Source organism: Miscanthus floridulus, chromosome 9 (genome assembly GCF_019320115.1).
Source record: "Miscanthus floridulus cultivar M001 chromosome 9, ASM1932011v1, whole genome shotgun sequence".
NCBI classification, from domain to species: Eukaryota; Viridiplantae; Streptophyta; class Magnoliopsida; order Poales; family Poaceae; genus Miscanthus; species Miscanthus floridulus.
In genome coordinates, this window is record NC_089588.1 from 117,665,228 (window position 1) to 117,809,406 (window position 144,179).

The following is a 144,179-nucleotide window of genomic DNA, read 5'->3' on the forward strand; positions in this document are numbered from 1 at the left end:
CGGAGAATAATTCAAGAATCATTTTTCGCGTGTCGTTAGAAGAATAACTTTCAAGCACCATGGGCCAGAATGGTGTGGTCAATGTGGAGCCTCGCCACAGCAAGCTCGAATGATGCCGATGAATACCGTCCGAGCAACCATGGAAGATTAGTTGTTGCATCACCCAAGAAACAACAAGTTTGGGGGGACATTGGGACAAGGGGTTCTCCCTTTTTTTCAAGGAAGTGGCTAATCTTTTTGCTTGAGGAAAGGAGGAATTTTTCAGACCAATGGTGGTATTTGGGATTAGTCAGTGCACAAACCCTCATATTGTTAGTTTGTCCTCATTACCGGGATATTGTATGATACATACCGTTTGATACACTTATAGAAGCAAGAAAATAAATAGAAAGGTGCATATACACCTTTATATGATAATCAATTCAGAGTGTTCCATGAATTAATGGCGACTTAACCTAGCTATTTGTTGATTTAACATCATCAAGGGAAATATTAAAACATGCGAAGGGAGGGTTTTGAGGGTTTGTTCAATTAGGAATTGCTATACCACTCAAGTAAGGATAGTTAAGGGCAGATCTACTATGGGGTTGGGGGTCTCGAGCGAGCCCCCTACCCTGCGCAGACAACGGAACATTTTTTATGCATAGATGAAAAGAAGGTAAAAAATGGAGGAAGATGAAGAATAAGAGGTCAAAGACGGAGAAGAAGAGGAGAAAGAGGAAGTAGTAGCCTCCTTTATAGCGATCCTAGATCCAACATTGATGATAGCTATACTAAATTGTTGATCTTGAGATCATCCATATGGAAACATAAACAGCCATAATTTGATTTTAGCTTAGGATAAAATTGAAGGTGTGATTATCTAGTCAATTTGTATTTACAACACTGAGCCAGGGGTCAGGTGTACGATGCAACAAGAACAAATTCAGCTGCTATAAGGAAAATGGAACCTACCTAGTGCCATCTATGATTTTGGTGATTGTTGACAACATGATCATTTGGACTAATGTAGTTTGCTAATATACATGGTATTTAGTCAAATGGATGCAAGGATGTGCTTAGACAAAAGGCAACATGAAGACCAAGTGATTAAAACCTCAAGCATTGCCAATGAGTTATGTGAAGGGACCATGACGCCTAAGAGGGGGGTGAATTAGACAACTTAAAATTCTAACTCCAAAACTATGGCCTCTTTTTCAACCTCTAGCAAAACCTATACAAAAGATAATCTATCTAGATGTGCAACTACGGTTTTGCTAGTGTGTTGCTATCTCTACCACAAATGATAATAATATGATCAATGTAAATGCGGAAGCTTAAAGAGCAAGGTAGAGATATGCAAACTCCCGTCGATGACTCTGGTATTTTTACCGAGGTATCGAGAAGCGCGCAAGCTTTCCCCTAGTCCTCGTTGGATCCCTCGCAAGGAATCCCTAGCAAGGGCCAAGCTCCCGGTCGGGTAACTCCGTGGATAGCCTCGGGCCTTCCCCACGCGCAAGTGGGCCTCCGATGTGCCTTCCGGCAAGCCTCTCCCGGATGCTCCCCGCCGTCTTCACTATCAAGCTTTCGGCCGAAACGCCGCGGGCCTTGTTCCCTTCGGTACATAGTGGCGGCCGCACCACAAACGCGGTTGGTGCGATCTCGCAAGACTTCAAGCCCCTCCGATCTACAACTCTTGTGCTCGCAAGCACGGGGTGGCAAGAGGTATGCAAACCTCACTAAACACTAGGCATACACCTAAATCAAGCGCATAAGCGGTGGTCTAATCAACCTAAGCACTTCGCAAAGCACCTACGCTAATCACCTGATGAAACACTAAGCACTATGCAAGTGGAGATCACTAAAATGGTGTATCAACACCCTTGGTATGTTTCCTCAGCTCCACTCTACTCAAATGGCCGGTTGGGGGTTGTATTTATAAGCCCCACTGAGAAAGTAGCCGTTGGGGTCGAATTCCCGCGAAACTGCTACTGACCGGACGCTAAATCGTCCTGACCGGACGCGTCCGGTCATCCCGACCGTTGAGCTGGCAAAACACTGATCGGACGCTGGCTAGCGTCCGGTTGCCTGCCACCGGACGCGTCCGGTCACAGATATGCCGCTCTAGAACCTTTCTGTACTCGATTGGACGCTGCGTTCCTGCGTCCGGTCGGTTGCCGCCAACGTCCGGTCGCCTGTCTGCCGAGCCACCGGTCCAGCGTCCGGTCGTGCTTCCAGTATCCGGTCCTTGCGTCCGGTCGTATCTGCGAGCTCGTTTCTTCATGATCTTGCGTACGGCTTGGTTCCTATCTTCATGCTTGGATTTTACTTGATCTCTTAGGTCTTTTCTTGTGCTCCTAAGGTCTTACTTAAGGTGTTGATCATCGGATCATCACGTCGCCTTCGTCCAAGTCACTTCTTGCACCCTGTTGGACTACAAAACAAACACTTGCAAATTCATTAGTCCAATTTGGTTGTGTTGGTCATCAAACACCAAAATTCAAAGTAAATGGGCCAAGGGTCCATTTTCCTTACAATCTCCCCCTTTTTGGTAATTGATGCCAACATGACCAAAGCAAGCAAATAATTAGAATTTGGAAGTTAAAAACTACCTACTTGTTAGGTTGCAATGCAAAGGGCAAGGTTATATGATACTAATTTGATAGATGCTAATTGAAACTTTACTTAAAAGCTTGTCTTGCCCTTGCAAATGTCCCCATGTGATATTATGGATTAAAGCCTAGTGTTCAAAAAAAATCTTCCATTACTTAGACTAATCCATAATTCACTTTCCTCCCTTTCTTGGACCATTACCACTTGTAGACATCAACTTGATGCTTGCCTTTGGTCCTTCAAATTCTCCCCTTTGGCATCAAACACCGAAAAGGAAGACATTAGTAGCACAGGGGAGGGTCAAATTTCGTGATCCTTTGTGTATAGAATGAAAAGGATCACAAAATTTGACTCTCACATTATATAGACTAAGCTTCCCCTAAATGTATGCATACATATGGTAGAAAGCAGAGCATATGCATAATTAGCAATTTATTGCACAAGAGAGTTTAATCTATATAATGCATGGAGAAAGCATATAAATATTAAATGAAATCAACATGATGATGCCAATTGAAGAATGATGCTTAACTCCGGGGACTACAATTTCCTTACAATGAGACTACTACACATGTGATAGGTTTGAAAAATTGATACCATTTAAAAAAGTGTTAGTCTCAAAGCATCCAAGTTGTAGAATTACTCCCCCTAAATATGTGCACACAAAAGTAGAATACTTTGTAGAAGTCATGCACATTGATTTTAGAATAAAAAATACCACTTGAAAGATATTCGGGAGAGATTATCTACAATTTTGGACTTTGGCACATATTAGATAAAAAAGTAAGACAAGCTATGTGTCGTGCTTCTAAGCAATTTTAACACCATGTAGGTTTGCTCCAAGAGTTAAGAATGTAACCGAGCAAGCCTACCATATGAAATACCTAGTGTATGCATGACAAAAGACATAAGCATGCACATGCAAACCTAGACATGAAGAGTAACTAGATGCTTAAAGATACCAAATATAGGAAAAATGAATTGCAAGATATACCAATTAAAAAGTAATGACATCTAGTTATCTAACATGGAAATGGGAATTTGGGTCCATAGTATTCACTAACCCACTTGGCAATGATTTTGTCCATCATGATGCACCCCATGAAATGCACTCATACTTTACCAAGTCTCCAAATTCCTCGAAGTCTGATGGACTTCTTACTTCCCTTTCGGGATCCAAACCTTCTTGGTGCTCTTCATGTTGGAAATGATTTCCTTTGGCACCCAAAAGCGTTTGACCCCATTGTTGGCTTGCTTGTTCACCTTGATGGCCACCACCTTGTCATTTTTCTTCTTCTTCAAGAGACAAGGTGTGGAGGCCTTCTTGTCCACCTTGTTGGTGTAGGTGTTGGAGAGCTTGCTTGTTTGCTGTTTCTCCTTCTTCTTTGCTCCTCCCCCATTCTTCACCTTGCACTCATAGGACTTGTGACCTTCCTTGTGGCACACGTAACAAACCACAGTTTGTCCTTCATCAAGCTTCTTCACTCCCTTAATGGTGTTATCTTGATGAAGTTGGGTTTGCTTCGTCTTGCCTTTTACTTGAGTCAAGTCCTTGGTGAGGCGAGCTACTTCTTGCTTGAGTTGCTCATTCTCCTTTGCAACCTCTTGTGTGCATGTATCTACAATAACTTTCTCAACACAAACTTGGTTGCACAAAGGTGAGTCTAAACATAAATCATTACAAGAAGTAGAGGCATCCCTTTTTGACATGTTAAAGATAGAACTTTTCTTTTTAGATACCTTGGTGGGGTTTATGCTAACGGCTTCAAGATTAGCAACTTTATTAGTTAGCTCATCACAATGTTTGCACATAATTTCCATTTTAGCAAGCAAACTATTATATGCTTCTTGTGAGCTAGATAACTTTTCTTTTAATTTTTCATTTTTCTTTAAAAGTTGCTCATCATTGATTGTGCATGCATTTGTTGTTGCACTAGCCTCAAGTTGCTCAATTTTAGTGGATAGTTCAACATTGAGATTTGCAAAGTTTTCATATTGTTCAAGCAAATTTTTGTATGCTTCTTGTGAACTACCTAGCTCTTTTTTTAAATTTTTGAGCTTCTTTTGTTGACTAGTGCAAACTTTAGCATATTTAAGATTTTGTTGCACAATTGTATTATAAGAAGGCAAATCATCATCACTATCGCTCTCACTAGAGGATGAGCTTTCATTACCTCATGCCATAAGGCACACACGAGAAGAGCTTGATGATGAGTGCTTGCGCCCTTGCCTCTTGTGATGATCTTCTTCACTTGAAGAATCATCCCATGACCTTATTGATGTGAGGGCTTTGTTCTTGCACGCCTTCTTCTTTGCCTTGGGTGTGGGCTTATTTGGACAAACTTCCACAAAGTGCCCCAACTCGCCGCATCCATAGCATCATCTCTTTCTTTGCTCGTTTCTTTGATTAGTGAAAATGAGGTCTTGAATTTGGATGGGCACACCCTTGACATTGAACCTTACGATCATCTTCTCCACCTTTTTGATAAGTTTGATTGATTCTTCATCAAGGTCGGAGGTGGAGGAGGAAGATTGATCATCATCACTTGATTCTTGTTCATCATCATCATCATCATCATCCTCATCTTCTTCTTCTTCACTTGAGGAGCTTGAGCTTGAGCTTGACTCAACTTTCTTGCCCTTCATCTTTTTCTTCTCGCTACAAGCGAGAGCTTTGCCTTTGCTTGATGAAGATGCTTCTCCTTGACCCATCTTACGTGACATTTCAAATGCCACTAGCTTGCCAATGACAATGCCCGGGGTCATGGTGCTCAAGTTCTCCATGTTGTGAATGATGGTGATGATGCTTGCATATTTCTTTTGTGGTAGAACGGAGATGATCTTTCTCACGATGTCCACATCATCTAGCTTTAATAATCCTATTGAATGGAGCTCATTGATAATTAGATTCAATCGAGAATACATATCACGAACAAGCTCATCATCATTCATAGCAAAGGAATCATAATTTTGCTTAGCTAGACAATGTTTTTGCTCACGGACATTACTTGTGCCGTCATGGAGCTCTTGAAGTTTTAACTAAATTTCATGTGCCGTATTTAAGGTGAACACTTGGTTAAACACATCCATGCTAAATGATTCAAACAAGCAATTCTTAGCTCTAGCATTAAAATGCATTTCTTTTTCGTCACTCTTTGTGGGCTTTTCGGGATTCTTAATGAGTTTCATCCCGTCACGAGTGACTCTCCATACACCTAAATCAACCGCCTCAAGGTGGCAAGCCATTCTAGCCTTATAGTAGAGGAAGTTAGTGCCATCAAATTGTGGAGGCCTAGCGGTATCCATCCCAACCACTCTACAATAGCGTCGGCTCAACGGCGTTTAAGCCAAGGGTCCAAATATGAGCCAACCGGCTCTGATACCAATTGAAGGGACCGTGACGCCTAAGAGGGGGGGTGAATTAGGCAACTTAAAATTCTAACTCCAAAACTATGGCCTCTTTTTCAACCTCTAGCAAAACCTATGCAAAAGATAATCTATCTAGATGTGCAACTACGGTTTTGCTAGTGTGTTGCTATCTCTACTGTAAATGATAATAATATGATCAATGTAAATGCGGAAGCTTAAAGAGCAAGGTAGAGATATGCAAACTCCCATCGACGACTCTGGTATTTTTACCGAGGTATCGAGAAGCGCGCAAGCTTCCCCCTAGTCCTCGTTGGAGCCCCTCGCAACGAATCCCTAGCAAGGGCCAAGCTCCCGGTCGGGTAACAACGTGGATAGCCTCGGGCCTTCCCCACGCGCAAGTGGATCTCCGATGTGCCTTCCGGCAAGCCTCTCCCGGATGCTCCCCGCCGTCTTCACTATCAAGCTTTCGGCCAAAACACCGCGGGCCTTGTTCCCTTCGGTACACGGTGGCGGCCGCACCACAAACGCGGTTGGTGCGATCTCGCAAGACTTCAAGCCCCTCCGATCTACAACTCTTATGCTCGCAAGCACGGGGTGGCAAGAGGTATGTAAACCTCACTAAACACTAGGCATACACCTAGAGCAAGCGCATAAGCGGTGGTCTAATCAACCTAAGCACTTCGCAAAGCACCTACGCTAATCACCTGATGAAACACTAAGCACTATGCAAGTGGAGATCACTAAAATGGTGTATCAACACCCTTGGTATGTTTCCTCAGCTCCACTCTACTCAAATGGCCGGTTGGGGGTTGTATTTATAAGCTCCACTGAGAAAGTAGCCGTTGGGGTCGAATTCCCACGAAACTGCTACTGACCGGACGCTGAATCATCCTGACCGGACGCGTCCGGTCGGTTGCCGCCAGCGTCCGGTCGCCTGTCTGCCGAGCCACCGGTCCAGCGTCCGGTCGCGCTTCCAGCGTCCGGTCCTTGCGTCCGGTCGCATCTGCGAGCTCATTTCTTCATGATCTTGCGTACGGCTTGGTTCCTATCTTCATGCTTGGACTTTGATTGATTTCTTGGGTCTTTTCTTGTGCTCCTAAGGTCTTGCTTAAGGTGTTGATCATCGAATCATCACGTCGCCTTCGTCCAAGTCACTTCTTGCATCCTGTTGGACTACAAAACAAACACTTGCAAATTCATTAGTCCAATTTGGTTGTGTTGGTCATCAAACACCAAAATCCAAAGTAAATGGGCCAAGGGTCCATTTTCCTTACATTATGTTGAAGACTATAGAATACATGCAATAAGTTCAAGATATCAAGTACTCAAAACCCTGACAAAAATATGTGAAGAAATGAAGCTCAACGCACACTAGTTACATGCAGCGGGAAAAGGTTCAGTGGTAGGCCTGAGGAGAGCATCGAAAGAAAAAGCTCACTATACAAAGGGGACAATCCAGGCGTCTTACATGGGCAGCACCGGAGCTTAGGCTCGAGGCCACAGAGAAAAAAGTGGCTCTACAGAAGGTTTGTGAAGCCGCCAGACAATTTGTGAGCTATGCAGAAGCTACGCGGAAGGTTTTGTCGCCACCAGAATTCTTCGATAATCACCGGAGAAAAGGTGTCCACCCTAACGGGCGACAGTGGCTAGTCATAATGGCTAGTACACGTGGTAGGAACCAAAATTTCTGGTGGTGTCACTGGAGCTTTCTAATGAACATTGCACGAGTGCAGTCTATTGTAAACGACTATATCTCAGGGCAGAGACTATGTATACCCCTCAAGCCTACCATTTGAGGATAGTGAGTTGAGGCTCGTCTTTAAGATGCTCTAGCCACCATAGTACCTTAGGAAAAATTAGGTGCATTAGTTAGTGCTTTTGCAAAGTGCTTAGGTTAGTTAGGCCTGTATATTGACGCTGTGCTCTAGTCTTAGGTCTAGTGTTTAGTGAAGTTTGCATAACTCTTGCCACTCAGTACTTGCACACTGTTGTGGTATACTAGAGGCATATAGTCTTGGGAGATCCACCGATGTGTGAAGTTTGAATGCAGATGCCTATGGTGACATCATCAATCTCGAGATTTAGCGGCCAAACTCAGTTCTTTAGGGATGCTCATATGAGTTGATCGTGTGTGCACGTTTACAGAGGTGTATGAATATCTACGTCTGTACCAGGTATCGGGTCTCATGAGAACAATAATAGTGGTAGTTCATTTTATTTTCTGAGGGAATTAATGGTCGTTTATTCATCATAAATAAATAAAGGAGCAAAAATTGCCGTTAAACGTGGCTCTGTTCCTTGTGGAAAAAAAAATCAAACTGGACCTTTTTTCCACAAGCAACAGAGCGCAAAGTGCTCCCACCGAATCTCCTCCTCCAGACCACAACAAAACGGGCTTCTGTTCCTTGTGGAAAAAAAATCAAACTGGGCCTTTTTTGTTTCCTCCTCCTACGCCGAGAGCGTGGAACGCGCCAAAGGCCCATACAGGCCCACATGCACTGGTTGCGGCCTGGGGAAGCATCGCCGACGTGTCGCCGTGTTGGGTGCGCGGTGTAGGTTGCGTGTGTGGCTACAAAGCGAGCAGAGCACAACAAAACAGCAGCAGCATAGCGGTAGCTGCCTAACCAACTGACACCAACCTACAGTACTACCGCTGCATGCAGATGCATCATCTACCGGTCTGCCTACAAAATTCATTCATCGGTCAGCTAGCAGCAGCCAGCAGGCCCATCCATCCGTTCCTCGCTGCACCTGCCACCAAACACCAAACTCACATTCCCTCCCTTCGCTTGCAATTCAGCACAAAGCCAACCAACCATCCAATTCTCGTCAGACAGAAAGAGGAAAAGGAAAACACATGTAAGGACCAATGTGCACCGCCTGGTCCAGTGGTCACAAAGCTTGACGAGGTGCCGCCATTCCAGTTCATATATATATGTACTGCTACTATACATATATATATTAGTGTATGCTTTTTGTGCCACTCGAAATGCATAAATGTTTGAGGCCCAGCCGTATCCACTAACGTCAACCACGTTTTTTGACCAAAATAAGAAGAATCGAGCAATTTATATTTGCATCTGGTCAAACATTGCTCAATATACAACTACTTAGTCGCTCACTAGTGGTACAACCGCCATCAGGTCAACACACGAGTTGATGATACTACCTGCACGTGGTATTTGACACACTAGTAGTACAGCGCTCAACTTCTTTCTTTATTTATTTCCATCCATTTTCTCCCCTATAAGAACACAATTTTCTCCCTCTAAAAAAAAAAAGAACATAATTTTCTCCCTCGTTGTTTTGGACTTCCAAAAGACAAAAAAAAGGGTAACTTGTTGGTGTACAATATCATTGCAACACACAATCAACAAACAACAGTGTTCAACCCCACTATTAGCAAAGCCTCCTCTGATCTTCTCTCTGTATATATAAACAAAACCATCCCTCTCGCTGACTGACTAACGTGCACCCGGCACGCCCAGCGCCAGTCACCAACCAGCCCACCTTCCAGTCCAACGCCTTCTCCTTCCCTCGCCATGGCGCGCAAGAAGATCCGGGAGTACGACTCCAAGCGCCTCCTCAGGGAGCACCTCAAGCGCCTCGCCGGCATCGACCTCACCATCCTCTCCGCACAGGTCAGTGCTCTGCGTCCGCGCCGCCTCCCTCCCCCATTTCAGTCTGACCGGCGTCTAGTGAGTCTTCCCCTGATCCTTCTCGGACTGGATCTGGCCTGGGGTAATGTGAAGATCCGGTTTTTATGAGCGGCCGACGGATTTAAGCAGCCGAATTCCTAGGATTTTATTTAGCACTGAATGGTTCGGACTGCCTTAATCGGTACTCTAATTCCTAGGAGTAGAAAATGTGGCGTGTTAGGAATTAGAGATGGGATCTGGACAGAGTGACAGACAGCGGTTGAGTGGAGGTCCCATTCCATTTGTTGCAGGCTCGTGCTATGCTTGAATTCGTGGTATCTTAGGAGGAACTGCAAAAAGGTTCATTTTTATCCAACTGATATGAGCTATCGTTGCTTGCTGCTGTCCAATGGCAGCAGGTGTGATAGGCTACTGATAGGTAGGAGGAGTCTATAAGTAGCACTGTTTTCTTAGTCGGATCTGGTGGTTGGTTGGCCGTGTGATTTGCTTGTTCAGGCCTGTGTATATTAATTAGTACACCTGAAGCAGCTTGGATCCGTAGGACAGGGACAGGGGCGCTCAGATTGTTGAATCTGGGGTATCTGGGTATTTTAAGTAACTGTACAATAAGCATACAAAAGAAATCCAACATCACCGGTTTGAATTATAAAATTGAACTCTGGGTGGTTCCAGTCTTATACTACAACTAATGATGATTGGACACAGTGTCATGTCGTCAGATAATAATAGACAGAAACAAATCGGACTGATTTTTGTGCCTTGCTTAATGACAGATCACACAGTCAACAGACTTTGCAGAGCTTCTGAGCCAGCAGCCATGGCTGACAACCATGAAGTTGGTTGTGAAGCCCGATATGCTGTTCGGGAAGCGTGGGAAGAGTGGTCTCGTGGCTCTCAACTTGGATTTCGATCAAGTCAAGGAGTTTGTCAAGGAGCGGCTGGGAGTTGAGGTATAGCAGTTGCTTATGTGAAAAAAACTTTTCCTTGACATGCTACAGGAATTGATTTTCTTTCCTGTGATCCATTAATTTTCAGGTTGAGATGGGTGGCTGCAAGGCTCCAATCACGACCTTCATCGTTGAGCCGTTTGTGCCCCATGATCAAGAGTACTACCTTTCGATTGTTTCAGAGAGGTTGGGCAGCACCATCAGCTTCTCAGAGTGTGGAGGGATTGAGATCGAGGAGAACTGGGACAAGGTTAAGACGATTTTTCTTCCTACTGAGAAGCCAATGACACCTGATTCATGTGCTCCATTGATTGCGACCCTTCCTTTGGAGGTACTTGATGCTTTCCTGCTTAGTTCTAACCTTAATACCTCCATATTATCTCATTTCTCACATTGGAGGTACTCCTTTTGTTTGCTGATCAGGCACGCGGAAAAATTGGTGACTTCATTAAAGGAATGTTTGCTGTCTTCCAAGGTACCACAGAATTGGGAAATGTTCATTTGCCAGATGTAGTGAATTAAACATTGTACATGTCGCTATATTTCCTGATTTGCCATGTTGATAAGAATTCTGCTCCATCTGCAGACTTGGATTTCTCGTTTCTTGAGATGAATCCTTTCACCATGGTGAACGGGGAACCATACCCTCTGGACATGAGAGGAGAACTAGATGACACAGCAGCTTTCAAGAACTTCAAGAAGTGAGTCTCAGATTTCCCAGGGACACCATTTCTTCATGTCATTGTTGGATTTACTCTTACTTATCAATTGTGCAGGTGGGGAGGTATAGAATTCCCTCTACCTTTTGGAAGAGTACTCAGCCGTACAGAAAGTTTCATCCATGAGCTAGATGAGAAGGTATTGATCACAGGGCTATGTTTTTATCTTTCCTTTTTGTTTCTGAGGCCTATCACATATAGTTTCCATGAGAAATACTGGATCTGCAGTATATTTTGTTGACTAGTGCGTTAATTCGCCAACCTTGTTTTTTTAGACAAGTGCCTCTCTGAAGTTCACAGTTTTGAATCCGGAAGGTCGGATCTGGACAATGGTTGCTGGTGGTGGTGCTAGTGTCATATATGCTGATACAGTAAGCATCAATTTGTATCCTATGTCTATTTACACATAAAAGGTTTTTCACGTTGATGCCTGTTAAAATATTCACCTATATTTAGCTGCCATGATGAAATTAATTCCCCCCATGTACCAGGTTGGAGACTTGGGATACGCGTCAGAGCTTGGAAACTATGCAGAGTATAGTGGTGCTCCTAATGAGGAGGAGGTTCTGAATTATGCCAGAGTTGTACTTGATGTAAGCAAACACTGTAACCTTGTCAATGCTGCTCTTAACTCCACCTTTGGACCATCTTCTGCTTGGGACAATGTTAGGATCATCTGTTAACCGTACAATTAAATGCAGTGTGCAACTGCTGATCCTGATGGCCGCAAGAGAGCCCTTCTCATTGGAGGTGGCATAGCTAACTTCACCGATGTTGCTGCCACATTCAATGGCATCATCCGGGCCCTAAAAGAGAAGGTACCTAAGACCACTCACTTTAGAATCCTCGCGGCACCACTCATATTTGTTCACCTAATTGATTCTTCACCACTCATATTTGTTCACCTAATTGATTCTTCACCAATCACCACACGATTCACTTTCAGGAATCCAAGTTGAAGGCTTCAAGGATGCACATTTATGTTCGCCGAGGTGGCCCAAATTACCAATCTGGACTGGCCAAAATGCGCAAGCTTGGTGCAGAACTCGGTGTTCCAATTGAGGTACTGATCTAGTTGCCTTTAAGCATATTGGAAAACTTTTTGATGGAAATCCTTTAGCTCAGAAAATAGATGTGAAAAAGAATATTCAACCGATTGTTGTTGGTAGTTGCAAATCATTGTCAGCAGTCCACATAAATGAGCTGATTGTGTTTTGAAAAATCCATCGCAGGTGTATGGACCAGAAGCGACAATGACTGGAATCTGCAAACAAGCAATTGAATGCATCATGGCTGCAGCGTAATCGGAGCCTAGTTCTGGGTTGTTTGGGATCTGCAAACACGCCATTGAATGTGTCATGGACTCAGCATAAATGAGAGATGGGGAGTAGTAGTTGCAGTAGTTCACCACACATGGTTGTTCTCTTTTTTGTTTCCGATGTGTTGTAGCGTGTCGTTCGAACGAAACGTTTATAGATCATTACTGCAAAGAAATTACTGTTGTGTTAAAATAAATCCGAAGTCTAGTTTCGTGCGTTTTGGAATGCACATTGAACTTCATATGCAATGAAATGACCATCTCCTTCATTGATTTGTAATTAGGGATGGCAGTGAGTTTACCCATTAGAACTTATGCTAGGATATTATTGTCCGCCTCCTAGCTTGTCTCTGCCCCTGGTGCATGGATATTATTGTTGTCACGAAATACGTGGAAAAATAAAAAGTAGAGAACTAAAAAGACAGAATACATAGAATATAAAAGAAAACGTGCACGCGGTCCTAACGAAAAACAAACATACAAATACAAATACTCTAGCTAGGTGCTTTGAATGTTCATGCGTCATCGGAACATAATGCAGGTTGCATGGTAATCAAGGGGAAAAAGTCCAATTTATCTCCCTCAACCATCCGATTTTTCTCCCTGAACTATAAAACCAGTTTTTTGACCACCCTCAACTTTTAGAACCGTTCGTTTTTTTTCGTTTTAGGTTGTTTTCATGGCGGTTTTGATGTGGCGCCACGTCAGAAGAGGTAAATCGGACTAAGTCGAAAGTTTAGGGAGGTAAACTAGACTATATTATTTTTTAAAAAAAATCTAAACATTTATAAAAAATAGAATTTCAAAAATTATCTAAATATTTTTACATGGAAAAATAATTAAATTATAAATCCTAAATCTAGTTTAATCTTACAAAATTCATAGAAAATTTGTTTTAACTCAGAAGATTCTAAAATTACAAAATCAGTTTCTTGATAAAAAATTCATAGAAAATTTGTTTTCTATCTTATGGTGCCTTGATTAAACAGGATAGAGCATGATTTTTGAAAAAAAAAAATCTAAAACTAGTTTCATAAATTTTCGAGGTAAAGCAAAATTTCTATGATTTTCTAAGATTAAACTAGATTTTAGGATCTTTTTTTGCATTATTTCCCCATGTAAAATGTTTGGATAAACTTGAATTTTTATTTTTAAGATTTTGTGCATATTAGTTTTTAAAAAAATATTTATAGTCTGATTTACCTCCTGAACTTTCAACTTATTCGCACCACGCCAGCAAAACCACCATTAAAACCACCGAAGGTGCAAAAAAATTGTTTTAAAAGTTGAGAGAGGTCAAAAAAATTGGTTTTGTAGTTCAGAGAGAAAATTCGGATGACCATGATAGTTCAAGGAGACCAATTGGAATATTTTTCCTAATTAAGGGGCTAGTGTAATAATATTGCACCCTGACCTGGGCTTCGGCCTGTTGGACTGGACAGTACGAATGTACGACTCGCCAGTCGCCAAGGCAAGTAGCAGCTAGCGTGGTCGTTACTTTTGGCAAAGGTGGGCCGTGGGCTTGATTTTCGTTAGAACATTTTAGGACTCATGGCCCTCGGGACAAACGCCACACGAGTTTTCTCGTCTCTTCCCCTTTCCTCTCGCTACAGTCCTAAAGGCGATCTTCTTTCCGGCGACCAAATCGAACTTTTCCGCTTGCCTCCGGCGGCCTAGCCGGCGCTGGAGGATTGGAGAAACTTTGATTTGGTCGTCCGGTGTATATACCCACTACTATTAGGTTTGGTTTAAGTAGGTTAGGGATAGGTTTATCCATGCCGGAGGTGTGACGTGGATCCTTCTACTGTTGCTGCTGCGTCTTCGGCAAGCGACGGCGTGGATGCGTCAAGGTTGGTTCGTGCCAGTTCGGGGCCAGCTCCTTCGATGTCTACGCCGGTTTCCCTGCCTACACGGAAGGTGACCGTATCAGGTATTTGACTATGCCGGCGCTGAGGCATGGTCTTGTCTTCCTATGCTGCTACGGCTCTAGCGAGCGATAGCGGGGATGCGACGAGGATGCCATGTTGACTTTAGACGTGGGCCTCTCCAACATCTCCGGCGGCTTCCCCGACTTCTCGAGCGGTGGCAATATCAGGTTCAGTCCCTTCCTACTCTTCATCGTCGCTGGCGGAAGATTCGGAAGGTATGGCTATCAACTCGAGGAGAGACCAGACTGGGTTATGGATCCCACCTTCTTTGGTGGTTCAGTTCCCCTTTGGGGTTCGTCATCGTCCGGTGTGCTTGGGGCTCTGGTCCTTGAGACGTCAGATTCCTCGGTGTCCAACGATGTGATGGCCGACGGCCATCTTTTCCACCCGGGTCATTATGCGGTTACAAAGCAAGTCAGGGTTGATGTGCTATACAAGACGGCAACAAAAAACTTTGTTTCTTCACCGGAGAGGAGGTCGGCTTCAAGCTGTGTGCTCTGGCCGTCGGCGGCGAGGCAGGCCTGGAGGTGTTTACAAGGACCGAGTTGTAATTTTCATTCCTTTCTAGGGTGTTCTTGTAAGATTTGGGCTGTAATCACCAAAAACTTTATGTGAAATATAAACCCGATTTTCTAAAAAAAATACAGTTCGTATATTCATTATTTTACATTTCAAAATTATTGACATATATATCACGTGCACAATACACGTACTAGTACAAAAATAATTTATTGGAGACAACACCTTTTATTCATAGAAGCAATCTAAAAATTCATGTGTCTCCACTCGCCTAAAATACCTAGTAAACTTTCTAAAAATTTGCTACGGTACATCCTTTACTCCTCAAGAAGTAATATCAGGAACAAATCATACCCCTTGATTTAAAAAAAAAAGATATATTTTTAAATGTAATAATATATTTATATAATTAAAAATAATGCAAAAACAAAGAATATCTCGGCTGGCCTTTCCTTTCTTTATCCCGACGCCGCAAGCATGAAAAAACAATTAGGAAAAAAAAATCCTGTCACGACAATCTTCATTCGAGATTTTTGCTAGGATATTGTGCACATGTTATGTTGAGCAGAAATGCTCGTCGACCGTACGGACAGACGGGACCACCCTACCCTGCCCGCGCTGAGCGTCGCACGTCCCAGCCCGTGCCGCCCACCTTACGGCCCCTGCCTAGAGTCGCGCCTCTTGTCGTAGCTGCACTCTATCCGCCGGCAAAATGCCCGCCGCAGCCGACCTCCGCGCCACCCCGAGCCCCTGCCCGGATTCGCGTCTACTGCCGCGGCTGCGCTCCATCCGACGACATGATGCCCACGCTGGACCTCTGCGCCGCCACGAGCTCCATGTGCTGCTAACCTCCTCACCGCAGCGAGCTTCATGTGCCGCTGCCGACCTTTGCGCCGGCGTCGAGCTCTGCAGAGACGAGCCTCCATTCGTCTAGGCCATTGCGCTGAAAGCACATGTTGCAAGCTTATGTTTCAAGTGTTTCAGATATTTCAGAGGTATGTTGCAAATATTTTATATCGATGTTACAAAAATAGATCGGGATGTTGCACATGTTGCAATAGCTATACATGTATGATTTAAGTGTATGTTCCAAATATTTTATCTGTTTCAGACGTATGTTGCAAGTGTTTCATCAGGCTGTTGTAAAAGTAGATCTAGATGTTGCATATATATATATATATATATATATATATATATATATATATATATATATATATATATATATATATATATATATATATATATATATATATAGGGAGAGGCTATTCAGTAGCCGGCTACAAAATAAGTTATTCTGTAGCCACCTCCATTTACTATAATTTTATATACTAATTTACCATAATATAAATACATATTTACGATAGTTAGGTTACTATAACACATGGGGATATTTACCATAACGTTATATTAAACCACTTAGTAAGGAGTTACTATAATCTCGTAAAATAACATAGTAATTATCGTAACTCAAAGTGGCTACAGAATAAGTTATTCTGTAGCCTGTAGCTGGCTACAGAATAACTTATTCTGTAGCCACTTTGAGTTACGATAATTACTATGTTATTTTACGAGATTATAGTAACTCCTTACTAAGTGGTTTAATATAACGTTATGGTAAATATCCCCATGTGTTATAGTAACTCAACTATCGTAAATATGTATTTATATTATGGTAAATTAGTATATAAAATTATAGTAAATGGAGGTGGCTACAGAATAACTTATTTTGTAGCCGGCTACTGAATAGCCTCTCCCTATATATATATATATATATATATATATATATATATATATATATATATATATATATATATATATATATATATATATATATATGTATGTATGTATGTTCCAAATATATATATAGGGTAAGACTATTTTGCAGCTGGCCATAGAATAACTTATTCTATAGCCACCTTGATTTACGATAATGTTTGTACCAATTTACGATAACATGAATATGCATTTACGATACTCGTGTTACTACCACTCACGGTAGTAAATCACTGAGTAAGGAGTTACTGTAGTTTCATAAATTAGTATAGTAACTATCGTGACTCAAAGTGGCCACAGAATAAGTTATTCTATAGCCAGCTGCACAACGGTAGTTCTATATATATATATATATATATATATATATATATATATATATATATATATATGAGGCTAAGATAATGTTTTATATTGGCCGAAAGAAATCTCCAATGTCCATTTCTTTCGTGCTTACAATCTAATAACCCTGGTGCAACAAAGGGAAATACAAAGGAGCTATCCTCCTGAATGCGCGGAACCAACGCCACTACGATCGTGACATCCCACGACCACTGGTATGGTGTTGTTTAGCACTATTGTTCATTATTATCACTAACTTGCTTCGTTGGTTTTATTCAAGTAATTTATGTTTGTAATTATGCAGGTGCTAATTCCGTTGATCCCACATTGGCACATGAGAAAAGTGGGGAAAGTCGACAAAACTCATAGTTTTGAGAACATACACGTGTAATAGTTATGAATGGTTACAAAACAAAATATTATGAACAAAGCACTCAAAGTGTCATTTTTATAACAATAATATAACACATGTTTCATTTTCATTATTCCATCACACAAGTGTATATACAACATCTCCATGTAGAGTCTGATAAACCATTTAAAAATACCTAGGAACATCAACAAATATGGCATTAGTGAGATATTACTTGTACAATATAAATTGAATGGAATAAATGCATTGTATGCGTTAGTAATGTTCTGTTACCTCGCCTATGGCGTGAGAACCTCCTTAAATATAATATTCTTCGTAAAAGTTTCATCCACTATTGGGGTCTTCTTATCCTTATCTACATGTTCATACTACAGTTAGATGGGTGTCACCTGCCCATACCCATTAGAACTTATGCTAGGATATTATTGTCCGCCTCCTAGCTTGTCTCTGCCCCTGGTGCATGGATATTATTGCTGTCACGAAATACGTGGAAAAATAAAAGTAGAGAACTAAAAAGACAGAATACATAGAATATAAAAGAAAACGTGCACGCGGTCCTAACGAAAAACAAACATACAAATACAAATACTCTAGCTAGGTGCTTTGAATGTGGAACATAATGCAGGTTGCATGGTAATTAAGGGAAAAAGTCCAATTTATCTCCCTCAACCATCCGATTTTTCTCCCTGAACTATAAAACCAGTTTTTTGACCACCCTCAACTTTTAGAACCATTCGTTTTTTTTTTCATTTTAGGTTGTTTTCATGGCGGTTTTGTTGATGTGGCGCCACGTCAGAAGAGGTAAATCGGACTAAGTCGAAAGTTTAGGGAGGTAAACCAGACTATATTATTTTTTTAAAATCCAAACATTTATAAAAAATAGAATTTCAAAAATTATATAAATATTTTTACATGGAAAAAATAATTAAATTATAAATCCTAAATCTAGTTTAATCTTACAAAATTCATAGAAAAATTGTTTTAACTCAGAAAATTCTAAAACTACAAAATCAGTTGTTTGATAAAAAATTCATAGAAAATTTGTTTTCTATCTTATGGTGCCTTGATTAAACAGGATAGAGCATGATTTTTGAAAAAAAAAAAATCTAAAACTAGTTTCATAATTTTTCGAGGTAAAGCAAAATTTCGATGATTTTCTAAGATTAAACTAGATTTTAGGATCTTTATTTGCATTATTTTCCCATGTAAAATGTTTGGATAAACTTGAATTTTTATTTTTAAGATTTTGTGCATATTAGTTTTTAAAAAAAATATTTATAGTCTAATTAACCTCCTGAACTTTCAACTTATTCGCACCATGCCAGCAAAACCACCATTAAAACCACCGAAGGTGCAAAAAAAATGTTTTAAAAGTTGAGAGAGGTCAAAAAATTGGTTTTGTAGTTCAGAGAGAAAAATCGGATGACCATGATAGTTCAAGGAGATCAATTGGAATATTTTTCCTAATTAAGGGGCTAGCGTAATAATATTGCACCCTGACCTGGGCTTCGGCCTGTTGGACTGGACAGGCGCGGGTAGCAGCTGCCCGAAACCTGAGCTTGTAATAGCAGTACGAATGTACGACTCACCAGTCGCCAAGGCAAGTAGCATCTAGCGTGGTCGTTGCTTTTGGCAAAGGTGGGCCGTGGGCTTGATTTTCGTTAGAACATTTTAGGACCCAAGGCCCTCGGAACAAACGCCACACGAGTTTTCTCGTCTCTTCCCCTTTCCTCTCGCTACAGTCCTAAAGGCGATCTTCTTTCCGGCGACCAAATCGAACTTTTCCGCTTGCCTCCGGCGGCCTAGCCGGCGCTGGAGGATTGGAGAAACTTTGATTTGGTCGTCCGGTGTATATACCCACTACTATTAGGTTTGGTTTAAGTAGGTTAGGGATAGGTTTATCCATGCCGGAGGTGTGACGTGGATCCTTCTATTGTTGCTGCTGCGTCTTCGGCAAGCGACGGCGTGGATGCGTCAAGGTTGGTTCGTGCCCGTTCGGGGCCAGCTCCTTCGATGTCTACGCCGGTTTCCCTGCCTACACGGAAGGTGACCGTATCAGGTATTTGACTATGCCGGCGCTGAGGCATGGTCTTGTCTTCCTATGTTGCTACGGCTCTAGCGAGCGATAGCGGGGATGCGACGAGGACGCCATGTTGACTTTAGACGTGGGCCTCTCCAACATCTCCGGCGGCTTCCCCGACTTCTCGAGCGGTGGCAATATCAGGTTCTGTCCCTTCCTACTCTTCATCGTCGCTGGCGGAAGATTCAGAAGGTATGGCTATCAACTCGAGGAGAGACCAGACTGGGTTATGGATCCCACCTTCTTTGGTGGTTCAGTTCCCCTTTGGGGTTCGTCATCGTCCGGTGTGCTTGGGGCTCTGGTCCTTGAGACGTCAGATTCCTCGGTGTCCAACGATGTGATGGCCGACGGCCATCTTTTCCACCCGGGTCATTATGCGGTTACAAAGCAAGTCAGGGTCGATGTGCTATACAAGACGGCAACAAAAAACTTTGTTTCTTCACCGGAGAGGAGGTCGGCTTCAAGCTGTGTGCTCTGGCCGTCGGCGGCGAGGCAGGCCTGGAGGTGTTTACAAGGACCGAGTTGTAATTTTCATTCCTTTCTAGGGTGTTCTTGTAAGATTTGGGCTGTAATCACCAAAAACTTTATGTGAAATATAAACCCGATTTTCTAAAAAAAAAATACAGTTCGTATATTCATTATTTTACATTTCAAAATTATTGACATATATATCACGTGCACAATACACGTACTAGTACAAAAATAATTTATTGGAGACAACACCTTTTATTCATAGAAGCAATCTAAAAATTCATGTGTCTCCACTCTCCTAAAATACCTAGTAAACTTTAGAGGTGCTTCAACGAAGCAATCTAAAAATTTGCTACGGTACATCCTTTACTCCTCAAGAAGTAATATCTGGAACAAATCATACCCCTTGATTTAAAAAAAGATATATTTTTAAATGTAATAATATATTTATATAATTAAAAATAATGCAAAAACAAAGAATATCTCGGCTGGCCTTTCCTTTCTTTATCCCGACGCCGCAAGCATGAAAAAACAATTAGGAAAAAAAATCCTGTCACGACAATCTTCATTCGAGATTTTTGCTAGGATATTATGCACATGTTATGTTGAGCAGAAATGCTCCCTGCAGGTCGACCGGACGTACGGACAAACCGGACCACCCTACCCTGACCGCGCTGAGCGTCGCACGTCCCAGCCCGTGCTGCCCACCGTACGCCCCCCTGTCTAGAGTCGCGCCTCTTATCGTAGCTGCGCTCTATCCGCCGACAAAATGCCCATGTCGGACCTCTGCGCCGTAGCCGACCTCCGCGCCACCCGGAGCCCCCGCCCGGATTCGTGTCTCCTGCCGCGGCTGCGCTCCATCCGACGACGTGATGCCCACGCCGGAGCTCTTCATTCGAGATTTTTGCTAGGATATTATGCACATGTTATGTTGAGCAGAAATGCTCCCTGCAGGTCGACCGGACGTACGGACGGACCGGACCACCCTACCCTGACCGCGCTGAGCGTCGCACGTCCCAGCCCGTGCTGCCCACCGTACGCCCCCTATCTAGAGTCGCGCCTCTTATCGTAGCTGCGCTCTATCCGCCGACAAAATGCCCGTGTCGGACCTCTGCGCCGCAGCCGACCTCCGCGCCACCCTGAGCCCCCGCCCGGATTCGTGTCTCCTGCCGCGGCTGCGCTCCATCCGACGACGTGATGCCCACGCCGGAGCTCTGCGCCGCCACGAGCTCCATGCGCCGCTAACCTCCGCACCGCAGCGAGCTTCATGCGCCGCCGCCGACCTCTGCGCCGGCGTCGAGCTCCGCAACGACGAGCCTCCATTCGTCCAGGCCATTGCGCTGAAAGCACATGTTGCAAGCTTATGTTTCAAGTGTTTCAGATATTTCAGTGGTATGTTGCAAGTATTTTATATCGATGTTACAAAAATAGATCTTGATATTGCATATGTTGCAATGGCTATACACGTATGTTTTAAGTGTATGTTCCAAATATTTTATCTGTTTCAGACGTATGTTACAAGTGTTTTATCAGGTTATTGCAAAAGTATATATATATATATATATATATATATACATACTAGGTAGCTTGCCCGTGTGTTGCTACGGGATAGCTAACATTTTGTACTTAAAAACACATGGATCGCACGATAAGATAACAATACTGTAAAAATTAAATACCAACGTTAAAGTGACATTTAATCCAAAAACAAAGTTTATGAATTTAACACAGTCACGGAGTGCGCGGCGTCGCAGGCTCACAAACTCTACTTTATAGACCTTTCCGTGATGCGGCTAAGATAATGTTTTATATTGGCAGGAAGAAATCTCCAATATCCATTTCTTTCGTGCTCACAATCTAATGACCCTGGTGCAACAAAGGAAAATACAAAGGAGCTATCCTTCTGAATGCGCGGAACCAACGCCACTATGATCGTGACATCCCACGACCACTGGTATGGTGTTGTTTAGCACTATTGTTCATTATTATCGCTAACTTGCTTCGTTGGTTTTATTAATGTAATTTATGTTTGTAATTATGCAGGTGCTAATTCGGTTGATCCCATATTGGCACATGAGAAAAGTGGGGAAAGTCGACAAAACTCATGGTTTTGAGAACATACACGTGTAATAGTTACGAATGGTTACAAAACGAAATATTATGAACAAAACACTCAAAGTGTCATTTTTATAACAATAATATAACACATGTTTAATTTTCATTATGCCATCACGCAAGTGTATATACAACATCTCCATGTAGAGTCTGATAAACCATTTAAAAATATCTAGGAACAACAACAAATATGGCATTAGTGAGATATTATTTGTACAATATAAATTGAATGGAATAAATGCATTGTATGCGTTAGTAATGTTCTGTTACCTCGCCTATGGCGTTAGAACCTCCTTAAATATAATATTCTTCGTGAAAGTTCCATCCGCTATTGGGGTCTTCTTATGCTTATCTTTTTTATTTGATGCATTCTTATTTTTTCCCCTCGGCATTCTTTTTAGCATTTTCTTCTCTATCTTTTTGGCCTCCTCCTCTTGTGCCTCCGCATCAGGCGGGAGGGCAAGGATCTTATATATTGGTTCTTGACGTGGCTCTAGACATCGCAACGTACAACTGATCGTGAGAGAACATCGGTGCGGGTAGGTACACACTCACGTTCGGGATAGTTTGGCCCTATGACTTGTTGACCGTCATGGCAATGCTCAGCCTGATAGGAAACTGCTTCCTCTTAAACTGGAACGGGAACATCTCGTCATCAGGTAAAGATGTTGAAATTGGTTGGCTTGATTACATCTTATCCACCGATATAGGATTCCTTTTTCCAGCCCTTGGCTTTTGCTTTCATTCAAATATGCATTCACAGTTCCCTCGTAATAGTTTCCAAGAGATATGTCAACAGATCAACAAGGCATAAAAAAGGGAGAAAGAAAAATGTGCCATAACTGCATAAAAATGTGCCACCGATATCCGCTTCAACCTCTGAGACTGTACTCTCTGATCAGTTTCTTCAATCTCAGCACCTTGCTCATTTGACTCCTTCAGTTCAGCATGCAAGGATACAATCTTTTACATGAATTAAGAAAAATAATGCACAGTATTTGAGGATATGGTCAGGGAATTTTTCATGTCGTACGAGTGTTGCTTTCAAATCAGCCAGTGCAGTTTTGTGGCAGTCAGGGACCATCATCCTTGACTCAGCTAAAACATTATCCTGCAGAGGTGAAGTTCATGTTTTAGACTAGTGACTTCTGAGATCAGAACAGTAGACAATTTTCAACAATGACTTTTCAGTTTTCACAATCTCAGTTACATGAAAAGGAGAAAGCCACTTCAGTGGCTTCATGTGGTGCCTGACAAATGCAATGCATCTGAAAAATGAGAAATTGGTTTACTGCTAAGACAAAACAGCTACGCGATGATCAACAAGTTACTCCTATCCTTGCAGCCTCAAGTGCTCAGATCAGATGCTCATGTATTTTCATCAGAATATAATTTCCAGTGACAATACATTAAGAAAGTACCTCCTCTCAACGGAAGGAATGAGAAAACGTAGTCTACTGCAAATGGAGAGAATCACTTGAACTAAACAACAGGGAGGGACGAGCTGATTCAAGTATTCAACACCCGGCCACAAGTCCCAGCATATGAGCAGAGCAGTTTACTATATTGAAAAAAATGAATACATGCTAGATCTGATCTCAGAATGATCCCACTAGAAGAGAAACGACCTTTGATCCCACCTCGAATTTTGGCTTTAGTCCCGGTATTTTGCGTGGCCGGGACTAGAGAGACCTTTAGTCCCGGTTTGTAGCTCCAACCGGGACTAAAGGTCCCTCCCCAACGGCTACTGCGGTAGGCTTTTGCTGCTGTGGACCTTTAGTCCCGGTTTGTACCTTCAACCGGGACTAAAAGTTCACTTTTACTCTCGGTTTGTACCTCCAACCGGGAGTAAAAGTCTACTCCCGGCTGGAGGTTCTGTCTGGGACTAGAAAGGGACATTTAGTCCCGGTTTCTGTCTACAACCGGGACTAAAGGTTCCCTCCTATATACCTCTTGTTCCTCCCCGAACCCGAGCCACTTCGAGCTCAGTGTTCTTGCTTCATCGCCGGCCTCTCTTCTTCCTCATCACCAACAAGGGTGAGGAAGGAGTGTCCCAACAAGGGCCGTATCTTCTACAAGTGTCCAGATCGCAATGTGAGTTATTTTGTCGCATTTGATGATTATGGTTAATTTATACTTATTTTCATGATGATTGTGATTAAAGTTCTAATTTTTTGTTTTAATTTTAGTGGGATGGCACTAGATGTTCAGGCTGGTACTGGGAGGAAGAGTATGTTGAACACGTGCAGAACTCTCTTGCACAGGCGGCTACGGCGGCTGATGAGGCAGTGATCCTGCGGAAGAAGCCCATAGATGTTGAACAAACACATGATCTGTCTGTTTTAGTTGGGATTGGTCGCGAAATCCTTATGCTGCTGAAGTGCATTTTAGCTTTAGTTTTTTAGTGGTAGTTGGGATTGTCTACATTGTAGCGAGACTTTTATAAATTAATACCTTGTGTGGTGGCATGCATGTCATATAATTAACTAATTATGTTCTAGGTTTTAATATGGTATGTATGCCATGTAATGCAGATGAGCCGGCATTGGATGTACAATGCTGGTCGTCGATCCCAAGAGTTCATTGAGGGTGTGCATTCTTTCTTACGTGTGCCCGAGGCAAACAAACGTGATGGTTTCATGTGCTGCCCATGTGCCATATGTAAGAATGTGAAGGAATAAGCTAGCTCAAGGAGTCTTCATTCACACTTGTTGAAGTCGGGTTTCATGCCAAACTATATTTGTTGGACGAAGCACGGAGAAACCGGAGTTGTAATGGAAGAAGGTGAAGAAGAACAATGGGACAATGATGACATTATTGCTGAATATGGGGCTTTCAATGATACTGTAATGGGAGAAGCTGAAGAAGAGGTAGGGGCATAAGATGAGCCCATTGATGATCTTGGTCAGACCATTCGTGACGCACAAAGATAATGCGAAAGTGAAAAGGAGAAGATCAAGTTCGAGCGCATGCTAGAGGATCATAAGAAATTGCTATACCCAACTTGTGATGCGGGGCAGAAAAAGCTGCGTACCCCACTGGAATTGCTGCAATGAAAGACAAAGAATGGTGTATCTGACAAGGGATCTGGGGAGTTACTGAAAATCCAAAAGAAGATGCTTCCGAAGGATAACGAATTGCCCGCCACTACGTAATATCGGAATTCAATATCGAGACAGGCGAACCACTTGGTCCACATGTAAGGAAATTTGTGCAACACTGTGGGTACCTTGTAAGGGACAGACTTCCGATCAGTGCCTGTGAATGGAAGCAAAAGATCAACGAGCCTCATGTTAGTTTTGTCTCAGATGTTGATAAAAATTTAATTTGGGATGATATCCTTCAACATTTCATGTTGCAAGCGGATGATTATGATGATATCAACGATAATGAATTGAAGGAGCTAGTTCGAAAGTGGGCTATGAAGAAGATGGCCACACAATTCCACACGAAATACGTCAAGAAGAACCTAACGCCGAATTTCAATACTAGTGGCCCGCTCGCGAAGTTGAGGCCCTACTGGAATGATTTTGTATAGTACAAGACATCAGAAGAGGGTGAGGAACAGGTGAGAAGGAACCAAGAGAATGCCCGACAGAAGGTATGCCACCATGGCATGGGATCAGGTGGCTACGCGACTGCCATTCCCAAGTGGGAAAAAATAGAAGCGGACATTCTTGCCAAGGGTATCACACCAGAATCACTCAATTGGCCCAAATGCGCGAAGAATTGTTTTTTTGCTCATGGGGGAAGACTGGACCTAGAGACCGGGAAGCTGGTTCATGGCCCAAAACTCAAAAGAGCAACACAAAGATTATCTTATGCTCTACAAGCTAAAGCTATTGGTGCATTCAGGCCCAATTGAGAGAAGGATGAACTGACGTATGCCATCGGGACTGCTGAACACAGTGGCCGAACAAGAGGTTTAGGACAGAACATTTCTTGGGAGCATGGTTTCCCTAACGACAGAGATACCTACAGAAGCCGACAGAGAAGGAAGGATGAGGAAGCAGCGCGGATTAGCAGGTTGGAGGAATATGTTCGTGAGTCACGGGGGGCGTTGCTTCAAGCACAAGAGCGCGAAAAAACATGCAAGCTAGAATGCAAGACGAAATCATAAAGCAAGTGCAAATAGCAATGAGTGCCCAAAGGCAGGCATCAGATGTAGGAATCAACATTAATATTATCCCCTCTGATCAGTTGAAAAGCAGCTGCGCTTCCACGGAGTTGCCAAATCAAGATGACGCAATGCTACATTTCCCTGTGGATGACATCACTGCACCGTTTAGATCATGTGAGCTACATATTCCAAAAGAGAATGCCACAATCATGGTGGCTCTTAGTGTTTTTTCTCCTCCAGATCCTACCAAGACACCAAGAATCCATGGGGCAATAATTCCACCTAGATATGTTAGCATCTCAGTGGATAGAGTTAACAAAGGTTTTAGTGATCTGGCTCTTGACATTCTAAGAGGTGATGTGGAGAAGACTCTAGGAGAAGCAGAGAAGACATTCATACTATGGCGCAAGCGCTACATCATTATTCCCGGGGTCTCTAGTCCACCGTCGCTTCCTCAATTGCCAAACAATAGGTGTGGACAAAAGTGAACAAAAATTTTTTCACTAATTTTCTATTGACATGCATGATTAAAAATAACAATTTCTTATACCTAATTATTCTTTTTTGTACTCACACAGCAGGGTCTCCGCCAACCTAAGTCCAATTATCCAATCTCCAGATCATCATAGTGCTCCGGGAAATCAGGTGGCAATGCCGCCACCGCCGCCACCTCCAAGGAGGTCTCCAACACCTCCAAGGAGGTCTCCAACGCCTTTCCCGCCTCCCTTGATGACTAAGAAGAAGCCAGCTCCTAAGAGGTCTGCCCCATAAACAAAGCCGTTGGCCCACCAGCCAGCAAAGAAGAAAGCCACATCTAATCCACTTATTCCTCAAAAACTGTCTTATGAGAAAAGTGAAAAGGAATTAAATGCTGCAGTATAAAAAGATGTGGACAGTTTCTTCAAAAAAGTGAAAAAGCAACGAGAAGTGAGGGAGAACCCGGAGAAACCGTACTTCTACCTACCTCCAGATCTTCTAAGAAAAAAGGTGGACCAGAAAAAGCGGGAATCTCAAAAGACCCTGCCAAAATCGGACTACGACCGCTCTCTCACCAAGTCATTTGAGGCGGCGGAGAAAAAGACTAGACCAGGGAAAGGTGTTGCACAACTCGGACAACAATCACAACAATCAGTCCCCCCTCTTGTTGTTCGTAATGAATATAGTTCGAACTTAGACTTAGACGTCGATTTTGAGGAGTTGGCTCGGTTTTACGAGGAAACTGGTTTGGACCTTGCCCAAGTGCTCGCTGAAGGACCATCTACTCCGAAAGTGGATCCTTGGAAAAAATTTGAACATGGAAAGAGTCTATACAACCCTGAGGCCTTAGGTGAACTGGGTACGCAAATGTACCTGTTAAACAAGTGGTACATGGCGGCGTGTGAACGGGGAGAGGCCTTTGTTCCTGTCAGAGTTAGAAACCAACATTACTTCCGTGACGATGATGTTATATATGTCGAGTTTGTAGAATTACACCAACTATGCCACCTGGACTCTCTCGACAAAAGTCTCATTAGCTGCTATTGTCTGTAAGTGTGATTATTTTCTACTATTAAAGTATATATATATATATATATATATATATATAAAGCTACATGTATATATATAAATTATATATCCTCACACTATATTTTTATATATGCAGATATGAGATAACATAACTCAGAAAGAGAAATGATAATGATGTTGGTTTCATTGATCCAAATGTCGTATTCAAACACCCTAACCCCCCGCCTCAATGGAAAGCTGAACTCGAGAAAAATCTCATGAGGTTCTTAGTGAACCAACAAAACAAGAACATACTCTTCCCCTACAACTTCAAGTGAGTGTTAAATAATTAATGTTGATCATATGAATATTTGTTCAATTATTTGCTTACTAGCTAAGCTATCTCCCATATATATATATGTTGACTCTAGTTAATGTCGATCGTATTTGTGTATAAAAATATATGCAGCAATCACTAGATATTGATGGTCATCGATATGACCAATAGTCGGTTGAGCATCTTAGACTCGTTAAGAAAAGAGCAAACAGAGTACCAAGACATGATAGATATTATCCAAGGATAATTTGGTCTCTCTAGCAACTATATATACCCCGATCTCTTAACTGCAACAATTATTAAAGGCCAAATTAATTTTTTTATTTTATTGGGCACAGTGTTTGGAAAAGTTTCATTGAGGAACACCACATGAAACATTGCAAAGCGCCACTGGATGTAATCGCACACAAAGTAAGTACTAGCTACATATATATATATATATATATATATATATATATATATATATATATATATATATATATATATAAAATTCAATTAACACCATGCATGCTTTCAATTCACCGGATCTTTTTTCTCGTAAAAGTGGGTTCTGAGGCAAGAACAGGGAAACAACTACTGTGGATACTATGTTTGCGAGTTCATCATGGCGTACGCAAAAAGAACTCCTGAAGAGATCCTCAAAGTACGTTATATAAATATATTCATATATTCACAATTTCTTTTGTTGCTCATATATATAAGTAATCACGTGACCAACACACACACACCATATATATATATATATATATTAATACTTTTCCTTTAACTTTTATTGAAGACTCTATGGTTGAAGGAAAAAGTCATACGACGTGACCAACTGAAAGCAATTCAAGAGACCATAGCAGGATTTCTTAATGACCAGGTCCTCAACCCCGCCGGCGAGTTCTACAATGACATCAACGAAACATGGAAGCCGAACCAGATGGAGTGAATTTGTTATCCCAAAGATATGATAGAATATACAATGCAAGCTTTATTTGTAATATATATATATATATATATATATATATATATATATTATGTACATAAAATAACGTACAATATATGTATATGCATGTAATATATACATTAGTTTCATACTTTAGTTTTTACAAAATGTTCCAACATTATAAACGTGTAGAATATGTATATTACTAGCAGCGTAGAATGCGTATTCGAAAACCTATTCGAAAACCAAAACAAATCATCAATTGAAAATAGAAACAAAAAAAAGAAAAAAAGGAAACCTTTAGTCCCGGTTGGTAAAGGGCCACCCCACGTGGCTAGGCCGGGAGGCCTCTTTAGTCTCGGTTGGTCTTACCAACCGGGACTAAAGGTGCACCTTTAGTCCCGAGCGAGAAACCGGGACTAAAGGAGGGACCCTTTAGTCCCGGATTCGTGCTCCCGGTTGGGAAACCGGGACTGAAGGGGTTTCTCAACCAGGAGTAAAGCCCGTTTATGTACTAGTGTCCTAAGTTTTAAGCTGAACAAAATGACACACATATCAATACGAAGTTGTATAAAGAAAGTGTAACCGTCTCCAAAAGCAACAACCGAAAAAGAATCTCAACTGAATAAATCCAATAGATAATCCATTTTTCATTTCTCCATTTCCAGCTGCTTCCCTCATCGACAGACAAATGACAAGTTTCATTCTTCTCCTCAGCATGGAAGTTCTAAGATGTCATCCCCATTATTTTATATGTATTCTAGTTAAGATATAAGAAAAAAATCAACACACAACAAAAAAGAATATTAAGCCCTCCCTGTCCTTGCTTTCAAAGGTGTTAAAATCATATTATTAAGGAATAAAAACTGTGTAGATAGATGCTAGCTCATGAATACCATTTTCTATACTCTAAAAGAGCAGAAAAAGATGTACTGCAATTTAGCATATGAAGAAGAAAACGTTCGATTTATTTCTTGTGCAGTGATTTGGAAATCACTGACAGTTTCCATGACAATCAAGTTCAGGCTTCAGTAAGGATGTATGACTGCTGCTACTTAACAAAAATTGGGATTGTTTCATTCAATGCATTGAGCAAAGAGATTATTGGTTGTTCTTGTTAAACAGTGCAGGAATAACCAACTTCATGTGTTTTCGGTAACACATTCTTTCCCAGCCTATAGCCACCGGAAAGGAACTTATTTAGTCACGGTAAAACAAATACTCAAGAGTGGAAAGACGGTGAAACGAAGCAATGGCTTTGTGGCACTTGAAAGGGATTCTATTGTGTGTGAAGTTACACATCAAAGCTGAAGACAAATGCACACTATTATACTGCAATACTCAATTCTCTAATCTCCAGGCAAAAGTGCTCCGCTACGTTTAAACCTTATAATGCATTGGTGATGGTGTCTAATTAGAGTTTCTATATGCAAGCAGTTCCACATAGAGACAATGGAGTGATGGACATGTCCAATTAGCATGATATATTGCGGAAAAAAGATGCTTCTACTACCTCTGAACATCTAGGCTAGTGGTGCAGGGTAATGGAGAGGAGGCACGCACGCCGAACGCCCACATGACTGCACGAAGAAGCCGAGCGCCTCCCACTGAAGTCCCTCCCAGAAGTCAGGCATCTCCGATTTTGGCAGCTTCGGCATGGGTTCCGTTGACACCTCGAACCCAGCGGCCTCCCTTCCCACTGCGCCGCCCCCGCCTCCGCCGTGTCCCTGTTCATGTCGGGCGCCGCGACCCCACCATGACGCTTCTTGCCTCCATGTTCCTCGAGGCACCACTGCGTGGGGAACAAGAACCCACCACGGCGCAAGAGTGCCACGCGCAGTGCGGGGCGATAGCCTAAAGGGAGGAGAGGAAGCGGGACGACGTAGCGGTGGATGGCGTCCAGGGCGAGCGCGGGATCGAAGGATGGGGGAGCGAGGGACGAAGGCATGGGGTCGCAACCTTACAAGGCGAGCGCGAGGTTGTGGAAGCCCCTGGTTCACGCGCTCAACTTTGAGTTGGAGATGGCGGCAGCACTGGCGACGCGGATGGACCTTGCCCGTGCTCATGCTCCATTCATGCCTGCATCCGGCAGCGGGCTTCACCAACAGTGTGGCTTGCGGCCGCCTCTCTTCCCTTCACTTCCCCGACGCACGAATGATGGAGGCAAGCGAGGAACATCGAGGTCAACGGTGCGGGGATAGGAGGTGGCGGAGTGAGCGAGAAAGGAGCGAGGGCGAAGGAGGGAGCACGATGGTGGCTGCTCTCGTCCCAAACATCCGGCACACCCTTTTCAAACATCTCCACTAGTTCATCGATCACTGGTTCCAGAAACACATCGATGTCATTCCTAGGTTGTCTGGGCCCTTGGATCAGTAGTGGCATCTGGATGTACGATCGCTTCATACAGACCCAAGGTGGAAGGTTGTATATACAGAGCGTCACTGGCTAGGTGCTATGATTGCTTCTAACCTGGTCGAAAGGATTCATCCCATCTGTGCTCAAAGCAAACCAAAGTTGCCTTACCTCTCCACCGAAGTCCTTATAGAACATAGTATTGATAGTCCTCCAGTCATGTCCATCGACGGGGTGCCCCATCATTGTATCTTTCTTACGCTCTTCGCCATGCCAGCGCAACAGCTTGGCTGACTTTGCACATATAAACAACCTATGCACCCGGGGAGCTATAGGAAAATACCAAATGACCATTATGGGACCTCCTCTGGTCTTGGTACCCTCATCGGACGGTCCGTCCTTGTACCGTGGAGCTTCACACTTGGGGCACTTGTCCAAGTCTTTGTATTTTTCTCCACGGTATAATATGCAATCATTAGAACACGTGTGGATTTTTTCAACCTCGAGGCCGATGGGGCAGATCATTTGCTTGGCCAAGTATATCTTTTTTGGCAACTCGTTTTTTCTGAGAACATTTTCCTTATTATACATAACAACTGATCGAAGCCTTTATCGCTCAATCGTTTGTCGATTTGAACTCTAACAGCATGATGTCGGCTTCCAGTTTGCTTATTGGACAATTCCTATACAATGGTGTTTTGCCATCTTGTCTTATTTTCTCTAGCTTTCTCAGCTATCTTTCACTAAGACATCCGGTCTCTACATTACGTAGCAGCTGAGAAATGCCATCGTTATCCTCGGTGTCGTCAGCTAGCGTGTTCATAAACACATTATTAACTGTGGCCATAAGTTCTATGTTGACACTGGGTTCCTCGTCAGCATCATGGATGGCTATGTCTAGCATGTCCACATCATCATCGTTTTCCTGCAGAACATTCACACCAACCTCGCCATGCATAGTCCATATCGTATAGTTTGGCATGAACCCCTGGTAATCAAGTGCGATCATATAGACTCAATTTGACGAAAGTTCCTTTGATTCTTGCAATCTTTGCATGGGCAGAAGACAGGGTTCCCATTCCCAGCATGGGCTTTGGCATCGGTGATAAACTGGCAGACGCCATGCATGTACCGCTTGTCTGTTCAGGATAGATGCATCCACTCTCGATCTATCTCTGCACAAAAAATACTGAGACAGTAATTACAAAGAATTAATAAGAAATCGAGCTTCATGAACAACAATTGTAGCTCGAAAGTACCATTTTTGGAAAACATTATTGTACACTAATTATTAGAAAATTAAAATTGGTAGCCCCGGCCCTATAAATGAAAATCGTAGTAAAAACAATTATTGCACAATAATGAAGAACAACTATTCTACTCTACTTCTAAGAACTAATTATAGCATCACATACTAACAATGATGATCTTGACCACCATGGAATAATTAGCTAGGAATTTAAATGTGTTTATAGACACCAACCTTTTGGATGATTGATTCACTACAATTTGAGCCTTGCACAAATGTCCAATTGGAAAAGTGCTCTCTAGAACGGAGAAAGAACTAGAATGAGAATCAAGCAATGTAGCCATCAAAATGAAGCTAATTAATCAACACAATCAAAGGAGTGGATGCTTGTTACTAATCTTAAAACAAAAAGATCAAGCCATTCTTTAAAATCTAAGCACTAGCTTCATGGTGAAGAGCAGCCGCAACAATGGTGGGAAGGGCCCAACGCGCGCCTCTGTTCTCGGGATAGAAGAGAGGAGGAAGAAGAGGATGGCTGTGGCCTTTTTGTGCTGTAGGCTTATCACCGTCGGTTCTTAGCTAGAACCGACCACGATAGATCCAAATCACTGTCGGCTCTTGGCTTGAACCGGCAGTGATAAGTGGCCGCCAAAACACTGTCGGTTCAAGCCACAAACTGACAGTGATGTGGTCCTTTACTGCCGGTTTTAGTTCAGCCCCAATCATTTTCTCATTTTCAAGCTCATAACCGGCAGTGAAGTTACATCACTGCCGGTTCTCACAAATTTGGCAGTGACGAGGCCGGCAGTGATGTCCAAATCTGTAGTAGTGCTTATAACATGGAACCCCTTGCACACGAGAGTTCCAAAGACTTATTCTATGGAAGATTATTTGGCTCTGAAGACAAGTGTCCCAAACAATTTGTGGAAGTTTCTGAAATAATAATTAAGAAATGTGGAGGTGTGCCATTAGCTATCATTATTACCACATCAGGTTTGTTAGTGAATAAGATGGGAAATGTAAAACAGTGGAACAAATATTGTGACTCTATTGGTTCGGGGCTTGGAAGCAATCCTGATATGGAAAATATGAGGAAGATATTATCTCTTAGCTATTATGATCTACCAGCTCATTTGAAGACATGTTTATTATATCTAAGTGTATTTCCAGAAGACTATGCGATTAATTGTTAAGGATCGGTTGATTTGGAGGTGGATAGCTGAAGACTTTGTCCCACCTGGAGAAGGGGGCCAAAGTTCATTAGAGCTTGGGGAGAGTTACTTCAATGATCTTGTAAATAGAAGCCTGGTCCAACCAGCAGATATTTATGAGGAAGGTATGCCCACTGCTTGCCGTGTGCATGACATGGTGCTTGATCTCATTTGTTCCATATCAAGAGAAGAAAGTTTTGTTGCAACAGTACTAGGTGATGCCAAGCAGAACACACCTTCTTGGGGAAGCAAGGTTCACAGGTTGTCCCTCCACAATACTACTTGGCCTACAATAATGGACTTGTCAAAACTAAGGTCACTTACTATCTTCGGTGATGCCATAATTAAATTGATGCCATCCATTTCATGTGTTCACCTTTCTCCGTGTATAAGGTTGCAGTCTTCAGGAACTTAGAAATTTGAGTTTCGTTGCACACATATTTCACCTGAGGTATCTAGGTCTAAGAAATACTGGATATGCTGGTGAGCTCCCATCAGAGATAGGGAAGCTACAGTTTTTGCAGACATTAGACCTAGGTGAAAGATATATAGAAGAATCGCCATCGACTATTGTGGGGTTAAGACGACTGATGTTCTTGACTCTTAATTGGACTATATGTCTGCCAGATGGATTGAGGAATCTAACATCCTTAGAAATGCTGCGGTGTGCAGTTGTTGATTCTGCACACATCGCCGAAGAGCTGGGCCATCTGACGCAACAGAGGATCCTCAATGTTAGTCTAAAATTTGACAACGAAGCAGGAGATGATGAGGGCATTTGCAAATGTTTAGTGGAGTCCCTAGGCAAACTGCAAAAAATCCGACGTCTAGCAGTAGCCTCAACAGACGGGGTGATGAATCTTGAAGGCTCGGTGGAGTCCCTAGGCAGCCTGTCCTATCATCGTATTCGTAACACTAGTTTGTTGCATGCCCACATGATTAATCCTGGATCGCTTCTCCTCGTATACTTTCTGGAGATAGAAGTGGCTCATCAGGTGCGAAGGGAGGACATCCAAGTCCTCAGGATGCTGCAGGCTCTTCGTTTTGTGAAACTGGATGTGTCTGGTGACAACACACACACTAATACAGAGACGAGCTTTACTCTCGGTGGGGAACCCCCTCTAGTCCCGGTTCTCCACCCGGGAGCAAGCATCCGGGACTAGGGGGGGTCCTTTTGTTCTGGGTCAGGAACCGGGACTAAAGGTCCTCCCAGCTTTGAAAAAAATAATGCCTCCACCGTTGTGTCCCGTGAGATTCGAACCCAAGACCTCATGCATTGCCTCGCGCGTAGCTTACCACCCAACCTACACAACACATCTAACAATTGATGGGATGCTTCCCTTTTGAACTAACCCATCGGGGGACCTTTAGTCCCGGTTGGTGTTACCAACCGGGACTAAAGGTTGGAGTAAAGGTCCCCTGCCACTGTGCCGAGTGCAGTAGCCGTTGGGCAGGGACCTTTAGTCCCGGTTGGAGACACCAACCGGGACTAAAGGTCTCTCTAGTCCCGGACGAAAAAAATGCCGGGACTAGAGCCTATTTTAACCCCGGATGAAAGATCTGTTCTCTACTAGTGACAAGTGCTGGGAAGGTTCATTGTTGGACCTGATGCCTTCTTGGTTTTCAAACTGTGCCGTCTATGTTCCCACGAGGAGCTATGCCCAGGCTTGAAATTTTTTATTTCCGTATCTGCCCAGAGGATTTCTTCCAAGGTGAATTCACTACCGATTACCTGGCCTTGGACCTCCTCCCGTCCCTTCGCACTGTGTCTGTTGGTCTTTATCGAGGAGAGAGAAAAAGATCGACGAACAAGAATTGTTCTTGAAAATGGAAGAGAATCTGAGGCAAGCGGCGGATGGCCACCCCAACCACCCTTCCGTTAATATTTTTTGCTTCTTTGATTGGATTGGATTCTACGTGTCGCTTACTAAATGCATGTACGTACTCGATCACTCCTTTTTTTGTACAGAATGCATGCATAATCTTCTACTGCTGTTAATTAGTGCACTCATGACTTGTTCCCTGCATGCATGTTTTTCGTATCGTAGCAGTTCTCGGCTTTTGAGTATAGCCTGTATAATTGGTGCGAATTACATATTCTGCAGCGGGTCTTCTTTTGCAAGCTGTGCACGAGAACGGCTACCTACATTATACTGGGATGTAGTTAAAAACGTCGCCTGCGCTCATCTACAAGCAGCCGCGCCTCAGGGCCGGCCGGTGTCCTCCGTCCCACTGTCCCAGCCACGCTGCGTTGGTGTACACGGAGGAGTGGCACAAGCTGTGCGGTCAAGCAAGTGGTGGAGCTCCGTTCCTTTTCTCGTGTTTTTCCTTTAATGATGAGGTCATAAAATATTGTTGTCCCGCTGCAGTCAGCTTCACGTGGAAATAGACTATAGATAGACGACATCATGTCACCCACTGTTCACTTAGATCACGTAGAGTTTCAAATGTTTGCTTGAACGACTGACCCCATACGGCATGGATCCCCACCAGCCTGTGAAAGGCCTGCACCACTAAAGTCTTAGTGAGCAGTCCGGTGCTCCACAGGACTAGTGAGCAGGTGTGCTCGCCGATTGCTCATATGGGCCCGCGACTAGCAACTGAATCCTGGGCTGCAACACTAGTCCTGGTGGCCAGACCTTTGCCCAGAGCGACACGAGCATGTTCACATTCAAAATTTTCCCAAAGCAAAGTCCTATGAGCAATGGGGCCTTGATCGTTTCGTTAAAATTTAGCTTATGATGAAATATTGTGAGAGAAAAATACTGTTTATTTGCTGAAAATTACTGACTAGAGGAAATGTATTTTCATGATGAGATGCTGGTGATTTCATTCAAGATATGAGCAAGGGTGAGGATATATATTCCTTGCCATTTGTTGACAGCAAACAAGATTAGAGGAGATTGCATTTGAGTTGGAGGATCAAATACATGCAGAAAAAAAAATCAAATTTTGCGGTATTTGGAGCATATCTGCAAATTCCAAAAAAAAAAACAGCCCATGCCGGTTTTGCCAAACAGGCCCATGGCAGTTTTTTGCAGCCTTCCAGCACCGCTTGCAGAAAATGGCCCAGGCCGGTTTACGCCCCCAGTTTGCTAATATCTTTTTCATTTAGGGGCTGTTTGAATTCCTTCATTTTAAAGGAATTGAAATCTATATAATGGATTAGACTATTTAGTTTGGAATTTGACATTCCATAACATTCTCAAGCTCAGAAATAAGCCAATCTCAAATTCATAGGGTGGGAGATAAAAATGGATTCTATAGATCACTATACTATAATTCTATTCTCCAACTTATAGCACACTCTTCAACTCACTTTCCTACAATAGAAATGCAGCATATAAGTATGTCCCTTGTATGCCTAACAATAAATATACAAATATATTCCATATTCAACTATACTAACTTAATTAATCTATACCAAAATTGTAATCATTAGAATGAATTCAATTCCAAGGATCCAAACGGGACAAATATAAAATTATATATATTCCTTTATATATCTCCTTGGCTAGTTGGATAGGTCCACATTTAGTATTTTGGTGTATCGTAGGATCGAGCAAGGATATCAATTCCTCGCTTTGAGATATGCCAGCATTCATTAATGTGTCATTTACGCTAACAATTTCACTATATATAAACGAGCACAAGCATCAGGCCATTTGCATCCCGAAACACGAGAATAGTACTTGCGAGTGTTGATACGTTGAGGGCTGCTGCCATTTGAATCCTTCTCATGGTCACGTCTTGCACCCTCATGGCACCCACATTGGAAGCAGGTATATACACACATACACACGAATGAAGCTAGTACTTCAATTATTTATTTTATTATTATATATATATATATATATAGTGAGATTAAATTCTTAATTCCGTGGTTCCATTGAAGCTACTTTATTTACGTCTTTGCTGCTGCACCCACACTTGATGCCGAGACGACGATGACTGCGGCTGGCGATGGCAAGCTGCATACATGCTTGAGCCATATATACTAGAGTTAAAGTTGATTAGGAAATAGTATGGAGCAATAATAGATACGTAACGGATCGACTTGCTCTTGCATGTAAGAAAAGATTGACAATCTACCAAAACTAGAGTTAAAGTTCCAATCTTAATATTACTAATTATAGGATTCAATATAGGCACAACGTTAATACTCACCAGACTCACTTTGGAAAAAAGATAATAATAGTAATTCTCAAAGTAATTAGAAACTTCTGACCATTAATTTGATAGATTCTAATCATCATTGATGACAGTACCCATTGAATCTATTATATATAATTTATAAAAATATACACAACCGTGTCATTATGAAAATACATAAAGTGACCCCTAATCTTCCATCCTAAAATTCGAGGCTCTAACTAAGGCACGATTTTGAATCTTACCGGACGTGGTAGAAAAAAAATAAATCATAGAAATTCTCACAATAATTAGAAACATCTAGCCTTTAATTTGAAAATTCTAATTACCATGATGATAATAGCCATTGGATCAAATATAATTCATAAAAAATTACACAACTATGTCATAAAAAAATACATAAAGTAATCCTACCATATCTATATCCAAGCATGCCATTGTCTATATCCATATCCATATCTATATCTATATCCCTTATAATCCTACACTCCACCATAAGTCTATCTTGACATGAGAGCCATCCACATGAGCAAGCCACTAGCTCATGCAGTTTATGACAGGTATGTATTCAAGCAAGTTATCCACATAAGCGAGACAGTTCATCCACCAACATAGATTTATTTATCTGCATCAGTATACCAACCATTCACAAGAACTCATTCACGATCCCCGCACCAAAATGTGGGTATGGTTCTACTTAATAAAAAATTTCCTTCTTCTGGCGGTTATATAAAAATGGAGTGTTCTCTGTTAAGTCATTGTACAATTTTCTTGTCATTAATGGTGTAAAGGTTTCCCATGAAATTTGGCGTATGAAGGTGCCACTAAAAATTAAGATTTTCTTGTGGTATTTAAAAAAGGAGGTCATTCTAACTAAGGATAACTTAGCAAAGAGGAGGTGGAATGGTAGTAGATTTTGTTGCTTGTGCAGCAAGCATGAAACTATCACACATCTCTTTTTTATTGTCATTATGAAAAATTCTTATGGCGTGCCATCCATATTGTTCTGGGTTCCCCCACCGACCAATATCGAAAACTTATTTGGTACTTGGTCAAACGGGGAGGACCATAACAAAATATTCTTTTATTGACAGTGGCTGTGGCTGTGTGCTGGGCTATTTGGCTCACAAGAAATGATTGCGTGTTTAACAATTGCCAGTCAAAAACATTTTTGCAGCTATTGTTCAGGGGGACGCATTGGCTTCGGTTCTGGACCTTGTTACAACGCACTAAGGAACTTAAGAACCACATAGTTTACTCTTGCTAGCTACGAGAAGCAAGGTCAATGGAGTTTTTCGCCTCCCATGGATGGCCATTTAATTTTCGTATTGGATATTAATATTATACACATTGTGTGGAGTGAGCGACACTTTGTAACAATTTTGGACTGATCCCTCTATTTTAAAGACGTGTGAATCCGGGTTGTATCCATTATAAAAAAAAAAGTAGAGAGGGATATCGTTTGGTTCATACAGCTTTGCCTCCATTACACGGCACTGTTGCCTTAAGAAGCCACTCGCAGGCGGAGACGCACTACTCGCGCACGATATATATTAAGCCACTCCGGCCCAAACACACTGGCGTTGGCCTCCCGGAACCTGGCCTCCTGTTTGCCACCAGCCCATTACTGGCTTCCAGCTTCCTGCGCGCTACACCAGTGTTGCGAGGAGCATCACTGACGGCATGCATCTTCTTCTGCCGTTTGTCCGTAGCAGTTCTGAGTCGTAGTCTCTTATTGGTGCAAATCATTCTACTTCTACAGCGTGTCTTTTTGAGTTGTGTGCAGGACAATTGCTACAAAGCCGGTTTTGCCAAACAGGCCCAGGGTGGTTTTTGGTGTGTCCCAGCACCACCTGCCGAAAATGGCCCAGGCCGATTTACGCCCAGTTTGCTAATATATTTGCCATGTATTTCCTATAAAATTATATATATTTTTATGTTTCTCCCTAGCGAGTTCGATTATGCACACGTTTACTAATTTGGTCTATAGTAGAAGCAACGATGCTATATCCTTTCTGTGAGATATGCCAGCATTAATAGTGTGGCATTTACACTAACAATTTCAGTCTATATAAACGAGCACAAGCATCAGGGGCCATTTGCATCCCGAAACACAAGAATAGTACTTGCTTGCTGAGTGTTGTTGATACGATGAGGCCGGTGCACTCCATAGCTGCTTCCATTTGCGTCCTTCTCATGGTCATGTCCTGCACCGTCATGACACCCACCTGGGCAAAAGGCATATATACACATACACACGAATGAAGCTACTTAAATTATTTATTTTATCATATATATAGTGAGAGTAAATTCTTCCGTTGTTCAGTTGAATGGGTTAACATGCATGTACGTCTGCTGACCCATTGAGTTTTATTTTGGTGGTACAGAGGATTGCTTTCGGATGCCATGGTGCCAGGACATCAAGTGCGAGCAAAAATGCGAAGACGAATTCCACTTCAGGGTCACCAGTTCCTGGTGCACGAGCCGTCAGCACATCGATCTTTGCTGCTGCACCCACAATTACGCGGGGACGACGACTGCGGCTGGCGATGGCAAGCTGCAGAGACATGCTTGAGCCATATATGCTGTGATCCAATAATAATCGTGCTGAAGATGGTTAGGAAATAGTATGTAGCAATAATTATTCTATATGGATATGTAACGGATCGACTTGCTCTTGCATGTATGAAAAGATTGACAATCAGCAAAAACCTGAGTTAAAGTTCAAATCTTACTATTGCTAGTTAGATGCTCCAATGGAGGTCAATACGTTAATTCTCACCAGATGCACTGAAAAATAATAATTTTAAAAATTCTCAGAATAATAAAAAAAGCATCTAACCTTAATTTCATTGATTCTAATCACCATCTATGATAATATAGCCATTAGGTCTATTATAATTTAGAAAAAAGTACACAACTCTGTCATTATGAAAATATATAAAGTAACCCCCAAATCTTGAGTCTAAAAACTAGAGGCTCTAACTAAGACACCATGTTAATTCTTACTGGACGCTCTAGAAAAAAGATAAATCATAGAAATTTTCGCAGTAACAAAAAACATCTGGCCTTTAATTTGATAGATTCTAATCATCATCCATGATAACAGTCATTTGATCTATTATAATTTATAAAAAAATACATAAAGTAACCCCTAATAGTGCATCTAAATGACTAGAACATGACTTAAAATAACCACCTAAATTTGTATGCAAATGACCCACATATGCCATAATGGAAATATTTCAAATTAACCACCTGAATTATCATAAAAATATCCACGGTTGCCATTATATATATCGATATCTATATATCTCTATCCCTATCTATATCTATATCTACCGGTGGATGCGGCGAGCGGCAGTGGCCCGTCGATGGTCTCGACCAGCCTTGTGGATGGGTTCAGCAGGGCCACGCACATCAACGAGCTCACTGATTTTTTATTTTGTAAATTTATTAACATAGGCGGGTACTGTAATTAAATCCTGATTTACAGCTATCACAGAAGCAGAGGCGGGCGGCCCCCGGTTAATAGTTTTTGACCGCCTGAAAATGAATTTCGATAGTATATGCCGATGGGAGTAGCCTAGGCACCGGCCGGAGCACCAAGGGAGCTGCCCGCTGCAGCATCAGCGTGAAGGCCTCCTCCATATCCAGCTTCTCGGGCGTCTGCCCCGCCGGCAGCTGCCAATCAAACGCGTGCACCAGGGTAGCACTAGTGAGCGTGACCATCCTCATACCCCAGCTGAGCCCGGCGCAGATCCTCCGGCCGGCACCAAACGGGATGAGGCCGAAGTCGCCGCCCTTGACGTCCACGTCCGAGTGCGAGCCGCCGGGCAGGAACCTGGCGGGGCGGAACTCCAGAGGATCCGGCCAGACTTCTGGGTCGCGGCCGATGCCCCATAGGTTCACCAGCAGCTGCGCGCCACGCTGGATGTGGTAGCCGGCGGCCTCGCACTCATCGGCAGCAATGCGCGGCACCGAGAGAGGTGTTGTCGGGTGCAGGCGGAAGGTCTCCTTGATGGCCGCGTTCACGAAGGTGAGCCGCGGGAGGTCCGACTCCAAGACGAGTCTTTCGCGGCCGACCACGGCGTCCAGCTCGTCTTGTGCCTGCCGGAGCAGAGAGGGGTGGCGGATCAGCTTGGCGAGCGACCACTCCACTATGGTCGATGTCGTGTCAGTCCCCGCCACGATCAGGTTCTGCGTGCCACGCCATGCGTGTGTGTCAAGGAGCCAGGCAACAACAAGAAAACAAAATGAGTATGCATGCAGAGGTTTTTTTCTATGTTTGTCGCCCGCTAGTTCTACATGTGTGTAATAGTTTTGTCTTCATAGTTACTCTTATAAGTATGTGTGCATATAAGATTTTCTTATATGGGTAATGTTTCTAAGTTTAATTTGTGTTAAAATAAGTTTGGTACACAAGCTATGCATATAATTTTGTGTTCATATAATTGTTGACTATATACAAGCTATGCATGCATATAGTAGTTGTAGTGCTCAATAGGTATACGAATGCATGCATACTAGTTATGTGTATATGTTAAGTATAGCCTAAAGCACAAGCCATGATTGAGGTATTTTGTTTATGTAACAATGTGATTAGAATTTGTAGAGGTAGGCTGCTTGTGCAGCCTCTGGAAACCTTTGTTTGACCACCTGCGTAGCTCCATTCGGCAGTAGCGAAATATTCATCAAATTAAATTATTTGTAGATTTCTTGGGCTTGTGCTGTGGTTTTGTGCCATCCCTATTGTGGCAAAATGTATATGACTTAGAGAAGATCAGGCACGGTTTGGTAGCGCTTGCCTCTGCAGCAGCCAAACGGTCCCAAACGCCTCCACTTGGCACCCCTCCTTCCTCGATCTCCGCTCTCTGGAGCAAAACAAGACCAGGGAGCCCAAAAAAATAGGGCAAAATTGGCTACAAGACACTCAAAATGATCCCTCTTTGCTAGCGGACATGCAAAATGGAGCAGTTTACTGGTGGACACTGTCGTTGTTATCAAATTTGCTCCTAGACACTGCGACCAATAAAATATTCATTTCTTGCTTCTGAGGAGAGAGAACAGTGGGGAAATGTCCTTTTTGCGCCTTTCTTCTTCTTCCTCCCTCCTTTTCATATTTTTCCTCAGCTCACCTGGCTGCGCCGTGGGCATGAGGGCCGCCGCTCTGGAGCCAGCCATGCGTCGGGGCACACAGGGCACGGCGACGAACACACAGGACATGGCATCGGGGCACACATGGCACGACATCGGGGCACACAGAGCACGCATGAGGACCGCCCATGCCGCTGCCGCCCATACCGCCACGTCTGTGCTTGTGTGCTGTGCGCTGCAGGAAGGACGCGCCCCTTCGGACCGCTGCCGGTCGCCACCGTTGACGAGCACGCAGGAGCCGCGGGCGAGGACCCGCCCGGACAGGCGTGGCCACGAGGAGGTGTGGTGCCAGGTGCGGCCACAAGGGAGCACCGGTGCCTGCGCGGCGAGGCCAGACGAGGCCTGGAGGGAGCACCGGCGCTGCGCGGCGAGGTCTCGACGACGGTGGCGCCGGCGTCGGCGACAGGACCCGCAATCTGGGCGGTTCTGCCTCCCGCCGAGCAGTCGAGCATGGACTGCTCCATGGCCAACAGCAGCGCGGCGTCTCAGGCCCCACGGAACAACGCGTGGACGCACCGGTGGCCAGCTCGCCTGAGACCTCGAGCACGTTGTCCTACTTGATGGTCTGGCCCTGCACATATAGGTCCTCACCCTGCGGCTTCCTCAGGCCTCGGCTGCCCCTGGCTCCTGTCGATCTCCAGTCTCCACCACTTAGCACGTACGGGTGCTAGCTAGTGAGTGCCTCATGCTTGACAACCCGAGCGGTGGCGCACGGGCCAAGCAGAGCGGAGGTGCGAGCCCCGGTGCGGGTCTGTGCGAACGGTGGCGCGGCGCTTGTGCGTGGGTCGACGAGTGCGCATTGGCCCAGAGGGCGGCGGGCCGAGCGGTGGCGCAGAGCATGCGTCCAGCCGCGAGGAGCAGCAAGCTACGGTGGAGCACCTCGCCGGTGGCCTGCACGCTTGCCTCGCGTGTCTCCGACACCTGCGTTCCTCGCTCCCCAATCCATCTCCCGCCGCCGCCATCGCGCCGGCTGCTCCTGCACGTGCGCGCCGCCCGTGCCGGCTTCGCCCTACAAGCCGCCCTTGGACGCTTCGCAAGCACCTTCGGGTGCGTGGCCATGCGGGTAGTCTCGCGGAGCCCCACCTCGCCGCCGGCGGAGTCCACGCCGGCCGGATTTGGCCACCGGCTGTGCGCTGTGCTCTGCTCTTGAATAGTTCTAAACAGTCATATGGGCCCTGGATTGGTTTAACCGAAATGTAGGGGCCTACCCGCGAAAACGTGCTCGTGCCCTGGGAGGGAGGAAGAAGAAGAAAGGGGCAAAAAGGATATTTCCCCGCTGTTCTCTCTCCTCAGAAGCAAGAAATGAATATTTTATTGGCTGCGGTGTCCAGGAACAAATTTGACAACAACGAAAGTGTCTACCAGCAAACTGCTCCATTTTGCATGTCCGCTAGCAAAGATGGGTCATTTTGAGTGTCATGTACACTACTGGAGGCGCATGCTAGAAACCCTCGGCAAAGGCTTTGCCGAGGGCTGCCCTCGGCAAAGACTCCTCGAGGAATTTTTAGACGGCTAAGGGGTCTTTGCCGAGGGCCCTTTATCGGGCACTCGGCAAAGAAAAGACGCCGTCAGATGCCGGCGCCGTTGGCGGTTTCTTTGCCGAGGGCCGACCCTCGGCAAAGAAATGGTTTTTTTTTGAATTTGTTTGCCGAGGGCCGACCCTCGGCAAATAAAAGTTTTTATTTTTTTTAAATCTTTGCCGAGGGCCTCCTATATGGCCCTCGGCAAAGAAATTTTCAGGATTTTTTTAAAATTCTTTGCCGAGGGCCGGCCCTCGGCAAAGAAATGGTTTTTTTGAATTTTTTTAACCCTTTGCCGAGGGCCTACTCCCTGGCCCTCGGCAAAGAAATTGGCAGGATTTTTTAAAAATTCTTTGCCGAGGGCCGGCCCTCGGCAAAGAAATGGTTTTTTTGAATTTTTTTAACCCTTTGCCGAGGGCCTACTCCCTGGCCCTCGGCAAAGAAATTGGCAGGATTTTTTCCAAAAAATCTTTGCCGAGGGCTATTGCTTGGGCCCTCGGCTCCTTTGCCGAGGGCCTTGGTCATTGCCCTCGGCAAAGAGGCAGAAATTTAATTTTTTTTTTGTTTTTTGCATTCCATCGACACAAGCATTTCATATATATACATATATATATATCACACAGAACCCATTTTCTCACAATATATCACAACCATAATTGTGAACCACAAATCACAATATATTACAACGACAAGTCACATGTTCATCATCATTCACATGTTTATTATGACAAGTTAATAAAATCCAAGCACAAGTCACAACCATAAATCACAAATCACGCTAAAGTCCAACCACATCACCTAGCACGAGTCCTCATCAAGCTAGCCTATGAGACGATGGTGAAGGAAAAGCAGGGTCACCCGGTGACGCACTAGCGGGTTGATTGGAACCCGCGGACTGAAGCTGCACAAAGGAGCAGAGATTGCATGTGTGAGTAATCCGGGAAAACAGTTTTGAAACTTAGAGATTGCATCTAGTATTGTAGGAATACAAAAAGATTAGACTCAATTGAAAATTTCGGCAGCACCTCCCCTGCACGGGGAGGTTTCCAAAACCTGCAAGAGAAACGACGGCACGAACGCCGACATCCACAACGGCACGAACGCCGACATCACAACGGCACGAAGGCCGACATACATGCAAGGCACAAGCGAAAAGTGAACTTTCATACTTACAGGAGTAGCTGCAGGAATAGGAGGTGGAGGAGCTGAAAACTGCACAGGTACACCCGATGCTTGCCCAAGACTTTGCCATGATCACCATCATCTCCGCCATCTGCTTCTGCGCGGCCTCGAACGTGACCTTCTGGGCCTGCAGCTGTGCGGTCAGCTCCGCGTTCTGCTCTTGACTTTGCCTTTTTGTTCTTGCAGCTCGGCCTGCAATATTTCACTCCAATGTATCAGTAATGCAAATCTAATTTAGGTGTTTAAATATGTACGTACGATGAGTAAAAACAGGAATTACCTGGAGTGCTTGGACCTGCTGCAGTTCTGGAGACGGCCGTGGACGTATGGGCTGGTTGGAGCTCGTGCTCCGTGCTCGGATAGCGTCGAGGGAGGGAACAGTGGTGGAGTCGATGGCGCCGTCTGCAATCCACAGCCGCCCATGCTTCTTGCCTCCTCCGAGCCTCATGATCGCTTCTGCATCAATGGGCTCAGTGCGCACATTGTAATCTTCCCCATAGATCCCCCTTACCATTGACGTGTACTCTTGGACTTTAGTGTACACGTTCGGGTCGGAGTACACCTGGGGCGGGGCAGCCAGGTCGAAGGAGACAGAGGACGACGCCCTGCCCATGTGAGACATAGCCCACGCAGAGAACTCCGAGATCTCCTTGCTCGGGTGCGCAGCCTCCTGCGAGAAAGACGGGAAGATGGTGAGAAATCAAATAGAATTGAGCGTCAAAATAAATGAAAGAAATCACTTACGTATGCTTGTTTGTATCCGGGGAGGCTACGACTGCCTTGATGGTGAGTTGGACCTTGCCTCATCAGACGCTGTTCCCGCTGCCCCTCGTGCGTGTCAACAAAGTCCTGTGATAACCACTTGTCCACGATCATGGCCCAGCACTCAGGATACGATCGGCACCACCAGGGAATCACCTACAAGTCATCGAGTATTTGACATATAAGAAGAAATTGAACCTACTTAATATCAGAACGAATCATTATGAATGTTATTCGCCTACCTCAAGGTACTGGTCCCGGGTCAGCGTAATTCGTCTTGCTTGAGGCTTGGGGAGGAACTGCCTAAGTACCGACCTGTAGTAGTCTATGTGGGCCTGGACGCGCCCATGGTGGTGCATCTCGGTGACGTACTTCCTACAAGCTGCGGTAGCCGCCCGATCCGCCTGGGCCTCAAGTCCTTCTTCGGCCTTGAAATATTTCTGCATACAAAACCAATGTATCCATTCATTATTTCAATAAAAGATTTAACCAATGAATGCGATGTATTAAGCAATGTTGTGCGAGAGAGACTTACCCAAAACTCTGCCAATACTCGCTCCTGCTTGTTGCGGTAAGTGTCATCCGTGACCAGCGCGTACCTGTCCCAGTTGGAGGCCGGCTCCCGCACCACCGGCTCTTCGGACAGTTGCACAATGCCGGGGTACCATTTCCTGCACAAAACACCAAGGATGCTCGCGGGGGTGCGTGCTGGAGTACCCGACAAAACCAACCAGGCCCTACACAAGTGATTAAGAAAATTTATCAGTTTCTCTTAAGATTTCCAACATATCTTATGAAGTAGTTGTGATAACATCCATAGTTACTTACCTCTTTGCCATAGGCCGTATCACTGAGCGGTTGTGAGGAAGCGGAACCAGAGGGAGGCTCGCGGGACCTCGCTCGTAGAGAGTCCGGGTAGCGGTACCATCTCCCTCGCCCTCGAGCGCCTCGCCTCCCTCGCCCTCGAGCGCCTCGTCTCCCTCGCCCGTCTGCTGACCCCTCTCGTCCTCCGACGAGGACGAGGCCGTGGCCGTCACGTGCTCCTCCTCTAGCACCTCATCACGTGTCGTGGGAGGAGACCGCTGCCTCCTGCGGTGGCTGCCCCTGGTCCTCCTCTCGTCACCTCCTGCGGACGCTACCCCGGACGAACGACCCCTCACCTCGAAGGAGAGGGCGGTCTCTCCCGTAAACCGAGGGCGTGTCACGGCATGGACGTCTGCTCGCCATCTTTGTCCAATCACCTGCAATCACAAAGAATGAACAAGACTAATTAGTACATATATTAGAAATAGATTCAAAATATATAAACAAAACATAAATTAAAAAACCATAGTATTACATGTATTAGGAATAATCTTCATGATTGGGATCATAGGTCTCATCATCACTGTCAAAATTGTCCAAATGGGCAACACTATCCAAAGGTTCTATGTTGTCATCGTCGTCATTGCCTAGAAGTAATCGGCTCAAGCATTGCTATGTCCTTGGCATTTACCACCACATCTCCATCGACCTCGTCATCAACCGTTTCATTGTCTACTTCCATTTCGATTGCTTCGGGTAAGACTATCTCAAATGTGCCTAGTAGCCCATCTTCTTGATAGAACTGTCCATCATATGTGTTTGTGTTGAAGTTGTAATCATCATCGTTTGGGGCAGGTAGTTTACCATGTGGAGATACCTGGTGCACAATAGCCCAACCCTTAAGATCCTCTTTGTCTTGGTTGGCGTATCGAGTATAATACACTTGCACGGCCTGTTGAGCCACAATGTAGACATCTTTTCCAGGATAGATGGAATCTTCTCGAATCTCCACTAGCCCAAGATGAGGGGTTCGTCTCGTTGATCGAGGATTAAACCAGTGGCATTTAAACATGATAGGTTTAAGAGGTTCGTCTCCATAAAATGAGAGTTCATAGATTTCCTCAACTCTACCATGATAGTCGAGGCCATCAGTGCCGGACGTACAAACTCCGCTATTTGTGGTTTTTCGTTTGGGCCGAATCTGCTCGTAACTTGTTGTGTGGAAGCGATATCCGTTCACGTCATAGCCGGTAAATGACTTCACCCTAACATCACAGCCGTTTGCAACCTGTTTCAACTCGTCGCTCATGGACGAATCGGTCTGGGCCTGCAAGGTGAATCATGATAGATCGTTATATTAATCAAACATACGATCACCTTGGACGATCGAACGTACGAGCTAAATTGGACATTACCTTTTGTTTGAACCAAGAAATGAAATCAGGCCTCCCCGCTCCCACACCCCACGAAACAAGGGTGTCTTGTTCATGCGAGGTAGGATCCCTTGATTGATGCCAGAATTCACGAACAAATTCCCTGTCCGAACGAGAATCAATGGGGTTGGATGCAGAATAGTGATGGCATATTGAAATAAGTTCGTTGAGAACTTACTTGATGAACGGCTGCACCTCGGTAAGGTTATTCAACACATATAGCATGATACTGCGCCACTCTTCATTTCCCAATAGCTTTGGGGTTGATCCACTTGCGCTGCCGAGTTGGCCTTGGAAAAGGCTCAGGGTCAATTCATTTTCGCCAGTATTGTAACGAGAGGGTGGATTATGATTGCTAGGAAGGTTCGGCTTGTAGTATAGCGTTGTGAAGTTTGCCACCTCCTCCCGAAGGCATGCCTCTGCAATGGAAGCCTCAATTCTGGCTTTATTTGTACATTTTTTGTGAAGAGTCTTTAGACATCTCTCGATCAGATAGCACCAACGGGCCTGCACGGGCCCCCCCAAACGTGCCTCGGACGGGAGGTGCACAATCAGATGTTGCATCGGCAAGAAGAAGCCGGGTGGAAAGATCTTCTCCAGCTTATAGAGCAACACAGGTGCCGCTTTTTCCAAGTCCTGAGCGATGGTCCGAGATATCTCCTTGGCACAAAGCTGGCGGAAGAAAAAGCTCAACTCTACCAGCACTTGCCAGACATGCTCAGGGACATAGCCTCGGACCATCGCCGAAAGAAGCCGCTCAATCCATATGTGGTAGTCATGACTCTTCATCCCGTTGACTCGTAGAGTGCCTAAGTTCACTCCCCTGCTAATATTCGCTGCATATCCATCTGGAAACATTAACATCTGCATCCATTTTAGTACCTCCCTCCTTTGATCAATCTGCAAGACGAAATTGACCTTAGGCCTTTTCCAGTTCTTATTTCGGCCACTAGGAGGCTGCATCGCTTGATTCGGTCTATCGCACAACGTCGCTAGGTCCACTCTAGCCTTAACATTGTCCTTAGACTTGTCAGTGTCCATGAGAGTTCCCCAAAGTGCCTCGGCGATATTCTTTTCAGTGTGCATTACATCAATGTTATGTGGCAGGAGAAGGTCATCGAAATAGGGGAGCCTCGTCTAGCCGGATTTATGAGTCCACATATGTTCCTCACCATATCCCACAAAACCACCTTCTTCATTGGGCACGAGAGCATCTATCTGAACACGAACCTCGGCACCAGTCGTCAAGTGCGGTTTAGGGTCTGTCACTTTGACACCTTTCGTAAAAGCTGTTGATGTCTTCTCTAAATTCATGGTTTAGAGGGAGGAACTGACGATGCTGGTCGAACGACGAATACTTGCCACCCTTCTTCAACCAAATGAATCTCACGGCTTCCTTGCATACTGGGCATGGGAACTTCCCATGAACACACCAGGCGGCGAATAACCCATACGCTAGGAAGTCATGCAGGGAGTAGTGGTACCAAACATGCATTTTGAAGCTTGTGTTTGTAGCTCGATCGTATGTCCATACCCCCTTCTCCCAAGCGTGGATCAATTCATCAATCACAGGCTCCATGAACACACCCATATTACTCCCCGGGTGTCCAGGAATTATCAACGACAAGAATACGTTATGCCGTTGAAAGGAGATGCCGGGAGGGAGATTGAGGGGGATAACAAAAACGGGCCAGCATGTGTATGGGGCAGCCATCATTCCATAAGGATTGAACCCATCTGTTGCCAGCGCGACACGTACATTACGAGCCTCAGTTGCTTTGTCACGATGTTTGTCATTGAAATACGTCCATGCTTCAGCATCAGACGGATGTACCATCTTCCCAGGATTGTACCGTTTGCCATCTTTGTGCCATGTCATCTGTTTCGTGGATTCCTCAGTCATGAATAGCCGTTGGATCCTCGGTAGGAAAGGAAGGTGATGTAGCACTCTCGCGGGGATCGAAAGCTGCTTCTTCTGACCATCACCAGAGTCTACCTCTAGGTACCTGGAGGATTTACACTTCGGACAGTAATTTGCATCCTTATGTTCTTTCCTAAATAGGACGCACCCCTTCGGACAAACATGTATCTTGTCATACGACATCTTAAGCATACGAAGGAGTTTCTCTGCCTCGTACAAGTTCGTCGGCAAAGTGTGCTTCTCCGGTAGCATGGTACCAAACACGGCCAACATCTTATCGAAGCCTTCTCGACTCAGGTTTAACTCGGCCTTCAACCCCATTACGCGTCCAATCGCATCTAGCTGAGAAATCTTTGTACGCTCGTGAAGGGGTTTCTGTGCCGAGTCCAACATTTTGTAGAAGTCCTTTGCGGATTCCTCCATCTCCTCCTTCTCACATCGTTCAGCGAAGTGAGCTTGGTAGGCGTCATCTAGCATGTCTGCTACCCCGGCATCATCATCAAAAGCCTCGAGGCGTGCTCTCACCACCTCCGCTCTTATACGATCTGCTTCACCATGGTAGATCCACTGCTGGTAGCCAGGCATATAACCATTGAACACAAGATGTCTACCCATGGTCTTCTCGTCTACTTTTCTCCTATTGTCACATTTGCTGCAGGGACACCAAACTAGAGAATGTCCTCCTGCTCCTGGGCCAAATGCATGTTTCAAGAAACCATCTGTCCCCTTCACCCATTCATAGTCGTAGTCACTCCCGCTTCTCCAGCCCGTGTACATCCACTGACGGTCCTCCATCCTTTAACATTTACAGCATAGAGTATCGTGACCATCAATTGCATCTACGCGGTGTTCCTACTGTCTAATAGGTGAGGATAGGTCCTAATCCCACCCGCGGATGCGTAGATGAGGTCAGTTTTCATGCTCCGCTCCTCTCCGAGACAGAATTTCGGCAGCACCTCCCCGCTGTTCTCCCGATACACGTCCTGCAAGGGAGAGTGTGTATCCGAAGAACAACAGGGAGGTGTTGCCGAAACTCCTTCCCGGACCGGAGCCTTCTCAATTTTTTACCACAGCCTACACATGCGATAACATGACATCTCGCCAAGTTTCGTGATTTTCGGACTTCGTATGGATTTTATATAATTTTAAAACACTTTCCCGGCAAGTCGGTCGCCATGTTAGGCGAACAAGATGCGTGAAAATTTGATGCGAGCTCGTGGATAGGGACTCAACATGCACCAATTAACATGAATAACATTTTTCGAAACACTACATTGCAATATTCCATGCACCTGCAGTTCAAATTTGACATATTAAAAAAAAATCAAAGAATCGAAATAAATTAAGGAAATATACAAAACAAAATCAAAATTGGCCTAAATTTTAAAATTGAGTTCAAAACAATGTATTGTAGCACCACAAAAAAACTGGGCTAAAAAAACCAAAAAAAAAAATTGCCGTGGGCTCTTTGCCGAGGGCCTGACCCTGTGGCCCTCGGCAAAGAATTTTAAAAATAAAAATAAAAAATCTTTGCCGAGGGCCTATCCTGGCCCTCGGCAAAGGTCTTCTTTGCTGAGGGCCTAACCTCGGGCCCTCGGCAAAGCCGATTTATAAAAAAAAAAATTGGCCGAAAACTGGTTTTTAAAAAATCTTTGCCGAGGGCCTGGTCTGGGGCCCTCGGCAAAGACTTAAAAAAATAAAATTGCCGAACCTTTGCCGAGGGCCTAACGGGTGGCCCTCGGCAAAGTTTGACGGGAAATGGCCGCCGTGACCCAACGGGCCTACTTTGCCGAGGGCATCTTTGCCGAGGGCCGAGGCCCTCGGCAAAGATTTGATTTGCCGTGGGCCTGTCTTTGCCGAGGGCCGTACCCTCGGCAAAGGCCTCTTTGCCGAGGGCTCCTGTGTCTGGCCCTCGGCAAAGAGTCTCTTTGCCGAGTGCCCGATATTTGGCCCTCGGCAAAGTACGCGTTTCCAGTAGTGGTAGCTAATTTTGGCAAAAAATAGCTTCCCCCGGCTCCTCAACTATGTGTGCGTCCTCTTTTCCGAAACGCGCCTGTGTTGTGGAGCACCATACCACGAGGGCGCAGAGCCAACCTCCCGCTGCGCCATCGCGTTGAGAGGCTGGGTGTGGTTGCATCGATGCTCCTTGGCTATCAGAGTTCCTCCCCCTCCCCCCCCCCCCCCCCCCCCCCCCCCATGAAAAAAATTGCAGGCCTCTGGAGCAAGCGGACGAGGCTTCGTGACTCTAAGTTAGCAGATAAGGATAAAAAAGAAGAGAAAAAGGAAGAAAGGTAAAGAAAGGGTCTTATGGACATTTTACTGTTTTTATGTTTGACCGAACGCTGTTTTACCTAACGTTCAGTCACTGGAGCTGCTCGTGGAGCTTATGTGAAAAAAAGCTACTTCATTGCTGTGTAGCAGAGCAGTACCAAACGAACCAAAAAAAATTCTCCTTCAAAGCACGGCTTTTTGCCATCCTTGCTGTGGTCTGCACAGCCCTCATCGAAGTAGCAACCTGTCCGTTATTTTCTAACACTAAAGAACACCTCACCTAGAGCAGTTATTTAGAAAACATATCATGGGTAAGTCATGCATGTAGGATTGCACAAGAGCTGGCACTGGAAGAATGTCCACTCAAATTATTCCTGACCTGGTTATTCTATAATATAAATATTTTAGAAAAAAAGACTAAAAATAAAAGAACTCGTAGTTAACCACTACCTGGTATTTTCATGCATTGGCCTGGCCTAGGGAAGATAATGTTGTCATCAGACAGTTAAAAATAAAAAAGGTAGCCATTACCTGGGATGTGCATGCATTGGAGTATTGAACTGGCCTAGGGAAGATAATGTTGTCATTATTACCTGGGATTTGCAAGCATTGGAGTATTGGACTGGCCTAGGGAAGATAATGCTGTCAACAGGCAGATCAAAATAAAAAGAACGATAGGTAGTCATTACCTAGGATGTGCACATGGGGTATTAGACTGGCCTAGGGAAGATAATGTTGGCACCAGGAAGTTATAAAAATAAAAAAAAGGTAGGTAGTCATTGGGTGTGCTGTGTGCATAGGCAGTCGCCTATGGAAGACAATGCTGCCTGGGAAGTTTTGTAGGTATTTTTGTCTCACTTATGTTTATCCTTTTATTTTCCGTGCAAAATCATTTCGTCTCAAAATATCATGATTCCCCAGACGTCAAGGCCCGTTTTGGTTGCAAATTTGAAATGTCTTTTTTTATATACTCTGGATCAGATAGCTGCGACAGATATTCAAATTTTCCTTTAGTTTTTGTTGGCTTGTGTGTGTGGCAAAACGAGAACAACGTACCAAGATCAGTGCCTTGGCGTCGGTTTCGGTGATCCTATCCTCCTCGCCGCCAGTGAAGGGCCGCGCGTCGTTCTGCACCATCGCGAGGAGGACGCTCAGCAGGTCCTTGTCCTTGCTTTCCTCACTGGCCGTCCTAACACCAGCAGCCTTCTTCTCAGCAATGATCCTGTTCATCATGTCGTCGAACCGGCGGTGCAGCTTCTTCATCTTGGCCACCACGCCCTGCGGATCCAGCCACCGGAGCGCTGGGACGAAGTCCCCAACGTTGAGCACCCCGCCCACCTGCAAGACCTCGAGCACGATCTCCTTGAACTCCCTCGCGCCGTCATCATCGCCAGTGGCGGCGAACACCCGGCGCCCCACGGCTGCCAGGGACAGCGCGTTCGTCGTGCAGACGTTCACAGCCTCATCGACTGCCACCGGTGACGCCGATGCCGCCACGAGCGACCTCACCATGAGCGCGGCCTCGCGCTCCCGCACAGCGCGGAAGCGGTCGAGCGCACCTGGGCATAAGAGGTTCATGGCGCACACCTTCCGCTTGGCGCGCCACCGCGGGCCGTAGGGCGCGAACACCATGTCCTGGTAGTTGTACGCCATGTACTCACCGCCGGAGTTAGGCGGGCGGGAACTGAAGTTGGCGTCGTGGCCGCGGAGGAACTGCTCCGCCACGGTCGCCGACCCGGCCACCACCACGTCGGAGCTGCCGAACCGCAAGCGCAGTAGAGGGCCATAAACCTTGGACATCTCGTGCAGTGTCTGGTGGTGCTTGCTGCCGCCCAGCTGCGGCAGGTTGCCCAGCACCGGCCAGCCCCTTGGGCCGGGTGGTAGCGGCGCTCGGCGCCTCGTCAGCTGCCGCTGCTTCCAGAAGAGGACGCAGCTTATGGCCACGGATACCACCAAGGTGGAGACGAGAAGGAGAGAGGTTGGGAGGTCCATAGCGATCGAGCCCGTGCCCATGCTTGCAGTTAGTTTATCTGTGCCTTGCTTATTGCATGATTTGGCAGTTATATATATGCCCATTACACAGTAAGTAACAAATTTCAGCCGGCCGAGCAGTTCGTGAGCAATCTGTTGTAGCTATAATTTTGTATTAATAGAACAACTTCTTTGAACAAGTAAGCAAACTAGTGTGCCAAGCTTAACACTTGCTGCCATGCCAGCTCCGCAGAAATCTATAAGACAGCGATGGACACGAAGACCATCCAACCTTTTCCCTACCGGCGTGCAAGAATGACGAATGTTGATTACAATCTGATGTATATATGATGAGGTGAGATCGGTCAAACATTCAATTTCGTTTACTTGTTTCAGTTTGATCTGTTGTTGCACTGAAGAAAAGAAACAAGCGGAGGGGGATAGCAACTGGAACACACAAGAGAACTCTACAGCAGTTCCGTATCCTCTAATATAGGTAGATGACTACCGAGCAGTTCAGCATCCTCTTATCTGGAATCATAATACAGGTAGATGACGACTACCACATAATATAGGTAAACGACAACGTACGTGCATATTCTACACATTACTACAGCTAGGCAATCTAGCAAACATAATTTTATATATATATATATATATATATATATATATATATATATATATATATATATATATATATATATATATATATATATATATATATATATATATATATATATATATATATGTATGTATGTATGTATGTACAAGCAGACTTAGCTGCACGTACGTACATTCAGTACACACTACTACAGAGAGGTGGTATTGGAGTTGAGTTTTTATATTATGCAAATTCCATATTCAAAATCATATATACGCCGATGGGAGTAGACGTCAACGGAGCGGCACGCTGCAGCCTCAGTGTGCTAGTAACAAATCTTTAGGTCCCTATTTGGGTTTGGATATTTGATGGAGACTTGCAAGGTGCCGGTTTTCGCGGAAGCATCACAATGTTTTTAAAAGCAGGAATCATACGCCAAGTTGTTGTTATATATACAGCCATAGAGGAACGTTAGGTGGTGCTAGCACAATAAATCAATAAGATCACCCTCTTGGGTTAGGTGAAGACTTGCGTGGTGCTGGTTGTCATGGAAAGCAGCACAAGGTTTTAAAAAAGGAGCAATGATGTGTGGACGCATCTTGACGTCTCTTTCGGCAACTGAGTCAAGTCGTCGGTGTAGTATGGCACATGTGCTGCCTCTGCATCAATTACATGGACGGGAAGTAGATGCCTATAACAGAGGATGCTTGCATAGGAACCAGGGAGTGCATGCCCTATGTGTTTTCAGCCGGCGCGTGCGCTCTTGGTCTCAGGCACACATCGACGCAAGTCCTCAGTCTGGATCGCTGGCCGCAGCCTGCTTGGTGGGCTCTAAACCGTGGTGAGTAGATGCATTTCTCATCATTTGGAAAAAATACTTACCATTTTGAGTAGAAACAGAAACGTCTTACTTAGCTTCGAACAAATTTTAGGTTCAAGTCTTTATTATCTCGGACGCTCTTATCCCTGGCCATAATGCAGCATAACAAGCTGGTCGTGCTCCATGTCTTAGCCGACCATCGATGCAACTCATCTCCAGCTCCTCCCACGGCCACCTTGGTGAGTTAAAGCTTTTTCTTTTGGAGAACACTCCTAACTCCTAAGTATGTTTCTACTTTGAGCTGAAACAGGAACATCTTACTTAGCTGAACAAATTTTATTAATTAGTTTATTGATCGAAAAAAAATTATTAATTAGGTTCAAGTCTTTGTTGTTGAACTATAAACATTTGTCCTTAGTCTTTTTTTCGGATCGGTCGAACATTCAATTTCGTTTACTTGTTTCAGTTCGATCTGTTGTAGCACTGAAGAAAAGAAACAAGCGGAGGGGGATAGCAGCTGGAACACACAAGAGAACTCTACAGGCACTTGGTGACTTCCATCCCCATAACACACTACAACTTTGCAACCTATCAAATTGCCAGCATAATATAGTGATTGGTTAATCATCTTGTGAGCCCCTGAGTATGGACTTGGTCACGGGTGCGTTGGGCTTGCTCCCCTCCAAGCTGCTGGAGCTGCTCAAGGACGAGTACAAGCTCCAGAAGGGCGTCAGGGTGAAAGTCCAGTCCCTCTCCCTGGAGCTTGAGAGCATGCACGCCGCACTCCGCAAGGTGGCGGCTGTGCCATGGGACCAGCTCGACGACCAGGTAAAGATCTGGGCTCGCGAGGTCAGGGAGGCTTCCTACGACATGGAAGATATACTCGACACCTTCCTCATTCGTGTCCACGGCCATGAGCAGGATGATCTGAGCAGACTCAAACATGCCATGAAGAAGATGGGGGACCTGTTCAGCAAGGGCAAGGCTCGCCGTGAAATTTCGTGCGCCATCGAAGACATCACAAAGCAAGTTCAGCAGATGACAGAGCGGCGTGATAGGTACAGGATCGATGATCTTGTGGCCAAGCCTGCTGCTACAACAAGTATTGATCCACGGCTCTCGGCTCTGTACACAAAAGTGTCACAGTTGGTGGGCATAGGAAAGCCAAGGGATAAGGTTGCAAAACTGCTGACATCAGTAGGGGAAGACATGGAGACCAAGATAGTCTCTATTGTTGGGTTTGGAGGGTTAGGCAAAACTACTCTTGCTAAAGCTGTGTATGAGAATCTTAGTCGGGATGTCCGTTTCAAGGCTTTTGTTCCAGTTGGCCTGAATCCAGATTTGAAGAAAGTGTTAAAGGATATTCTCATTGCTTTTGACAAGTCGAATTATATGAAGGAATTCAATTTAACTATATTGGATGAAAGGCAGCTAATCGATGAACTTCGAGAGTTCCTCAAGGATAAGAGGTAGTCATATTCTTACTTAGAGCCTTTTAATTTATTTTACAAGTTGAACAATCATTTGAGAAATCTATAACCTGCAGAGATTGAATCTATTACAAAATTAAGTATTTTAGTTTTCATTTCTTTTTGTTCTTATCCAATCCATGGATAGTATTTTCGAATGTTTTTCCCTCTATCCAACAATTCGTGTCATCTTGAATGAGTTATTATGTATTTTTCATGAAACTATATGACTCCTTCATTTCCATGCTTATAGGTACTTCATTGTTATTGATGACATATGGGATGTACCATCGTGGAACATAATAAGAGATGCTCTGTATGACAATAGCTTGGGAAGCAAAATAGTCATAACTACCCGCAAGCATGATGTTGCCATGAAAGTTGGTTGTTCTTATAACATGGAACCCCTTCCCTATGAGAGTTCTAAAGAATTATTCTATGGGAGAATATTTGGCTCTGAACAGAAATGTCCTAAAAAATTTGTGGAAATATCTGAAGGCATAATTAAGAAATGTGGAGGCGTGCCATTAGCTATCATTACCACATCAAGTTTTTTGGCAAATAAGTTGGGAAATATAAAAGAGTGGTATGCGTTTTGTGAGTCTATTGGTTCTGGACTTGGAGGCAATTCTGATATGGAAAACATGAGAAAGATATTATCTCTTAGCTATTATGATCTACCAGCTCATCTGAAGACCTGCTTATTATACTTAAGTGTATTTCCAGAAGACTATGAGATTGACAGTGGGCGGCTGATATGGAGGTGGATAGCTGAAGATTTTGTTCGACCTGGAGAAGGGGGCCAAAGTTTATTTGAGCTTGGACTGAGTTACTTCTATGAGCTTATGAATAGAAGCCTAATCCAACTAGTAAGGTCGGGTGAGCAAGGTATTGATGTGACTTGCCGTGTGCATGATATGGTCCTTGGCCTCATTTGTTCCATATCAAGAGAAGAAAGTTTTGTTGCAACAATACTAGGTGATGCCAAGCAGAATACACCTTCCAGGGGAAGCAAGGTTCACAGGTTGTCCCTCCACAATACCACTTGGCCTACAATAATGAACATGTCAAAACTAAGGTCAGTTACTATCTTCAGTGATGCCATAATTAATTCGATGCCATGCCTTTCATGTCATCGTCTTCTTCGAGTATTGGATCTAGAAGGTTGCAGCCTTGGGGACCATCCAAATTTGAGTTTTATTGGGAACTTATTTCACCTGAGGTATATAGGGTTAAGGAGAACTGCAAATGCTGGTGAGCTCCCATTAGAGATAGGGAAGCTACAGTTTTTGCAGACATTAGATCTATTCGAAACTGTTATAAAAAAATTGCCATCGAGTATTGTTGGGCTAAGACGACTGATGTGCCTGCGTCTTAATTGGAATATATGTCTGCAAAATGGATTGAGGAATCTTACATCCTTAGAAGTGCTACGGTGTGTAATTGCTGATTCTGCGCACATTGCAGAAGAGCTAGGATATTTGACGCAACTGAGGATCCTTACTGTCCATCTGAAATTGGGCAAGCAAACAGGATGTGATGAGGGCATTTGCAAAGCTTTAGTGGAGTCCCTAGGCAAACTGGAAAAAATCCGAGAAATAGGAGTAGCCTCAGACGGCGGGGTGATGAATCTTGAAGGCTCGCTGCTGTGCCTAGGCAACCTGTCGTATCTTCGTATTGGTCCAACTAGTCCATTACCGACATGGATTAATCCTGGATCGCTTCCCCTCCTATCCTGCCTGGACATTACGTTGGCTCAGGTGCGAAGGGAGGACATCCATGTCCTCGGGATGCTGCAGGCTCTTCGTAATCTGGAAGTGATTGTGTCCGGCAACAACAAACAAGTGCTGGGAAGGTTCATGGTTGGCCCTGATGCCTTCCCATGTGCAAGATTGTGCATATTCGCTGGTTTTCAAACAGTGCCATCTATGTTCCCACGAGGAGCTATGCCCAGGCTTGAAGAGTTTGTATTCTGTATTAGCCTGCATGATTTTGCTAAAGGGGAATTTAGTACCGATGACCTGGCCTTGGACCACCTCCCGTCCCTTCGGAGTGTGTCTGTCCGTCTTTATCGACGAATTGAAAAGATCGACGAGGAGATGAAAATGAAAGTGAAAGAGAAGCTGAGGCAAGAGGCGGATGACCACCCCAACCACCCTTCCGTTAATATTTATTATTCTTTATGGGCTGATTGATTGAATTGGATTCTACGTGTCCCTTACTAAATGCATGTACGTACTCGATCACTCCATTTTTTTCTACACAACGCATGCATCTCCTACTGCTGTTAATTAGTGCACTCATGACTTGTTCGCTGCATGCATGTTTTTTTCCCCGTATCATAGCAGTTCTTGGTTCTGAGTATAGCCTGTAATTGGTGCAAATTATATATTCTACAGCTGGTCTTCTTTTGATGTGCACGAGAACAACACATGCGCTCGTCTACAAGCAGCCGCCTCAGGGCCGGCTGTGTTGGTGTGTCCTCCCGCCCCAGCCACGCTGTGTTGGTGTACACGGAGGAGCGGCACAAGCTGTGTGGTCAAGTAAGTGGTGGAGCTCTGTTCCTTTTCGGGGTTTCCCTTTAATTTCATGTATTGTAAGGCATTTTGGAGATATTGATTACATATACTCCATTACCCGAATATATTTGGAAACTATGCTGCGTGTCATGAACAGGGGGAGATTTTTTTCACTGTACATGCTGCCAATAACGGTACTCGATATATAGTCACTACATAATCTGTACTATATAGTCACCTACAGTTTAAAATGTTTGCTTCAATGAATAGATGACCTCTCTTTAGGGCTTGTTTGACTGACCCCCTGTGGACTTTGGCCTCCCCGGCCTTTTCAATGTGATGTACAAGTACCACATAAGATAGTAGTAGAGCCAGAGAGAAATGGGACAGTCCTACTCCTAAATGCAGCATCGACAGAGCGGAGGAGGCCGTCTGGTTCGTCCGTTTCTGCTCTCCGATCGTTCGTCTCCTTCCGTCTGCAAGGAGCGGGTCAACGTTGATGCCGCCTCGTGGCCCTACTTGCCAGTCAGCTGACCAGAGGAGCCGCATCCCTCCGTTTCACGCGAGCACGCCCGCCGCTGCCGCTCCGTTCCTTTTCTACCCGACGCCGTCGTCTCCTTCCCCTGCTTTTTGCTTTTGTGTTCGCCCGCGCCGAGCACAAGGACGGGGAGCGCGGGGACCTCAGGTCGCACCGAGCCGTGTTCCACGCCTCAATTCGTGGACACCTTGACCGCGCTCAGACCAGCGCCGCGACCCCTCCGGAGCCTCCAGAAGCTTCCTAGCCTCCTACCTGCTCCAGGCCCCGGATGCACGCCACGTGTCCCCGCGGCATGGACGCCGGAGATCGCCGACGTCCGTGGGACGCTCCACGCCTGCGAAACCCTGGCCTCGGCGCTATAAGAGCCCCAACTGGCCACGCCAACTCCCTCTCCAGCTGCCACTCTGCCTCTCCCGGCCCTCTCGGCTCCCTGGCTGTAACGATTTTTTTTTTTAATTTTAACATTTTTTCGAAATTAATTTTAAATCTAACACGGTCGTTTTTTTAAAACTAACACTTTTGGCCGCGCCTATTGCCCTAACGCGGCAAAATGCATGTGCCGCGCCATGCATGGTGGCGCGGCAGAGCTCTGACGTGGCAATGACCGGAACCGCTGACTGCTGACTGGGCAGGGACTGCCGCGCCACCGATCTTGGCCCGGCAGTGCCGCGCCCTGATCCGTTGCGCGGCAGGGCTGAATAAAACCCCCGCCGCGTCCCTCGTCCGCTAGTGGCCGAGCAGCCGCCTTCGCCCGAGCAGCAGCGCAGCAAGGCCGCCTGTCCGCCGTGCCCGCGTCCGCCCGCGCCAGTCCGCCGCCGAGCACGCTGGCCACCGCGCCACGAACGCCGGCAGCCCCCCCCCTGCCGGCCGTCCATTGCCGCCTCCCTCCCTTCCCTTCCATTCCTCGGCGGCCTCCCTCCTCGTCCTCGTTAAAGGAAATGACGCACATTTTATTTTCGTTTGAATGGTGGATAGGATATTATGAATGGGAGTTAAGGTTAGGATGGAAATTATGTTTGAAAACTGTGGTCTACGGTTTGAATGAAGATATTAGTTTGATTTTGTCAATGTTAAGGTTAATTATTTAGTTAGAAGTATGTTTACTATGTATTTTTTGTTGCTATAATTTTCGGTTATATTATTTTAGTTGCATTGCAAATGATTATATTTTACATTAATTTGCGTTGTTTTAATTGATGTTTAATTGGAACCGTTTTATTAGATGGAAGACATGTTTCGGAAGCAGTTATGACAAAAACAGGGTCGTCCTAGAGAATTGTACCCTAACGAGTTTAGCAAAGATGCCCCCGTCCCTCCTAAACTCCCTGTCCCTAACTGTGACTGTGGTCGTCCGGGCGACGTGTTTCAATCAAGACATTGGGACACAACATCTCGTTGCTTCTACACATACAGTCGTTTTAATGTAAGTAATTATTTCCGTATATTTTTCTTTTCATTTATATTACTAGGTTACTAATATTTTATTGAATTTTTGTTGTGTACGACCATGAGAGGTGCATTTTCTTTCAGTGGATCGACGGTGCAGACAAGTTTGACCCCAGGTACATCTTTTTCGACGATTGGTGGAGAGGGCGACATCCACGGGAGCACTTCGAGCGGTGAGTTCCACCTCCCCCTAACCCCCCTCCAATGACGGCTAAGGAGAAGCACTTAGCCGCAATTAGATGACTCGAGGAACCTCCTCTGCGCAATTACGGAGATCGAGTCGTGATAAACTCTAAGAATATGTTGAAGTTTATGTGTCCAAACAAGCATGAAGTAAGTGGAAAGTGTATGTGTTCAAATGTTGAGCTATATATGTTCATGTACTAATGTCATGTTAATTAGGTGTATTCAATGGCGAAGTGTCGTTTCAAGGAGTGGTTGTATGGTCCTAAGAACCAATGGCCCGAAGAACCTCCAAAAGCAAAGCAAAAGAAGAAAGAAATGTTAATTTATAAAGCACCGCCAGTCAAGTGCGAATATGGTGTTGAATCCAACTACGGTCTAGTCCCTTCGGAGCTTGGAATATGTCATTATTGCGGCCATATGATTGACTATGATGAGGTTGGTTATTTTTGTGGTAACCATGGGATCGTATTTTGTTTCTTTTGCTAAGACATATATGATATAATTTATCGTTTCAACAGAGCACTAGGAAATGCAGGTGGGAATGTTATGATGGTCAAGCTAAGTTTTTGGATGAACTGAAGGGTAAGCAAGTAATTGTACGGAAGAGGGGATATGGACCTGACTACGTTAACCTTTTCGTTAAACATCGCAAAGAGAAGATGCGTGAGTTTGCTAGGCAGCGCGGTATTTGTAACTTGATCGACGTTGGGCTTGTCAAATGGGGATTGGAGAGACAGATGACATTAGAGGAGGAGAGGGCAAGGAAGGAGGCAAGGGAGGAGACAAAAGTACAGATGTAGGTCTTGAACGAGCATGTTGTTTCATTATGTGCCAGTGAATGCTTGGAAGCCTTTTTTCGTTGCTTGATTTTAAATGGAATATAATCGCGTTGTTAACTGATTGCATTTTATACATGAAGGGATTAGATGCAGCGAGGACTATGCTGCAGAGGTGGCTCGTACAAGGTATGAGGAAAAGAAGTTAGATGAGCACAGAAAGCGAGCTGATTGCACCGTTCAATCACCGATTGTGTTGTCTGATGAGGGGGACGAGGATGAGGACGACACTGCCAGACTCAGCGAGCTCATAGCTCTAGCAGAGGCCGACTTGCAGGTGGAGGAGGCCGAGGACGACACTGCCAGACTGAGCGAGCTCATCGCTCTAGTAGAGGCCGGCTTGCAGGCGGAGGAGGATGGTGACGCGTTCTTCACTCAGGCCGCAGAGGCCGCAGATGAAGCGGAGGCCGCTTACTACAGGTGAAAGGCAGATCATGGCAATGCATGTGAGCCTAGCCACAGCAATAGGGTTATGGTTGAGGATTGGTACTCGGACGACGAGTTGCTTACTCAGTATGTTTCTGACTGAGGGTTTTTGATTGTGTCGTCTGTTAGTTCCATGCTTTATTAATGATCAATATAGCTATGTAGTAGAAATTCCATTGTGTTGTCTTATATTCCATTTGAACTAATGATATATTGTACCCATGTATCATATACTCGGATTACCCATGATCGATCTTAAGTGATCACATCAGTTTGTATCATGCGTTCAAATTTTCTAAATCGAACGTAATCGGGTGAAATCGAACGTCAGTGCCACGCCATGGTACATGGCGCGTCAGTGCCGCGCCATAGACAACGGTGCAGCAGTGACGTGGACAGGCAACGGCCAGTTTCAATTGAGATGTTGTCGGTGCTGTGCAAAACTACAAGTGCTGCCTCGATCGTGCGCAAGTTGAAATGAACATGAAGCAAATAAATGGACGACAAGTTGCCACATAACAATTTTATTGGTTTATGAGTCTGCAAGTTTTCGACAACAATATTCGTTCGACATAAGTTTGACATAATGAACTAAGTCCCAGGAATATAAGGATCCCTCGAACGCCTCTTGGAAACCTCGTCGTCCGGTGGAAGGAGGGGATCGTCGTACTCCACCTCAAGGAGGGCGTACAGCTGGTGCGGCGTGGGAGGGGCCATCCTGTTCCAAATTGATAAACAAAGGGTTAGAGCATTCAAATTAACAATATTCAGATTAACATTATGTAGCATTGCAAAATTTGAACTACTTGTTATGCAATACGAACACAGTACGAAATCACCTGCTGCCATCGTCTTCTATGCCGGCTAGCTTTGTGACCAGATTATTTGCAAACAGAGTAAAGATTCCTGCCATGTGTCTTGTTGAAGTCTCCCCCACCGTACATGTCTTCGCCGTACCCTCTCACAGCGTCCATGTCCCCCTTGAGTCGCTTCTTCTTCCTCCTACCCTTCCCTACCTTCATTAGATCCAGATGCGGCATGTAGTCATAACCATTATAAGGTGGCCACTGTGTCGAGTCAAGGTATGGCTAGAAGCTCATCTCCCAAATCCTAACGGTGTTCGAACGGAGATACAAGGGTGACATATATGGCAGATCCTCATAGTTGTACCTGCGAACCCTGCAGGCCATGATCATATGAGAGCAAGGGGCATGCATGATCTGAGGGATGTTGCAACTGCACTCTACCTTTTCAAGATCAACTCGGTAGTTTCGTCCACCATAACGTTCGCCGCCCAAGCTTGTGCCTCCCTTGCCCTGTAGACTAAAGATATGGCAGCAGGGTCCATATGGCTCGGCGGTGTGCTGCTTGGCCAATTCCCCGACCTCCTTCAAATGTTCAGCTCCAGCCTTTCCAAATCACCCCTGCTCAGCTATATTCCTTTGCGCAAGTTCCCACCTCGTCATAAAATATTCGTTGCACTTATGAAAGGAGAACTCAACAATTCCAGACACAGGCAACGATCGAACTCCGGTGAATACACGGTTGAAGGACTCAAAGGAGTTAGTGGTCATGATGCCATACCTGAAACCCCCCTCGTCATATGCTAACGCCCACTGAGCCTTCTGTTCTATCTGCGCCTCTAACCAGGCCTTTCCCGCTGCATTTATCATCTTGTCTAGTTCTCTCTTTGTCTCCTTGAACTGGTGCTCCGTACGTACACAACATAGAGCCTTTACCTTATCACATACCTCCTGCTTCCGCTGACACCGCCAGAAATTAGCGGCAAAGTGTCTCATGCACCATCTATGTACTAGAGGCGGGAACCCATCTATATGCTCAGCTGCAGCATTAAGAAGCCCTGCGTGATGGTCCGAGATCAAACATATAGTGCGAGTTGGGCCAAGCACTTGCACACGTAGAAGCCGCATGAACCTTGACCATGATTCATTGTTCTCTCCCTCTGCCAAAGCAAAAGCCATGGGTAGTATCTGATCCTCAGGATCAACAGCAGCAGCCATCATCAAGGTGCCCCTGTACTTTCCTGTCAGGAAAGTGCCATCAACAAGTACGACTAGCCGACAAAACTAAAATGCATATTCTATTTGCGCGATCGACCAGAACACACGATAGAGGACATGCCTCAATGGGTCCTGAAAAAACATCCCTTCGGTGTCCACAAACCATTTCAAGCCAGGGTTGTAGTAATACATTACACATAAGATGCGGGGCATCCTGTTGTACGCTTCCTCCCAAGTACCCCATCGAATCGCCAGAGCAATTTGCTTAGCACGCCAAGCCTTTCCGTATGTCACATCGTAATTAATGAATCCAGATATGGACTGTTGTAAAGAAGACACCGAGATGTCGTTATTGTCATCAACGAGCCCCAATATACGATGGGCAAGATAACGTGTAGTGAGTTGCTGATGATTTTCCTTCCACCTATTGTCTAGACAAGTGTGGGATTCAATAACTTTTGTTATCCTCCACTTGCCATCACTCTGTCTCTTTCGTGCATTTAACCTCCACATACAACTGTTTTTGCATATCACGTGGTACCTCAACTCCTAGTCTGAATGAGTGATGGTGTACGGCCTATGGCGGTACACAGCATAGTCCTGATGGAAGAGTTTCATCTCTGACATTGTGTTGAATATCATCCCCTTCCTAAGGGTTTCTTTCTTATGGTTATACAATGAATTCCTACACATCTAGAGACCGGTGTCACAAACAGCCATATCCGTCATGCTGACATCCCTATAGTTCGGAACACCCCTGAAAGGTATGTTCTTGGACCTTAGTTGCTCAAGCTCAGTCGTTGTGTAAGGTGGTGGTGGAACATACTGCTGCGCTTCGCTAATTCTAGCCCATGAATCATAGGGGGTATCATCTACAACCAAATTTGTGACTAGTCTACCCTGAGCCTGGACACCATGCAAAACCTCAGTTGGTACTGGTAATGCCATAGTATGAACCGGTACTAACTTATTAACTATACTAACTATATTAGGGGAGTATCTCGCTGCAGCGCGCTAGACTGGGTTGGGAGGCGCAGGCGCAGGCCTCGGTGGGCAGCCGCCGTGTGTGGCCGGAGGGGGTTGCGCGTCGGCGTGCGGGCGCGGCAGCCGCACCGAGCGGCCGGCGGCCGTGCCGTGCTCGGCGGCGAGCTGGCTAGCGCGGGCGGACGCGGGCGTGACGGCCGGTGTCCTCAGCGGTGGGCTGGCGCGGGCGGACGCGGGCGCGGTGGCCAAGCGGCCTTGCTGCACTACGCGGGACGCGGCGATGGTTTTATTCGGCCCTACCGCGCCACGGATCAGGGCGCGGCACTGCCGCGCCAAGATCGGTGGCTCGGCAGGCCCTGCCCAGTTAGTAGTCCGTGGTTCCGGTCGTTGCCACGTCAGAGCTCTGCCGCGCCACCATGCATGGCACGACACAGGCATTTGGCCGCGCTAGGGCAATAGACGCGACAAAAAGTGTTAGTTTTAAAAAAAACCAACCGTGTTAGATTTAAAATTAATTTTGAAAAAATGTTAAAATTAAAAAAATCGTTGTAGCACGCTCTGGCGTGGCTCCGGTGCTCGCCGGACGCACCGCACTCAGGGTCGCGTCCGCACGACCTCGCCGTCGCACTACTGGATTCAGGTTCTTTGCCGAGTGCCTGAGGCACTCGGTAAAGGCCAGATTGCACTCGGCAAAGCCTTTGCCGAGTGCGGCCCTCGACAAAGAACACACGGCAAAAAATTGATCGGCAAAACAATCTTTGCCAAGTGTATTTTATCAGGCACTCGGCAAAGGCTTTGCCGAGTGCCTCGGGGACACTCGGCAAAGAAAAGCGATCGTCACGGCGCCTATCCCGTTGACGGTCACTTTGCCGAGTGCCAACCCTGCAGGCACTCGGCAAAGATTTTTTTAATTTTTTTTTAAAATTTCTTTGCCGAGTGCCAACCCGTGAGGCGCTTGGCAAAGATTTTTTATTTTTTTAAAAAACTCTTTGCAGAGTGCCACCCCGGAAGGCACTCGGCAAAGAGCTTTTATTTTTTTTGAAAATTTTCTTTGCCGAGTGCCAACCCGCCAGGCACTTGGCAAAGATTTTTTATTTTTTTAAAAAAAATTCTTTGCCGAGTGCCAACCAGGAAGGCACTCGGCAAAGAGCTTTTATTTTTTTTGAAAATTTTCTTTGCCGAGTGCCAACCCGCCAGGCACTCAGCAAAGATTTTTTTATTTTTTTTTAAAAAATTCTTTGCCGAGTGCCAACCCGGAAGGCACTCGGCAAAGAGCTTTTTTTTTTTGAAAATTTTCTTTGCCAAGTGCCAACCCGCCAGGCACTCGGCAAAGTTTATTTTTTTTTTAATTTCTTTGCCGAATGTTATAGTCACAGCACTCGGCAAAGCTGGAAAATCTATTTTCTGGTCACCCATTTTGCCAGCTTTGCCGAGTGTTGTGACCATTGCACTCGGCAAAAGGGTCCTTTGCCGAGTGCAACACTCGACAAAGTGACCCAAAACGATAATTTTTTTTTGCATTCCATCATGACAAATACATTCATACAAACATATATCACATATATATCTCATCCATCGCATATATATCTCATCCATCACATATATATCTCATCCATCTGCCCACATCACATCCATCACAATATATAATAATAAGTGCTCAAGTCCATCCAAATAAGTCCACAAGTCCATCAAAGTCCACAAGTGCATCACAAGTATATCACAAGTCCATCACCAAGTGAACAACAAATGTAAAAAATACAACATGCACTCATCTCGGCCACTGCGACTATGATGAAGGCCCTGATGCATCATTCATAGGTGCATGAGGTGGATTATTCGAACCACCGTTAGATGGAGACTGCACAAAGGAGAAAAGATTGCATGTGAGACAAGATTATTTTGATAGCTAATCTAGGACGATAGAGGCCATACAAGCAAAGCACAAGCGAAAGTAAAAAACTTTGATACTCACAGGAGTAGCTGTAGCTGCAGGACGCGGAGGCGGAGGTGGAACCAATAGCCTAGGTGGCAGAGACAAGCCCATACGTTGCCCAAGCCCTTGTAGGAAATCCGTAATGTCCATCAGCCTCTGCGCCTAGGCCTGCCACTCGGCCCGCTCGGCCTCCAGCTGGCCCCCCAGCTCCTGACGTTCCTTCATTTCTTGTTCCAGCCGGGCCTGCAATATTTCACTCCAATGTTTCAGTAATGCAAAGCTAATTAAGGTGTGTAAAGATCAATGTATGACGAGTAAAACTGGAATAACTTCGAGTGCGTCGACTCGGTGCTGTGCAGCGGTCGGCCGTGTGCGAATGGCTGGGCTCTTGCTCGTGCTCCATGCTCGGATCTAGGAGAGAGAGGGAGTAGAGACCGTGTCGATGACGCTGTCGCCAAGCCAGAACCGCCCATGCTTCTTGCCTTGCCCCGCCCTCATGACGGCCTCTCCATCGAAGTCCTAGGTGCTTGGATCGTGGTCTGACCCATGGAGCGACCTCGCCACCTCAGTGTACTCACTGATGTGGGAGTGGACGCTCGGGATCGTGTATGCCTCGGGCGGGTCCTCTAGGTTGAAGGAGACGTCGGACGTCGCCTTGCCCTTATGGGCCATACACCATGCCTGAAAGTCCGAGCAAGCCTGGCCACTATGTGACGCCGACTGCGAGAAAGACAACAGGATGATTAGAAATTAGACAGAACTGAGCATGACAATAGATAAATCAATTCGCGTACCCATGCTTGTTTGTATTCGGTGAGGTTGCGGCTACCTTGATGGTGTGCTGGACCTTGCATCAGCAAACGACGGTCCCGGGCATCCCTATGCATCTTGAGGTACTCCTCCGTGAACAACCTGTCCACCGGTCATGTATAGCCATTGGATCCTCGTTAGGAACGGAAGGTACCGTAGGATTTTCATGGGGATCGTAAGTTGCCTCTTCTGGCCATCATCAGAGTCTACCTCTAGGTACCTAGAGGATTTACACTTTGGATAGAACTTTGCATGCTCGTGTTCTTACCTAAATAGGACGCACCCTTTCGGACAAGCATGTATCTGCTCATACGACATCTTAAGTGCTCGAAGGAGTTTCTGTGACTCGTACATGCTCTTTGGCAGAATGTGGCCCTCCGGAAGCAGGGTGCCAATCACGGCCAACATGTTATCAAAGCCAGGTCGACTCAAGTTTAACTCGGACTTCAACCCCATTAAGCATCCAATGGCATCCAGTTGAGACACCGTTGACCGATCGTGAAGGGGTTTCTATGCCGAGTCCATCATATCGTAGAACTCCTGTGCGGCTGCCTCCATCTCCTCCTTCTCACGTCCCTCATCGAACTGTCCTTGGTGAAAGTCATCTAACATGTCTGCTACCCCGGCATCAGCATCAAAAGCCTCCACCCGTGGTCTCACCACCTCCTCTCTCATACGATGGGCTTCACCATGGTGGACCCACCGGGTGTAGTCCGACGTAAATCCATTCTTCACAAGATATTTACCCATTTCCACCTTGTTTACCCTTCTCCTGTTTCCACATTTGCTGCAGGGACACAAAACTAGGCAATGTCCTTTAGCAGCGTTGCCAAATGCACTGTTCAAGAAAGCATCGGTCTTGTTCATCCATTCCGTGGTGTAATCACTCTGACTTCTCTAGCCCGTGTACATCCACTAACGGTCATCCATCCTCTAACATATGTATCAGCGAGTAATGTAACCATCAATTGCATCTACATGGTGTTCCTACTGTCTAATAGGTGAGGATAGGTCCTAATCCCACCCGCAAATGTGTAGATGAGGTTAGTTTCCATGCTCTACTCCTATCCGAGACAGAATTTCGGCAGCACCTCCCCGCTGTTCTCCAGATACACGTCCTGCCAAAGAAGAGTGTGTATCCAGAGAACAACAGGGAGGTGATGCCGAAACTCTGTCTTGGACCAGAGCAGAACATGGGAACTAACCCATCTACGCATCCGCGGGCTGTCCAAAAAGCGTGGACAATCCGAAATAGATACGGTCATAGATATGCAAAGATCTACATACCTCCAACCATATCTCTTTCGAACGAGAGACACCTAACTGGGTTACGCGATCTACGACAATGATACGAAAAGAGGGGTTATACCTAGGGTGGCGGCGGAGTCAGGCTAGCGGGGCCATGGCGGGTCGGTGCAGTGGCGAGACGACGCGGTGCAGGCAGACCGGCATGGTGGCGAGAACTCCGACTCAACTCCGATGGGCTCTTCTCTACAAAAATGGAACAAAATACTATCATTTACAAAAAAATCGGCAGAACCTCCCCTGCACGGTGAGGTTTCCAAAACCTGCAAAAAACAATCGCACGATGGCCGACAAGCACATATGGCTCAACAGAAGCCATGTAGTTTGGATATCAATCCATGCAGAAGAATATATCCAAGTAGTACCACTACTTGCACTACTACTTTCACTATTTTTACTACTACTACCATTGGTTCTACTACTACTACCACTGTTGCTACAACTACTACCATTAGTTGTACTACTACTACTACCACTACTTCTACTACTACTACCACTAATTCTACTACTAATACTACCACTAGTTGTACTACTACTACCACTAGTACAACTAATACTACTACAACTACCACTACCTCGACAATAATAAGTGAGAAGGCATACCTGACGGGCGACGGGGTAGGGGCGGGCGGCGTCGGGATCGGGTGGAGTCAGGGACAGGGTCGGGCACGGACGGCATCGGGGCGGGCGGTGCACGCGGCGCGGCCAGGGGTAGGGCGCGGCCGGGAAAAGGGCGCGGCAGTGGCGCAGGGCCAGCCAGGGTCAGGGCGGCGCAGCTGGGGGAAGGGCCGGCCGGGGGCACGGCGCGGCCGGCGGCAGGGCGCATGGGCAGCGCGGGCGGCCGGATGCGTGGGCAGCGGGCGGCGCGGCTGGGGGAAGGGCCGGCCGGGGGCACGGTGCGGCCGACGGCAGGGCGCGTGGGCAGCGGGCGGCGCGGCCGGGGGAAGGGCCGACCGGGGGCAGGGCTGGCCGAGGGCACGGCGTGCGGGCAGCGAAGGCACGATGGCGCGGGCGGCACGGCGGCCGGGCGGGCGCTCGGGCGTGCGGGCGCGCGGACAGCGCGGCCGCCGGTGGCTGCGCGGGCGAGCGGGTCGGTGTGGGCGCAGCGCGCGGCGCGGAGGCGGGGGCGGGCAGGCTCTGACTGCGCGGCTTTGCCGAGTGCCGGATCAGGGAGGCACTCGGTAAAGATTTGATTTTTTTAATTTCTTTGCCAAGTGCCCCAGATCTGGCACTCGGCAAAGATTTAATTTTTTTTAATTCTTTGCCGAGTGTCTCAGATCTGGCGCTTGACAAAGAATTTTTTTTAAAAAAAAATACTTTGTCGAGTGCCCCTGGGACGGCACTCGGCAAAGATTTAATTTTTTTATTATTCTGAGCCGAGTGCTCCTGTGGATGCACTCGGCAAAGAGGAAATTTTTTAAAAAATTTAAACCACTCTTTGCCGAGTGCCTGATGGCTGGCACTCGGCAAAGACACCCTTTGCCGAGTGCCATGCCTCGGCACTCGGCAAAGTTTTTTTTGTTTTTTTGTTTTTGGCCTCTAATTTTTTTGTGCAGCCCTTTTAAAGCACCAGGAACTCCTAGTTACAATTTGGGGATTTTTTTGTGGCTTTTTGATATATTTAGTTACTTTATTTTGTTTTCTTGAATTTTTTCGAAAATTAGAAATTTGAACTGCACGTGGTACGAATAATGGAGTTTAATGATTCGAAAATTGATAGTCATGTTAGTGAGTGTTGTGAGAGGCCGTATCCAGGAACGGACCCAAAATTTCGGACATCTTGTTCATGAAACATGTCCGCGAAATTGCGTATGAAGTGTTTTTAAATTCTATAAAAAACAAACGAAGTCCAAAAATCATGAAACTTCAGAAGATTTCGTGCACGTTGTCACGTACGATGCTTACAAACCAGGACATCTCTACAAACCTGGGATGACACTCGGCAAAGTATTTAAAAAAAAAAATTCTTTGCCGAGCGCCAGATCTGAGACGCTCGGCAAAGAATTTTAAAAAAATGAAATCTTTGCCGAGTGCCAGATCTAAGGCACTCGGCAATGAAATTAAAAAAAAATCAAATATTTGTCGAGTGCCTAACTGCATGCGCTCGGCAAAGAAGGCCGTGACCGAACAACGGGCAGCCTATGGCGAGTGTAGAGATTTTGCCGAGAGTCTAGCACTCGGCAAAGAAGTCCTTTGCCGAGTGCCCGTGTTTGCCGAGTGCCCGGCGCTCGGTAAAGAAATCTTTACCGAGTGCAATTCTTTGCCGAGTGCAGCACTTGGCAAAGGTCTTTGCCGAGTGCCCGAGTTTTGACACTCGGCAAAGAATTTTGCACTCGGCAAAGTCTCTGTTTCCAGTAATGTCGCCGGCCACCTCCATCTTCTTTGAGCAGGCCACGGCGTCGCTCACCTCGTGCAGCGTCACCATGACGCCCGAGCCCTCCGTGCTTCGACACTGCGACGTCGCGCTCGGGGAAGAGGCGAGCACGGCGTCACCGCGTCACCACAACTTCATCACCGCGTCAAGCCAGCCCGCGACCACACCAGCTGCCTAACCGTCTTCCCCACCGCAACCCCGGTGAGCTCTCACCACCGAAGGTGTCTCCTTTTGCCTTCCTCGCCGTTGTTCTTTACCTTGGCTGCCTTTTCATCGCACAGCGCCTTCACCTCGAGCCGACCACGACCATGCCCCCGATCCATGCACGGCGTCGTTCAAGTCACCCGGAACATGCTGTCCGCAATGGGCTCAAGACACCGCAGCGACTCCGCCCGACGGCTCCGTTTCCACCGAGCCACCTCGACCTCGCCCCGACCTCCTCCACGCCGGCGCGTGCACCTATGCACCGGCCCTGTCCTCGACGAGCCCCACGGTGAGGACTCCAAAAGCACCACCTTTCGTCGCTATTGTCGCCTACCTGCCCGGCCTTCGAGCCCCTTCCTCGGCCTTTCCTGTAGCGACACTGGATCGCCACCCGCGGTCGCCCACGGCCGCGATCTCACGATCGCGCACCACACACGGGCGCGGCAGCCCGGTCTTCGTGTGCTCGCGTGGTCACACTGCTTCCTGTTGGGGTTTAGTCCCACATCGTGTAGCGATGGTGGAGGAGCACAACATATAAGGTGGGAGAAGCCCTCACCTATCAGGCTAGTCTTTTGGGTTGAGTAAGGCCAAAGGCCTTATATGTTGTCAGCTTCGGTAGACCTGGGACCTGTGGGAGCGCAGGCTCGTGGTAACGAGCCGGGCCGGCTGCAAGCCAGCTCCAAGATCGAGAACTCGGTGGTCACCACCGATTCCAACAATTCCCAGGGATCGCGTTGGTCTCCTTCCTTTGCACAGCCAAGCACAAGGCCTCAACCCTCCCTTCGAGCCGCTCTGTGCGGAAACACGGTGCCACCTCTGCCGCAGTTTGACGCTCGCGGAGGCACCATGCACACAAAGCACACACAGGCAGCGCGGTAGCGACTAGGTCGCTGCCTTGCAGTCCACCCGCCCGGCCACCAGCACGAGCACGTCGCTCGGTCGCCCGTAGCCCAGGGAACACGGCTAAGGTCCCGCCTTTTTGCCTTGCCACCGCCTCGGCTTTCGCAGCTCCTGGACAACGCCTCGCTGTCGCCGCACACCTCCGAACTCAGCCGCGGACACGTGCATCGCGCACGGCTACGCCGCGGCCGCTGCCATGGTCGTTCGGAGCACCTGGCGTCGCTTCTGTCTTCTCCACCTTCGCCGAGCCCACAAAGCCGCCGCACGAGGACCGCTTGGCACCACCTTGCCACCGCAGCCTCTTCTTTCCGTCGTCCTACGTGCTTAGTCGGCCATGCACTCGGCGCGCCCGGGCAGACTCTTGGTCGAGCATCTAGCCGGCATGGCTGCTACTCCCTTCTCTCCCTTCTTGGACCAAACCCAGCCAATCTGGCCTGTTGGGCCTTGCGGGGCAGCGGCCCGTCGGCAAGCGCCCAGGCCAAAAGCCCAGTGCTGGGCCCCACACCCTCTCCCCACTCTTTCTCTCTTTGGGCCGTTTGGCAGCACCAGGCCCAGCTCCGGTCCTTCACCTGCATGCATGAGCCCTCTGCCCCTTCACTGTTGGGCCGCCAGCAGAGCAAGAAGCAGCCCGCCTGATCCCTGCCCTTTTTCTTTTTCAAAAAACCTTGTCACCTTCTAAAATTCCCACAAAATCCATCCTAGCTCCAAAAATTATGAAACTAGTTTCATAATTTTCCTAAAATCCTTCTCTACCACCTAGTGCTGTCCTTGAGTCTAGTTGAGTTAGGTTTATGTCACGGTTTTATTGCTTCTTATTGGTAGCTGTTTTTGGCATTTTCATTGCGTAGGGACGACTCGAGCTCGGATGGATCCAACGATGCTCCCAGAGGAGATGGACCCCGATGGTGGACGCCCCTAACTTCCAAAGATGCATACCACTACTTCCTCGACATCGCAGGTGTCATGGCAGAAACCTATCTTAGTAGATCCTATTAGGCATTGCAAATAGAACTGCTAGCGCTTTACTTTTTACTCATTTGCTAGATTATGTGATGCATGCTATTGCCTGAGCCATGATTGCCTTGATTCAAACCACATCACCCCAATCTCCCAGATTCGCGGTCACACTATTATATTGCCTACCTGCTTGCTTGCATATACTCCATCATACATACATATAATCCTTGATATGTGATGTGTGTGGATGCTATGGATATATCGTGGATGGGAGATTCTGGTGTGTGTATTGGGTGAGTGGTGAGGGTTGAGTCAACCGAACAGGATCTCACGACGAGTCTATGGATGAGTCTTGCCGAGGGGTGTGACATGGGCATCCCCTGTTTGAGGTACCTGTGGCGGGTACATGTGAGATGAGTAGATCCTGGGGAGGAGTATCTTTGTGGGACAAATCCCCAAGATGGAGGTGCTAATATGGCATGGGGAGTTGGTTATCCCGTTTGAGAAGATATCCTGTCTGGTTCCCCCTTAAGCACTGGTATGTCGAGAGAATCGGCTCATAGGACCCTTCGTGCACACCACTCATTCCGATGGGCAGGAAACGACATGCTATCCACGGTCATGGACATTCCTTTGTTCTACGCTCCTATTGATTAGTGAGACGTGTCCTTCTTTCTCCCCCTGGGTTTGGATAAGGATATGGCCCGAGGCCATTGAGGAAAGGACCAGCGAGAGTTGTCCTTGTCGCCTAGAGAGCATGGTGGTGAGATGTGAGAGTGTGGTGTGACTGTGTTGGATATGGGATGAGATGGATGGGTGGTTGGGATGAGACACTTATATTTATATTTGATGCTATTTCGCATGCGCTAAAGATGCAAACCATAGCTAAACTACTAGGATCATCAGATTCCCTTTATTTTTTATTTTCCACTAAAGCTCTTTGGTGCTAACCATGGTCTGCACACATCTGGCGGTGTGCAGACTTCTTGACTTGCAGTGATGTTGAGATTAGTAGTTGGATTATGATCTACTCTCAAGGATGCCCGTGGATAAGAGATTCGCCAAGCTTCGCTGCTACAACTAGTCTATCGGTGTTTGTTTGGTTTAGCCTAGAGGACTTGTATCTAGTTTAATGTATTAGGCTTACTTTTGTACTCTGTTGCTGTATGACTTTGTAATCAGCTAAAAAGTGGATGCCCATGATAGCTGAGATATCCTAGGACAATCACAAAGGGGCAAAAGAGTTAGAATACCTATTTTGGAAATCCCGATTTGGTTCACCTTTGGCTTGAAGAATGCTAGAGCGACTTATCAGAGGGCAATGAATTATATTTTTCATAAACCGATCGGCAAGATAGTGGAAATTTATATTGATGATGTCATCATAAAATTCAAAGAATATAAAGAACACCTGGCTGATTTGTAGGAGACTCTGGAGTGCACAATGAAGCATGGTTTGAAGATGAATCCAGACAAGTGTATCTTTAGGGTATCAGCTGGACAATTTTTGTGTTTTATGGTTCATGAAAGAGAAATTGAAATCGGTCAGAAAAGCATGAATGCGATCGATGAAGTAGTTCCTCCAACTGATAAAATAGAGTTGCAATCCTTGATCGACAAGATTAATTTTATTAGGAGATTTATTTCTAATTTATCAGAGAGAATTCTTTCTTTTTCTTCTCTATTAAAATTTAAGGCTGATCAAGAATTCAAATGGGGTAATAAACAACAGAAGGCATTTGATGATATCAAAGAATACATGATGTCTCCACCTGTGTTGATCCCTCCACAACACTGTAAGCCCTTCAAGTTGTACATATCGGCCAATAACCACACTATTGGATCGGACCTGATGCAAGAGTTTAAGGGAAAGGAGCGAGTAATTTTCTATCTCAGCAGAAGGCTTCTAGATCCAGAAACCAAGTATTCTCCTATTGAGAAATTATGTTTATGCCTATATTTTTCTTGCACAAAATTGCTACATTATTTGCTATTGGCTGAGTGTACAGTGGTGTCTAAAGCCGATGCGGTAAAGTACATGTTGTCGATGCCTATTTTGAATGGAAGGATTGGAAAGTGGGGATCTTTGCATTATTTGATTTGAAGTATGAATCGGCTAAGGCAGTCAACGGATATGTGATGGCCGATTTTGTTACTCAGCATCATAAGCCGAGCATCGAGTTGGTAGAGCCGATGCTGTGGACTTTATTCTTGGATGGTTCATCTTGCAAACAAGATGGTGGCATTGACATGGTTATCATATCGCCTTGGGGACATCCTTCGAGTTTGCTTTTCCTATCAAACCAATGACTACTAATAATCAAGCTGAGTATGAAGCTATACTTAAAGGAATTAAAATTCGTCAAGAAGTAAAGGCCGATGCTATTGAGATATTTGAAAATTCACAGCTGGTAATTACTCAATTGCTCAGCCTATATGAGTGCAAAGACGATATTCTGAAGGATTATTTTGATAGATGTCGATAGTAGCTTGATGAATTTTTAGTGATTTCTATCAAACATATACCTAGAGCTCAGAATCAAGAAGCCAATCGACTTGCATAGAGTGCTTCTGGTTATCGGCGGGTTTATGAAATTTTCAGTAATGAGATTATTGCTGATGACCAGAGGAGGGGAATAATTGGCTACCTTAGAGATCCATCGTAGAAGGTATCAAGAAAGCTAAGGTATAAGTCAATTAAGTATGTGTTGCTTGATGGTCAATTATATTATCAGACGATTGATGGATTTTGCTCAAGTGCATAAATCAAGAAGAAGCAAAAGTCTTAATGGGAGAAGTGCATGAAGGAGTATGTGGAGCCCATCAATTAGTTTATAAAATAAAGTGGATTGTTCATAGATCTGGATATTTTTGTCCAACAATGCTAGAGGATTGTTTTGAATATTACAAAGGATGTCAGGATTGTCAGAGAGTTGGTAATGTTTAGAAAACCCTAGCATTGGTTATGAATCCTATCATCAAGCCATGGCCGTTTAGAGGTTGGGGTATTGACCTGATCGGGCAAATTTTCCTGCCGTCTAGCAAGGGGCACAAGTTTAAATTGGTGGCAACAAACTATTTTACTAAGTGGGTTGAGGCGATTCCATTGAAGACAGTGACATCTAAGAACATGGTCGATTTTGTCAAGGAGCATATTGTCTATCGATTTGGGATCCCTCAAACTATCACTACAGATCTGGGATCAATGTTTACAATTGAAGAATTCAATGGTTTTGCCCCAGTATAGGGATCAAATTGTTATATTCTTCTTATTATGCCCAGGCTAACGGACAGGCAGAAGCATCCAATCAGAGCTTGATCAAGTTGATTAAGAGGAAAATTGAAGAGCAACCAATGAAATGGTACTTGATGTTAAATGAAGCATTATGGGCTTACAAGATGGCTTGCCATGGATCGACTAAGTTTACTCCGTATGAGTTGGTTTATGGACATGAAGCTATTCTTTCTTGGGAAATTAAAACTGAATCAAGACGTGTAGCGTTTCAAGAAGATTTGACAACCGATGATTATAAATCTCTTATAATTGATGATTTAGATGATATAAATTGTTAGACTAACATAAACCGTTCAAACAAGATGTAAATGTTGCTGTTCAGTGCACCACAAACTTGAAGTTACAGATATGAAACTTGGTGTTACACAATCTGCAACACACAGCCCCTTTCACTTCTCTTCTCTTCTTCTTTTTTCTTTTTTGACTTTTTCTTTCACTTTCTTTTTTTTCCTTAGATTTTTTTTTGGCAAACACAAGATAACATATGAGGGGTGTGGATACAAAATAAACAAGAGTACTGTGGGACCGAGTCCCCGGGTACCCCGCAGCGAAGGGAGAAGACCTAGTTTGGCTAGAATTCTCCGTATGTAATCCTAATAGGACTGCTACCTTGTAATCCTACTAGAACTCCTATATTGTAACCGACTAGAAATCCTGCCACCTGGAATATATAAAGAGAGACAGGGCTCCCAAGACTGGCAGAGGAAGACAGCAGATGTACAACACATCATACACAACAACCCAACGCAAAGGCACCACGCCTAACTGAACTAGGGTATTACGCAATTCGGCAGCCTAAACCAGTATATATCGCTGTCTCTCGCGTTTACCGTTGAGTTTTGCATACGCCGAAGCCCACTAATCATCGTCTTGGGTAACCCCATGATGAGTTGCCGGTCGTTAAACACCGACAAGTACGACGGAAGAACAACGATAGCGACTAGCAATAAGATGAACAAAACGAACACAAAGTAACAGTACCATAAAATGGCTATAGGATTTTTGTGTGGCTTTTTAGTGGACTGTAGGATATGAACAGCGCACAAATATATGTGATGGATGAAAATAGTAGCGGATGGTAAACAAAACGATAGATAAGTGGGTGATAATAAAACCTACTGAGACAATGATAGCTCTAATTACCAAATGATGAGTACCGATATGAATCGGCAAGGGGATGGCCCGATCTTCATGACAGTAGATTTAAGAACAAAGGATAACTTGCTATAGAAGCAACAGGTAACTAGCTTTATACCTGACTAAGGTTGGATGCGACCAAGCGACGGGGAGACACACACCGAAACCTTGAGGACTTTGACTCGATCTCCGAATGATCGCAGAACTACAAATCGGGACTAATCCACACAAAATGGTGCAGCCTAACTAAAAACCATAAAGCACGAAGTTGAGGACCTCAGAGAGATCTCTCACAAGCCCAAGAAGAACTCGCAAGAACAAAGGTGTGTAAGACACTCAGCAGCTCGGCCACAATACTGTATCGGGTTCTCAAATGATCAAAAGTCATTTTCTTGTAGCATATAGGTGATATTTATACTAGTTATAATTCTGTTAGATAGGTGTGAACTGAAGTCTCCACGTTTGAAGGTAGAAGGCCAACTGGTGAAGCATTCCCGAAGTGGAATTCAATTCCCATGGGTCCCTTGGCCTTCTGCGCAGTCTTCATGAATATGGCCATTACTCCTTGCTCGGAAGTCCAAAGGACATGCCGTTGGATGCGTTGGAAACTAGACTTGATGAGGTTTCAAACCATGTATATTATGACCCCTATCTCTTTTTGAGAAGGTACATTTTTTCACCAGAAGTTAAGGCTTCTGCAGTGTAACCCTGGGTCTTAGCGCGTAACCCAACTTGGGTAGCAACCTTTGTGTCTAGGGGATATAGCACTGAACTAGATAAGTACTTGGCAGAAGAGTGTGAACAGGATTGCAAAAAGTTTGATATTCTTAAGTGGTGGAAGGGGCAGTCCACTAGATTTCCAATACTGTTTGGACACTACAAGACATGTGTGGTTTTTTGACATTCTATTTATGTCAAAATATACGGAATTAATGTCACAACTTAAGATTTATGACATCCAGTTGACGAAAATTCGAACGTAAAAAAAACCAGCGTCACAAATTGATTATGTGACGTTCGTATATTTTATGTCACAAGGGTATGACATTGGTTTTTTGTCACAAGTCCTTAGCTATGCCATGTAGGCAGCTGACATGGCCGACGTGGCAAGACAAAAGAATGTCATAAAACTAAAATAAGGCATGTTAAGGCCCATGTGGTTGGCAGGCTTATAGCAGGCCTGAAAAAAAACAGCCCACTTGTTTTGTAGTTTTCAGCCCATTTAGCTTTTTAATACTTATATTTTCAGTCCATTTTATTTCATAACAATGGGCCCACGTAATTTTTTAGCCTAGCCCACATAGGCCACACGGTGGATTAATAGCCCAAACAATTTTTTCTACCCATTTTTCTGGCCCACTTCAATGTACACAGCATAAAGATTAGCCTAGCCTATTCAACAACACATAGAGGCCCAAATGAATTTATGAACATATCAAATCAACCAGTTTAAATACATTGATTTCCATAAACAATCACATTATATAATGAACAAACTAGTAAGAAATCAATGACAATAAACTATTAGCCCCAATCCCTATAATAAACAACCGTGGTAACTTCCATCATTTGTAGCATACTATGAACCATCAGTCCAGCTCACAGCCTGTCAGCCTCACACATGAAGGCCTTTGTTGGTTTCGGGGCTAAAAGAAGAGCCAAAGCTCCATTGACTTCACTTTGTAAACCTACAATAGGGACACGATTGTTAGCTGCATATATATATATATATATATATATATATATATATATTTGGACAAATTTATTCAACAATAAATGAAATAGATGCTATGCTAATCTGAGCTAACAAATTGTGCAGCAATAAACATCAACCTTCAGGGCACTAACATATGGGAAAACAATTCAAGAGGGCTGCTACATCTCACACAGGAATAAATGAACAATTTTAATTAGTATAGACTTATCAATATTTTATGTTGTAACAACAAATCTGGTATCCCAAGGCCCCTTGTTGTTTAGGTTGACACATAATATCCCACTTGACCAATCTATATTTTTTTTGTTGATCATTTTGCCAATAGAATTTGGACCTGTAATAATTCAACATTTTGGACACTCCTTTTGGTAGTTCTAAAAAAGACATCATAAACAACGGTAAGCTCGAGATCACCAAGTTTATGAGCACTAGCCGTCCTCCTACTGTCAGCAGCATTCTTTTCCAACCGCTTAGTTTCTTCTCAAACTTCTCCTCTATGACCTTCCCATCTCCGTTGTTTAGTTTCCTATAGTGCATAGGGATGCCCAGGTATTTGAAGGCACTACTGGAAAACTGGACTTTGCCGAGTGCCTGAGACTTTGCCGAGTGCTTTTTATCGGGGCACTCGGCAAAGCAATATTTTGCCGAGTGCCACACTCGGCAAAATAAAGCACTCGGCAAATGTGGCTTTGCCGAGTGCCAGGCACTCGGTAAAGCCTGGCTCTCGGCAAAACTGGGCTTTGTCGAGTGCCGCGGCACTCGGCAAAGATCCCACTCGGCAAAAGGTGGCCGGCCCGTGACGGCGGCCACCTGCCGTCAGATTTTGCCGAGTGCCTAACGGCTGGCACTCGACAATTTTTTTTATTTTTAAAAACTTATTTTGCCGAGTGCCAGCCCCAGGCACTCGGCAATTTTTTTTAATTATTTAAAACTTATTTTGCCGAGTGCCAGTGCCAGGCACTCAGCAATTTTTTTTATTTTTGAAAATCAACTTTGCTGAGTGCCCCCTGGGCCGGCACTCGGCAAAGCCCACTTTGCCGAGTGCCCCCCATGGCACTCGACAAAATATTTTTTTTATTTTGGGCCCAAATTTTTTTCTAGGGCCTTGTGACAGTATTTCAAACTCTATTTTAAAATTTGGGGCAATTTTGACTTTTTTTTGATATATTTCATTAATTTATTTCGTTTCGTCGAATTTTTCGGGATATTTCAAATTTGAACTGCAGGTACATGGAATAATGGACTTTGGTCATCCAAAAATTGATACTCATGATATTTAGGGTATGTTTAGGCCGTATCCAGGAACTCACATGAAATCTCGAGCATCTCGTTGACGTAACATCTCGAGGTACTTGCCGGAAATGTGATTTTAAATTATATAAAATGCAAACGAAGTCCGAAAATCACGAAACTTTTCGAGGCATCGTGTTATCGCATGTGGAGGCTATGGTAAAAAATTGAGAAGGTTTTGAGCAAGTTTCGTGATTTTCGAACTTCGTTTGCATTTTATATAATTTAAAATCACATTTCCGGCAAGTACCTCGACATGTTACGTCAACGAGATGCTCGAGATTTCATGTGAGTTCCTAGATATGGCCTAAACATACCCTAAATATCATGAGTATCAATTTTTGGATGACCAAAGTCCATTATTCCTTGTACCTGCAGTTCAAAATTGAAATATCCCGAAAAATTCGACGAAACAAAAAAAACTAATGAAATATATCAAAAAAGTCAAAATTGCCCCAAATTTCAAAATAGAGTTTGAAATATTGTCACAAGGCCCCAGAAAAAATTTGGGCCCAAAATCAAAAAATAAATATTTTGTCGAGTGCCATGGGGGGCACTCGGCAAAGTGGGCTTTGCCAAGTGCCGGCCCAGGGGGCACTCGGCAAAGTTGATTTTCAAAAATAAAAAAAATTGCCCTAAAAGCCCACCGACCCAACCCCCGCGCAGCCCAACCCCCCAGCCACCTGCCCGCTCCCCCACGCCCACCCCAGCCGCCGCCGCGCCCACCCCCGCCGTTGCAACGCCCTCGTCGGTGAATCGCCGCCGCCGACGAGCCCCGCCCTCGCGCCCGCGTGTGCCTGTCCCCACCGCCGGCCGTGCCCGCGCCCGCGCCCTCCGCCGGCCTCGCCTGCGACCACGCCCGTCGCCGGCTGCGCCCACCCCCGTCGCCGGCCGCGCCCCGCCCCCAGCCGCCGGTCGCGCCCCGCCCCGGTAGCTCCCCGTGGCCCAGCCCCCCTCGCCTTGGCCGCCCAAAGGTGGCTGGCTAGTGCCAGCCGGCCATTTCTGGCAGCGGCGTCTGTGTCCCGGCCATCCCTTCCCTACCCGCGCCGCCTGTAGGAGCAGGGGGCAGGGGAGGTAGGAGGAGCAAGGGAGGTGGGAGAGAAGGGAAGGGGAAAAGAGGAGGAAGAGAAGAGGAGGAAGAAGGGAGAATGGAGGAGGAAGAAGGAAGAAGGAAGAAGGGAGGGAGGAGAGGAGAAGGAGGAGGAAGAAGGAGAAGGGAGGTGGAGAGGAGAAGGGAGGAGGAGCCCCGGTCGCTGTCCGTGCCTCGTTAGCGGCGGTGCTGTGCCCTCGGCGCCCCGCTCTCGACTCCGCCCACCGTCGATGAGCACACTAGGTTCGCCCTTCCCTTTCTATTCAAATCGTGCAATGGATGTCGGCCATCGAGCCCTTGTTAGTAGTAATAGTTGTTGTATGTGGTTTTCGGCCATCAAGCCGTTGTTTGTGGATGTTGGCCTTCGTGCCGATCTTTTTTGCAGGTTTTTGAAACCTCCCCGTGCAGGGGAGGTTCTGCCAAAATATTCAATTGTCACTAATGTATTGCCTTTTTATGCAGGAGGAGGCCCCAACGGAGGGACCTCGGTGACCCCGATTGTCTTCATCAGCGTTGCGGGTCTGCCTGCATCATGTCGCAGCACCACTGCACTGACTCACCACAGCCCCGCTAGCCTGACCTCATCGGCACCCTAGGTATAACCCCTCTATCCGTATCATGGTCTTAGGTCACTGAGCCTAGTTAGGCGTCTCCCATCCGAAAGAGATACGGTCGGAGTTATGCAGGTCTTTGCATATCTGCGAGCGTTTCTGTTTTGGATTGTCCACGTTTTTTGGACAGCCCATGGATGCGTAGATGGGTTAGTTTCCATAGTCCGCTCTGGTCTAAGATGATGTTTCGGCATCACCCCCTGTTGTTCTCTGGATACACACTCTCCCTTGCAGGACGTGTATCGGGAGAACAGCGGGGAGGTGCTGCCGAAATTCCGTCTCGGATAGGAGCGGAGCATGGAAACTAACCTCATCTATAGATCTGCGGGTGGGATTAGGACCTATCCTCACCTATTAGAGAGTAGGAACACCGCATAGATGCAATTGATGGTGACTCATATGTGTTGATACGTCTGTTAAAGGATGGAGGACCGTGAGTGGATGTACACGCTCTGGAGAGACGGGCACGATTACGACTTGCTGTTTATAGTCAAGGCCAAAGAATTCTTACAGCATGCATTTGGCGAGAGTGTTGGAGGCCATTCTCTAGTGGTTTGTCCATGCAGCGGTTGTGACAACAGTAGAAGGAAAGATAGGTTAACCATGGGTAAACATATTGTGAAGTTTGGATTTACTCCGGGCTACCACCGGTGGATCCACCATGGTGAAGCCGATCATATCAGGGAGGAGGTGGTGAGACCATGGCTCGAGGCTTTCGATGATGATGCGGGGGTAGCAGACATGCTGGATGACACGCACCAAGCTTAGTTCGCTAAAGGACGTGATAAGGAGGAGATGGAGGCTGCCGCAGATGCCTTCTACCTGATGTTGGACTCGGCACAGAGACCCCTTCACAATCATACTAATGTTTCTCAACTAGATGCCATTGGTCGCGTAATGGGGTTGAAGGCCGAGTTAAACCTAAGTCAAGAAGGCTTCGACAAGATGGTGGCCGTGTGGAGCGATATGCTACCGAAGACACACATTATGCCGAAGAACTTGTACGAGTCAGAGAAGCTCCTTCTTGCACTTAAGATGCCATATGACAAGATACATGTGTGTCCGAAGGGGTGCGTCCTATTTAGGAAAGAACACGCGGATGCAAAGTACTGCCCGAAGTGTAAATCCTCGAGGTACGTGGAGGTAGACTCAGGCGAAGGCCAGAAGAGGCATCTTAAGATCCCCATGAGAGTCCTACGACACCTTCCATTCCTACCGAGGCTCCAACGGCTATTCATGACCGAGGAATCCACGAAACAGATGACATGACACAAAAACGGCACACGGTACAATCCTGAGAAGATGGTACATCCATCCGATGCTGATGCATGGAAGTACTTCAATTCGTGGCATCCTCTCAAAGTAGAGGAGGCTCGTAATGTATGTGTCGCGCTGGCAACAGATGGGTTCAATCCATACGGCATGATGGCTGCACTAGTTTGATCCTGGACGAACAAGACGGACCCCTCATCTTGGGCTAGTCGAGATTAGGCATGATTCCGTCTATAAAGGAAAAGAAGTCTATATTGTGGCTCAATAGGCCGTGCAGGTGTATCATACGCCATACGCGTGCCAAGACAAAGACCATCTTAAGGGTTGGTCTATTGTGCACCAGGTATCTTCGCATGGTAAACTACCTGTTCCAAATGATGAAGATTACACCTTCGACACAAACACATATGATGGAGAGTTCTATCAAGCAGATGGGCTACAAGGGAGCTTTGAGATAGTCTTACCCGGTGTGACGACCGCCATGGAAGTAGACAATGAAACGGTTGATGACGAGGACCCTGGAGATGTAGTGCTAAATCCAAAGGACATTCAAATGCTTGAGCGATTCCATTTAGGCAAAGACAATGAAGAAGACACAGAACCTTCGGATAGTGTTGCCCATTTGGACAATTTTGACAGTGATGATGAGACCTATGACCCCAATCATGAAGATTATTCCTAAACCATGTAATACTATGTTTTTTATTAAATTTTGTTATGTTTATTCATTTTGAACTATTTGACATGTATGTACTAACGCTTGTTGTTCATTCTTTGTACATTGCAGGTGACAAAACAAAGATGGTGGGCAACCGTTCACCGAGGTAGGTGCTCTCGGTGTACTAGAGGCTATGCCCTCCTGATGGAGGCGAGGGGACGTCTTCGCCCCTAGTGGCGAGAGCAGGCCCGGGTCGCCCTAGCACGGGGAGGGGGAGGGGGAGGGGAGGGGGAGGGGGAGGGGCCGGGGTCGCCCCAGGAGGGACCCGCCTCCTCCCCTGGCTCTCGACTAGCCAGAGGACCCGTCTCCTACCCCGAAGGACCACGTGGCAGCCACGGGCACGACCATAGACACTCCATCGGGGGACGAGGGGACTTAGCAGATGGAGAATAGTTCTGCTCAGTCGGCTCCCTACCTGCGAGGTCCCACAAGCCTTCCTCCGGTTCCGCTTCCTGACCGATGCCCACTGGTTCATCCTGTGGGAAGAAGGTAAGTAAATATAGATGTTATCACTAGTACTTCATATGGTACATTGAAAATCAAAAGAGAAACTGATAATTTTTCTTAATCACTTATGCAGGGGCTGGCTAGTTCTGTCAGGTGCTCTTGACCCCCCACGCACCCCCGCTACCGTCCTGGGATGTCTATGCAGGAAACACTTCCCCGGCCTTGTGGACTTGAAAGAGGGGAGGTGGGAGCCGGCCTGGATATGGGATAGGTACAAGCTCGGCTCGGATGACGAGCAGGACAACAAGCAGGAGCGGGTTTTGGTGGACTTTTGGGTAAGTGTCTCACAACATAGCTCAATACATCTCCTCCATTGGTTAAGTCTTTTATTGAAATAATGAACGAATACATCGTGTTTGTATGCAGAGGTACTTCAAGGCCGAAGAAGGTCAAGAGACCCTGGCGGATCAGACGGCACATAGAGCCTATAAGAAGTACGTCAGCGACATGATTCATGAGGCGTGACTCCAAGCCCACGTCGACTACTACAGGTCCATCAAGAAAGAGCCCCTCAACAAAACCGGCACAAGAAAGGTGGCGCTGACCAAGGAGCAGTACCTTCAGGTAGGTGAATAATATTGTTTTGTTTTGAGATTTAGTATGTCCAGAATTGATCTTCTTATATGTCAAACACTTGATGATGTGTAGGTGCCGGCCTCGTGGTGCATGTCGCATAGATCGGCATGGTCGAGGATCATGGACAGGTACCTTGACCCGACGTACATCGCAAAGCATGAGCAAGGCAAGCGGAAGCGGGCACTGAGGACCGGTCCAACTCACCACCAAGGCAGCCGCAACCTCCCCGCATTCAAGCTGGCACTTGTACGAGATGTCATTTATCTATTCTAACACTCAATTTTGCCTGATTTCTAATCATCTTGTTGTCTTTCTCGCAGGAGGTGGCACACCCGGACGTGCTGGTGTCGGAGTTTGGGGGCATGGGCTGTGTCCCACATGGGCCCGGTGAAATCCGGTGTCGTCTTCAACCCGGATGCCACTGCCCAGGCTTACTCTGACCCGAGCGTCCACGCTAAGGTCAGAGACTACGCGGAGGCGGTTAGGGCGCTTCGTGGCTCAGATCACAATCTGAGCACTGAGCCCCTTGAGACAGAGGTGATCGTGAGGCTGGGGCAAGGTAGGAAGCACGTGCGGTTGTGGATTGCAGACGGCGCCGACTCCTCGAGCTCTGCACCCTCTCTCTCCGACGTGAGGGCATGGAGCACGGCTAGAAGCCTTCCCATACATGCACGGCCTACTCCAACACTGTCGCGGGTCGACGAACTTCAGGTAATTCTGGTTTCACTCGTCGTACATTGAACGTTACACACATTGATCAGATTTGCAACACTAAAACATGTGATTGAAACACTGCTGGCCGAGCTGGTAGAGACAAGGGAGACGTAAGCGCACCTGACCGTAGAGCTGGAGGCCACGAAGAAGCAGATGGCGGACATGTATCAGATCATGCAAACCATCGAGCAAGCATCGGGTGTCCAAGTGCAGTTGCCAGCTCCAGCTCCGGTTCGACACTTCACTCCTGTGAGTATGAAAGTTTAATGTGTTTGTGCCGTTGGGATTGTCGGCCTTCGTGCCGTTGTGATTGTCGGCCTTCGTGCCGTTGTTTCTTGCAGGTTGGAAACCTCCCGTGCAGGGGAGGTGCTGCCGAAATTTTTAATTTTGAGTCTAACACATGCAATCTCTTCTCTTTTGTGCAGCCTCCGTCGGCGGGTTCAAACAATCCCTCTACCGTGTCACCGGCGGCTGATCGCGTCAACCCTTCGCTGCAGTTTGGTCCTTCACCGCAGTCCAGGGGGCCACACCTGCAGTCTCCGTCGCTGCAGTAGGGATGTTGAACTTTATGATGTTGAACTTGTAATAATAAACTTGTGATGTTGAACTTTGGTGCATTTGTGATGGATTTTTGATGGATTTATTAAATATGCGTGTGCTTGTGATATATAATGCATGTTGGTGATATAGATGTGATGATTGATGTGTGTGTGTGTATATATATATATATATATATATATATATATATATATATTGTCTGTTACAATGGAATGTAAAAAAAATTTGCAATTCTCGGGGTCTTTGCCGAGTGCCATGGGCAAGGCACTCGGCAAAGATTTTTCAAAAAAAAAATTTCTTTGCCGAGTGCTTTGCCGCGGCACTCGGCAAAGTATTTTTTTTTAAAAAAAAATCAGAAATTCTTTGCCGACTGCCTAAACAGGGGCACTCGACAAAGAAATTATTTTTAAAAAATAAAAAAAACTTTGCCGAGTGCCTGGGCAGGGGCACTCGGCAAAGTAATTTTTTTAAAAAATAAAAAAATACTTTGCCGAGTGCGTGGGCAGGGGCACTCGGCAAAGTACTTTTAAAAAAAAATAAAAAAACTTTGCCGAGTGCCTGGGCTGGGGCACTTGTCAAAGTAATTTTTTAAAAAAAATTTGCCGAGTGCTGGGTCGGGCACTCGGCAAAGTAACCGTTAACGGCCGGGGCCGCAACGGTCGAAAATATTTTGCCGAGTGCCGCCCCAAGCACTCGGTAATTTTTTTTATTTTGTCGAGTGCCCAGATAAAAAGCACTCGGCAAAGACCCTTTCCCGAGAAAAATTTTACCGAGCGGACTTTGCCGAGTGCTACGCTCGGCAAAGCCTTTGCCAAGTGCAAATGGCTCTTTGCCGAGTGTAAAAACACTCGGCAAAGCCGCGGCCTCCAGTAGTGAGGGAAAATCTCCAGTTTTAGAGCCAAACAGTTGAGAATAGGCCAGTTCATATTCCTTTGCTTCACCGAAGCAAAAAATTTCACTTTTGTGGAAATTTATTTTTTAAGCCTGATAATAGTTAAAAAACAGAAAGCAGGAACTTCATGTTTATTGCCTTTCCCATGTCGTAGCTCATAAAAACGACTGTACCATCCGCATCCTGTAATATTGACAATCCACTATCTACTAAATGTGGAATCTAATTGTTTCATAGATACTGCTATTCGACCTGACGAGGCACGTGCAGTTTTCACTTGTTATGGGTAGCTACCGATGCAAATACAAAAAGTGCTCACTAGCTCAGATATGTTTGGAGTTGAGCGCCAAACGACATTTGCGCGTCCTTAATTACAGCCGACGAAAAGGGTGTCCGTACGTATGCCCGTAATTGTCCAAAATATTACATAGACACTGCAAACAACGACTCCTGCAGAGCGGTGGCTGCCAGCGAATCCTGTTGCGAGGAAGGAGGCGTACACCTCTATAGACCCGCCTGCTGTCCGCGAGCGTAAAAGGATGTAGCTGTTGAGGAGTGCAATCATGGGACCATGGGTGCATGTTAGTACCATCCACGTGAATACACCCAGTAAATACTGTCATCTCGTACTGTACCAAACAGGAAGAATGTTAAGATACTATTACATCCGGTAATAAGAGCGAACGATGCAAATATATAGGGCTTTCTGCTAGTGGTGTTTTCTCGGTCCTCACCAGCAGTTGTAAGTGTGTCGACTTTCACAAGCAGTTGTATGGATGTTTGTCCACATGCATTTTATTTTATACCTCAAACCCCGAAATGTGGCCATCCAAATGAATTAGTAGTACACTACAAACGATGACTATAGTACCTACTGAAGCGACCCCAAAGACCGCTGGCCGTGGCTGCTGTGACTGACAAACATCCACACTTAACGGTAAAGCCATATGGGCGCACGTGTCCACCATATAGTACATCAGATCCCCTTGCGGTCCTAGTCAGTTTATAGGGGAAAGGAGAAAACAACACGGACCGTTGCTGAAGAGATTTTTTTTAAAATAATAATTGCAAATATATATAGCATTTGGAAAAAAAAATTTATATACATGGTATCCTGTGGGCAATTGGAGGCCCGATAGAGGTCCTATCGGGAACTGGGTAACGCGACAGTGCTGGGGTCCTGCCCGAAGTGGGTAACCTGTAGGCCGCGGACGGCCGACAGGCCCTAAAATATCTAGGCCATCTTCTCCCTTGCGCACGCTCTATCTAGGCCATCTTCTCCCTCGCGCACGCTCTATCTTTGTCTCTCGCTCGCTCGCGTCGCCTGGGGCCGCCACCTGACCGCCGTCGTCTGCTCGGGCAGCGGCTGCGCATGTATTTTTTTTACGGGTATGGTTAGTTGTACCAACGTTATTTAGTTACATTAGGTTCACATGGTACTTCATTTAACTGACATGATACTTTGCACGATGCGACTAGGAATGTCGACCGATTTTGTCCCTTTTAGAATTTACCATGGCAACGGTGAAATCAGATATGGGGACAGCGGGGTGGACCTTAGCGAGTTCCAGGTCTTTGACACAGAACTGAATCCGCCGCTAGATTATAGCTGGAAACAAGTTTTATCCTGGCTGCATGAATACTTGGGTGTTCCGCCCTCCTAGCATCGTTGCAGGATTAGTATGTTGGTGCCAAAATTGCGGGAGAATGGATGGAGGTGGGAGCTATATGAGGCCAGTAAGACGAAGAAGTGTCATTTTCTCGTGTCCAAGGCGTTGGAGCGTCGTTATTCCAAAACGCATCTCTAGGCAGGACACTCAACAAGGCCCCAGCGCGTTGCATTGTATGGGTTTCAACTACATCTTGTAATATTCTAGTTTTGGACTATGGTGTAATATTTTTGTTTCGGACTACGGTGTAATATTTTAGTTTCAGAGTATGATGTAATATTTTACTTTGAGACTATATTGTTATGAGTTTCCAACTAAATTCGCATTACTTCATATGTTATTGTATTTTGAAACATGACTTGGTTTTGTAGGATGGCGGGCATGGAGCTCATCGACCCTGTTGTCGACCACCAGCCCTCCGTCTTTGTACCCACGACGAGTTGTGGCTACTTGACCACAGCTACGTACCAGGCTTTGTGCGACGCTTGCACTTTGAGGAGTACGACAGGTACGTTGGCTGGTTGTCCGTTGTTTGTGATGATGTGGTCGTTCGAGTGGTTCGATATCTGTAGTAGTGTTTGGACCATGGGGCGTGGGGCCGCGGTGGTGGCTCTTCTCGTGCTGGCACATTTCTTTTGATATATGCATAAATCCAAATAAATTGACTTTTTTTCACTTGTCTCCATGGTAAAATGTGCTGGATGTGATCTCGGCTAAACGAGTCCAACTTGGCACACAATTAAGGGTGTACCTGTTACTGCCAAACCGTTAAATTATTTGCCACGATCGGCGGCAACCTTAAGGGTTTGCTGGAGACAGCGCCAACCTCGGCCCACATGGTGTATATAAATAAGCCAAAATGTGATTTTGGTAATAAGTTTTTTTCCCTCAACACCTAAATCTATCTAACCGATCAATTAGGTGTTGTGAGGGGCTTGAAAGTATGAATCCCTGTTCTAAAAGTCCATGAGAGGCTACAGATCAGATCTACGTCAAGTTGTTCATCAAGAGAGAGCCCTAGCTCTCACTTGGTGAAGATTAGTATATCTACTTCGTCTACATTAAGCGCGCTACATCTTTAGAGGCACTTAGATGGCATCTACAGACTCTCGTTAGTATTTGAGATCTATTCCGCATAAGATTGAATTAGTGATCATGTTTAGGCTAAGTTTTTTTTTTGGGCTAAGTTTAAGATACTGTTATATCCAAGATTTATTTCAACAAAATGCTCACAGGATAAAGAAAGAGTTAACCCTCCATGACGCTCCGTCTATTGACATGTGTATCGGGACGGCCCATGAGCAGCAATCATTTACGGGCCTGTTGGGTTTTAGATACTCATGGGCTGGTTGGGCTTGCAGTAAACACGCTTGACGATCGAAACTGACCCAACGTTTCATGGGCCTCGGTGGGCCTATAAGTTATAAACACTGTAAGTTAAATTATTATCCTAAAAAAACGTTGAATCATTAATAAGTTGATGCAGGAGAGCACTGCACGTAGAGTTTATTAGATTATTATAAATTCGTGGTACGTATATGTGCACGTATGCTAAGCTGACCGGCTTGGTCGCGCAGACGTCATTGGAAATAAAATTATAATTGATTCATGATTCGTTTGCCGTTCGTTAGAGATAGGATCTTCTTTATAATAATCTAACAATAATCTTCTTTATAGTCTAATATAATCCAAACCAGTAACAATAGTCAAGTTGAAGTTAGCTGCTGCATATCTCAAGTCGCCGAGCTTGCAAACAGACTACCTTGAGCCTAAATTCTATATAAATTAGATACCCTTGCCGAGTGGTTACAGTATACCTCAAACAGTTGCAATAATCTGAAAAAAAAAACCAGAGGCTTGGCAATAAGTAATCTTTAAGACTTCAACTGTTGGCAAACCAAGAGAATGGAGGAGATGGTTTGAAAATTGTATCGTTGTAAATAGGGCACTCAAGTGCGTGCAATAGTTTAGGGGAGATATATTCATGACCTAATGAAGAATATATAGATACAGATTACTACGAATAAATTAGATACCCCTGCAGAATGGTTACAGTATACCCTGTAGAACCACTTTCCAGAGAGGCAAGGTATGTTCAATAAAGCAAGCAAAAATAAGCTCATAACGTTTACAGAATCACTGCTGAGGCCCTGTTCCAAGAGTTTGCTCAAATACTGAAGACCATTAATTTGCTATTTGAAGATTAGTGTTAAACAAGCATATATACCTCTTCCTTTTTTTCTAGAGCCATAATTACCGTTCGATCTAAAAGTCGTACTATATGAGCTATCTGTCATTCGTGATCTTACGCGTAAGATGTAAGACTCCTCCCTTAACCGGACTCTCAATCTCACGTAATAATAACAACCAGCTATAATATTCCTTAACCAACTATAATATTCCTAATCATCACCAACCTGACCAATCTTGACCCAAGCGAACACCACCGCCCAGTTGATCCTAATTATCGTCGACGACGATTTCCTGGACTGTCAATAGCAGACTACGAGTATGTCCTATACACGAACCCCATCTTCAAACATTTTTTTTGCCCCCATCACTAAATGGCTTGATTTAATAAGGCTATTGCCTAAAAAATATTACCATATTCATCTATTAAAAAGGATTTTTTATATACCTACGCGTCGCAAGCTGTCAAAGGCTTTTTAAGCCGGGACTCTTTTGGCTACTGCAATACAAAAAAATTAAACTTTTCATCAAATATAATTGTTTACAGCTAAATCAAATGAAATTGATATATATTCCCCGGTTTTGCAACTAATTGGACCTTATTTACATTATAGACATAACTTTGTTTTTCCACACAGACTTTTAAAAACAATCAGTAACATGCTAGGTTCAATCAAGAACTATGAGCTCAAATATAAGAATTGATTTCTTAAAACTTCTTTGTTACACCTTCACTATAAAATATATTTTTTAATAAATACATGTGTGTCACTAGTGCATCTTCGCTAGTAATAGAAAGTGGGAAGGAAGTTTTTTATTCTTTTCACGGGTGGGGCTAATACATGTACAAAGAGTCTATAGGGGTTATATAGGCCGAAAACGCTGTCAACCAAATCCATAAGCTTTGTAATTGGACACTAAACATAAAGGAGTCAATAATTACTTGGAAGAATATAACTAGAAGGCCATTCTTACTCCGATTAGAAACATAAATATATGATGCCTCTCAACCACCATACGAGGGAAAAATTAACGACAACATTTTATCAACAACAAATTAGAATATATATATATATCTCCACTTTTCTTGACTACAATAAACAATTGCAAAGAAAATAATTAGCAACAATTAATATGTTGCCCACTATATCTGGCTTTCATGCAACTTAATCCTGTTTTCCCACTTTCTTGATTATAATAAACAATTTTAAAGAAAATAACTAGCAACAATTAATATTTTACCCGCTATATCCTTCATGCAACCTTAATCCCGTTTCTCAAACAAAAAATAATAAGAATATTATTAGTAAAAAACCAAACCCTAGTTCTATATCTAGATGTGGATCAACAACCATAAAACTAACTAATAGTCCACTAGAATTAAGGAAGAATGACTAAATAAGGGTATAATCTTGTTCCCCTAACTAATATACCCTGGTACCTTCAAAACTTTGTTCTAATTTGCTCCATAAATGGCTCAACCACCATAGAAGAGAGACAAAATCAAAACTCTAATTAAGCACTAACCTACCATTCGAACTTCAAAAAAATGTTTAGTATAACACTTTCTTACCTCTACAACCACCACCAAAGGAATCAAAATCAAAACCTTACCCCTTGAAAGAGTAATTTTTGGGAGGTAGTCCAAGGCCCCATTCTTTTTTTCTCGACTAAAAGTAAGTTACCCAAGGAGGAAGGAGGACTATGCTACTTATACCTAGAGCATTAGTAGGGGCGGGTGGTTATCCAGCCACCCCAACAAATGCATCAGGAGAGGCGACTGGTTCCAGCCACCCTTACATATGGTTTAGTAGGGCCGCACCTAAAAATGGGGGCGCGCGGCTATTAGTACCAGCCGTCTCTATTGAACCGTTTGTAAGGGAGGCTGACCTAGTGGGATCCGTGTGCCGGCTCTATAAAGGCGGCTAGTGAGTGAGCCGCCCCGATTAGAAAAATGAGACATTGCTATAGATCGTTTATGCAATAGTGTTCTCTTTCTTCACCGTAGTGCCACATCACTAGTTTGCTTAGTTAGCGCCATAACTAATGGACATAAAAACCATTTTAGTTTCTAGATTTGGAGCTTGATAATAGCCGCATACATGCGCCCCATTGATGGCCACGTCGTCGCACCACTCATCAGTCATCCTCCGGGGGCCGGCACTGCCCATCACTCTTGGCTCGTGCCCTTTCACAGGTATGGTAGTCGTAGTGCTACAATGCAAGAGATCTAGCGTGTAGATGGAGAGTAAAATTACGATGTGTGATGAACACTGAAGTTCACCGTGACAAATTAAGACTCGTTCGTCAGGCAGCTGGCAAAAACATAGAGCGATATAGACTACTTAACATCAATTGAAAGGACGATCGAGATTGTTTCTGACTTGGTCCTTGCGTGCACAGGCAGAGGATTGGATAACAATTACACGTGTGTGCGTGTGGCTGTGTGCTGATAGTTGAGTTCGTTGCGTGTAAACGAACGTAAGCTACTTAATTGAGCTTGTAACACGTGTATATATGCAGCATGTGCTACATATAGTTGATGTGTTCGTTGCGTGTAAACGAACCTCAGCTACTTAATTGAGCTTTTCTTGTGGTGTTACTCATTCCGCACATCAAAGAATACAATTCAAGTACAATACTAAATTAAAATATCTTAAATTTAACTAAATATATATAAAGAATATGAATAGTACGTGATAATATAAAATCTGTATCTTTGAATTTATCACGAGATATACTTTTATAATATACTTATTTGAAATATAAACATTAATGGTTTTATCTATACATTTGATCAACCTTTAATCACTTTAATAAAAATACATCTAGAATTGTATCTTTTTAGACCAAAATAGTAATATATAATCGTCCATTGCCTTATCTAGTAAGTAGCTTGCAACGACTTCTTTGATGTGACAGTCATCAACAGCTAACCGTATCTTCACATTTGACTTTGTAAGGGGATCAAACAACAAGCCATGCAAGCAACTCCTACATGCATGTGTGCTCTTCTGCCATCCATATATATGATCATCAGTTCATCACCCTAACCAATGACCATTACATGCATACATGCAAAATCCTTAGTATGCCAACAAAGAAACTACTATTAGCACCAAAAAAAACAAAAACCGCCTCATTCAACGAGCACAATTAAGCTGCTGAGACTGATCCACGATGCTGCCCCGTGGCGCCATTGATAAAAGCATCAGCCACATCCTGGGCGGGGTGTTGTTCTCAGGCCTCGGCCTGTGGCATCTCTTCAACCACATCCGGCTCTTCGTCTCCCTAGCCCCGACATCCTCCTCCTCATCGTACGTCGCACCAGCGTGGTTCCCGGCGCCACGGGTCCGCCACCTCGAGCTCATCGTCATGCTCGCTGGCGGCATCTACGGGTTCGCCACCCAGATGCTGGCCTACTCGCCGATGCCGTTCCGCGCCGACGGCTCCATCCCGCCGGAGCGCCTGCCCAACCACGAGCACGCCATCATGTACGCCTCGCTCCTCGTCTACGCCGGCTCCGCCATCTACCTCGACCGCAACCGCTCCCCCAGCCGCCGCCACACGACGCTCTCTATGCTCCTCCTGGCGGCGCTCTTCGCGCAGGAGCTGTTCGTGTTCCACGTCCACTCCACGGACCACGCGGGAGTCTAGGGCCGGCTCCACTGGTTCCTGCAGGCCGCCGCGGGGGCCTGCCTCGCCACCGCGCTCCTCGGCGCCGCCGCCGGCGGCCTTCCCGCGGAGCTTCAGTTCGCGGTGAGCCTCGTCCGGTCCGCGTCGCTCGCTTTCCAGGGGCTGTGGGGCGTCGTCATGGGCGTCGCGTGGATCCCCGGGATGGCTCCCAAGGGGTGCTCCCTCGAGGACGGCGGCGTCAGCCTGCGCTGCGACGGCGAGGACAGCCTGCGACATGCTGTGGCTGTTGTAAACCTGCAGTTCGGATGGTGCTTCGTCCTCGTGACGCTGTTTGTCCTCGGGCTTTACGTGTACGTGTGCAAAAAGTATCCAGCTGGGTCTGGGGAGTTATACGGGGGACTGCCGGAAGCGGAAGCTGCAGACGAGGACGACGACCACCACAACATGAAGACGCGCGCAGCTGTAAGCAGGCGGTGCACGACGTGCATGAGTTCACGTCCATGGAGATCGAGGTCTAGTATGTTGGTGTAAGCCAGCTGCACGATGACGTGGTGAAGCGAGGAGGAGCGCTGGACAGCCGTGAAGGCGGGAAAGACAAGAATTCAAATTCATGTCTGGAGCGTGAGCGATTGGCGCAGCCTGGAGGTGGTGACCGCGTCCACGGCGCGTTCTGGAGCCGGCAGTTACACTGACATCCCTTTGTATCACGTTTTTATGGTGTCTGTGTGCATCACAGTGTGTATTAGCTATTGGTATAAATAGCTGGTGTTTGGTGTGCATGTTAGCGCCTTGGTTATGTTGTAACCGTGTTTGTAATCGAACATCTAAATAGTGAAAAGGGGCACTGTCATGCCTGGTGATTGCCGTGGGTGTTCATCGTGCTCATGCGCGTTCTTGTGATTTAGGCTTAGCCACCGTGTGATTTGCTTGTGATTGTTGATCTTGTGCTAACATCTGGTATCAGAGCCATCAATCACCTGCAAAAGCATTGTGTGATCGTGCCATGGGTGACCAGAGCGCCGGCGGCGGTGGCAGGAGCGGTGGTGATCGGATTACGTATCCGCCGGTCACCACAACCAATTATACAAGCTGGAGCATTCGCGTTCAGGCGATCATGGAGGATCAGGGCATTTGGGAGATCATGGAACCGTTGGGGGAGACGTCCGATCAGGGCGCGACGGTGGTTGCGGCGGTGAAGGTGAAGGACAAGAAGGCACGGGCGCACTTACTCCAGTGCCTGCCCGACGATCTGCTAATGCAAGTCACGACAAAGAAGACCAGAAAGGAGGTCTGGGACTTGCTCAAGGCGAGGTTCGTCGGTGAGGAGCACATCAAGGAGAGGCGGTTGCAGAAGTTGAAAAGCGAATTCGGCGGCTTGCGGATGAGGGAGGAGGAGTTGGTCGATGTGTATGCTGGGAATCTGACAGGGATGTCGGTGAGGTATGCAAATCTAGGCGGCACATTGGATGACGCTGCACTGGTGAAGAAGCTCTTCGACACCGTGCCAGAGCGCTACATCAACGTGGTCGCCAGGATCAAACAATTCTACGATCTCAAGAAGCTCGAGTTCGATGAAGCCATTGGGTGGTTGAAGGCATATGAGGAGCGCACCAAGTGGGGAGCGGTTTAAGGCATATGAGGAGCGCACCAAGCGGGGAGTGGGTGGTGCGAGGTCAGACACTGGCCAGGTGCTGCTGACGCAAGCTGAGTGGGAGGCTCGGCAAAAACGGACGGTCGGTGAGGCATCTAGGAAGAATCGTTCACAGGATAGCGGTGGCCGTGGACAGGGGTCCTGGCCGCGGTGGTGGTAGCGGTGGCCGGGGCAATCATGGAGAAGCTAGAAAGGATGGCGTGGGGAAGCGTGACAAGTGCCACATCAAGTCCTTCAAGTGTCATCTCTATGGGCACTATGCCAACAGGTGCCCTGGCGAGAAGAAGAAGGAAGAAGAGGCGCACCATGTCAAGACGGTGGAGTATGAGCCTACAGTGCTGCTCGCTGAAATGGTGGATCCGGGACAGCTCGAGCACCTGTTGTCGGAAAAGGTTTAGGAGGAGTTGTGTCTGATTGAGGTGCATCTGGATACTGGGAACCCTGTGGTGAACTGTGGTACCTTGATAATGGAGCCAGTAACCATATGATAGGTGATCATCAGAAATTCAGAGATTTAGACACCACTGTTGGTGGCAAGGTACATTTTGGAGATGGTTCTACAGTAGAAATTCGTGGTAGAGGTTCCATTTTATTTCAAGGCATTTCTGGAGATCAGTGGATACTGTTTGATATCTATTTCATTCCAAAGCTTAAGAGTAATCTTATTAGTTTTGGTCAGTTGACTGAAATTGGGCATAGAATAGTGATGGATGATGATTTGATAGAAGTGACTGAGAGAAAAGAACAATGAGAATGATAATGAGAGTACAAAGAACTAGGAATAGATTGTACAAGATTGAGTTGAAAACTATAGAACCAGTGAGTTTTGTAGCCAATGTGGATAATGAGTCATGGTTGTGGCATGGCAGGCTTGGCCATGTCAATTTTCAGTCAACCAGGATATTGGTAGAAAAGGAGATGGCAGGGGGTTACCTCTGATTGAGCACCCAGATCAAGTTTTTCATTCTTGTTTAGCAGCAAAGCAAACAAGAAAATCCTTTCCACAATGTGCTAAGTGGAGGGCAGATGAGCTTTTAGAGTTGATTCAGGTTGATTTGTGTGGACCTATTACACCTGAAACGGTTTGTGGGAACAAGTATTTCATGCTATTAGTTGATGATTGTACTAGATGGATGACAGTGTCAATTGTAAAAACAAAAGACCAAGCTTTTAAGATGGATGACAGTGTCAATTTTGCATTTGTCAGGTTTAAGGCAGAGGTTGAGAATAGCTTGGGTCACAAAATTAAGATGGTGAGATCAGATAGAGGTGGTGATTTTTTTGCAACAACTTTTAGGGATGTATATGAGCAGGCTGGCATGAAAAGGCAGTTCACTGCACCCGACTCACCATAGCAAAATGATGTTGTTGAAAGAAGGAATAGGACTATTATGGAGATGGCTAGATCATTACTAAAATACATGAGTGTACCAGGATGTTTCTGGGGAGAAGCAGTGAGACACTCAGTGTACTCGTTGAACAGGTTGCCAACTAAAGTAATGGGGAGTAGAACTCCATTTGAGGGATGGTGTGGTAGAAAACCTCAACTTGGGCATCTAAAGGTATTTGGGTGTAGAGCAAATGTCAGGCCAACAGTGTGACATTTGAAGAAGTTAGATGACAGGAGTGTGCCTATGATTTATTTTGGAGTTGAGGAGGGCAGCAAAGCTCATAGGTTGTATAATCCAAAATCCAAAAGAATTGTAGTCAGCAGAGATGTTGTCTTTAAAGAAGGAATAGCTTGGGAATGGAGCACTGAATTTGGTGAAAATTCAAAATTTGTAGTGGATGAGTCTGTGGGTGTTGTAGCTCAACCATGGACTGGTGTTGGTGTTGGTGGTGGTAATTAGCAAGATCACTCAGATGAGAATTCAGGGGGAGTAGGAGGTGCATTTGATGGTTTACAAACCACCGGTGAAGTGGCTGAGTCAGTTCAGCAAGGAACTGAGACATAGACTGACACTGTTCATTGTCAGACAACAGATGCAGAGTTAGCTCTAGCTCAAAATGCAGACTTGGATCAAGGTGATATGGACATGGGAGATTCAAGTGTCTATGATGAGGAACCTTTGAGGTTTAGAAGCCTCAATGAAGTGTATCAGGATAGTGTGGAAGTGGAGTTAATTTTTGACACAAAAGTTGATGCACTATTAGCAGTGATGGAGGAACCTAACTGCTACAAAGAAGCATCTGGTGATTGAGATTGGGTGGCAGCTATGGAGAGTGAGATCCAATCCATCAACAAGAACAAGACATGGGAGTTGGTGAATTTACCAGCTGGTCACAAACCTATAGGATTGAAGTGGGTTTTCAAACTAAAAAGGAATGCAGATGGAGAGGTGGTGAAGCATAAAGCCAGATTGGTTGCCAAAGGATATGTACAAAAACAAGAAATTGATTTTGAGGAAGTGTTTTCTCTAGTGGCAAGGCGTGACACTATGAGACTAATTTTGGCCTTGGCAGCTAACAGAGGTTGAGAGGTGCATCATCTAGATGTCAAAACTGCATTTCTCAATGGGGAACTTGCTAAAAATGTATATGTGTCTCAGCCAAAAGGGTTTGTGAAGAAAGGAAAGGAGCAGATGGTGCTTAAACTAAGAAAAGCTCTATATGGATTGAAACAAACTCCTAGAGCTTGGAATGTGAAGCTAGACAGCTGTCTGAAGAAACTTGGTTTTAGAAAATGTGTGACTGAACCGGCAGTTTACATCAAAGGAGCAGGCTTGTCAACTGTGATAAAGGGCAGACCTAGTGCTGGAGGCTCCCACATGAGTGGATCTTGGGAAGGGAAAAACCGAGGCAAGCATTCCATCCGCAAAATCTACGGAGAGGCTGCTTCGAACCCGTGACCTAGTGACTCAGTGAGACAGCTCTCTCACCATTGCACTAGGCCTGTCCAATACATCAAAGGAGCAGGCTTGTCAGCTGTGATGATTGGTTTATATGTGGACGACTTGATAGTGACTAGTGGTGATCCAACAGAAATAGTAGCTTTCAAGGAGCAAATGACTTCAGTGTTTGAAATGAGTGATTTGGGTTTACTGTCATTCTATTTGGGAATTGAAGTTGAGCAGAAGAAAGACTACATAACTATCAAGAAAACTAGTTATGCCAAGAAAGTTTTGAGTCAGTTTGGAATGACTGACTGCAATGCCACTAAGTGTCCAATGGATCCAGGTGCTAATCTTGATGCAGATAAACAGGGAGAGAGAGGATTGATGCAACAGAGTATAGGAGAATCATTGGTTGTCTCAGGTATCTGTTGCATACCAAACCAGATATTTCTTTCTCAGTGGGCATGGCTAGTAGGTTCATGGAGAAGCCTACTGTCAAGCATCTGAAAGTAGTGAAGCAAGTTTTGAGATACTTGAAGGGCACTTTGAACTTTGGGTTAGTCTACACTCAAGAAGGTAAAGAGGAACTGTTAGTAGGGTATACTGATAGTGATGTTGGAGGTGATCTTGTGGGGAGAAGGAGCACTGGTGGAATGGCCTTCTATGTGAATGAGAGCCTAGTGACTTGGAATTCTCACAAGGAGAAAACAGTGCCACTGTCATCATGTGAAGCTGATTTTATGGCAGCAACAGCAGCAGCTAAGAAAGTTTTGTGGCTCAGGAATCTATTGGGAGAGCTCACTGGCACTCAGTCGAAGACAGTGACATTGATGGTGCACAACAACTTAGCCATTGCTTTGATGAAAAACCCTGTGTTTCATGGCAGAAGCAGGCACATAGACATTAAGTACCATTTCATCAGGGAGTGTGTTGAGCATGGCCAGATTGTTGTGAAGAGGGTCGGGACTTTGGAGCAAAAGGCAGACTCTCTGACAAAGCCATTACCGGCGGTGAAGCTGGGGGTGATGAGGCACCTGCTAGGTGTCCGAGAGCTTGAGGTGCATCAGGCCTAAGGGGGAGATTGTTGGTGTAAGTGGTGAAGCGAGGAGGAGCGCTGGACAACCGTGAAGGCGAAAAAGACAAGAATTCAAATTCAAGTCTGGAGCGTGAGTGGTTGGCGTAGCCTAGAGGTGGTGACCTGGCCCACGGCGTGTTCTGGAGCCGGCAGTTACACTAACATCCCTTTGTATCACGTTTTTATGGTTTCTGTGTGCATCATAGTGTGTATTAGCTATTGGTATAAATAGCCAGGTGTTTGGTGAGCATGTTTGCACCTTGGTTATGTTGTAACCATGTTTGTAATCGAACATCTGAATAGTGAAAAGGGGCACTGTCATGTCTGGCGGTTGTCGTGGGTGTTCGTCGTGTTCATGCACGTTCTTGTGATTTAGGCTTAGCCACCGTGTGATTTGCTTGTGATTGTTGATCCTATGCTAACATAGTATTCACAACTACGTTTCGCCGGCATATATATATGGATGTATTGGGTATGGATGTTCTTTCTTAATTATTTGAAACACTGGTCCATCAACTTGTGCTTTTTCACTACTACATTCTACCGCCGAGGCGGGCAAAATTGATTTCCTAGAGATGGGCAGAAAGTCTGCCTCTTGTTTAATGTCACTGTAAATCGAGATTGTTGGAGGCGAAAATAGATTAAAATAAAAAAAGCCGTAAATCTGCTTGTAGGTATGTAGTGTGCTCTTGTACGTGGAGCTACTTTTTTTTTTTGAAAGAACAGGACTGGTTTTGAGCCCCTACTGAAGATAAATTAAAGCTCAAAGAGTATTGTTACGTGGAGCTACTTCGGCTTCCGCTTGTAGCAATGGTGCAGTGTGCTCCTGTAGAGCTGCTTCAGCACATTTGCAATCTGATCCATCTCCTTGACGGTTTCCTCCCGGGTTTGTTGTATGAGTCTTTTCTTGTAAAACCCTGCCATGTCCTGTGTGAGCTCTCATTGGATGACCATTCGTTCTTCAAGCTCATTATTAAGGACATAATTCATGAATATAAGAGAACAAAACAAATCCATGTACATGGCAAGTTGTATATAAAAGATGTACATACATAATTCATGAATACAAGAGAAGAAGAAAAATTCATGTACATGGCAAGTTGTATATAAAAGATTTACATAATTCATGAATACAAGAGAGAGAAAAAATCCATGTACATGTCAGCTTTTATATAAAAGATGTACATAATTCATGAATACAAGAGAAGAAAAAATATCCATGTACATGGCAAGTTGTAAATACAAGCAAAGAAAAAAGTAGTTTGAATTGCTGCTGCCCTTTGTAGTTCTCCCCTTTTATTGTTTTCTGTTTCTTCTTCAGCTCTATTCACCTGGTAGTCTGCACAGTGCACTAGAAGGTACGGTACTGGCTAGCTAGCATGCAAGTAGTGGCACCGATCCATGCATTTGGCTAGATCATTAGGAACATATAGCCATGTAGGCAGCTAACAGGCAACAATATATGCAATGCAATCCTCCATGCATCTTGCTTGCAGTTTTAATTTTAGATTACTGGAATATATACAACTTCACAATAAAATGAATGGATAAGCGATGGACAGTCAACGTGCAGGCTTAGATTGATATAGGATAGGATAGGAGTACAACTTACTGCAGCATTGCATATAACTATGGAAATAAGACGATCGCAACTTGTGGCAAATGAAAGAGTTTCCTGGATTCTAATGGGTTATCTATGACTGCCAGCCACTGCCAAGCCACTCACTGGGCACGGACGTGTAGCTCAGTGCCTCTGTGTCCTCCAGCCGCCTGTTGACATGTGTGTTAGTATGGCCCACAAGCAGTTGACAAGACACAGGACCAGGATTATCTGGGGCCTAATCGCGTGGCAACAAGCATTTACGGGCCTGTGTTCGGGCCTTAGATACTCATGGGCTGGCTGGGCTACTTGAGCAAGAAAAAAAAAAAGAACACGCTTCACAATCGAAGCTGGCGCAACGTTGCATGGGCGTCGGCGGACCTGTAATTCTAGCGCGTTGGCCGCCCACTGCACCTCGACGGCTCGCGGGCCAAATTCTTTTGCGCCTAAACAAACCACGATATTTTGCTATTGAGAAGGTGTGGGCAATCATCAGAACATGAATTTTGATAGGTCTAAACGAAATGCAGGGGTGGGAATACCGGATTTTGTTGACTAGAGGTCATGATGGGACCCGCCGGTGGCTCTCCGCCTGTTGACATATGTAACCAATCCCCCAGACTACCCACTCATATACAAAACCAAATTTTCTCTTGCAAGCACGCTTTCAGAGGCCAAATCTATATGTCCTTTTGAATCAACAGTTCATTCTCATGCATCCCATCAGTAAATAAACATACAATCCATTGTCTTGTTTCGAAGAAATTAAGGATGGGATGAAGGGAGGAAGAAAAGCACAAACACACAATCTATCAGCGGGGATGACAGCACACACGGCACCTTGCGATCTGCAGTTTTGGTTACCATGTGAACGCCTTTCTTGGCTGCACGTTCACTGACTTATTGACTTGTCCCCCGATGCCTGTTTCACAGATGCATCGATTCACAAACATATATATGATCAAGGGTCAGTTATATGTCTTTACTGAAAATTAGTTACGTTATGGACGATGCAACATGCTCTCGTTGGATTAAAAAGTGAAGGCGGCCAAAAGAGACTTACCATGCATCTCAGCTGAGTTGTCCCGGTCCCGGGTACAGAGCGCAGTGGCTTCGTATTTGCTTACAGTCGATCTCTATCTCGGGAATTTGCTGGATCTTACGCCAATTTTCGTGTCCCTCTTCTTTGCACGTCGTACTGAGCACGCCGCAGTATTTGATAATAATCTTCTTAAGAGACTGGACGGGCAGCTTCGGTAGAAGGTCCATATTATGGCAGCCCCAAATTTCCAACGACTGCAGCGACAGGAGTCCCTCCATATTTTCTGGCAACCTGGCCCGGTCACAAAAGTGAATGCGAAGCTCACGCAGGCCAATGAAGATCTCACTATCTTCAGGAATTAATGCCAGCTGGCTGAAATCACAGAGTTCAAGTATGTCCAGTTGCTTTGGGGCGTCCATATGGTGGCGACTCAACATCCACCTTGGATACCTTGGACCGTTGTAGAAAAAGATAATGAGCTCTTTTAGATCCTTTGGAGGGCTAAGGCCCTCAAGTACATCTACTTCCATGTCTGGACCAACCCTGTTGCCCCAGCCAAAATTCAGTTCCAGTTTTCTAAGTCGCTCTTTGTGGGTGAGGTGGGCTTCAGCAGCTTCCGCTTCGCTTCCGACAATCTCAAGCCCCCATATAATTAGAGAGCCTCGAAGTTTGTTAAGATGCTTCAGCTGCTTCAACTCATACCCTTGTTCCACTACCGAAAATAGTCGCTTTGCCGTGTGTCACAGGCACTCGGCAAAGCCAAAAAAACACTCGGCAAAGGATTTGAAGAGTATAACACTCAACAAATAGCACACGGCATCTATAGTGCCAGCAAATGGCTCTTTGCCGAGAGCTGAAACCGACACTCGGTGAAAAAAAGTAACGTGACGGAACGGAGACGGCCACGGCGCGTTTGCCGAGTGTCAAATCTCAGGCACTCAGCAAGCATTCCTAATTTGCCGAGTGTTAAATTCTAGGCACTCGGCAAACTTTGCTTCTTTGCCGTGTGTCACAGTCCTGGCACTCGGCAAACAATTCAGCCTTTGCCGTATGTCACATTCCAGGCACTTGGCAAAGCTTCCACCTTTGCCGTGTGTCACATTCCAGGCACTCGGCAAACCTTCGTCCTTTGCCGAGTGTAGAATACCAGGCACTCGGCAAACACGTCCCAGAATGCATAGAATTTTGGCTTCTTTGCCGAGTGTTATAGCGCAGACACTCGGCAAAGAAGCCATTTTAGTCCCAGAATGCACATAATTTTGCCACGTGTACACTTTGCCGAGTGTTTTAACCCTGGCACTCGACAAAAGGCCTCTTTGCCGAGTGTTACACTCGGCAAAGTGCCACAAATAATCAGTTTATTAGGTTCGATCACAGCCACGTACCACATTCAAATAAACATCACATCCATCACAAATAGTTCACAATAGGCATCACAGACAGTTCATATAGATATATCGACAACACATAAATGCAAATAAACTTTAGAATCACAAGTAGGTTCATTCACAACCACAAGTAGTCACAGGTAATCCACAAATGCAAATACAAATAAAATCACAAGTAATCACTTAGGCCACAAGTTCCACTGCGACAGGTCTGGGTCATGAGGCTCATTCGATGCCGCCGATTGATGCTGCACAAAGGAGAAGAGATTGTATGAGTGAGACAAGATTAAACAACACGTATGGTCTCTCTGCTGCCTAACTAGTATAACCCTTGCAACTATCAACAATATCTTCTCAGTTGCATTGTACTCTAGTATGATTGCTTAAGTACTAGTTGGTAACAAACATATAGCATTAGTCACTAAGTTTTTAGTGTCTTGGCATTTTTGTAAGATTGATTCTGCATAAACTATATTATAAGGTTGTAAAGCGACTCATAATGCAAGAAACAGTATTTGGAGCAGGTTGAGGAGGAGGGACTGGAAATGGTGGTGGAGGTTGACCGATTATAGCATAAACACCCCTCATATATTCAAACATCTATAGCTCCATCCTTTGTCGCTCTGCCTCCATCCTCAGCCGCTCTGCCTCCATCCTCTACCGCTCTGCCTCCATCTTCGCCTCTAGCTCCTCCAGGCGTCTCGTTTCTTGTTCTAGCTGAGCCTACAATATTTCATCACAATGTTACAATGCAATGCAAAAGTATGTAAAAATCAATGAACGATGAATAAAACAAAAATAACCTGGAGTGTGTTCATCTGGAACCATGTAAAGTCCGGCCATGGGCGTATCGCCGGACTGGACCCCGTGCTCCGTGCTCGAATCTGGAAGAGAGTGGGAGTACTAGCTGTGTTGATGGTGCCGTCGCCAATCCAGAACCGACCATGCTTCTTGCCTCCTCCCGCCCATATGACCACTTCTCCATCAAGGTCATGGGCGCTCGGATCATACTCTGGGCCATAGACCTGCTTTGCCATCGATGTGTATCCATCGAGACGGCTATGGATGGACTCGTTGCTATACGCCGAGGGCGGGTCCTCAGGGTTGTAGGCGACGTCGGACGTCACCTTCCCCTTGTGGGCCAAAGCATATGCCACGAACTGGGAGCAAGGCTCGCCACCATGTGACGCCGACTGCAAAAAAAGTAATATGATTAGAAATTATGTAGAGTTGAGCGTTAGAATAAAGAAATGAATTCGCGTACCCATCTAGCCACGTATTTTGAGAGGTTGAGGTTGCCTTGATGTTGTGGTGCACCAGGCATCAGCAAATGTAGCTCCCGACAAGCGTTGTGATTCTCCTCCAACGCGGGGTCGCACCACCTATCCACCATCCGGCCCCAGCACTGCAGATCATAGGCGCACCACCACGGAGGCACCTACGTCATCAAGTATATGACATATAAGAAGATGTCTTTAAGTGTAATTAATCTCAGAAAAAATAAGTATTAATGTTCTATATTTACCTTCAGGTATTGTTCCGAGGTTAGGCTTATGGTTCTTGCCGCCCTTTTAGGGATCCTCTCTCTAAGAAATTCCACGTGGTATTGGATCACAGCCTGGATGCGCGCCTCGTAGTGCATGTCCTTGACGAGTTTCTTGGCGGCTTTGTCAGCCACAGCATACGCCTTAGCCTCATATCCCTCCTCGCATCTAAAGAAATCCTGCATATAGACATGATGTGTCCAGTCATTATTTCAAGAATGTCCAATGAATATAGTGTATTGAGCAATGTAGTGCGAGAAAGACTTACCCAAAGCTCGACCTTGACACACTGCGCCCTATTGGCGAAACACCTGCCATCCCGATCAGTGGTGTCGGGGACGGCGGCATAGTGGGCCCATGTGTAGGCCGGCTCGACAGTTCTGCCAAACTGCACCAGGCCAAGGAACTTTTCATTGATCAAATGACCAAGGATGCCATTCACATGGCATGCGTGATCACCCCCACCGTCCATCCTCCAACCCCTACCCAAGTAATTAAGATAAATTATTAGTTTCTATTATAATTTTGAACATATCAAAGGAAAAATTAGTGATAACATATAAAGTTACTTGTCTCTATCGGGTCGAATCAGCGGGCGTCTCTCAAGAAGTATCAGTCGCCACAGGAGGGTGGAGGGACCTCGCAACCACACATGCGACGAAGTAGAGGAAGAGGTACCCCCTGTCTCCTCCTCCATCCCTGCCTCCTCCTCCTCCACCCCTTCCTCCTCCTCCACCTATACCTCCTCCTCCTCAGAGAATGAGTGAGCGGAAGGAAACTCATACGACGATGAAGGTACAGGCGACGGTGGCCTCATCTTGCCTCCACCCTTTCCTCGACCCTTGGGTCTACCTCGAGGTCTCTTCTCGGACCCCTTAGCTACATCAGACTCTTTACTCATCGCTGTTGCTTTTGAGTAAAGCGACGTTATCCTCCTCATACCGCCCACCATTGTTCAATCACTTACAATTAAAAAGAGTAAACCAATTAGCACAGATAATACATCAAAATAGATGCAAAATAAACAAAACATACTTAGAAAATAACATGGTATGATAAATAATAAATCAATTAACACGGATCATACATGTATTAGAAATAATCATCATCATCGGGATTAGCTGGATAATTGGTCTCATCATCACTATCACGCATGTCGATATAATCATCCCCGTGCTTCGAAGGAGGAATGTCGTCATCATCGTCGTTGCTTAGATGTAATCACTGAAGTAATTCTAAGTCCTTCACATTCTGAACCTCGTCTCCGGCGTCCTTGTCAGCACCACTTTCATTGTCGACTTCCATACCCTGAGCTTCGGTTAAGTCTATCTCAAAACTCCCTTTGAGCCCATCTTCTTGAAAGAACTCTCCGTCATATGTGTTGGGGTCTATGTTGTAATCTTGATTGTTTGGGACAGGTAGTTTACCATGTGGCGATACCTTGTACACAACATCCCAACCCTTAAGACGGTCTATAGTTTGGTATGGGTATGAGAGATAATAAACTTGTGTTGCCTGTTGAGCCACAATAAAGACATCGTGTCCTGGTAAGACGGTTGATTGTCGAATTTCGACTAGTCCAAGATTAGGGGTCCGCCTCACTACTTCAGGATCAAACCAATGACATTTGAATATAACATGAGTTCGTATATTTCTTCAATTCTTCCGTAATACTCAACCCCATCTAAGCCTTGCGTAAAAACTCTGGTATTTGTGGTTCTTTAATAGGGCCGACTCTGCTCGTGGCTTGTTGTGTGAAAGCGATATCCATTCACGTCATAACCGGTAAATGACCTGACCCTATAGGCACAACCATCGGCAACTTGTCTGAACTTGGCACTCATAGATGCATCGGTTTGTCCCTACAAGTTCAAGCAGGGTAGTTCATTATATTAGTCGCATGTACGAGCAACTTGTAATGTCAAACTAAGTATGAGCCAAAATGCACAGTACATTCTGTTTGAACTAAGAAATGAAATCAGGCATTCCATTTCCCGCACCCTCTCTAAGAAGGGTTGAAGTTTCCTGTAGGGTAGGTTCTCTTGATTCACGCCAGAATCGTTCATGAAATTGCCTGTACCAACGAGAAACAAGGGAGTTGGACACAGAATTGTGACTACTTGAGAAAAAGTTTGTTGAGAACTTACAACATGTACGGCTCCACTTTGGATAGGTTGGTCAACACATATAGCATAATAGTGCGCCACTCTTCATGTTTCAAGGTCTTGTTAGTCGCACCACTTGCACTTCCTAGTTGCCCTTGGAAAATGCTAAGGTTCGAATCATTTTCGCCAGCATTGTAATGAGGGGGTGGATTATGCACACTAGGAAGGTTGTTAGCATAGTATTTTGTTGTGAAGTTTGACACCTCCTCTAGAATGTATGTCTCTGCTATGGATGCTTTAATTTTGCATTTATTTTTACATTTAGTTCAAAGAACCTTTTGAAATCTCTCAATTGAATAGCACCAATGGCCCAGCACAGGCCCCCCATACGTGCCTCATTTGGGAGGTGCAAAATCAAATGATGCATCGTATTGAAAAAGCCAGGTGGAAAGATCTTCTCCAACTTGCAGAGCAACATAGGCGCCATTCCTTCCTTGTCTGCAACCATGGTACGAGATAACTCCTTAGCACAAAGCTGGCAAAAGAAATTGCTCAACTCCGCCAGCACTATCCAGACATGCTGAGGGACATATCCTCAAACCATCACCGGCAGTAGCCACTCAAGCCATATGTGGTAGTCATGACTCTTGAGCTTGTTGATTCGCAAAGTAGCTAAGTTCACTCCCCTCTTCAGATTCGCTACATACCCATCAGGGAACATTAACTTTGGGAACCATTCTAGTACTTCCCTCCTTTGGACCCTCGTCAGAATGAAATCGGCCTTAGGTTTTCTCCATGACTTCCCACCTCCGAGAGGCGCCATGTCTAGCTTTGGTCTATTGCATAACCTCGCCTGATCCACTCTAGCCTTAACATTATCCTTTGTCTTATTAGGAATGTCCATGATTGTACCAAAAATTTCCTCGGCGATATTCTTTTTCAGTGTGCATTACATCAATGTTATGTGCAAGCAGACGGTCATCAAAACAGGGGAGGTTCCACAAGCATGACTTGTGAGTCCATGCATGTTCCTCACCATATCCCAGAAAATGATCTCCTTGGCCATTATCCTCAAGAGCATCTAACTGAGCATGAACCACGGCACCAATCATCATCTGGGGTGCAGGGCCTTCAGCTACTATATCTTTTGTAAAGTTCTTGATGTCTCGTCTGAATGGATGGTCAAGAGGGAGGATTTGTCGATGTTTGTCGAACGAAGAATACTTGCCACCCTTCGTCAACTAAATGAACATCAGAGATGCCTTGCATACTAGGCATGAGAACTTCCCGTGAACACACCAGTCGCAGAATATCCCATACGCCAGAAAGTCATATAGGGAGTACTGGTACCAAACATACATTTTAAAGTTTGTCTTTGTAGCTCGGTCGTATGTCCATACCCCTTCCTCCCAAGCACAGACCAAATCATCAATCAGAGGCTCCATGTACATACTCATATTATTCACTGGGTGTTCAGGAATTATCAACAACAAGAATATGTTCTATCATTGAAAGAGGACGCCAGGGGGGAGATTGAGAGGGATAATGAACATGGGCCAACAAGTGTATGAGGAAGCCACCATTCCATAAGGATTGAACCCATCTGTTGCCAACGCAACACGTACATTATGAGCCTCTAGAGCTTTCTCATGATGAATCATATCAAACCTTGTCCAAGCTTCACCATCAGATGGATGCACCAGCTTCTAAGGATTGTATTGACATCCGTATTTGTGCCATGTCATCTATTTTGTGGATTCCTCAGTCATATAAAGTCGTTGGATCCTCGGTATGAATAGAAGGTACCGTAGGATCTTCATGGGGATGGCGAGCTGTCTCTTCAGACCATCACTAGAGTAACCTAGATGATTTACACTTCACATAGTACTTTGCTTCTGCATGTTCTTTCCTAAATAAGATGCATCCCTTCGGACAAGCATGTATCTACTAATATGGCATCTTAAGTGCACGAAGGAGTTTTTGTGCCTCATACATGCTCTTTGGCAGGATGTGACCATCCGGGAGCAGACTACTGACAACTGTCAGCATAACATCGAAGGCTTCTCAACTCAAGGTAAATTGGGACTTTATGACCATTAGGCGTGCAATGGCATCTAGTTGAGAAACCTTGGCATGCCCATGAAGGGGTTGTTGTGCCACAGACAACATATTGTAATACGCCTTTGTGGTTGGCTCTGGCTCCTCCCCCTATGTCCTTCATCGAAGTGTGCTTCATGATAGTCATTTAACATGTCTCCTACCCCGGCATCAGCATCATAATCCTTGATGCGTTCTCTCACGAACTCATCTCTCACACGATCGCATTCACCATGGTAGATCCACCGAGTATAGTCCACCATAAATCCATTCTTGCAAAGATATTTACCCATGACCACCTTTGTTTGTCGACGCGTGTTTGCACAAATGCTGCAGGGACACCAAGTGCCACGCGCTCCTTTAACGCTTGCAAATGCTAGTTCCAAGAAAGCATCAGTCTTCTCAATCCATTCATCGGTCAACGAACCCTGACTAGAGCGGCCCATGTACATCCACTCACAGTAATCCATCCTCTAACATATCACCAAGTTATATAAAAATCAATTACATCTACAGGTTCCTATACTGTCTAATAGGTGAAGATAGTCCTAATCCCACCAGAGGATGTATAGATGGGGTTAGTTTCCATGCTCTACTCCTATCTGAGACATAATTTTGGCAGCACCTCCCCGCTGTTCTCCAAATACACATCCTGGCAGGGAGATTGTGTATCTGGAGAACAATAAGGAGATGCTGCTGAAACTCTGTCTCGGATCCGAGTAGAGCATGGAAACTAACTCCATCTACACATCCACCGGCTGTCCAAAAAACATAGATAATTTGAAATAGATACAGTTATAGATATGCAAATATCTGCATATTTCCAACCATATCTCTTTCGAACGGGAGACGCCTAGCTAGGTTACGTGATATACGAACATGATATGGAAAGAGGGGTGTAGGATACCTCACCTTGCTGTCCTGCAAAGTGATGAGTTGAGGACGGTGGGGAATAATCCTTGCAATAGCCTCTCCTACAATAAATGAATATAATAGTGTCAATTGTAAATTTTGGCAGCACCTCCCCAGCACGGTGTATAGCCTGAGTGTTGTGGTTGCCTTTCAAATTTTGACATTGGCAAAATCCTATCCACTGAATTCCATAAATACAACACAAAATTCACACCTGAACTTATCCAAGCACAATACATAGGTCAAATTTGACAACTCAAAAGCCAACAAAATGGAAACCATACCACGTTATACAAGAGATTTCATTAAACCTCGAATCACAAACTAAACATGCAAAAGGCAGCAACTACATTCAGACAGGATTTTAGAAGCACATTTCATTTCCACTGATAGGACATACCACCATTACAGCCGCCTCAGTGCACTACGAACACCACCACAGTGATACTAGTAACATGCCACCACAACGAAGACTCAATGATAATAAGAACAAGTAAAAAAAGATGCAAATAAAAAGGACCAACCAACTAACGAAGAAGATCCAAATGCATTTGTTGACAAAGCAATCAAAGTAAGCCAAGGCTTCTAACAAAAAAAATATAGGTACACATTTTACTAGATACCATATTTACTGCAACAATTCCCATATGCAACGTACATCCTAAAAAGTCATCATACCAATCTCAAATCTCAGATGTTAACGAACATCTAGCATCAAGTGCAAACCAGCAAGGTGAAATACTAAGATCTAGTAAATAACCAAGACAGATACACATTATTGATCATCATCATGATAAAACTTATTAGGAATACCAAATCTTGGTGATCCCAAGAATCAGGAAAAGTAAGACAACAAATTAGAATCCAACATGCGCAAGAAACCCACCAATCAACTTCATAAGTACTATAGTATGGAAATTAAGGTCTACTATGCTGACACATTCACAGTTATCATCCTTGAAGCCCACCAATCAACTTCATAAGTACTATAATTATCTCAAGTCTTTTACAAAGCATCATCAGAACTTCAGTCACCAAGAAAATTGCTTCTGTGATTTTGTCTCTAGAAGTGAGATTCGGTACCAAGAAGCAAGGGGCGGACGTTGTCGGGGTCGGTCGACGAGAGGGCGGACGGTAGCAGGGCAGCTCGGCGAGGGGCAGCATGCCTCACAGGTGGCGTTGAGACGCCGGAAGAGCTCAGCTCAGCTCCGTGAGGCAGGGCCGGTACAGAGGTGCGCGTGCCGGTGTTCATGGTGACGACGAGGTGCCTCCGAGTGTGGGAGGCCAAGCACCTAGGGCTGGTGTGGGCAGGCGCGAGCGTGGGGCAGGCGACGTGGTGTGGGCCAGTGTGGGCGGCCGACGGGCCGGCCGACGGTGTGGGCAGGCGCCTGGGGCGGCGAAACGGCGCCGAGGGCTGGTGTGGGCGGGCGCGGGTGCGGGGCCGGCGGCGTGGTGTGGGCGGGTACCTAGGGCGGTGGTGGGGCCGGCCGGTGGTGTGGGTGGGCGCGGGTGTGGGGCCGGCGGCGTGGTGTGGGCGGGTGCCTAGGGCGGTGGTGGGGCCGGCCGGTGGTGTGGGCGGGCGCCTGGGGCAGCGAAACGGCGCGGGGGCTAGTGTGGGCGGGTGCGGGCGCGGGGCCGGCGGCGTGGTCTATGTGGGTGTGGGCGGGCGGCGCCAGGGACTAGTGTGGGTGGGCAGTGGGGCAGCGGGGCGCCATTGACTGTTTGAGTGTGTGCATGTGTGTGCGGCCGGGTGCGGGATTGGGTGGTTACGAGTGAGGTTTGCCGAGTGCCCACGATCTAGTACTCGGGAAACCCCTGTTTTGTTTTTTTTTTCATTTTTCAATACATAAAATAATGCGTGTGTGGGGCCCATAAAGATGTTTGTCGAGTGTCCCAGATTTAACACTCGACAAACCAATCTTTGCCGAGTGCCAGATTAGGGGCACTCGGCAAAACAAGTTTTTTTTTCATTTCCCTCCATATCCTCCTTTTCCTAAACCCTAAAATACTATGCGTAGGGCTAGGTGAGGGGAGTTTGCCGAGTGTCCTAGATATGACACTCGTCAAACCCCATCTTTGCCGAGTGCCAAACCAGGTGCACTCGGCAAACCCACTTTTTTCATTTTTCTTCGTTTCCTTCTTTTTTCATTTGATTTTTCTATCAATATTATTCCATTATAATATACCAAATCTTAACACGGAGTACCACATGGTGTATGTAGAGAGTAGAAAAAATTTCAAGGGCAGAAGTGAAAAAAAGACTTATTATTTCATGCAGTTTGTCGCTCAAATTCAATGTATATCAATTAAAATTCAATAATTGCACTTCACAAATTAAAATTATCAAACGGATCCAAAAAATTACCAAAATTACACACGAATCAATCTATGTTCTCTACTACCTACACAAAAAGTTCTGAAGTCAACCCCCAATTCAACTGTCACTTTGACTCCAAATCTTACCGAATTCTTCTCAACGCTACGATTCTTCTTCTGAGATACCTCGGTTTGTAAACATCGTACGTGACAGATTGTCCGAAACATTCTCAATTTTTTACCAAGGCGTCCACGTATGATATCACGAAATCTTGACAAATCTCATGATTTTCAGACTTCGTTTGCATTTTTTTGAATTTAAAAACCATTCGGCCACACGTTCGTGGTCGTGTTTCCTAAACAAGATGTTCGAAATTTCTTTTCATTTCCCTGGTAAGGCCTCACACCAGACTCAATAACATGAATATCATTTTTCTACTCATTTTATTCTATTATTTGAATCACTTGCAGTCAATGTTTTCCTAAACGGTAAACGGTCTTTATACAGTCGCCCTTCGTTTAGCGTTTAGGCTGTTTACATGGTGTTTAAACGAAGTTAAACGGTCTAAACGGTTTTGTACTTAAAAAAATACATATAATTATATATGTGCATGTAAAAAATCAAGTATTCTAGCATTTATACATATTTATCCGAGTAAAAATCAATAATTTTGGTATTATTATATATATTTATGCATGTGAAAAGAACTAAATATAGATATTTATGCATGTAACATATCAAGTGTACACATTTATAAATATAATAAACTTAAGTATACAAATTTATCCATATAAAACTGAACTAGATTTACGTCGTGTTTGCCTAAATAGCCGTTTAAACAGCTGTAGCCCGTTTAATACTATTTATCTTCGTTCCGTTTAGACCATTTCCCCCTTTTTTGACTGTTTAAATGGTCATCTGTTTAATTTCCGTTTGCCCCCTAAACAAAACAGTTTACCACTGTTTACCATTTACTGGCCGTTTAGCCATTTAGGCGAACACTGCTTGTAGTTCAAATTTGACTTATACCAAAAAAATTCCTTAAAATGCAATAAATTAATTAAATATAGCACCACGGAACATAAGAGTGACATGGCCAGATCCTAGTTCTAAAGCCTTGCTGCGACGGTTTCAATTCCTAACTAAGGACATATGGCCACACCGCGGAAAATCCCACGTTGGTTCCGAGTCCCATTCAAAACTCCGACACTCTACGGGCGCGCCGCATTAAATGCCCGGGCCACTTTCAACGCATGCGGGAGCAGTTGGCGTCGTATTCCGCAAGACCCAGGCGCTTCATTTTCCATAACGTCATATGTACCCACTACTGGAAACCTCAAATTTGCCGAGTATTTTTATATTTGCCGAGTACATTCCCTTGGGCACTCGGCAAATAAATTCTTTGCCGAGTGCTATCCTAAAAACACTCAGCAAAAAAAAAAACACTCGGCAAAGAGGGGGGTTTGCCGGGTGTCAAACAAAAAACACTCGGCAAATAGGGGGTTTATCGAGTATAAAAAAAACACTCAGCAAAAAGAGAGGTTTGCCGAGTGTTTAAAAACAACACTCGGCAAAGCGAAAAAATGAAGAAAAAAAACCCACCTGCCCCTCCCCTCCCTCACGCACACACCCACACCCCATCCCCTCCCTCCTAGCTCGCTCCCTCCCATCCTCTCCCGCATGCGGCCGACGCCTCCCCTCCTCCCGCCGGCGGCCGGTGTAACACCTCTGGTGTTACAAGCTTGCTTAGCACTAGAATTTAGACCTAAGAGGATTTACTGGAATGATTTTCTCAGATTTTAAAATTTAACTTATGGTTAAAAGTGTCAATTTTGGTGAATTATATTGAACAACAGGTTAATTAGTTCTTAGATGCTTGTTTCTACGAGTTAGTATGACGTATGGACTAGTGTATGAAATGCGTAGTAGTTAAAATTAATTCAGTTTAGGCATATTAAAAATTACGGCAAAAGCGCTAAATGTTATTAGTTCTAGCTAAGTTATTATTCTCTCTACATCAGAAACAATAGTAGACAATGTCATTTTGGCATTCGATTTTCAACAAAAATGGTTAAGCACTACATCTTTGTTTTCACACGATCAGTTGCAGTTAGGTGTATACTAGGACGTGGTGCAGGTCGTGGTTACGTTAGAGTTACGATGCTCATGCAAAAATTGGCCAAACTTCGCTAGATCGCAGTGAACTGTGTCATTGGCGCTCTGTTCGTGAACCAACACCTGTAGCGAGTGATACCAGCCGCTCACCTCAACTTCCTCACCTGCTCTGCTTGGTGCCGCTGCTGCACTGAACGAGCGTAGTAGGCGCCATGTGTGAATGCTCCCTCGCGTCCTTGTTCGGGAGCGTTTTAATGGATAATTTGCCAAGCTGGATGCCTTCGCATTCTGCCAAGTTCGAGTCGTCCTGCCTATGCGCTAGTGTGACGACGGTGGTGCGTCCCCCTGCTCTGAATCAGTCATTTGATTTATTGCATCGCATTGCGTTGCTCCTGCCGGCCACGTTGTGCCAGGGCACCTGCCCCTGCCCCACACCACGTTTATGAGGTCGGTGATGAACTGCACGGCTCCCCGCTCTCTCTTTTTCTGCTTGCCTCTATCTCTGATTGTCCTTGCCTGCCGCTGCTATCTACCTCTATGCCGAGTTGAGCAACTGACGTGTCCGCGCTAGCACATGTGCCACTGTCGCTCAGTCACGTCGCGCCAAGACAGGGTCAGGCCGAGTCAGACCTGCCTCTCCTTCCTTTTTCCTCTACCACCAAGGTCGACATAGCCGCTCCATTAAATTCATCTAGGATAGATGACCATCTCTGGAATCATCACGTACGTAGCTCCACCACCAGCTCACTTAGTCACCGAGCCCTAGGAGCGTCGGCGCTGTGCCTTCTGCCACGCTGTCGTCGCTCGAGCACCGCGCACGAGCGCATGCACCACCACGTCCCCGCAGCGCTGTCCTGTGCGAGCCGAGCTCGGCCACCGCCGCTGCCGCCGCACCAGGCCACCTTGGTCGGCTGCTGCCCCCTTAGCCCCGTGCTGCTGCCTCGCGTATGTCCCCGCCGTGGCTGCACCCGCTGTCGTTGCGCCCCCTCTCGCCATCGTTTCCCCGGCTTTCGCGTATGCGCACGAGCGCGCAAGCCCCATGGCGGCGCTGGACTGTAGCCCCTGCTCCTACTCTTTCCGCAGCTCGCCTTAGGCTGCTAGCCTCTGTGAGTAGGTGCATGCCATGCCGCTGCCCTGCGGTACCCACCTCGGCCGCGTCGGCCGTCGCCCTGCCTCCATGGTGAGCGCGATCATGCCCCGACCCCTTGCTGGACCTATGGCTCCTCAGCGTGCCCTAGCCACAGTGCCTCGCCGCAGTTCGCGCCGGTATAGTTTCGTCGTCGTGGCTGCTTGCCTTGCCTCGAGCCTCTACGCCGTCGCTGCGCAGTCGCCCGCGCACCTCTCCGCGCCGCCCCGTCCCTACCGCTGATGCCCCCGCAAGGCTCGACCAGGGCCTAGCTAGGGTGCACCATGTCTGCTCGGTGCCGTGGAGCCCGCCCTCTCCTGCCACCGCCTGCTGCCTAGCGCCGGTGAGGCAGCCGCCGTCGCCCCATGGCCGTCCGTGTTCCCGCGTGGCGGGTGCTCCACTAGTCTCGCCTAGCCATGCTATTGCCGTCCTCAGGTGCGGCTAGAGCCACTGATGCCCCCAGCTGCTGCCCAACGACATTATCGTCGCCGGTGAGCCACTCCTTTGGCCGGCGGATTGCTTCCCCATCGCGTGCTCTATTCTGGTGAAGGTGAGAAAGGTGAATAGAAGCTAATACAGGGTTCTCAAGGTAAAATACTTGACCCAAGTGAATGGTGCTGATGTATTGCGGGGTGAATTGTTAGAAGCTCAGGGGCCTCTTCGCAAATGTTCCATTGTCGGATCGCATGGGCTGGCTCGCTAGGCTGCAGCCTATCTGTCGCTTGGGCCGTCCACATCGTTGCCTGCTTGCTGCCTTGGCTATCGGTCAAGCACGCCTATGGGCTCGCTCGAGCTGGGCTGGCCTTGTGCCGCCACGCCTAGGCCGCGCGCTGCGCGTCTGCAGGCCGAGCCGCGCTAGCTGGTAGTGTCCCACGCTGAGGCCGCGTAAGGGCTGCTAGGCCGAAAGGGCTGGCCGCCGGCCGTTTCCATTTCCTAAATGCTTTTCTAATATAGGTTTCTAGTTTAACTTGTAAAATCAATATAAAATAGTATAGGGATCCAGAAATAGTGAAACCAATTTTATTAAGTTCCTAAAATCATGATCTATCTGCTAGTATATTTTGTTCACATAGTTTGGTAATATTCTTGGAGGCTATATAATTAATTTGAGATACTAAATATTGTAAAAATATAAACTTGTAGGAATTTCTGTGATAAATCGGTGATAGTGTTGACACTAAAAAATTTACAGTAAATTACTAATATTATTAGCTACTCACTGTAATTATTGTAACTCTAGAAATGTTAGTTTGCTAGATAGATGATGATGCCCTATTTCGAATAAAGGTTAAATCGATAGGATAGAATAAAGAAACAACTTGGGGTTATATAACTAAAATATTTATTGGGAAATAACGCCTTATTCGACAACATGGATATGTAGCCTAAGTACAGGTCAGTCGTAAGAACTTGCTCATTAACTTAAGAGGCATAAATCGTATTCTACTGAGTCACGGTTGTAGTTGATTAATTACGTCTTTGCATTGCATCACATTGCATATCATAATAGGGACGTTGATGGATCACGGAGTCATCGGGAGTTGCTAGAGAAATCGTGCTTTTGGAGATCAGTGTCGCCATGATGGAAAAGCTAACTTCTGATTAAATCTTACCCAGGCAAGCCCTAGTGCATAACCCATACTTTTCTGCACTTTATATTATATTTGTGCATTAAGTTTCAAGGAGTTGAATGAAACCCACTTGCATATATATCTTTATCCTATGGGTCTTACTAGTATGATAGGATCGTGTTAGGCTGCTATGCTATAGGACTCCGATAGAAGTCGATGGATTGCCTGTCACTCGCGAGAGATGGGAAGTATATTACTGTATTATTATCACTTGGAAAATATAAATGGTGGAAAGGAAAAATGGTGACCGGGCAGGGATATGGTTTTGGGTATTGGTGAGTGTAAGAGGTTGTGTCCTACAGCCAACGGGGCATAGCTTGGTGACACGGTTTTCCCTGTCTGTGTCGGTTAAGGACCGGCCAGTTGCATAAGTCTCTAGGTAAGTTACAGATTTATTATTCCGAGCACATACTTGGGTATGGGCGTAGAGAAGACTTTCTACACTCTTGTCATGGGTTCTGGCTCTTTCCAAATCGACTGTCAAGGTGGTTTTTGGGTATTGGAGGTCCTTGCACCGCACTGAGTCCGAGACTCAGGGGCGTGGGCTTGGAGTCCCTGTTTGGATGGGGACCTAGACCCCGTGATAGGAGAGTAGTGGGTTGGTCCTGCTTGTGCCTAGGGTACAAGTGGGGCATGTGTTTTCAGGGTACCTAGCTGGGCACATTGATTCGCGAATCGCCGGGTGATCCGGTACGGCTTGTTTGCGGTCTAGCACCGTAGTAAGAACTGAAAGATGAAAGATGGAAAAAGGAAATCTGATTGCTTACCACCTGCTTGAAAGTAGCACTGGTGCTTACATAGAATGGTTGGTTAATGAAGTAATGCGACTGCTAATAAAAATCAAATATAAGGACGCACATTTAGTAATGCTTCCTACAGATGCAATAAACCTACAAGCCAGATAGCCTTGCATATCCTTGGAGTCTTTTCTTTCCTCCTGTCTGGTATGTCTTGCTATGTACAATTGAGTACTCAGGGTTTTATTTCCCTCTATTGCAGGTGACAGGTGGATGCTAGAGCTCACTCTTGTGTGTGGATTCCTCCTGGTGGGCTTAGAGAGGATTTCCTTTACGCTGCGATCATAGTCTCTATTTATAACTCTTACTAAATGTTTTTATAAATAAAAGTTTTATAATCTATTGTCATAGTTTATATAACAATGCTTCGTTGTGCCATGAATAGATATTTATTTATTTCCACTGTAATCCTGATCACATGTTTCCATTCCGCAGTTAAATTAAATTGTTCATAACTCTAATAACATGTTCATATTCCATTGTTATAAATAATAAATATTATACTCTGATGCTATATTAAAATTATGTAAGAAATGGCTAAAATGATGTAAGCTTTATTCTCTCATTTGTGATCCTGTTGGAAAAATGTGGATTTTTGGGTTCTCCCTTGGGGTGTGCCCGACGGAACCGTGTAATTTGGTGCCCTCCCTTGAGTACTTAGTGTCTAATGGAAGACAAGTACTCCTAGGAGGCATTAGATTAGGTTGTTCTGCCATAGCCTGCCCCTCCCCTCCTCCCACCGGTGGTCGGCCCCTCCCCTCCCACTCTTTGGATCCGTCGCCCCTCCCTCCCATCCCTCATCGGTGGCGCCCCTCCCCAAGATCTGCCGCCCCACCCCTCCCCTCCCTCACCGGCGTCACCCCTCCCCCGGATCCATCGTCCTTCCCCTCCCCTCCCTCACCAACGGCGCCCCTCCCCCGGATCTGCCGCCCCGCCCCGCCCCTCCCTCACCGGCTGCTGCTGGCGTCGTGGGGTAGTGGCGATGCTGAATAGCAAGCTAGGTTGTGGTGGCACGGAGCAGCGACGTAGGGTTATGGTGGCATTGAGCTGCGGTGATGTGGCGGCCCGAGGCAGGTGGCGCGGAGCAGAGGTGGCGCAGGGCTACGGCGGCGCGGAGAAGCGGTGACGCTGTGGCATGGGGCTGCAAATCGGGCGGCACGCGGTGCTACTAGGTTCAACAAGAGGTCCTGCAATGAGATTGATGTCATCAGCATAACTGCCCACCCATCCGCTTCCCTCCTCATCCATCTACTATGTGTGCCTCTTCGGAACTCAATTCTTTACCTGCAATGCTCAGCTTGCTCGAGGAACCGATGTTCTAGATCTGGCGTCTTGGTAGGTTCTGGATCTCAAGTCTTGGTTGATGAAGATCCTTGTTCTTGCAAAATATCAATAGGCTATACATAGAGTAACAGATGGTGAGGCTTCAGTTTAATAGAGATCATAGGGATAGAGAAGTTAGACATTCTAACTACATTGTAACAACCTTGCTTGTAAGCTCTACCTGAAGGTCAAATGAATGTGACTGGAGGTAGTAGTATGTTCATAGTATTTTGTCAGACTCCACCTACAAAATAATTATGTAGTTACTAACAATATTCTCTATTGATTTCTGAAAATGCAGAACTACTTGTTCAGTTGTTCTGTTTCATTACTTGTGTGTAGTAGTGAGGACAAAAAGAAAGAGTAGATCAGTAGATATTTTACCATAGAAGATAACGAAGTGCTTTGTTCAAATGTTGTTTTACTTGCTTATTGATATTTGTACTGTTTCTAAGATGAAAACGAGCTAGATTTGTCTAGTCTTACAGTAGCTAAAGAAAAATAAATAGCTTGTAGAATATCTTCATGTCACCTAAATAGATTTATGTTCAGTTGGTGTATGAACCTATTGACAATTGTACTTACATGCTCATATGTGCTTGGAGGAAGCAGGCATGGCTTGGGCAGCAGCATGACATGTAAACCCTATCAAAGAAAATCAAGAACAGGTTTGTTCCCTTTCTATTTGATTTCTGTGTTATATTCGATCAAACTTGGCCTGTGTTAAGAGCCACATGTTGTTCTGTTATATCTTTAATTCTTTGTTCATATCTTGACTTTGTAGCATTGCAAGGAGTGCTGATTTACTTTGCTATCTGTTTAATTCTTTTTTCTGCTATCTGTTTATTTCTTAGCAGATTTACTTTGTACATTCTTTCAGAACAAACCATTTGTAGAATTGCAAAGAGTGCTGATTGACATTTTGTAGGGAAACAAGCAGGTCGACATCAACATTCAGTAAAGGTGCAGCTCTCAACTTGTAATTAAATTATGAGCCAATGCATATACAGGTTCCACATTACTGAATTCTGAGCAAATGCATATACATGTCCCACATTACTGAATTCAAATGAATACTCCCTGCTACTATGATCTGTACTAGTTAGATTTCATGAGCTCTGTTTCTTCTACTCTTGTGTAAACTATAGACCTATAGACTAACTGCACATGGGATCTTTACATTTTCTTAATACATGAGCAATGGACTGCAGATTAGTATAACTTTATTACCAAATACCAATACTGCCCCTTCCTTTTTTTGTGCTTATTCACTACTAATTGCATTTGACTCTTTCTTATGTAGTGCCATTTAATTTGCTTGCAAGCAAATATCAAGTACAGATTTATCATTTTCTTCCCTTAGTTTCAGTAGCAGCATATTATGTTAAATTTCTATACTTGAAATCAGCTGGTGGCTAGAATTTGGAAAGACAATGACTTATATGCTTTCAAGATAAAGTTTCGAGCTTACACACCACCGGCTGCACTCTCAACTCTGAACTGTATTCTTTGAAAACAAAGCCACATGAACTGTTAGAATGATTAAATTAGAATGCTACCTACACAAGGTTATAACAAAACCATCTAAGTATATTTCAAACCAACCTGGATGGAACATATTGTTTTACTCATGCTTACATGAGAACATATTGTTTGACATTGGACACTTTACATGTATAAAAAAGAGAGGAGAACAAAAGGCCTTCAGATTTGTAATGATAGTCATAATGTGATAGCAATGGGATAGCAGATTCACTAATAGATTTACTTGTACCTATGATGTGTGGCGTTCAAATCTGAATCTCTCTACTGTTTTTTATTAAATTATTACCAATCAACATATGTTCAAGGTTCCTGAGTAAACTAGCTAGGACTATAGTTTAAGTTTTTCAGAGATTGTGATTGCTGTAGAGACGTTGGTCTGACTGTGATTAATTTCTAAGGCCACTCTCTTGGAAGTAGAATTATTTTTTTGTACTGTTTGTATAGTACGCACATATTAATCTGCAGTTATTTTATTGATGATAATTTCTACTCTCTAGAAAGAAGGAAGCGACATTGCATAGGAAGGTCCAAGATGCAGCCTACAGAGTCGAAAGTTATGTACTGCCTCCATGATATTTTACCTCTGCAGCTCAGAGCAACTGAAGCCATCAGCTAGACCACTGTTGGGCAGCATAAGCAGCAATTTGGCACTACATAGCTTAGCTCTGTTTTCTGCAGGTTTGAGCAGCAGCATTTTTATCTCATGATGCAGGGCAGTGTGGATTCACATAGGTGAAATGTCATGTTCAAGCTACATGGTGAAACGGTGAATTAATTCTCATGTAATCATTAGCTAATGATTAGTTCCTTGCTTGGGTGATTATTCAAGCTTTATCTCTGGTCTGTAGCATTTATGTCCTGTTTTTCCTTTGCCAATTGACAGCAGTAGTTGCTCCTGACCACATTGATTTGTATTTTGTTCTGCAGCTTGTTAGTTCTAGAAGCAGGTCTGCAGCAGGGAGATTAGTTCCTTGTTGTATGTATTTTTCAGACTGAAAAGCTATAGGATCACTATTAACTCTACCTTTCTAGATGTAGATGGGTTATTTGTTGGTTCAGTGGGTTACTTGTTGGTTCTAGGTTATACCTCTGCATTTATCTTTCTGCCAGCTCTAAGACTTGTATGTTTTCCCAGGACACCATTGTTGCAGCTATTAAACTGAAATATGCTGAGAAAAAATTTATTATTTTTCTTTGGAAAATAGGTTTGCCGAGTGTAGTTCCCAAAAACACTCGGCAAACAATAATGGTATGCTGAGAAAAAAATATTTTTTTATTTGGAAAATAGGTTTGCTGAGTGTAATTCCCAAAAACACTCGGCAAACAATAATCCTCCAAAAAAGATTAGCCGGAGTGTATGCTGAAATTTAGAGTCGCACTTTCCTATTTCATAAACACTAGCTCGATCCCTAGGGATATATGTTCTTACAGGAGTGAACAACTAATGTGTGTGGGAGTGCCAGGCATGAACTCGGTATGCAGATCACTGTCTAGACGAGGATTGAAATTCCCTCTTCTGGATATAGACAGGGAAGCTTTTTTCGTAGATTAGACGAGGCACCTTGTTTACACCGACCATTCAAGATAACACTTCCTGCACTCATCCAGGACGTATTCGTCCACCCACATGTTAACAAAACCGATATAAACTTACAAGACCTGCTTGCTGTAGACCTCCCTGTTGCTTCGTGCACTTAAGTAGCGATGAATACGTCCGGTGGTGAGGATGTGTCGTGGGGCATGGCAGGGGCATCGCGCACAGCTAGGGCATTGAAGGCTTTCACAGCAGCAAGCAACAACATGGCAGACCGGTGGTGAGGACGCGTCGTGGGGCATGGCAGGGGCATCGCGCACGGCTACGGCATCAGGCATGGCCACGGGCAGCCTCCCAAGGGAGATTCAGCTTCAGGTCCGAAAGACCGATCAATGCAGACCGAGAGGAGCAACTCTCAGGACGCCTTGTTTAGCATCTCCCCCAATGTGATTCGAACTTACAGAGCCGCTTGCCCCCAGGCCGCAGCGCGCAGCACAGCGCCACCCACTCCCAAGCCGCAGTATCCAGCAGCGCTCCCAGGACAGGGTCCAGCCAGGCCGCAGCGCGCAACGCCAGTGCCCGGCCCAAGCGCCACCAGAACCCAGCAAGCGACGCCCATGCCCGGGGCGTCAACCCGGCGCGGCCAACCCGGCCCGCCCCCTGACGGAGGAGAACCATGCGCGGCGTCGGAGCTATGTGGAGCCGGCCACTAGCGCATGGGGGGACGTCGGATCTAGCTTGGGGGACGCCGGATCCACACAAATCGGCGCTCAACGAGAGGAAGAGGGGGGAGGAGGGAGGAGGAAGGAAGGGGAGCAATGGGAGGGGAGACCTCGACGGCAGCCGCTTAGGCACTGGCGCCGGCCTCCACTGCCTCCACCGCCAACACCGGCCGACAGAGGCGGCAGCGGCCGCACGAGATCGTGGTGAGGGAGGCTCTGGCAGTGGCGGAGCAGTCTGCCCCATGTCGCCTCTCGGGGAGACGACGCGGGGTTCCATATCTTTTCCTCCTCTTATGTTTCATCATTGGGGATAAGATGGCTTGATTCCTTTAGACTCAACTTTGCTGTTATTACTTTGGTTCCTAAAGAATCAGCTGCTAAGACACAGAAGTTGCGCCATTAGGTTGCTTAGCTTTGGTTTGATACTTTTTTCCCTGAAGTGCTTGCAAATAATTTTGGTAAGTGCAGTAATCAATCTTCCTTCTAATTGTTGATATATTCTAGAAAGTATATATTATTGCAGCGTACGGAAATGTGGACTCACAGGAGTAAAGAGCAAGGCTTTGTGCTGAAAATAGATTAGGAGAAGGCTTATGACTGGGTTAATGTGGAGTTCTTTGAAGAGTTGATGAGGATGAGAGGCTTTGGCCTCAATTGGATTTATTGGGTGCATTGGTTCAGTTGGTGTGATAATTTATGGGGAAGCTTCTTGTTGTTGATGTTTTTCTTTTTGCCAAAATGATGATGAAATTTGCTAAGCAGGGTTTTATTAAAGGTTTGCTGCCAGATTTTGGTGACAGATGTAGCAGCCTTCAATAAGTTTAAGATAATTTGTTGTTCTTAGAAAATACTCCCTCCGGTCATAAATATATGACGTTGTTGAATTTTTACGGTATTCAAGGTGCAACTTTTACCACTATTTTTCTATTATAATATAGTTATAATATCTAAAAATTATGGGATTATTAAAGTACCTTTCAAGACAAATCTATCCATATGATTTTTATGTTTCCAAACTAAATATATCAAAAGCTATTAACGGATAATATTTTAAAAGTTTGACCAAATCTTGGTCAAAGCTCAGTATCTGTGACCGAAGGGAGTAACATAGATAAAGGAGTAACATAGACTAACTTAATTAGCAGCTTTCTCCCCGGACGTGGATGATAGTGGAAAATAAATGATGAAGTGGAAAATAAATGATGAAAATTGAGCTCTATTGGCGCCGATGGAACTCGAAACTTTTGAATGGCAGATCATGCAGGCTTGTTATCACCCAGCAGAGAATAATTTTTTTTGTCTATATATTACCGAGAAAATGCATTACTCGAAATGAATACTGCATATATGCGTACGTTACATAATGAACTGAATGCCAAGCGAAGCTAGGTATATCGTACGCCTTGCCCTGTCCGGTTGCCCACTTGTCTCAATGTTACGTTGGTATTACTACGCAAGATACAAATACATAACAACACCATTCAGGACAACATAAAATTTGCCCCGACTCTCCTTTTTAAGCCGCCTTTGTTGTATTACAGAAGAGCATGCATGCTGCAGAGGAGAATGCTTTAGTGGCAAAAGCTAGCATTGTTTCCCTCACATGCATGCTTTGGGGAGCACGCATACGCACCTTTGCCTAAGGACAACAAACTAGCACGAGAGAGTACAATCACTTTATACTTTGTCTGTCGTTTCTGTTGCTGCTTGCCGTGAGCCTAATTCGAATGCCCCGAGGTGCACGTGACATCGGCTACTTTACTCTGAGTAAACTGATAAAATGCCCATCCTTCCCTCCTTTGCAGAGATAGAGCATGCCTCATGCATTAGATTCTCCTTGATCCGTCGGGCTCTAACATAAGACTACGTACTCGCATGAATCATGATAGTGTCCAGATCGAGGAACACTGCTGCTGAAGACCAGTTTCCGTGAGGTAAAGCTAGCTTAGATGTTGTCATGGATTTCATTTGTGTAGCTCATAACTTGACACATGTCCGGTCACGGTTCCCGTATATGTCCAATCAGCATTTAGCGTGTTGGGATGATGACAAATACCTTGATTGGACCACTGATGCCTTGTCCTACTGTTTGTACGGCGTGAGTTTTTTTACGAGAAGTGGTGCAGCTCCGCCAAAGAAAAAGGTCATCATGTTGCCGACAAGAACCCGCGGACTCAGGAAAATCAACACACACTGAACTCAGGGAGCCTACTGAGTGCATGCACAACGCACCAACTTGCTCCACACGAGAGATGGTAGAATACAAATACGGCAAAAACACAGAACACAATATTGCGCAAGAAAACCGGTTAGCCTCTTTTTCTTGCATTTTTTTTTGCCAACTCATGAAACAAGCTACGTGCTTACAAATAGAAGATGCATGCTTACAAACAAGCTACATGCTTACAAATAGAAGATCCACGCCTGCTTGAAAGTAGCACTGGTGCTTACCTAGAATGGTTGATTAATGAAGTAATGCGACTGCTAATAAAAATTGAATATAAGGACGCACGTTTAGTAATGCTTCCTACAGATGCAATAAACCTACAAGCCAGATAGCCTTGCATATCCTTGGAGTCTTTTCTTTCCTCCTGTCGGGTATGTCTTGCTGAGTACAATTGAGTACTCAGGGTTTTATTTCCCTCTATTGCAGGTGACAGGTGGATGCTAGAGCTGACTCTTATGTGTGGATTCCTCCTGGTGGGCTCAGAGAGGATTTGCTTTACGCTGCGATCATAGTCTCTTTTTATAACTCTTACTAAATGTTTTTATAAATAAAAGTTTTATAATCTATTGTCATAGTTTATATAATAATGCTTCATCATGCCATGAATAGATATTTATTTATTTTCGCTGTAATCCTGATCACATGTTTCCATTCCGCTATTAAATTAAATTGTTCATAACTCTGATAACATGTTCATATTCTGCTGTTATAAATAATAAATATTATACTCTGATGCTGTATTAAAAGTGATGTAAGAAATGGCTAAAATAATGTATAAGCTTTATTCTCTCATTTGTGATATTGATGGAAAAATACGGATTTTTTGGTTCTCTCTTGGGGTGTGCCCGACGGAACCATGTAATTTGATGTCCTCCATTGAGTACTTAGTGTCTAATGGAAGACAAGTACTCCTGGGAGGCATTAGATTAGGCGGTTCTGCCATAGGTGGTATCAGAGCATAAATGAGAAAATAAAGTTTCGAAAACCTTTTCTAAAATAAAATTATACAACAAATTCTTTTCAAAAGAATAGGACGTTTTTATGTGAAGTTATATAAGTAGCCCTGTTACTATGGTTGTCTCTAGGATAGATGCACTCTGCTGACTTAGATAAGCTTAATCAAGTTTTCTGCTGGTACACTTACCCCGAGCATAGTCCGATAGTATCGACTAGCTACAGAAAGAGAACAATGTGCCAAAAATTTGAGAACGGTTACCCTATATGTTGGCAATAGTGGAAGGACATATAGGATGTGCATTCATGCATATCCTGTTTGTGCATTATAGTGCCCGTATTGCTTGCAGATACAGTATCCATAGGTGTCACGCGTGTCGTATTGTGCATGACTGACTCGTTCCTGTTCTTGAGTTATTTCTGCACTATGGCTTCGTGCTCCGCGTTCGCCCATGGTTCATGCCGGTCATGACCCACGTCTTCCCGTACTCTTTTCTGCGCTCTTGTCGGACACTTGTTCTGCAGTCTACTAGTCAGTAATGGCCTCGAACATCGCTCGCCTTGAACGCGCAAAATTTGGTCGATTCATTCATAGTGATCCCACGCAGGAACCCTAGTGGACCACGCCAGGACCGCTGAATGCTTCGCCTTTATAAGTAGGGCCTGGCTTAGACATTGGTACCACCACTCGATGCACTTTAGCTCGTCTAGCTTTTCCTTTGAGCAAGCTTTTTGCTCAGCCCTTCCTTGCAACCACAGCTAGGAATGGCAGGAGCCTAGGTTAGTAGTTACAACCTGAATGTTGAGGGTTTTCCCAAAATGCTGCATACCACCCTGCAAAAGCTCGAAGTCAAAGATCGTCCCGAGTATGAGGGCTGTGAGTATGAAAAGCATGGCACCGGGTGGTGTGAGGTTACCATCTACATTGGGAAGAGTGAAGAGTTTCCCAACATCACTGAAGCCTAGAATGTGACTACAACCGAGTTTCGCTTCATCGACACCTACCAGGTTGTGGCCCGCAAAGCCTTGCGGTACCTTTGCCAGATCTATGAGTAGCCCATTGCTCGTACCCCTATGAGGTTTATTCCACCTTTAGAAAAGAATCGACAAGCATGGAGGGCTCACATGGAGGCTTTGCAAGGGCAGGATGCGCAAGAAGATAGTCCAACCATGGTGTACTTGACCACGTACCTGCTTGCTCTGGATGAGCAGTATGACCGACAAGCTTTGGAGCTAAGGACGTGCCTCCGGTGAGCCGAGGAAGCCAAGATCTTCTCCAGGATGCTCTAGGTGCAACTTGCCGAAGCGCATGCTCGTGCGGCAGCCGTGGAGAGTCGGGAGACTGCCATATCGGAAGCCTTAAAGGAGGCTGAAGATCGACATGTCCATCAACTGGGAGAGGCCTTCTTGGTCACCAGGGCCAAGTGGAGGACGCTGGTTGCAGAACGACATGATCCCTTGATCGTGGAGGGAATTCCTGTCCACCCGCTAGAAAGAAGGAGAACCGGTGTTGCAGTACCGCCAGCACCCCCACCCTCAGAAGTGTCATAAGTAGAACCCTTGATTCCTCTCACTCAGCCTTTGCCCAGAGAGGAGGCAGATCCATAGCCAGGACAGTAGAAGAATCCGCCGAGCCCGGGAATGAAGATGCGTGGTCCAGAGTAGATTAGTTGCCTTGGGATATTGTACCTATAGTAGTAGTGCTTTTCATCGCTGTCCTCCAGTATTGTACTCTTGCCATTGTTTTTCATCCGTAGTTGTTGAGATCGTTCGACCGTAGGGAATGATGTGTCGTGAATGGGAGCATGTATGCATGTATGATGTGTATAAGACCGTTGGAATGTGCATTTTGTTTATTTTGCGGTGTTTATTGCATCCATCTACCCTAAGTCTCGTTATATGTGTTTAGTGTTTTCAAGGGTGATGTTAAGAGGGTTTTAAGAAAAGTTACCATTCAAAGGTTAGAAAACCAGTCGTGATTGGAGAATATTGGACACTATATCGATTAATTGTGGATGTCCCCGTAGAACACTTGAATCTCATTGAATCCAATCCGTTGTTGGATTTGAATTCCTTGTTCCCTTTTGCAAAAGGAACCCTTGTTGTTGAATCTTCCCTTGCAATACTCCTCTTATTCTATGGTCTATGACCCCACCACCTTCATGGCGTGTAAGTTGGTAATAGTTGCCTGGTTAATAGCTTATGGTGCCATGACGAAACCAAGGGCCCCTGTGGAACAACTACCACATGGTGATGTTGCTCGACACGCGCTGGTATCGAGGTCGTTGACCAAGTACCTTTACCAAGTTACACCGCCGTACCATTTTTGCTACAAAATATTCTCCTTGAAAATATTCGGGTGTTTCAAACAGGAAATCCACAATGGGTTGATGAAATAGTGTTCTCACAAGGTAAACAAGAGAACGTGGTTTTGGAGGAAGAACGTATGGCATGGTTTTAGTTTATATGAAAGACAGATGTGGACAAGGAAGGGAAGAAAAGAAGAGTAGTATGGAAAGTTAGCCTCGAGTAGTCGGGAGTGATTGTAAAAGCCTGAGTGGATGTCATGTCCCAAGTCCCATGTTTAGTTGACCGCACTACGTATGCCGGGTTATTTCGCTGTGTGCCCTACGAACGCCGTCTGTGTCGAGTCCATTAGCACCTGGTTCTCGCATAGCCGCGGCATCGTGCCGCTCTCACCGTCTTCGTGTACTGTGCATTTCTTCTTTTCCCAGCATCCGGTCGGCTCTCGACCCCATGCCTTGTCCCTCGTACCTGACCCCCCCATCCCCCTCCCTTCTTTCTTCTTTTTGGGACATGGCCGCCAGCACGCCTGCCTTGTTGAGTGGACCCCCCGCTCTTCTCCTTTATTTCCCTCTCTGCCGCTTGCACAAGAAGTGCACCATGGCCGACATTATCCCCACAGCATGAACCATCTGTGTATGCCATTCATGTGGCCTCCACTTCTAGTGTGTTGCGCCCCACCTCCATTCGCCACTATAAGATACCCTTGGTCCTTGCTCATCTCCATCCCCATTCTCCTTGCATTCAGAGTAGAGCTACGAGATCCAATCGTCATTCGTGGGACTCGGCTCGTCAGTCCTAGGTGATTGTGTAATCTAAAGAGAAGAAGGATCTGGTTTTAGAAGAAGTTCAAGTCTACCGTTGGTTAGTTCGGTCTTAGGGTTCACAATGTTTGACTTCTCAGTCTCCTGCTTCTAGATTTGTTGGTCATACGCTATGTTTTGGATAATCATTATCTTGTTGTTTCTCCATTGCCCTCGTCTATCTCGACTTCTAGATTAAGCCTTGGTTGTACTAGGCGGCTCTTAACCATGTATCCCTAAATCCCTATGTGGTTTAGCATTCGAAGTCGTGTAGTCTTTCGTGTGATCTCTGATTTATGAAATATAATCGCATTTCCCTTCTTCTGGTTCTTGCTTCAAATCTCGGGACGAGATTCTTTTTAGGGGGGTTGGTTGTATCACCTCTGGTGTTACGAGCTTGCTTAGCACTAGGATTTAGACCTAAGAGGATTTACCAAAACGATTTTCTCGGATTTTAAATTTTAACTTATGTTTAAAAGTGTCAATTTTGGCGAATTATATTGAACAACGGGTTAATTTGTTCCTAGATGTTTGTTTGTACAAGTTAGTATAACATATGGACTAGTGTATGAAATGCGTAGTGGTTGAAATTAATTCAGTTTAGGCATATTAAAAATTATGGCAAAAGCGCTAAAGGTTATTAGTTCTAGCTAAGTTATTATTCTCTCTACGTCGGGAACAATAGTAGACAATGCCATTTTGGCATTCGATTTTCAACAAAAATAGTTAAGCACTACATCTATGTTTTCGCATGATCAGTTTGCAGTTAGGTGTATACTAGGATATGGTGTAGGTAGTGGTTACGTTAGAGTTATGATGCTCATGCAAAAATTGGCCGAACTTCGCTAGAATGTATTGAACCGTGTCATTGGCGCTCTGTTCGTGAACCGGCACCTGTAGCGAGCGATCCTAGACACTCACCTCAACTACCTCGCCTGCTCTACTTGGTGTCGCTGCTGAACTGAATGAGCGCAGTAGGCGCCATGTGCGAATGCTCCCTCGCGTCCTTGTTCAGGAGCGTATTAATGGATAATTTGCCAAGCTGGCTGCCTTCATGTTCCGCCAAGTTCGAGTCGTGCTGTCTATGCTATAGTGTGACGACGGTGGTGTGTCCCCCTACTCTGAATCAGTCATTTGATTTATTGCATCGTGTTGCATTGCTCCTGCCAGCCACGTTGTGCCAGGACACCTACCCCTACCCCACGCTGTGTTTATGAGGTTGGTGACGAACTACATGGCTCCCCGCTCTCTCTTTTTCTGCTTGCCTCTATCTTTGATTGTCCTTGCCTGCCACTGCTGTCTGCCTCTATGCCAAGCCGAGTAACTGATGAGTCTGCGCCAGCACGTGTGCCTCTGTCGCTCAGTCACGTCGCGCCAACATAGGGTCAGGCCGAGTAAGACCTGCCTCTCCTTCCTTTTTCCTCTGCGGCCAAGGTTGATGCAACCGCTCCATTAAATTTGTTTGGGATAGATGACCGTCTCCCGAATCGTCATGTACCTAGCTCCACCACCAGGTCACTTAGTCACCGAGCCCTAGGAGCACCATCATAGGGCCGCCGTCGCCGGGCCTTCCACCACACCGTCGTCGCCCGGCCACCATGCGCGAGCGCGCGCACCCCCACGGCCCCGCAGCGCTGTCCTACGTGAGCCGAGTTCGGCCACCGCTGCTGCTGCTGCACTAGGCCACCATAGCCGGCTGCTACCCCCTCGGCCCCACGCTGCTGCCTCGAGCATGTCCCCACCGTGGCTGCGCCTGCCGTCGTTTTCCTGGCTTTCGCGTATGCGCATGAGCGCGCAAGCTCCATGGCTGTGCTGGACTGTAGCCCCTGCTCCTTCTCTTTCCCTAGCTCGCCTTCCGCTGCTGGCCTCGGCGAGTCAGCGCACGCCATGCGGCTGCCCTATGGCACCCGCCTAGGCCGCGCCTACCGTTGCCCTGCCTCCATGGTGAGCGCACTCGTGCCCCGGCCCCGTGCTAAACCTACGGCTCCTCGGTGCACCTGAGCCACAGCGCCCTGCTGCCGTCCGCGTCGGTACGGTTTTGCCGCCGCGGCCACTTGCCTCGAGCCCCACACAGCTTCACCTCGAATCGAGCCTCCTCTGCGTCGTCGCTGCGCAATCGCCCGCGCACCTCCCCATGCCACCCTGTCCCTACTACTGATGCCCCGCAAGGCTCGAGCAGGGCCATGCTAGGGTGCGCCATGTCTACCCGGTGCCGTGGAGCCCGCCCTCGCCTGCCACCGCCTGCTGCCTGGCACCGGTGAGGCAGCCGCCACCGTCACCCCACGACCGGCCGTGTGGGCATGTGGCGGGTGCTCCACCAGTCCCGCCTGGCCACGATGTTGCCATCCTCGGGTGCGGCCAGAGCCACTGATGGCCCCAGCTGCCGCCCCGTGACAGCACCACCATCGATAAGCCGCTCCTTTGGCCGACGGATTGCTTCCCCATCGCGTGCTCTATTCTAGTGAAGGTGAGAAAGATGAATAGAAGCTAATATAGGGTTCTCGATGTAAAATATGTGACCCAAGTGAATAGTGTCGATGTATTACGGGGTGAATTATTAGAAGCTCAGGGGCCTCTTCGCAAGTGTGCCATCGTCGGACCACGTGGGCTAGCTCGCTGGGCTACGACCTACCTATTGCTTGGGCCGTCCGCGCCGTTGCTGCTTACCGCCTGGGCCACCGATCGAGCGCACCTATGGGCTCGCCCGCCCTAGGCCGGCCTTGTGCCGCCGCGCCTAGGCCGCGCGCTGTGCGTCTGCGGGCCGAGCCGCGCTCGCCGGAAGTGGGCCATGCTGAGGCCGCGTAAGGGCTACTGGGCCGAAAGGGGTGGCCGCCGGCCCTTTCCATTTCCTAAATGCTTTTCAAATATTGGTTTCTAGTTTAACTTGTAAAATCCTTATAAAATAGTATAGGGATCCAAAAATGGTGAACCAATTTTATTAAGTTCCTAAAATCATGATCTATCTGCTAGTATATTTTGTTCACATAGTTTGGTAATATTCATGGAGGCTATATAATTAATTTGAGATACTTAATATTGTAAAAATATAAACTTATAGGAATTTCAGTGATAAATTGGTGATAGTGTTGACTCTAAAAATTTCATAGTAAATTACTAATATTATTAGCTACTCACTGTAATTATTGTAGCTCCAGAATAGTTAGTTTGCTAGATAGATGATGATGTCCTATTTTGAATAAAGATTAAATCGATAGGATAGAATAAAGAAACAACTTGGGTTTATATAACTAAAATATTTGTTGGGAAATAACGCCTTATTCGACAACATGGATATGTAGCCTAAGTACGATCATTGTTAGAACTAGCTCATTAACTTAAGAGGCGTAAATCATATTCTACGAGTCACGGTTGTAGTTGATTAATTAAGTCTTTGCATTGCATCGTGGAGTCATCGAGAGTTGCTGGAGAAATGGTGCTTTTGGAGATCGTGTCGCCATGATGGAAAGCTAAATTCTGATTAAATCTTACGTAGGCAAGCCCCAGTGCATAACCCCTACTTTTCTGCACTTTAAATTATATTTGTGCATTAAGTTTCAAGGAGTTGAATGATACCCACTTACATATATATCTTTATCCTATGGGTCTTACTAGTATCATAGGATCATGTAGATTGCTATGCTACAAGACTTCGGTAGAAGTCGAGGGATTGCCTGCCACTCGCGAGAGATAGGAAATATATTACTGTATTATTATCACTTGGAAAATATAAATGGTGACTGGGCAGGGATATGGTTTTGGGTATTGGTGGGTGTAAGGGGTTGTGTCCTACGGCCAACGGGGCATAGCTTGGTTACACTATTTTCCCTGTCTGTGTCGGTTAAGGACCGGCCGTTGCATAAGTCTCTAGGCAAGTCATAGATTTATTATCCCGAGCACATACTTGGGTATGGGCGTAGGGAAGACTTGCTACTCTCTTGTCATGGGTTTCAGCTCTTTTCGAACAGAATGTCAGGGTGGTTTTTGGGTATTGGAGGTCCTTGCACCGCACTGAATCCGAGACTCAGGGGCGAGGGCTTCGAGTCCTAGTTTGGATGGGGACCTGGACCCCATGACAAGAGAGTAGTGGGTTGGTCCTGCTTGTGCCTAGGGTACAAGTAGGGCGTGTGTTTTCAAGGTACCTAGCTAGGCACATTGATTCACGAATCGCCGGGCGATCCGGTATGACTTGTCTACGGTCTAGCACCGTAGTAAGAACTGAAAGATGAAAGATGTAAAAAGGAAATCTGATTGCTTACCACTTGCTTGAAAGTAGCATAGATGCTTACATAGAATGGTTGGTGAATGAACTAATACGACTGCTAATAAAAATCGAATATAAGGATGCACGGTTAGTAATGCTTCCTGCCGATGCAATAAACCCACAAGCCAGATAGCCTTGCATATCCTTGGAGTCTTTTCTTTCCTCCTATCGGGTAAGTCTTGCTGAGTATAATTGAGTACTCAGGGTTTTATTTCCCCCTATTGCAGGTGATAGGTGAATGCTAGAGCTGACTCTTGCTTGTGGATTCCTCCTGGTGGGCTCAGAGAGGATTACTTTACGCTGCAATCATAGTCTCTATTCATAACTCTTACTAAATATTTTTATAAATAAAAGTTTTATAATCTATTATCATAGTTTATATAACAATGCTTTATCATGCCATGAATAGATATTTATTTATTTCTGCAGTAATCTTGATCACATGTTTCCATTCCGCTGTTAAATTAAATTGTTCATAACTCTGATAACATGTTCATATTCCGCTATTATAAATAATAAATATTATACTCTGATGCTGTATTAAAAGTGATGTAAGAAATTGCTAAAATGATGTAAGCTTTATTCTCTCATTTGTGATCCTGATGGAAAAATGTGGATTTTTGGGTTCTCCCTTGAGGTGTGCCCGACGAAACCATGTAATTTGGTGTCCTCCCTTGAGTACTTAGTGTCTAATGGAAGACAATTACTCCTGGGAGGCATTAGATTAGGCAGTTCTGCCACAGCCTTCCCCTCCCCTCCTCCCACCGGCGGCCGACCCCTCCCCTCCCTCTCTTTGGATCCGTCACCCCCTCCCTCCCATCCTTCACCGGTGGCACCCCTCCCCCGGATCTGCCACCCCACCCCTCCCCTCCCTCACTGGAGGCACCCCTCCCCCGGATCCACCGCCCTTCCCCTACCCTCCCTCACCAACGACGCCCCTCCCTCGGATCTGCCGCCCTACCCCTCCCTCACCAGCGGCTGCTGGCGTTGTGGAGTAGTGGCGATGTGGACTAGCAAGCTAGGTTGTGGCGGCACAGAGCAGCGACGCGGGGTTACGATGGCATTGAGCTACGGTGACGCGGTGGCCCGGGGCAGGTGGCGCAGAGCAGAGGTGGCGTAGGGCTACGGTGGCGTGGAGAAGCGGTGACGCTGTGGCGTGGGGCTGCAAATCGGGCGGCACGTGATGCTACTGGTTTAGCAAGAGGTCCTGCAATGAGATTGATGACATCAATGTAAGTGCCCACCCATCCGCTTCCCTCCTGATCCATCTACTATGTGTGCCTCTTTGGAACTCAATTCTTTACCTGCAATGCTCAGCTTGCTCGAGGAACCGATGTTCTAGATCTGGCGTCTTGGTAGGTTTTGGATCTCGAGTCTTGGTTGATGAAGATCCTTGTTCTTGCAAAATATCAATAGGCTATACATAGAGTAACAGACAGTGAGGCTTCAGTTTAATAGAGATCATGGGGGATAGAGAAGCTAGACATTCTAACTACATTGTAACAACCTTGCTTGTAAGCTCTACCTGAAGGTCAAATGAATGTGACTGGAGGCAATAGTATGTTCACAATATTTTCTCAGACTCCACCTACAAAATAATTATGTAGTTACTAACAATATTCTCTATTGATTTCTAAAAATGCAGAACTACTTGTTCAGTTGTTCTGGTTCACTACTTGTGTGTAGTAGTGAGGACAGAAAGAAAGAGTAGATCAGTAGATAGTTTACCATAGAAGAGAATGGAGTGCTTTGTTCAAATGTTGTCTTACTTGCTTATTGATATTTGTACTATTTCTAAGCTGAAAACGAGCCAGATTTGTATAGTCTTACAGTAGCTAAAGAAATTAAATAGCCTGTAGAATATCTTCATGTCACCTAAATAGATTTATGTTCAGTTGGTGTATGAACCTATTGACAATTGTACTTACATGCTCATATGTGCTTGGAGGAAGCATGCATGGCTTGGGCAGCAGCATGACATGGAAACCCTATCAAAGAAAATCAAGAACAGGTTTGTTCCCTTTCTATTTGATTTATGTGTTATATTCGATCAAACTTGGCTTGTGTTAAGAGCCACATGTTGTTGTGTTATATCTTTAATTCTTTGTTCATATCTTGACTTTGTCGCATTGCAAGGAGTGCTGATTTACTTTGCTATCTGTTTAATTCTTTTTTCTGCTATCTGTTTATTTCTTAGCAGATTTACTTTGTACATTCTTTCAGAACAAACCATTAGTAGAATTACAAAGAGTGCTGATTGACAGTTTGTAGGGAAACAAGCAGTCGACATCAACATTTAGTAAAGGTGCAGCTCTCAACTTGTAATTAAATTTTGAGCCAATGCATACACAGGTTCCACATTACTGAATTCTGAGCAAATGCATATACATGTCCCGCGAGTAGGCTTCACGGATTAAGGCCTCAGCAACCCAGGTAAATTAACAACCGTTAAGAGAAGACATTATAAAATGCATATTAAATTTTTTCGCGTCTTGCTCTTACTAGGCTATGTAATTTCCCTAGGTAGGTAGCCTGTTACGTTTAAACACCTCTCGCACCTTTCCGGCGAGTAGGCTTCACGGATTAAGGCCTCAGCAACCCAGGTAAATTAACAACCGTTAAGAGAAGACATTATAAAATGCATATTAAATTTTTTCGCGTCTTGCTCTTACTAGGCCATGTAATTTCCCTAGGTAGGTAGCCTGCTACGTTTAAACACCTCTCGCACCTTTCCGATGAGTAGGCTTCTTGGATTAAGGCATCAGCAACCCAGGTAAATCAACTGTAGTAGAGCCGCGGAGGCATATGGATAATATCCAGAGATATATGATAATTAAAGAATATTTGAAAAAATATTAAACCATGACTTAGCTTGATTGACGGCCGTGTGGTAGAATCAGCGCGCGATCCTGACATTTTGCGCTCAGGAGACCCCAGTGGTTGTAGCCCCGAGCATCAGCTTGCGAGTACATGGACATGAGCTGTAAAGTAGTTGGTCACCGTAGCCAAAGTAGTCGAAAACTGTGACGAGTAGTCAGACAACTGGCTTGCTTCCAGCTCGGGATGCAGCCGGACAACTGGCTTGCCCTTGGCTCGAACAACTTGACGTAGTCGTACCATGACCCGACTTCTTGAGGGAACTCTGAATGTACTTCGAGTTGTATTCTTGATAGGCCGAGGCCGCGTTCCGGAGCCCTGTCGAAAAAGAACTCAGACTATTCTCGAAAGAACTCTGAATGCTTTCTGAGTTGAATTCTTGATAGGTTGATGCCGCGTTCTGGAGCCCCGCCGAAAAAGAACTCGGACTATTCTCGAGAGAACTCTGAATGGTCGCGTTGTGAAGTCCTAATGGAAAAGAACTCGGACCAGCGTGGAAAACGGTTGGTCGTGAAATCTGAGTCGGATCAGACATCACAAGCCGCATGAGTTTCCCGGTGATTTGATCTGCTGTAGTCGCCGAAATAGCGAGGTCTTCATGGTGATCCGAATCTTTGAGGAGACGGCCTTGAAGCTTGACGTTGTCGTCCGCCTCGCAGATCCATGAACCGAAGATGAAGGTTGATCCCGTTGAGAAGATCATGTTGTCGAGGTCCATTGAGCTATCGGATGCAAATTCACCGAAAGCCCCAACCTGGCGCGCCAGCTGTCGATATTTCACCACCGATAGCCTGCCACGGGGGTACCTGGGGCAGTTTGTTCGGGCTCCAGCGTATGCAGAACTCGACGATAAACGCAAGAGATAGTCGATTTATCCTGGTTCGGGCCATCGACCGTGATCGAGTAATAGCCCTATGTCCAGTCGGCGTTAGCCTTTGCGTTGGATTGATTGTAAAGTGTTGTCTCTAATTCCCCCTCCGACCTCCCCATCTAAGGAGCCCTGCCCTCCTTTATATAGTCAGGAGGCCAGAGTCCTAGTCGGTTTACAATGTAGAGTCCTAGTAGAATTACAGGGTAGTATTACTACTAGGATTATATGGGAGGAATCTTAATCAAACTAGATCTCCTCTCTTCCTTGCGGTGTATCCCGTGGGTCTTGCATCGATAGTAGCCCTGCCAACAGTACAAAAGATTGCCAAATTTTCTTATACGTGAGTATGATATATGGGTCCCATATGGTTTCTAATTTTTTAATTAAAATATATCCAATATGGATCTCATTTTATTGATTAAATCATGAGAAATTCAAAGGTACAAACAAATGTCAAATCACATATACCATTCATTAGATATAATCATTTGAAGCTTGCAAATTAAGAAGCTAGAAGGATCTTTGTAACCAGGCACATGAGCACATGCATGGGCAGCAGGCTGCCAAATATTTGGCTACCGTTTTGCTTGCCGCCAGTTCTGCCAATGTATAGGCGTGTTTGCTACTGGGCTATGCCAAGGTGCAGCTGGCGTGCCAACTATTGGACGCAAAGCCAAACCCTGCCAAAAGTTGGGGCATAGTTGACACTATCCGAATTCGAATCCGAATCCGTACAGAAATATAAAAACAAATATAATATCGGTGATATCCGTCCGTATCCGATCCGTTTTCATCCCTACGCGCACCGATAAATTGGTTTGGCAAGCTGGCCAGCCGGGGACACCAACCAAACACCGTACCGCGCCTGATGCAAGTGGCTGATATCAGTGCTTGCGTCATAGCAGCATTAATTGATGCCATGGGGGCCATGCAAGGGGCACGTAATGAATTGCTATCATGGGGGGCCATCAGGGGCGGAGCTACATTTACCAGGCCCATATAGATATAGGAAAATTCAGTCAGATCGGATACGTACGTCCGAGCGTCCGCGGCCTCCGCGAATACGCCCGGCAGCCGTTCTGCGCTCCTTCGTATTTCTCCGTGCGGCCGCTATGCGCCCCGTCGTATCCCCTTGATGAGTTGTGCTTCATAGAATTCGATATACCAAACGATAGCGGCGGCGGCAGGCGCCGGACGACGAGCAGCCGCCCAGCTGAGTCATCTGCAGGTATACGTCTCAACATCTTCATCCAATTAGTCTGCTCGTTTAGTCATGTTTCCTTTTTTTCTCTTCCAATCTCTCCTTAGAGCTAGAGAATAAGTAAATTAGCCCTAACTCGAGCAGAACGCATCAGCAATTGCTGGTGGCTACCGGGCAGTGATCAGCGACACCGATCCATCCACCATCAGGCATCCGACGTTCAGAAGCCGCAAGCCACAAAATACACAAAACTTTGTTTTATTTTGTGTCATTAGATTATATTATTGCACGGTCGCATTGGACTATTTAATTTTAATTGTAGGATAAGATTTTTTTGTGTAAAATTGATTATTGAAATGGTAAATTAAAACAATATTTTTATTCTCTTGCAGACTTATAGAAATATGAAAAGGAGTGGTGATGCTGCCTCTCTTTGTCAAAAATATGCATCAAAGAATATATTCTGCAATGACCTTTATCAAGAATAAGTTGAAAAACTCTGTATGCTTTTTTTTCTTTAATTATGTTTTGTATAATTCATATACTTATGTACCGACATGTTAAATTTAGTTAACAAAACTTTTGACAATAGACCACTATAGCTACAAATCCTAGCTACGCACTGGGGCCATGCAAGGGGCACCTAACGAATTCTGGAAACCGGCCAATCAAACGTGTGCATGGAGGGCCACAAAGTCTCAAACCGCGCCAGATGCAAGTGGCTGATGTCAGTGCTTGCGTCCAGCAATGACGCCATGTGGATATCGTGAATCAATGATCATCTCTCTGCACCTCAGCCGAATCCAAGCTTTCCTTCAGGTTTTTTTTTATTGTCTCTCATCTGGTAGAACTGTAGCATCTGTTCGTACACACGCCCACTCAATACACGTATACTACTCATATCACCCGTGTATAAACAAACCTATAACTACATCTAGATCTGAAGACCTTTGATTTGATAGGCGCCAGGCACGTCACGAAACCTATAACTACACCTAGATCTGAAGACCTCTGATTTGATAGGCACAACGGGCACGACACGATCCCTTATATTACCTAAATCCTCTGATTTGTTAAGCGCGGCGCAACGGGCACGTCACGATCCCTTATATTAAGGGAATCCTTTGATTTGCTAAGCGCGACGGGCACGTCACGGTCCAATGGTCACGCAAAAAATGGCGAACAAAGTCCCGGTGAGCACCTGCGTGAGTCACGACTCGAACGCAGGCGGGCGTGGACGCGCACCTGCCGTCGTTGCCAACCGCACTACAGGCGGTCGTCAGCTTTCCTTCTGGTTATAAATATATCCTTTTCCTCCCTGCGTTCATCCATCCGTCCGTCCTCCAAATTAAATCCATCGTGTGTACCCTTTCATTCATTGCTAGGAAAGATGTCAATCCCTTCAGATTCACCGGGGAGAGGCTGTGCAGCTGCCTTTCCACAACCTGTAGCCAATGAATCTGAAACTCAGGGATTGGTGCGAACTGTTTACGACTGCAATTGTCGGTTGGCAGATCCACCATTGGATGATATCATATACAGAAGTAGTGATAGGGAAGGAGACATCCTCCGCCATCTGTTTCGTTGGGACTCGAGGCATTATGGAGAGATCTTTGAAAATGGATTCGAAGCAAGGCCTCAGGGCAACACTCCCAACATCACCTACTTCGATTTGCGTCACTTTGTGCATTATGGAGGTAGGCCTCTTGATCCAAGTAGGCCTCCCTCTGCCTTCATTAGCACCACCCTGTGTAGTGCATGGCGTCCTATCCCTACTCTCCAACCTGGAGAACAGACTCGAGCCTATCGTTACGAGATCTTTGCTCCTGGTGGTATTTGGGTTAGGCAGACCCTTGCCAATCAGTACCAATACGATGCTCAAGACGAAGTTGCCTTTGTTCGTCGCATTGCACCTCAATACATTCGATCTGCTCAATCATTCATCGCCACTCGTGAACGTGACTCCAGGTAAGTACTTACTTGGTGATCTTAATTTTAATTTTACAAATTATAAGGACTTAGGCCCTGTTTGGTTACCCCTCCTAAAAGTTTTAGGAGCTAAAA

At 45.5% G+C, this 144,179-nt stretch overlaps 5 protein-coding genes and 2 pseudogenes across 13 annotated transcripts; 6 read left to right on the plus strand and 1 right to left on the minus strand.

Annotated features, from left to right (window-relative positions):
- The first annotated feature begins 9,410 nt into the window (after nt 1-9,410).
- On the plus strand, nt 9,411-12,824 carry LOC136482753 (ATP-citrate synthase alpha chain protein 2-like). The gene is made up of 11 exons (XM_066479948.1): nt 9,411-9,602; nt 10,394-10,570; nt 10,656-10,898; nt 10,991-11,042; nt 11,154-11,268; nt 11,344-11,425; nt 11,562-11,657; nt 11,778-11,879; nt 11,988-12,104; nt 12,233-12,349; nt 12,519-12,824. The coding sequence occupies exons 1-11, from the start codon at nt 9,504-9,506 to the stop codon at nt 12,588-12,590; spliced, it is 1,272 nt and encodes a 423-aa protein (XP_066336045.1). The 5' UTR covers nt 9,411-9,503; the 3' UTR covers nt 12,591-12,824.
- Nucleotides 12,825-31,018: 18,194 nt separating this feature from the next.
- On the plus strand, nt 31,019-40,664 carry LOC136480696 (disease resistance protein RGA5-like; annotated as a pseudogene).
- A 900-nt stretch (nt 40,665-41,564) lies between these two features.
- LOC136480697 (flavonoid 3'-monooxygenase CYP75B4-like) lies at nt 41,565-55,078 on the minus strand. The gene is made up of 2 exons (XM_066478166.1): nt 54,143-55,078; nt 41,565-42,236 (listed from the first exon to the last, which is right to left on the minus strand). The coding sequence occupies exons 1-2, from the start codon at nt 55,076-55,078 to the stop codon at nt 41,565-41,567; spliced, it is 1,608 nt and encodes a 535-aa protein (XP_066334263.1).
- Nucleotides 55,079-56,378: 1,300 nt separating this feature from the next.
- LOC136482754 (disease resistance protein RGA5-like) lies at nt 56,379-64,131 on the plus strand. Of its 9 annotated transcripts, none has more exons than XM_066479953.1 (10): nt 56,379-56,499; nt 56,591-56,717; nt 56,945-57,947; nt 58,201-60,178; nt 60,347-60,490; nt 62,227-62,427; nt 62,519-62,623; nt 62,853-63,071; nt 63,155-63,432; nt 63,556-64,131. In XM_066479953.1, exons 3-4 carry the CDS (start codon nt 57,124-57,126, stop codon nt 60,140-60,142), a joined length of 2,766 nt encoding a protein of 921 aa, XP_066336050.1. In that variant the 5' UTR covers nt 56,379-56,499; nt 56,591-56,717; nt 56,945-57,123; the 3' UTR covers nt 60,143-60,178; nt 60,347-60,490; nt 62,227-62,427; nt 62,519-62,623; nt 62,853-63,071; nt 63,155-63,432; nt 63,556-64,131. The 9 variants fall into 9 exon arrangements, with proteins under 9 accessions (XP_066336050.1, XP_066336053.1, XP_066336052.1 ...); XM_066479956.1 differs by having other exon boundaries at nt 62,535-62,783; XM_066479955.1 differs by having other exon boundaries at nt 62,535-62,623.
- Nucleotides 64,132-96,803: 32,672 nt separating this feature from the next.
- LOC136482755 (uncharacterized) lies at nt 96,804-97,777 on the plus strand (annotated as a pseudogene).
- Nucleotides 97,778-102,208: 4,431 nt separating this feature from the next.
- LOC136480698 (secreted RxLR effector protein 161-like) lies at nt 102,209-102,817 on the plus strand. The gene has a single exon (XM_066478167.1). The coding sequence runs from the start codon at nt 102,209-102,211 to the stop codon at nt 102,815-102,817; it is 609 nt and encodes a 202-aa protein (XP_066334264.1).
- An 11,940-nt stretch (nt 102,818-114,757) lies between these two features.
- Nucleotides 114,758-115,225, plus strand: LOC136480699 (uncharacterized). Its single transcript, XM_066478168.1, has one exon. The coding sequence runs from the start codon at nt 114,758-114,760 to the stop codon at nt 115,223-115,225; it is 468 nt and encodes a 155-aa protein (XP_066334265.1).
- Nucleotides 115,226-144,179: the final 28,954 nt, after the last annotated feature.

Coding starts and splice junctions, on each gene's coding strand:
- LOC136482753 (XM_066479948.1), top strand. CDS start 9,504: ATGGCGCGCAAGAAGATCCGGGAGTACGACTCCAAGCGCCTCCTCAGG. Junction 11,269..11,343: donor GCTTTCAAGAACTTCAAGAA/GTGAGTCTCAGA, acceptor TCAATTGTGCAG/GTGGGGAGGTATAGAATTCC. Junction 11,658..11,777: donor GTGTCATATATGCTGATACA/GTAAGCATCAAT, acceptor CCCATGTACCAG/GTTGGAGACTTGGGATACGC.
- LOC136480697 (XM_066478166.1), bottom strand. CDS start 55,078: ATGGACCTCCCAACCTCTCTCCTTCTCGTCTCCACCTTGGTGGTATCC. Junction 42,237..54,142: donor ACGCCAAGGCACTGATCTTG/GTACGTTGTTCT, acceptor CGTGGCACGCAG/AACCTGATCGTGGCGGGGAC.
- LOC136482754 (XM_066479952.1), top strand. CDS start 57,124: ATGGACTTGGTCACGGGTGCGTTGGGCTTGCTCCCCTCCAAGCTGCTG. Junction 57,948..58,200: donor GAGTTCCTCAAGGATAAGAG/GTAGTCATATTC, acceptor CCATGCTTATAG/GTACTTCATTGTTATTGATG.
- LOC136480698 (XM_066478167.1), top strand. CDS start 102,209: ATGGCTAGTAGGTTCATGGAGAAGCCTACTGTCAAGCATCTGAAAGTA.
- LOC136480699 (XM_066478168.1), top strand. CDS start 114,758: ATGGTGACGACGAGGTGCCTCCGAGTGTGGGAGGCCAAGCACCTAGGG.